Raw genomic sequence first — 144,179 nt, 5'->3', positions numbered from 1 at the left:
ACTCATTTATTTTCACTTTCAAGTGAGCCTTCAGCCTCATATACGATATGACAACAAAATCTCATGTAATGACTGGCAGTGCCATTGACAGTTCTCTCAGGAGATGGTGTGTGTACGGAGATTAAATGCAATTGAAAGCATATTACTTGCTAAAACTGACTCTCATTGAATTCATTGGCTAATTGTTATGCGGCGCATCATATGTCAATGTTCATCTGTTTATTTTTTAAATGGAACAAAGATGGAAATGCATTTACTGTAAAAATGAAAGCACTTTAAACTACACTCGTGCAGTAAGGAGCCGCAACCTATATTTATTTGCAATCATCCTGACTAGTGAAGATGAGAAGCACTTTTGAGCCCTCAACATAGCAATTGAAAATGGATTGGGCTATTGTTCAGGATTTTACCCTTTAATGAACAAAAAGCAATCGCATTTAATGGCTAAAAAGACTTTCAAACCAATAAAAGAGAGTTGAAATTAAGATGTATACTGTTTGACAAGTCAAGCTTCTCTGTACACACTTTCTGTGAATTAAAACACAGAATGTGAATTAAACACATAAAAGAAATGGTTTAATGGCTTCTAGACCAGATGCACTGACATGCTTATATATAAACAAACAGGTGTGTCTATGCTAGTGAAAGTGCTGGTTAAGATAATGAAATCTAATTCTTTGCCATATGCTGCACTTATTGTTGTACAATTACAAAAAAAGTTGAGTTTTTTTTTATTCTATATGCTTGACTAATACCAGCACATGCTAAAGTGTGTTTGATGCAAATCTTGCACATTCCACAAGTAATTATATGCCTAAAACAGACATGAAAACTGAACATGTGATAGATTGTGTGAAAGCATGCTTTTCAGTTGTTTACTTGCATTAGCATCTGGACATGTAGATGCCAGTATAGCAGAGAGAAAAACATTCTATGTTCACCTGAGCTAAATATAACCACATCATCTCCTGTAACATCGTAGGAATGGAGAGCAAGGATGATAGACATTTTCTCGTTAGGGTGAGCAGACTCACTCTTCGTTAGCGTTGGGTTAATGAAATACTCTCAGCCTTCCTCATATCCTCCATGCAATCAACTATTCATGAGACTAATTTGTAATCCTTAATCTACATGCAATTCATTTAACATGACAAGGTGATAGCGATATTTACATGTAAATATAAAAAGCCATGCTATTTACTCAGAGGTATTATTGATGAAGTGCAGATCACATTATTATTGACACATACTTGTGAGGGGAAAATCACATGTGATTAGATGCTGCAGTTTACTGTCACATTAATAATTTACAAAATGTTTTTATATCTCCACTCTAAGCTATAAATATGAACAAACTATGCTGCCATGTAACTAAATGTGTTCTGATCATTATTATTGTTTTTGTTGGTATCTTTAAAATATAATTAGCTATACTGAGATTAAAATACCACTTGAAATGGGTTTACAAACATATGTTTCTGTCCTGGGTTGACATAGTTTCTATTGAAACAGGAAGTTGAATAACGTGTATTGAATGGTCTCTTTTTTAATCAGACAGAAGCCTTTAGTTTATGTCACAACTGTGAAGCGTGATTTACTAACAGTATTTGTTTGGACAAAAAACTTATATACTCTGGTGAGTGCAGGATTTATCACCATATTTTTGGTCAGTTTTACAATTTTACCATTTTAATTACAATCATGATTTGCCAACACCAGTCAAAGGTGTTCATTCAATAAGTAGAATTAATGGTAAATTTGTTAATATTTATAGAAAATATTTGACACAATATTGACAGTGACCCATATTAAGTGAAACTTAAATTTGAGGAAGCAGGAGATTAAACCCAAACAGGTGAATCTCAACAGATTAATTCAAAATAAATCCTTGATACAGGAACTTTTTTTTTCAGTACCAAAAATGTTGAGATATTCACTTATAGCCCCTTTCACACATTCCGGAGAATATACACGGATAAAGTGACCTGGGATTTGACCCGGGTTCGTTTGACTTTGGTTCATTCACACTGCCAGTGATTTTCCGGAATCAGAGCAGGCTCACACACAACCCGTAAAAATCCCGTAAAGACACGTGACATCGATGTGACATGTAATGTCTCAGCAGCGTCTATAGTTTGCTTATGAGCTGTGATTTCTCTCTCGAGAAACCACGCTTGAACATTTTTATATCTGATTCGAGCATAAACTAGCGGATTACATACTGTTTCACGCTGGTGAGCGATCCCAGCTTCAACGCCATCATTACGACACGGCATTGATCACGGCTTTTATTCACACAGCGCATGTTCCGGGACTGAACACGGCAATGTTACTAGGTCCCCAACCCGGCATCGATCCCAGCATCCATCCCGGGTTGTGTTTGCGTTCACACAGAAGGTGTTCTGGCAATTTCCCGTCAATTTCCCGGGATCAACATGCTGTGTGAAAGGGGCTTATGTTTGGGTTCAATCTCCTTCTTCCTCCAATTTCTGACAAAACGTCTCGGTTACGTATGTAACAGGGTTTCCGTTGTCCGGTAATTACCGGACATTGGCCGGGAAAAAAATGAAATGTCCGACAAAATTAAATCTCTCCGGTCAAATTGTCCGATTAAAATTGCCTAATAATCCCGCCCCCCTAACACAATCTGAATTTGAGAATAAGCCTAAAATGTATAAAGCAAATACACCGACCTTTTGCTATGTTATAAAGGAACAGGCTCTTCCGTTTGAAAGTTATTAAACAACATCGCATGCTGCATTTCAAATTAAGCGCACGCCTAAAACGGCTGTAATATAGACCTAAACAACGAACGATTGAGGGAGACGTTTCAAATATGGCCAGGCCCAGGCAGACTAGCCTTAAAAGCTTTTTTCAGAGGCCAGACGCGACGGACTATGGTGAATCAGGAACGTCTGAAGCCTCGGATGTCCAGAGCCAGACAGCTCCACCAGCACCGGACGTTGATGTTTTTTTCCGTCTATTTGAAATTTAGGCCAGAGGCGGCTCGTCAATATAGGGCGCTGGGGCACCGCCGTCCCTGGTCGTTGCGTCCCTGGTGAATCAGAATTTGATACATGTTATTTTATCCAATCTGATTGGTTCTCGTCACCTGTCATTCAACTTTACGCTCTTGGGTCACTACTGCGAGTGCGCAGGCGACTTCGACAAAACCTTGTTAGGCTGATCCCTTTCGTAGAGATAATGGCAGCAATTAAACCAAATTTAACCCGTCATTGATTTACAAAAAAAAACTTTTACAAGGCGTTTGCTGGAAGAAAAAAAAAAGGATAAAGGATCTCGGACTGGACCAACCCGAATTTACAAATCCGGCAGCAGCCAGTGACAGAGGACGAGCTTCACCCGGAGCTTCATCCGGAGCTTCACCCTCGCTTGTCATAAGAAACGTGTCGGCACTGAAGTTTTGTGACTATCCAGTGAGACAACCTCTGCTTAGAGAGAGCCTTTCCCTTCAGCTTCCCACCATAACAGACAAAGAGCTGGTCTGAGGTCCTGAAACACTGCGTTCTGTCTACATAGGCGCAGAGGGCGTGTACTGGACAGAGCAGTGCCAAGGCTGGGTATGCCTCCTCCAGGGGCAGCGCTTGCAGGTTCACCACCTGGTCCCGGAAGGGAGTGGTAGGAACCTTTGGCACATATCCAGGCGGGGGTCTCAGAATCACGTGAGAGTAACCCGGCCCGAATTCCAGGCACGCTTCGTCAGTGGAGAATGCGTACAGGTCCCCTACCCTCTTGATGGAGGCCAGTGCAACTGGCTTCTCGGTGAGAAGAGCACCAGTTGACAAAGAGGTTCCACTTCAACGCATAGGAATGTCTTGTGGACGATGCTCTAGCGGAAGTGAAGGTAGCCACCACCGATGGTGGTAGGGTACTCAAACCTGCCTCGTCCCATCCAGGAGCCACACGTGGAGGTTCCATAGATCTGGACGAGGGTGCCATAGGGTGCCCCGTCCATGAGAAAGGGGGTCCTTCCTCAGAGGGATCCGCCAGGGAGGTGCTGTCGCGTGGACTACTAGTTCAGAGAACCAGGTCCGGTTGGGCCAGTAAGGCGCAACCAGAATGACCTGCTCCTCGTCCTCCCTGACCTTGCCCAAGGTCTGCACAAGAAGGCTTACTGGGGGAAACGCATATTTGCGGCCCTGCGGCCAGCTGTGGGCCAGAGCATCCGTGCCGAGCGTTCCCTCGCAATACTGGGCGCAATGGGTCGAGTTGTGAGAGGCAAACAGATCTATCTGTGCGTCCCCGAACTGGTCCCAAATCAGCTGAACCGACCGGGGATGGAGCCGCCATTCTCCCAGGAGGACCTGAAACCGTGAGAGCTCGTCGGCTACACAGTTCAGAGCTCCGGGGATAAGAATGACACGAAGCGACCTCAGATGCTTCTGACTCCATAAGAGGAGGTGGCGGGCGAGTTGCGACATACGACGGGAGCGCAGACCACCTTGCCGGTTGATGTACGCTACAGTCGCGGTATTGTCCAGGAAAAAAGGTATTGGAGTGGACGCCGACAGGTGTCAGCGGCCACACCCAAAAACCAATCGTGCAGCAGCGAGCGCACAGGACAGGGTGGAAGGTTCCACTCTAGTCCGACGCTCGCGGCAGCCCGGGAAAGCATGGCCGTCATCTCAGGATCTGACTCGACAAATGCCATATGCACACCCGAAAGTGGCAGCACTGTCAAATCTTCACTTCCTGAAGATTCTAGCCCGCCCTGTGAAGCTGTGATGGACAACAGATCCGATTCTGGAACTTCAACTTCAGAGCAGAGAATATGCCCATCAAAATCGGAAATGAGTCAACCGCAACCAGAAATGCAGGGGCGAGCCGTCTTTAAAAAGACGTGCCGCGTGCAAGCTCTTTTGTGAGAGGAAAAAACTCCACGATGTTGAAGCGAGCAGGGAGAAACGCACTCTCTGGCAGATCACTGCACAGATCAGCAGGCAATGTGAACTCGCTGCAGATCGCCGTCAAACCAAACACCGGAGAATGGCTCATCTCGTAGAGTGAAGTCAGGAATGGCTGTGGAGTGAAGAGATACTCTTGGCTCCGAAGCGAAAACATATCTGCATGTCCTCCTTTTATACCCACGAAGAAAGGTGGAGATATGCTATGCAAATTCCGCAGACCCATGGCATTTCTTTGCCATTGGCTCGATTTGTAATACTCAAAGTCGATAGGCTTTCTAAGCGAAACCCCATTCGTCGTCATCCGACGTAACTCGGAGTGACAACGAAAGGGAACATGTGTTGTTCCTTATTTGTCACGTAATATGGGTCACTAGCTGCGTTTACATGAACCCTAATAAAACCGACTGTAATCGGACTACTAACACAGCCGCAATAAAAAAGGCCCAATAATCACGTCAATTGGAATGAATTGGCCAAATTGTAAGGGGAGGTTTTTCCAATCTGATCGAGAAGACATGTAAAGACTGGGACTCTCATTCCCAGACGCTTTGTATTGGTGCGGTAATGGGAATTTTTACTGCTTAATTATAAGCAGCACGGCACAACGGTTCATGTGCTTATCGTCTCCTAATTAGGACCCGAAATCAAAGAAAAACAGCAATATAGGAGAATAGTAAGTGCAAACAGTGGTAAAATCTATATTTGTGCAGTGTGCGCATGTCATAAAACACGAACACAGCAAACACAGCGTTCAAACACTACATTCGGATTCATCAATCGGAATTAATTCATTCCGACTGAAACAAAAGGTGTCCATGTAAACGTATACTGTTAGATGTGAAAAAGCCAATTTTAATAATCAAGAATCCGTGAGCTACTAAACTCAGAATTTGATTAGCATGTTCTTTAATGTTACAATGGCATGTCATGTTTAACATTTAAACAGAAACAGAGGTATTTTAAACATCAGATTGACTGACTCCTGTGTGCCTATTTGAAGTATTCACACTATGTGGATTCAGTTATAACTCATTATTGGATTCAGGTGGATTTTCTCTCTCTCTCTCTCTCTCTCTCTCTCTCTCTCTCTCTCTCTCTCTCTCTCTCTCTCTCTCTCTCTCTCTCTCTCTCTCTCTCTCTCTCTCTCTCTCTCTCTCTCTCTCTCTCAGTCAGCCTGGGGACATGAGGCCATTAACCTCCTGCAGCCGACGCCTTCTATCCTTAATGAGGGGCTGCTAGTATGACCCACTATGTCGTTCATATTTCTCCTTTCCTCAGTCCAGCACTCTTGAGGTGATCTGTCGCTCCACTGAAGAGGGGGATGGGATGTGTGAGTATGTCTGTAAGAGAGGGAGAGGAAAGGAGCTCCTTTCAGTGTTGGAATGAGGGAAGATACTTTCTATACACGTGGACTGTGATTAGTAATTGACTAGTACATTAATGTTCAGTTGATTGAGGATTAATTGTGTCATGTTTATTTGGGAATTCATCATGTCGCTGCATCATGAACGTAGAGTTTCCTCTATATCTAATTTCGCCTTTCATGATGGATGTCCCTGATTTGTCCTTTGGTGTCTGCTCTAGGGACCACACACATTACAGAAACATTCTTATTTGAATAGTAGATGCCTTTAAAGATACATGTAGAGCAGGTTCGTGAGGGGAAATCAGATACGTTTTGTATGGAGACGGCAATGGCGATCCACTGCAGATCAGTGGCTGCAATGCAAATATAATTTTTTTGTACATTTTTGTCTTGTTTTCTAGTAAATACATTTGAAATAATATAAAATTTACCATCACAAGATTAGGGTCCAATTCTCACTATTTACTTCTGCCTCAATAAACTCCTAGTTACTGTTTGTATATGGTAGTTGTTAAGTTTAGGTATTGGGTAGGATTTGGGTAAAATTAAAGCTGCAGTCCGTAACTTTTGGCGCTCTAGCGGTTAATAAACAGAACTGCATGCATCTTGTGGAAGAACATTGTAGCGAGAGCTACTTCTCTCTGATCATGTCTATGAAAAGTCACGCAGGAGCTACTTCACAGCGGTACAACTCGAACCAGTCTAAAATAGTCTGAATATAAACATTTATTATAGGTGTACTGTAGTGTTTCAGAATAAGACAAAAACAGTTTGGAAAATGGATACATCATATACTCGCTTATTATATACGTTTTGTCAGTTCTTAACACAAAAAAGTTACGGACTGCAGCTTTAAGGAATGTAGAAGATGGTCATGCAGAATATGTAATTAATATGTGCTTTATAAGTACTGATATCCTAGTAATATGCATGCTAATAAGCAAGTCTTACCAAATGTATTTGAGGAGGGCTGGGAACTGAGAACAATTAAAAAAATACATATTTAATGATATTTTCTTCCGATGACATATTCTTGCACTTGCATTCTCCTAGATATGGACAAAATGCCATATTAAGATACTCCGACAGAGGCTAAATTCGGAAAATCATAGTATAGGCCTGCTACTCTTACTATTTCTTCCATATAAAGATGTGAAAAGAAAAAAATTTCTGTAGCAGTCTCTGCTCATTCAGTGGTGCCAAATCTACATCACAAAACTTTCTGAATTTACAGCGCCAAACAGACAACACGGATAGTGTAGTCTGATTGCAGTACGAATGAATCTTACCAGTCAGTTCTTCTTTTTAGTAAATTAAACATTCAACATACCAGTGTATCATAACTCATGAATGAATGAGTCATATGAGCCATTTCTTTTTAGTGACACAAAAACTTACATTGCAAGCAACAGTACGATTTCCAGAATAAATTACCCTAATGAGTCTTTTTGTTGTTGTTTTTTAGTAAATCAAACACATATGTCTACAGTACATCTCGCAAGTTACAGTTAAATTACTGTACTGACTAGTTGTTCCTAAGACAAGTAGTTCAAGGCAGACAACAACATGTGTTTTGTCAGTATATGATATTTATTTATTGCAGTTTGTGCTTTTTTAAGTTTTTCAGAATTCACCGCTCTCGCATGATGAGAAAAGGTGAAGCTGACCTCTCTTTTCTCCTCTCCGGCTCCCTGACAGAGAAACAAATCTAAGATGGCTGATGATAAAGTATTGTGGTTTGAGAAGGTAGGCTGCAAGTGCCAGGACTTCATTTGTGTCAGACGCTCCATGATAGTAATGAATTTCTGTGGTGAACCTGAGACTGAGAGAAACAGAGGCTGACGAGCAGAAAGTCCAAGTGGTACCAGTCAATCTCTGCAATCCATTTCAGATTTTATCTGCACGATCCTGTAATTCCCTATAGCATCACTGCCACAGCATATACTTGTGTCATGCTTGCAAAGTATCACCCATTTTCACTTTTTCCAGCTTGGCCAATAATCATCTACCCTGCCAAATCACTCTCAAAAGTACATTTTAGACAAAGCATGTGTGATCGAAAGACTTTAAAAGGTCTATAAGGGCGAGAGACTGGCTCTTTTATCCATCTCATAAAACCCTTTTGATTCATAATGTCGATGGAGCATATCTGTTTACTTAGGTGGAATCGGAGCAGCGGAGGAGGCTTAATTGCTCCCAGCGAGTGCAGCCAAAGGACTTGATTAGACCCCGGACCACTTCTCATGTTCTTCATTTGTGCGGCGACAACCTTCTGCGGTGATGGACTCAAGCAAGAGGTCACTCAGTGAGGTTCTCCTCTGGGAATAGGCCCCTGCTAAAAAAGAAGAAGAAGAAAAAAACACTAGCTTAAATTTGGAGCATTTAACAGTTAAACTCACTTATAGAGTACATTTCTGACTTTATTTTGTTAAACAGTACAGGCAAGCTTACTCTAAAGTGAATTTTGGACTTTAAGTAAAGAGGTTGGACTTTCATTGTTAAGAAGGCTTAATGCAGCTCTCAATATGTTTCTACTTTTTCTCTTCTTAAATTGATAATTAAAGATGGAACATTTGAAATGAAAGTATATATATATATATATATATATATATATATACATATATATATATATATATATATATATATATATATATATATATATATATATATATATATATATATATATATATAATGTTGTTTTGTTGTGAAGTGGTAGATTTAGTAGTGTGTAATGCTTTGTTATGCTAATTTAGAAATGGTTCAGTTATACTGGGTTTTTGAGAGGTTACCATCATTGTGACAAGTGGAGCATGGTTGGTTTCAGAAAGATATATGTTAAATATTCTATATTGCCATACTGATTCATCAATTTACTGAGTTAGCTAGTTAGGTGGTGGTGATGGCGCAGTGGATAAGACACATGCCTTTGGTGTGAGACCCGGGTTCGAATCCAATGTGAGACACCAATGTGTCCCTTGAGCAAGACACTTAACCCCTAGTTGCTCCAGAGGCGTGCGACCTCTGACATATATAGCAATTGTAAGTCGCTTTGGATAAAAGCGTCAGATAAATGTAAATGTAGTTAAAGCTAGCCAAGTTTCCATTTTTAATAAAAGTATGTAAGTTAAGTTGAGATTAGATGATTATTTTAGTTAAATAAATGAATTAGCTTACTCAAATATCTCAAGTTAAGAGCAATTAAAATGTCTGAGTACAAAATAAAAATATGAAAATTCTGCTTATACTTAAAATTTGAATTTCTTAACTTAAAAATGTTGATGTAACTGATTACCTCAAGTTTTTTGAGTTTTTCCAACTTATTCAGGTTGACAGTGCATTTGAGACAGTGAAATGAAAAAACTTGAAGATACATGAGGGATTATATTTACTGTATACTGAGAAACTTTTGAAAACGGGATTCAAGGTGCAAGTTTTTGAAAACAATAATGTTGTCGTCTCTGTGTAAACTACAAAAATGGTAATTCTGAAAGCGTTAACATCATGCGCATGCATATTACATGTTTAGTAGTCTTAATGTGCTTAGTGTTTCTTCACAAAGTAACATTGCCAACTACTGGCCTGGCAGCATAATACAGCATTTTTAGTTATTTTCTAGGATCTGTGTGAATGGAAATCATTTTCACAGTGTGCCTGTACACGAACATTCAAAGGAAAAACTTTTCCGTTATTATGTACATTGTTGTTGTGTAAATGTACCCTTAGACTTCTAATAAGTCTTTTAAGACTTTTTGTAACTATCTGCAAGGCAAAATCAAGCTAACATCCTGAGTTGAGTTGTAACTTGTGAATTTTTAATATGCACCATTACATGCAGAAGTGTCTAGGAAAAAAACTATTTAAGCATAATTTGATCATTATTGGAGGCTACACACACAAACAGTTTTCAATGACAGTTTAAAATTACTACTTAGATTGCTGAGGGTTCCTTAAAAAAATGTTTTTAGGAGTAATAGTGATACAATGTGTTATATCAGTGGTAAAACATTGGGGTGAACAGTTGCTTATGTTGAAAATATTAAGGAAAAAAAGGAGAAGGTAAAAAACATTAATAGTGCTCAACTTAGCCACAAGCCATTAGCAAGATGAATTAGTGAAATCCATGCAAGTGACAATGGCTACAGAGGGAACCTGATCCTGGAGCCTCTACAACCTGAAGTCCCAGACGCCACCAGGAAGCAGACGGAGTACAGAGCAGAACTCCAGAGACCCGATCATCACACACACACACACACACACACACACACACACACACACACACACACACACACACACACACACACACACACACACACACACACACACACACACACACACACACACACACACACACACACACACACACACACACACACACACACACACAAACACACACACACACACACACACACACTTACAAAAGCAGACACGCATAAATATGCAGATCTGCAGTACATGAACACAGACTCATGGATTTTAGCAGAACAGAAGAAGTTTTAAAAAATGTTAGGGAGAAAAGCATTCTGTATTATTAGATAAATATAAAATATATATATTATAAATATTGTATTGTATACTGTATATTAGGGCTGTCAACATTAATGCGTTGATGCATGCGATTAATTCAATATCGTTTACATGTTAAAATAATTTAATGCAAATACATTACTGAAGTATGTGAAATTGTGTAATTTACGTAATTTACGTCAGTTATACTATCTTAGAAGTCAGGGGTTTATCACACTGACCATCTACAATGGCGCAAGCACCTGTAGCCCTGGTAGGCGAAAATTTCTATTCTAACCCTTTAACTCGATTTTGCTTCTCTGTATGTGATCAGTTCATTTTCAGTCCAACGATCCAGTAATCGGATTCATTCTAATAATCAGCCCAAAACAGCGCTAGTGTAAAGAAAACATCTTGGGGTACGACTGTAAAGGGCCTTTCAGACTGTGCGTGATTAAGTGAAGTGAATGTACATCACGTTGACGCTCTTGAATGTAAACAATATATCCCTACGGAGTTATTCACATGGGATGCGATCAATCGCAATTATATATTATGTGATCTTAACACCAGCCCTTCCGATTGACGCTGTTGTGTTAATTTCCTCGTTCTGAGTTCCGCACGGTTCCGCACTTAAACAACTAAGAGAAATGTTTCTACAGATGGCCAAAAAAATATTTGATTACCACGAAATAGGTTCTGTATGTGTTTTTCATGCAACTCTGGGTAATGGAGTGAAGAATGGTCTCAACAACCTCAGTTGTGTGACTGGAGTCTAGGGGTTAGGCCCCCTCAGAGGCCAAACCCACAGCTTCCACAACTCTGGGCGGGGGTGAAGGATTGCACCCCCTGCCTTTGACAGAATGTCCCTCTTGACCGGAATCTCCAAGGGAGAGACGTAAAGGATAGACACAAGGTACGAGAACCACACTTGGGCTGGCCAGAACAGGGCTACAAGTAATAGATGGAGCCTGTCCCATTCTGACTCTCTCCTGAACTCCCATGAGCACAGCAATTACGGGAAATATGTACAGACTTAACCTCGGCCAACCCCAGCAGAGCTAGATGCGTGAGTGAGAACCAGAGCAGACAGTGTGTCATGTATTAAGACGCAAACAAGTCCACTTCTGCCTGACTGAACACCCTTCATATGAGCTCCACCACTTTGGGGAGAAGTCTCCTTTCACCGGGCCTCAGCCCCTGCTTCGACAGGATGTCTGTTCTTCCAACAGTCTCTGAAACTGTTTGAAAGTGAGTGACTGGCCTAGTTTTATCCCCTTCGCGGCTGTGAGGTTAGAAGCAATGCGAGCAGGTTATTGGCCGGGCCTGCATCGTCACTGAATCCCACAGTACATCCAAAAAAGTGGTCCTCTATGTTGGGGAAAGGACACTCTTATTGGAGTTAAGCCTTAACCCCAACTCTTTCCCGTTGGCGAGAACAACATCTCAATGCCAAAGCACCATCTGTTTGGATTGAGCTAAGATTAGCCAATCGTCTTTTGTGAAAGTGCGGGTCATAAAGCTAGACCACAGGAAAGAACCCGATATTGGTACACTTCACCCCCAAAAGCAACCTCAGGAACTTCCTGTGTTGTGGAAGAATGGATACGTGGAAGTATGCGTCCTTGAGATCTATTGTGACAAACCAGTCGTTGGATCTGATATGAGTCATGATCTGCTTCAAAGCCAACATTTTGAACTTGAGTTTCTTCACCGAATGATACTGAATGATGGCACAGATCTAAAATCAGAGGCAACCTCCTCTCCTTCTTTGGAACGATTAAGTACTGGCTGTAGAACCCCGACTCTCTTATGGGTTTTCTTGTCTATAGCCTCCTTGCCCAAGAGAGTATTTACTTCCTGTTCAATTACCAGAACCTGCTCGAGGTCTACCACTGTGAACAGAACACAGTTGAATCGAGGCGGCCGGGACCCAAATTGGATTCTGTAGCCTCTTTCTCCAGCCTGCAGGACCCATTGTGACACATTTGGCAGAACCTCCCATGCTGCTAGATGGTCTATTAGGGGAACCAGTCTCCCGAGACTGGCCTTTGGTATAATCTGATTAGTCACCTCGGTTCCCTAAAGCGAATCGTCAGGGAACAACAGAACTGACTGCTCTAGTATCCTGTTGTCGTCCTCTAGTATGACTCAATGTCCTGTGTCAGACACTGAGACATAAGCTCGCTGGAAACCGCTGCGCCCAAAGCAGTGAGGGTGGTGGGATTAGCAGAATGGCATCCTGAGGGCACCGAGGAGGAATGGGCACTGTATGCTGTGGTGTAAACCATTCCACTCTGGAGGTGCCCTTCCTCAGAAGTCTGATGCCACTGGCTGTCATAGAATGGCCAATTGCTCTGGCCGTCTCCTTGGTGGCCTGGAGAAACAAATCCGCGACCCGATGTAACTCTTCAACTGCATCAGGCCCCACCTCACCTTCGTTGAGATCTCTTAGCAAGTCCGCCTGGTACGCCGTATATGCTTTACCCACCAGAGCCGAAGATGTTCTGCACAGCTTGGGTGGGTAACGGGAGGGCCTTCAAAGATGATGCCGTGCTAAGGGACAGATATCTTACAAGCGTCTGTTCTACCTTGGGCATCACCCCATACCCGTACTCTTTCAATCCCCTAATGTTTGAGAATGTATAGACCTGGGGGCTGAAGACCCTGGACGAGAATAGTTTGTTCCACAACCTGGAAATTTCTTTATGGAGGTCGGGAAAAAATGGAAGCGCTCATCCAGTTTACTCTTAGGACGAGTGCCCTGCTTCTCGGCCAGGCAATCGAGGATAGAAGAAGCCGTAGCACGGGCTTCTGATCCCAGCGAGAGAGCGCTGGATCCCTTGGGTATAGGCAGAGATAAAGCAGAACCCGTCTCTAACCCCTCCGCGAACCCCGCAATCTCAACATGCTCTGCTCCCAAACAAACGACACCAATGATGTAGTTAGGGCAGGGAGAAACACACAATTTAAATGCTTGTTTGCTCACCATAATAATGTATGGTGATTGCTGTACTATTTTGGGACAAACAACTCTAAATAAGACAAATAGCTTCAACACAGAGCGCTTGCTGAGTTACAGAAGCTAATGGCGGTCCAATGTTTTGCCATTGGACTGATTTCACACACGTGCTTCAGACGCAGTCACACAGAATCATTCCCAAGGCGTCAATACTATGACGCAGTGCAAGACTCATGTTGCACTTTCAGTGAATTATTCAGTCCAGTGTGTGTTTTGCTTTAAAACATGCGCTCTGTCACATTCTGTGATTGTTTCTGAAAAGTGCGAGCCCTCACGCATCGCGCTGAAATACAGACTGAACTGAACGTCAAAACATCCTACTGCTGTGTGGCCAGATGATAAGTGTGTGATTAATCGCGATTAATCTACTGACAGCCCTATGTATTATTTTCATGCAATGTCCATGATCAATTTCATAGTAAAAACATCTTGAATGGATTTTAGATCAGCTCATTTGCTATTTTAAATGAACCCTTTTCACAGACTGATGACACATTTTCACAGTTATCAACATTGGGAATCTAGTAAAGTTTTTTATAGTTTAATTTTTTATTTTTTATTTAATATACATTTATAACGCAATACTATGCTTTACTATACTTCCACTATAGAGGTTTACCCATATGACGAACCCCGGAAATGCAACATTAATACTAGCACATATTGCAACAACTAAACATAACTAAATATGTCGTCCCAAAGCCAGTTATTCAGCTAATCTTCAAAAAATACTTTAGATTAACAGGTTAAATCATTATAAAGTAATTTATTGAATCCTTTTTTCTGCTATCTCTTTTATTCTGGGCAAAATGCAGTGTAAAACTTATTGATAGCATTTGCGACTGGCTATCAATTAAGCACCAAAGATAAAATAAGTTGTATTTTACCCAAAATGTAAATTTAATGTTACACTACTTTAGCATACATTATGTGCTGTACTATGTGTGTCTCTAAACCGAGGCTGAAGTAAGTAGCACGGGTTCTAGGGTTTTCCTGCTGCTCTGCACCGCTGCACATGCAGGGGTGGTGACATTGACTACAAATGAGTTTAAATATTGGATTCAGGGCTGGCAGACCCTGGACCCCACTCCATTATCCTTGGGAGCCTGGCAGTCACATGTAGACATATGTATCAGATCACATAGGAGAGGATTTACAGGGAGAAAGCAAGATAGAGTAAAAAAAAAAGAGAGAGAAATGGGCAGTGAAGTGAGTCAAGTGAATTTTTTTGAAGGAGTCGAGACTTCTCCCACAAGTACTGATCAGTACACGACCTTTCAAAGGAACTCATAATAACTTCACAAATATTATTCCTGTGCCTTTAATGTTTCGTATATTGAATATGAAATATGATATTATTATACTGAAATAGACGTCTTTTTTATCAATTGCACCTTGATTGGTGTATACCTTTACACACAATGCATGTGCTAGCTATCAAAAAAATTACTTGATAAAATCCCAGCACTTTGTCTCACACATTGTTTAGATTCTGACACATTGTGTCTCGGGGCCAGAGTAAAGAAGCTGTTGTCAGTTGCAGCGTGTTTGATATTAACACATTGTCTTTGTCATAATGGCATCCTCCTGGTTTGTGCCGTGCTGCTCGATCATCTCCAATGGCCAGCAGAGTGCTGATGAGGCCTGACATGTGAAGTATGACATCATGCCAGTGGGTGGCCTGTCGGAGGGACTGCACCAGTGAGGTCACAGGTCCTGTAATGACTTCCTCAGGGTTCGGCAGCAGCTGCAGAAGTAGTAGCACCGAGCCTTTTTGTCTCTCTTTTCTTGTAGGTGTTGGGCTTCTCCTTATTATCTCATTCTCTCTCTGTCATTCAGTCATCCGAAATAATTATCCAGCTACGATGCTCTCCTCATTTGTACACCTTGCATGGCAAAAGTGTTGCGTCAGTAAGCTTTTTTCTTTCCTGTTTTTGAAAGTAGTACCCTGTTATGCTCACAAATGCTTTATTTATTTGATCAATCATACAAAACAGTAAAACTGTGATTTTATTGCATTAGAATATTAACTTTCATATATTTTTAAAATGTTATTTATTAGAAACCATGAAAAAAATCAAGATTCTTAAAAAAAAAAGTTTGAAATAACAGCATTTATTTGAAAAAGTAATATTTATAACATTATAAATGTCTTTACTGTCACTTTTGATCTAAATGTGCCCTTGCTAAATAAAATAATTAATTTATTAATTTAAAAAAAAAATCCTACTGACCCCAAAAATTTGAATGTTTTTGGCCATGTGTATTAAATGAAAAAATAAAATAAAATGTAACAAAAATCAAACACCGAATAGGGTCGCCTAAGTTAAGCTGTCAATCAGTAGGGGCTAGCTAATTTTGGAACAAATTCTCATTTCTTATATTTTCCCAAGCTTGAACATACATATTTGTTGGATATTTATTTATACAACAACAGAGTTGAATGGCTGCGCTTGGGTTACAGGGTTGAATGGCTTGATGAATGACAACACTACAATATTATATAAAAAAATGAAAAAGTAAAACATTAATTGTAAGTATTTTTATTAAAGTCATGCAATAGAAAGGGCGCAAATCAAGTTTTTTATTGGGTTACAAAAATGTTGTTGAATTGGACAAATCAAGCTGAAACTGCATAGTACAGTAAAACATATTTAATATTCTCGAGACAAAAAAAAAACATGTTGTGAATTCAATTATTTGCAAAATCATTCATTCAAACAAGTGTAGTCATGAAAAGTGCCTAATATGACCTTTGAAGACAATACATTTGCTGCTTGTCTTGTTTCTATATATAAAAGTATTTAAAATTATCTAAAAACATCCAAACTACATTCCACCTAAATGCTCGGCTTTGTGGTTTACATGTCAGCAGGTTCATGTGGCATTTGCAGAGGAACTGCAGATACAGGTCACCGTTGTGGGCTCTCATCTGGATTTATTCTGGGCTGAATCATAGCAAGCCCTGGGCTGTCTTGATAAATAGCTACTACAGGCAAACGGAAGAGTGTGCTCTTTGACTTCGTAGGTCATGCTGCCTTGTTGTGGGGACACGGACTAATGCGATCTGAAGTGTTAAGTTATTATGGTGAAAACTAGACCAGCGCTCTGTAAGCGGGGATGTCAGGTAGAAGGAGAAAAGCGGAACGAAGGAAGAGGAAAAAGAGAAGGTCACTGAAGAAGGAGAGAGAGTGAACAAATGAGCCGCTGAAGAGGACAAGTATCACTGAGATGTTATTAGAAGGAGGTGGAATTGCTACCTGATGACTACGGGCAGGAGTAAGAGAGATGAACAAGGAAGCCGAAAAAAAGGCTTTGTTCAAGCAAAATATTTGTATTAGTCTCAAATCTGTTTAGTTATTTGCATTAAAAGACAGAGGATTGGATGTTTACAAATAAGAACCAAAATAACAACTCTAAAATCAGATTTAAAGTAGGTCCCTACACAGTCAGTGTTTGAGATTAAGAACCATATAACAGGTTTGACTCTCAAACTGCCCTGTTCACACAGTAACATAAAAACAGTTTTCAAATAGCTGTAAGACGAAAGGTGGAATAAAAAAAAAAGCAAGGTCAATTTATTTTTAAAGAAAGTTTTGGATGCCGTACACACATAGAACATGTTTTTTTGTTACTTTTTATTGTATTTCTATGTAAACATGAACTAGACAGGAGTGTGTGACCATTGCACATAACTGTGGTCTAAAAATACAACACTTAAGGTAAAATAATTCAACTTTTGTGAAAAAACAAAAAATTCTTTAGACCTTGTGTTTTTTTGTTCCACTGACCTATGTCTTACGTTTTTGCCCAAGCCTATATCCGAGTGAAATGGCTTCTCGAACAAGAAACATTTTTGTGCTGGGATTTTGTCCATTGGGAATTTATTGGATCAATGGAGTTTGCTTTTGCTGTGATCTCATGTGAGTGAAGGACAGGTTGTCCCATTCTCGCGCCGGTGAATACGTCATCACAAACGAGAAGAGGGTTTCTTCTCAATACTCAAATTGATGCTTCCTTGTTTCCCCACTCCTACCTCCTCAAGCCTATGATCGATCATAAGACATATGGCTATTTTTCATTATTGGGAAGTTTTGATGTCGCTAGTAATGCATAGGTACAGTGTGCACCTCAAACCATCAGATTCATCCGCGCAGAATAGAAGAGCAGAAGCAAAACTCACGAATGACCAAAGCAATGTTCCTCCGGAAGTAGCTCAAAAGTGTAAAGTTACATATAGTTTCACTTTAATGTTTTACTGTAACCAGAGACACTGGTATGTAGTGCAAATGGTGATATTGTTTACTTTTCTTACCTAGCAGCTAATGAATCTTGAACTTTCACAGAAAGTCACACATTCACAGGAAATATCCAACGCTATCTCACGACCAATTCATACAATTTATACGAGTGAGTACGAGGTGGATAATAATTTATACAAATTCGCACGACCTCACTCGTACAAATTCGTACGATTTGTCTAAACCCCAGTGATGGGTAGGTATAGGGGTTGGGTCAGGGGTAGGACATTCGTAAGAATTCATACGAATTGGGCAACTCGTAAAATATGTACGATTTGGCAAAAATCTTACGATATCGTACGAGTGAGGTCATATGAATATCTTACTTCCATGTTGAAAATAGAATGCGGTTGTCGTCACTTTACAACCGTAACCATATTAAGCACTCAGAGAAGACTGACAACTATTTTGTGATATAAAAACAGTCTGTTGTAGTGGTTGATGTTTCAGACTAGTATTTGTTATCATATTATTTTAGTTTATGATTGTAATCATAAATACAGTGCAAATAGTTTTACAGTTTACTGCACATTGTTACTCTAGTTATTTACTTATATTTCACTGGAAATAGTTTATTTCTGCATTTAAAAAACAAGGACAGACCTATGAATATGTAAAATACAGCTTCTAGCTTATGTTGTTGCATGCACCTTGCGAGCTTTCCATTCATGATGCAAATAAGCAGATTGCAAATTTTCCGTCTTCTCTTTCCACAATGACAGATACTCTCATATGTTGTTTGTCTCTTAGCACCATGCTGAGTTTAAGTCATTATGGCAACCCATGTAGATATACCAGATATAAGCGACACAGTCTGAACAAACAGATTGGATTTAATCACTTGCAAAATGACAGTGTGGACAGCCAGTCCTAGAGATCGGATTTAAAAAACAAATTGGGTGCAGTGTGACCAAAGCCAGAGAAGCCAGGATGTGGGGAGAGATGGGGATGTGGGGGGAGGAGGACTTTCAGTAATATCTACAGAGAAGGGAGGACTTTATTTTTAAATGAAAATTGTGAGTACAGTATATAGCACAGGGGCCTGTACTACACAGTGTTGCCTTGTTAGAGTGCATTGTTTGGCGGAGGAGCCTTGTTTGTTTATCCAAGCTCAGTTGAATAATGCAGTAGTAACTCAACTCTCCAAGTCTCCTGAGCAAAAGCCTCAGCACCTGTCAGAGATCTGCTACGCCTGTCGAGAGAGATGCAAAGACGAAAACACGCCATCGTTACAAAGCCAAATAAAGTCCAAGTAATAGCTTACAGATGGCAAAAACAAATCACAGCTGTTAATTCCACGTGAAACACAAAATATGAAATATAAATGAAGCGCAAGGGGAATTCGGAAAGCAAATCTACCGATCCTACCACCAATATCTCTTTATTACAAAATATGAAAACATGCCAAATTTTGAGAAACATTATATTGCCATGCAGACACTCCTGGTACAAAAAATGTCAGTGTCCTTATTTATTTAGGAAAGGGAATAAATTGATAGAATGATAGATTTGATATTCGGGATAATTCACCTAAAAATGAAAATTACTTGCTCATTCCACAATGTCTGTGCAAATTTAAGTCTGTGATGTTATTGACATCATATCTGCACCATAAGTACTATATTTTGGAGGCAGCTTGACATCACGTCGCCACTGTGAACTATATGAAAAAGATATGTGAAGATTGATATACATTATATATATTATCATTTTGTATATACAAATAACAAATAACAATTTATTTTTTAAATATATACATGCATGTGTGTGTATTTATATATACAAAATAATTATACACAGTACACACACATATATTATGTAAACACAAACTTTTATTTTGGATGTGATTAATCACGATTAATCGTTGCCTAGCATTATATTTATTAGTCTATGTAATGTCCTCAATAACAGTTAAACAGTGTGTGTGTGTGTGTGTGTGTGTGTGTGTGTGTGTGTGTGTGTGTGTGTGTGCGTGCGTGCGTGCGTGCGTGCGTGCGTGCGTGCGTGCGCGCGCGTGCGTGCGTGTGTGTGTTCCATGGAAAAATACCAGCATAAGTTTGAAACGAAGTTTAGTAAATAATGACATAATTTTATTTTCGGTGTCAACTAATCCTTGCTGAGGAAAAAAAAAAATCTAAGCAAATATAGGGCAAAATTGAGATAGAAAGGGGGAAAAGTCAGATTCAGTGATGTGTCTGTGATGTCACTGCACTTTAAGAACACAAAGGCGTTGCTATGCTGCCTGACAACCCAGTGTTGAGAGGTAAAGTGAACACCTGTCTACTGTCACCAGTCTTCACAGATCTGCCATTGCCCAAAACTCACAGATAAGTCCTCATGAACGGTGTACACTATCTCCTCTCACTCACACGACGTCTGCAGCCTTATAGCATGTAGGATAGCTCAAGGTAGGAGGTGAGAGATACTGGATTGTTGTTGAAGGGTTTTGTTGAAAATGTTGCGTTTAGAGAAGGGGGACTGTGGCATGTGATAATTAGTCCAGCTATTTACATAAGCGTGAAGAAAACAAAGCGTGGAGTTTCAGAGCTCAAAAGTTTTAATTGGATTCTCAAAAAAGAACTTCATGTTAATTGTGTGGACATTAGCAAGTGTTTCATAACTATTTGTATTGCAGCCTTTATTTTGAAGCTGTGAATGCCTAAAAACACACCTGGAAAATACATCAGTCGAATCTTTATTTATCACCACAGAACCAAATCCTGGGGAATTAGTTTCACATTGCATCACAATTGAATAGCACCTCATTAGAAACCGTGCAGAAACATGAGGTTAAAGAAACAATGCACCCAAAACTTCAGAATGAAAATAGATAGTTTCGAGAATCTAACAGGTTGCTCTTTTTTATGTAATTACAATAAATGGGGACATAATCTTTCAAAAACAAAAACAAGCATAAACGTCGTCCATACAACTTGTACTCTATATTTCAAATCACCTTAACCCATTTGATATAGCTTTACATGAAAATTAGATTGTAATGTAACTCGAGTAAGTTAAGTTATTGAAGTGCAGAGAACAGACTCAATGACTACAGTGTAGAACTGCATCAGCAGCACCTGTGGCAGGTTGTATCTTTTTAGCTGGTGAAGGAAGTACAACCTATGCTGGGCCTTTTTTGCAATAGAGCAAATGTGACCGTCCCACTTCAGGTCTTCATTTAGGCAGAAACAATGAGCTCATTATAGAAATTATTACAACTTGTGTATGTTGATTCAGAGTTGGCGACATCTGAAGTCCTAGTCTGGCTTGGCGTCAACCCTGCCTCAATAAACCCCTAGTTACTGCTTATTAGTTTGTAGGGTGGTTAAGTTTAGGTATTTGGTAGGATTAAGGGGTGTAGAATAAGGTCATGCAGAATAAGTCATTAATATTTGTTTTATAATAACTAATAAACAGCAATATAGTAGTAATAAGCATGCTAATAAGCAACTAGTTAATAGAAAGAATTGGATTCTAAACTAAAGTGTTACCAGTGTAAGGGCCACCCATTGGCCCAACGACGGAATCCAACGGTGTGGGCGAAGGAATAATGCGCGTATGTCTTTTCAGCGTTCAAGTGAAGTAGTTTCACTATCACCTTAGCTCTACGCTTAATATCTCAAATTTCGAATGATAATCAAACTTGGACTGTATTTCATCTTAGAAAGTAATCATACATTTTGATTATGACTTAATTTAGATCTTTGATTATTCTGGGCATTTCATAATTTCAATTATTCATTCATTAAGGGGCCCACATGCCACACAGTCACACCCCCCGGGTTTAAGTGGATATCACGGACACAGTCTCGCCAGTCTGATCTTGGTCAGAGGGTGCAGGGTTTGCTAATACCTTTTAAGTTGGTTGCCTACTGCTCACTCATACAAAAAAGTGTAGTTTATTTAGCCATTTCCGTACAACTTGCCAAGTCAGTGATAGACAGTAATCAAAAGGTCTTCAGATGATGTGCCTGCTGCTCCATTCATATACGCCTTTAGTTTGACCTATCCTGGACACAGATCTGCGGTAGCCAAGTAAATGATTAAAAGCCAATTCAGAAAATAATAAATACATAACATCAATTGCTCAAAAATGACTCTAAGCGTAAGAAATGCATTCCTTACAGAGACACACAGTTGTGTGTGAGTGTATTCTGAGTCCAAGACTCGAGAAGCCACTGACACAGCACTGCATGGAGGTTTTCCTGGTTACAGTTTCCCCAAAGACGGCTCTGTTACCTAGCCTTGAATACCCAGACCAGAACAAAAGGATTGTACCAATAATTTTCAGAGTTTGCTTTGGGTCAATTCCTGTACCCCAGGGGGTAGCGCCTGGTCTCGAGGGAGAGGGGAGATATCTTGAAAAGACATCATCACTGGAGGAGAACAGGATTCTCTTAAGTTCTCAGTGTTTCTTATGATCTCAATGACTGCAATGAAATTAAGACCATTTTACCAATCGCACTGAGACATTTAAAATGAAACCAAACATGAAAAGGAAAAACAATAGATTCACAAGATACATCATGTGTGATATATAGGCATTCTCAGTGAACTTTTGGTGACTTGACTCAGGGGGAGAGGGGATGAGGTAGGTAGAGGGGGATGCAGAGATGAGGGACAAATGTTTGGACAGGACAATGTCCTGTTGCTCTGTCTTTGCGATCTTCTGTCCAGAGTGCGTTTTATGGCTTTATTGCAGGAGGAGTTTTATCTCAGTTTTTGTCTTTAGCAGGAAAATCAATTTCTTACACCAGAAAAATCAACAAATCCCCAATGCTAGGTTTCTTTTCATTTATTTTGAACAGACAATTGTGTAAATTACAGTTTGTTCCACCTAGTGGCATTTAGTCCTCCAGCCTCATTTAGTGTATTAAGGACCAATCAGTAAACACAATGTACTCTTAACTCATTCTTTTTTTGCAGGGCTGATAAAAAAAAAAAAAAAGGTATTTGCTCACATTCAGCTAAAATAAAAGGGCTATAAAAGTACAAAATCATTGTCATTGTCAAAAGTACAGTAATTGTTGTGTTTCACAGAAGACATTCATACAGGTTTGGAACGACATGAGGATGTTTTTTGGTTAACTGTCATTGATCAAGGGTAAAATGATAACTCAAGGATGACCCCTTCTATAGTCTTCTTCGGATAATGCTTTCTGGAACCATGTGTTTCCAAGTGTCTGTAGCTACACACCACCCAAATATGATCATATTAGACATTCAACCATGACAGAAACTCCGGGATCACAACCTATCCTTCTTATCCAGCAGCCAGGATGTCCTCCGTCACATTAATCAAACAGAGACACGCTACAACAGTGAGCAAAGTGTGAATTGAACCACAGCGGCAAACTTCAGAGCACAGTCGAACTCCCAACCCCAAAGTATACTTAATTTGACAAAGTATCTGTAATAAATCACACACTCATTCTAAAATAACCACTCCATTTATATTCAGATATTAAAGGGCTGGACATTCTCCTTTAAAATGTAGAGTTCACTTTGGTTGGAGAATAAGAGAGACCACTGTAATGACTTCCAGATAGCTGTACTCTCCGAGAGGGCCATACATCATACTTTAACATGTACCAATCAACACATCTCCACTCTGTCCTTCCTCAGGCTGCAGGGTAGCTTCTGGAAAATTGCGTGTGGAATACTTACATGTGGGCAAGTAGGAAGTCTGACTAGTGTCCTGGGTGTCATATTGCTGTTGATGTTTTTATAGTTCAATGAAATCGTACGATTGGTGAATCAGCACCTATCAAAGATCCGCTCGATCTGTCTAGACAAAATAGCCGAATGAAAAAAAAATAAAACAAAGTCAGAGTAATCGATTACAGTAATCAATAACAGATCCATTTGTTGCTGATTGGTCAATAGCCATGTTTTATATTACCTGTCAAAAGCATTACAACATTGTAATGTTTTTGAAAGAAGTCTCTATGCTCACTAGGGCTGCATTTATTTAATCAAAACTGCAGTAACAATAGTAATATTGCGAACTTTTTTTAAAAATTAAAAGAACTGTTTTCTATTCTGAATGTCTTAAAATGTAATTTATTCCTGTGATGGCAAAGCTGCATTTTCAGCATCATTACTCTAGTCTTCAGTGTCACATGATCCTTCAGAAAATCTTTCAAATATGCTGATCTGGTGCTCACGAAACATTTCTTATTATTATCAATGTTGAAACATTGTGTTCAAATGGTGATACTTTTTTTCAGGATTCTTTGATTAAAAAAGATGAACAGAATGAACGGAATTTATTTGCATGTACTAAATGTTTTTTATTACATTTATTAAAGCATTCATTAAATAGAAACTTTTGTAAATGTCTTAACTGTCACTTTTGACCAATTTAATGTATCCTGATGAATAAAGGTATTAATTTCTCCTATACCACAATCATTTCTCTCTTACCACATCATTGTTTCCATGAAAATGTTAATCAGCTAAAACTGTCATGTGAAACTTAAAACTGGATTGGTTTATTCACAGGAATAAATAAAATTTTTGAATGTATTAAAATATAAAACAGTTATTTTAAATTGTAATAATATTTCACAATATTACTGTATTTTTGATTAAATAAATGCTTTGTGTAACTTTTTTCATTCATGAAGCTATCTTAATATTCTTTTAGATGTTAATATCAGAGGGCTGCCCATTTAAAAGAAAATGTTGACTGATTAAATATGTGTGGGTTTGTGAAAGAGAGAGAAGTAGACGAGAAAAAATAGCATCAGTGGAGTGAATGAAATATTAAAGCCCTCTAATGAAAAATAGGAGGTTTTCTTTCATTTTTTTTTTTACACTTTCAAATGTATTTTTTAATTTATAGTTTTAAATTACAGACATTTTATTTCTAGCTGAGGAGCAACTAGATGGATGGAGCATCGAGCAAAAGGGATGGTTTAAAATTTTAATGAATAAACAATGTCCTTTCGCTGAAATGTTACATGGGTCTTTGAACAATGCACCAGCAGCAATTAATCAATACGAGAAGAAAATTACATTTCATATTTAACAGAATATGAACTCTAGCTTAATAAATGATATCTTCTTTTAATTTAATTGGCGTCAGCTCAGATCTAGCAGATTGCTAATAAAATTCAGGATTTCCATATTTAATGATGCATGCTTTTCGTGCTAAATTTTACAGGGGAAATGTTGTCTTTAATGAACCTTAGAGACAATCCTAATAGACATTGTCTTTAACAAATGTAATTTCCCTTACATTAAAGGTCCTTTGGTTGATTCTGCTGATTTAAACACATTTAGCTATTTATGGAGGACCAGAGAATTATGATGTTCTCCTTACTGCTTTTGTTTGCTGTATTACTGCGGCATTATCCATTATTTAGAGTATAGTGCAAAATAAAATAAAAATAAAAAAGACTCTTGCGATCTGCTTTGCCATCTCCTCGGTTGGGTTGAAAGGCATGGTTCATTTTGGAGGAGTCTGCAGCGAAAATGGGAATAAATGGATGTCAATTTCCATTTTAAATTGGTAGCCAATGACCCATGGAGGAAGCCCTTTCCACCACAGACAGACAGAATAACTCGAATTAGAAGCGGCTGACATTTCAGTTAATTGCTGTGAGTGTGGCCGGCTTCTGCAGTCACCTCCAAACCAGGTTCAATTAAGTCCTCACCTTTACAGCCGTTTTTGGAGAGTGTTTGGAGGGGAGGAGAGACGGAAGACGGTGAGGAAGAGTGATGCTCAGACCGAGGATGCTGACAACTCACAATGAAGTCTCAATAGTTGTTATTACGTGTGAATTTTGGCAGAGGGCTGACTCTGGGTGGGGATAAAAACTGATGTCTTGAATTTTTGTAGCCTTTTTAATCACATTTGATATTTTTGACAGCATATTTAATACACAACAACTTTCATCACAGTTCTCAAAATTCCAACATGAGTGAAGTTGAAGACTATCCATACGTGGTTCTGTGATGTTTCCCTGGTGCAAGCTGCAGTAATGGAACAGTTTTTGTCATGTTACAATCACGTTGTAAAGATCTGCACCATCGATTATGCTTAATAAGCGATTGCACTGCTTTAAAATCAAAATTCAAAATGAATTCAAAATTGACTAATCTTATTTTTAATGGAATGTTGGAGTATTATAAAAGATTTATCTGTGCACATCTTTATTTTTAAATTAATGTGTCCTCGTAATCTTTCATCAATTTTTTTTTTCTAGTTTGAGAAGTGATTTTATTCATGGCAAAAAGTAAAAGTAAAGAAAGATATTACAAGTGCAAGATATAAAGTCATTTTTCTAAACTATTGTAAAATATAAAGTCTTAACTACAAGAAACAAAGTCAAACCACAAATGAAAGAGAAACACAGCATGACATTCACATTGTGAAACAGTCACATTATGAGATATAAACTGTAATTGTGAGATTTAGCATGTTTGGTTAGATTAAAACAAACCCTGATGCGATTGCTCTGTTAGTGTGGTACATTTGAATAAGTGTGGACGCAGACAACCGAACCCTGGTGCGCACCAAACAAGTAGATTGAGACCACTGAAAAGATGTGTTTCAGTCCACTTCCAAACAAATTCTGGTGCGGTTCGAAAGAAATATGAACGCAACACGGACCAAAGACATGTGAACGAACCCAAAACAGGACATGCTGTCACAAGATGCAACCACTTTAAAAGACAGAATGCTCAAGCAAACCTGTTTTTTTTCTCATCATAGGGTGCTACTGTAAAGAACATGCCAGTAAGAAAACCTCACTCCCCTGGCCTTAAGAGGCATGTTAGCGCCTGGCACTAGAGACCGCGGTCTTTAGCGCCCTTGTTAGCGTGCCCGCCTCCCACGACAGCAACCCCATTTTGAATCTCGCTTGGAGCAGGTCAAGTAGGAACAGCTACATTTGGTGCCATGACCCGGATGGGAGTGAGGTTTAGGGGGTTGAGTGTATGGACGTAAGCCAATAAGAGATGTGCAAACCTCGCTCTGCTGGCATCAAAAGGCATGCTAGTGGCTCCGTTCTTTAGCGTCCTTGTTAGCGCCCCCCGCCTCCCTTGCTGAAGACCTCAGTTTGAATCCTGCTTGGAGAGGGTCGAGCAGGACTGGTTACACTTTACTCTCTTTTATAATTTGTGACACCTTGTCTCCTTTCCTCCCATCTTAGCTACACCCCCTTAATAATAAGGGTATTACAGATTGTGTATTAAGGCGACACAGCAGGCAAAACATTGTTGTTTTTTTTCACTGGTCAATTTTGAGATTTTAGGATATTTGTCTTCAATAACATGTCTTCTTTCAGACTTGTGGTGAAAAAAAGTCCGAAATACACATTTAGGTCCTTATTTTACTACACTTTGTCTGTTTGCGTCTGTAGATTTCTCATAAATTCATCAAAAGTTGTCGTTATAAATCATCCCTGTGCTCCGCGATCGCTGTCTGCACCCTGTCATCACACACACTGTTAGAAAGCTCTCTCTCTCCTGTACAATACCGCAAGATCCAAATATGGTAATTTCCTTTTTATCAGCAACCAATCGTGAAAGTAAAAGGGGGGATTTTACTCTAAATGCGCAATCTCATTGGCTGATGCTAAATATTTATAGCCCGTTTTCTCAAAATGACTTTTCTCTCATACTCCAACTCCGAAATCTCCACTTCAGTAGCACCTATATATACCCAACTTTCCAGTCTTGTACCTAGTTATTTATTATATTTTATTTGTATAGGTTGTATAGTATTTACAGTCATTACGTTCCTGTGTATATTGCGTGAATGACGGGTGGTTGGGCAGATATTGTGTTTTCCGGTAGGTGGTATGCCATACGGAACCGTTGCCACTGAAACTGCATATTAACGCACCAGTGGGGCTCGACAGCCTTAGTCAAACGGGTTGGCGCGTATGGTTGGGTTGCGGAGAGATTGTGAGATTGTGGTTAGGTCTCAGCAGCAAGAGGGAAGTAGAGGTCAGTAAGCTGGGCTGAGTTGAGTGGGGGACGGAGGGGGGTGACTCTGGGACGCCAGAGTCACTGTCGAGCCCTCTTGAGGTGTCGTGGGCTAGTCGACGAAACACTGAGGACGGAAGGTGCCCACTTGAAGACCCTAGAGATGTCCCCTACTCAGCTCAATCCAGACGGTTGTCATGGGGGGACCGCACTGTGGTTGCAGCCGTTGTGTGTGCTGACGCGCAATACACTGTATTAACACCAGACAGAAGATTCGTGTCACTAGATGGAAAGAAGCGTAAATGGATGGAGAAGCATAGGTTACTGTAAAGCTACGTCTTAGTTGGTGATTATCTTGGCGAAAGCCGAGTACAAATCAGCATGAAGTTTTAACATCTACTCTCGTGTAATGGAAATCATGAAGACATTTACAGAGGGATTTGTAAATATATTATTCCTAGCCTGATTTATATAACATTTTATTCCAAAAAACATGGCGGAAATATTTTTTTAAGGCTATTGGCAGTTCTGATTTACAGTATAACACAAGTAGATATCCATAAATCCTTCTGTAATTTTTTCCCCATCTAATATGTGAACACAATGAAAAAAGAATTTTAAACTTGGCTTTATCCAATACTTAGATTTCGTTTCTTAAAATATATGCAAATTAGTGCATATTTAATTAGACAATGCCTCATTTCCATATTTAAACGTTAAATTACAGAAAACTTGTAATACATTTTTTCTCATCTTAATGTAGGTAATCAACTGGCAAAAGTTTCATGGTGATATCTGCTAGTTAAAAAAATTCACCTGTAGTGTCTCGCCTTAATACAGTTGAGGAAGCATCAATTTGATTATTGAGAATTGTGTGTGACAGAGTGATTCCTGCCACTGTTTTGACACTTTTACACATTTTATAAGCTCTTCACAAGTTCTCAGCTCCATCATACCATCATATGTACACACATACAGTGAGTGCATTTAGCCCAGCACACAGTTTGACAAGTTTTGCAGCAAAATACATGTCATAAAAGCCTTTCTGTATCTTTAGGTTTGGTGTTAAAATTGACAGCATGAACGCTAAGCGAACCAGGACTAAATGTATCATTTTCTTTTGAGAACCGAACTACAAGTGTGAACACTCTTAAATTCACATCCTCTGATATAGTCACATTGTAAATTATAAATTAAAAATGATGAGAAATGGAATTGCCAAATATAAATGCAAATTGTGAGACCTAAAATCACAAATGGTAGATATCTCGCAATTACAAGAAATAATGTTGCAATTACCCTTTTTTTTTACTCTTGAGGCAGAAACAGGCTTCCATAATAATCAGCTTTCAGTCAGGATAAAAAGACATTTTTCCCTTTAAATGAGCGCACACAGACACACACACTCTCTCTTAGCAGTCAAACCCCTCTCAGCGCCCACATTACATTAATATACAAAAACACAAATGCAACAAATGAGGCTATTGAAGGCCCACATTGGCAGGTAAATCATTCTTGTAGGATCAGAGAGGGAATTGTTTAAATTGGCTTTCATTATTCAAGGTCTGTATATGATTTGCGCTGCCCCTCTAATTACTAGAGGTACTGACCACTGGGAGCAGTTCACTGAGGCAATGCTAAATAGGTTTACCTGCAACAAGATTTGAAGGTCAAACTGTTTATCGCTGTGCCTCTCCCCTGGCCATCCAAGAAAAAAAAGACACTATATAAAGGCAAAATGACGATGACTTGAAACTAGGCTGATATTTGCAGATGGTTTGACAAGCTATTGGAGCAAGTACAGTAGAACAGAAAACAGTTTCTGATCATTTTGGTGGTAAAATAATCAAAAAAGAGTGTGTCATTTCTCATGGCAAAATGATTAGTCCTGTTTCTTCCAGCAATAGACATTCTTCCCTTTGTACCATAATATATTTTTCTGCTTGCAAAGCCAATCAGGTCATTAGTCAGAACAGAAAGTGCTGTAAAACTCCTGGTCTAAGTAAGCACTACTTTAGGTTGAAAGTGGCACATTAACTCCAGTGCATGACCTTACACTGAGCTTGGTAATGGTTCTATCTTTTTTCAGCTAATATGAAGTTGTCTTGGGAAAGTCAGTATTTGCACTGCACTGTTGCTCTATTATCTAGTGTGCATATTTTACCATTGATTTAGGGTGAGAATATCCGTTATTATGGCCATTTTGATCCACTTACTTCCAAACCAATCCAAACTCTCGAGCCGAATTTATTAAACACATTCGGTATTTATGCGTGCGGTAAGCTTAGGCGGTGTTTATAAGGCCAATTAGCTGCGCACAATTTCAAGATCATTTGCGATTTATAGATTTAACTCTTTCCCTGCCTTTGATGGAAATTTACGTCATTTGTGAGACTCCGCTTCCTCGCCATTGATGGAAATTTCCATCTTTCTGTGTTTTCACTGTTATACGCTAGGGCGGTATTAGGTATCTTCTGAAAGAGTAGCCTACTGAATTTCCTGATCCAAGCAACACAGGCAAAGAAGAAGCGGAAAAAAGCGAAATCTTAGCAGACACATGTTATACATGTTAAATAACGTTATCATCAAACAGCATATAAATTAAAACTGCCTAATGTTACCGAATGAAATGTCGACCCAGGACGAGCTATAGGACTGTGAAGCTTTGGGGTGTTGATGGACTTGATCTACTCCATCTATGTTTTGAATATAAAGGGTTTTCACTGCACGTCATCAATCCGGAAGTCGGCCATTTTGGAGGCACTGAACGTAAACAATGCCCCTGAACTGAATGGACTCTCATATTTGGCTGATTATTGCTGCTGAAAAATGGTCGTGTTTTAGTCTGTACTAATCGGTCGCACCGGGAAAAAACTAATAGGATTTCAAACCACATATGGATGTAGCTTGAAACGGATTTCATGTGCTTTTTTTGGATTAACAATCTGAATGTAGCCTATGTCGGGATAAGAAATAGAAGGAAGAATAGCAGTAAGGGCTAGAGACGCTAGTTCGTTCAGATCTTTACCACATATTAACTTTTGTTCGTCAAAATTCCGCGCTCTTTCCTGCTTACAGCTTAAGTCCTTCTCTATATGATTTTGCAGCATCATGTGTTTTTTCCATAGTTTAGACATCATAAATTAGTTTAACAATGTGTTCAGTACTGCATAAGCAGTGCAATCCATGATGTTGTTTTCATCCGAGTATCTCCAATATGGCCGCACATTCGGGTAACTGACCAAATCGTGATGAAGGTGCAAACCCTCTATTGTTCTGAATCCCATCCAGACATAGTCTTTGACAAAAACACGATTTTATCAGCTTTTTGCTCAAAATGTTGCTTTTTCAATTCAAGTGTTGATAAAAAAGAAGCTAGAATAAAATAGTTATTTTTTCTGTTCTGTTCAGATCTGTTCTTTCTTTTGTTAACAAAATATTCTGGGGGCCACGAAACTTTTGTGAAAATGATGAAAAATGCAGCCGGTGGTTGGTAACTTTTTTCAAAAATGCTGGCGGGGAAAGAATTAAAAGAGGCGTACACTTTTTTTTTTTTTGGCATATGCTTGTTCTTTGAATCACATGTACACACATTGGAGGAATGATCATAAGATCAAATGTAGGATGGTTTAAACGCAACATTTTCTAAACCGCATCTGGTTAGGAAACGGCTTAAGAGTATAAAATGGCTGCACTTGCTCTTATTGTAAAAAATAAGGATGATGTTTGATCTGTGAATTCACACAAGCAAATATATTTGCATATGACTGCCTCCAGTGCAAGACATTGACGAAAAGTTATGCATCATTGCACCATATGCTCTGCCCACTGGCATTCAGTCGCTAAATGGCTGACATTCGCTTACATTGGATATGAGCGTCACGCCGCACCAAAAGAAAATAGAACCCATTATAATCACTAACGCTGTCTACAATGAATACAGTATATAGATGCGCGTTCAGTTTTTGACGTACTCCAAGCACTTGAGTCTGTCGACAACAAGACAGATGGAAGAGTGGAAAGCGCTCGCTTTGAATACGGCTACATACCCTATGGAATGTGTACCAACCACTACGCCTTATCACCACATCATCCCAAACTGTCACTATTATTTATTATTTAAAAAAGAGCTAGCATATGTTCCGTTTTTCAGCTTTTTTCCTTTTTCGTTTTAGCCTTTATCAATTCTCCAGACTCCCATAGGAAGCTCAATCTTGACTCATTGTCTAGAGATCACATCCTGTTTATTTGTTAAAATAAAATAAAAAGGATTTTGGCTGAAGTGCGAATTCACAAACAAGCCAATTAAAGGAAGCTATTAATTTAGTTGCATTTGTCAAAGGGCTCAGGCAACAATTAGTACTATTAATGCAATCTTGTCACATGTCGCCATGCCACATGGAATAGCTTCTCACAAGCTGTTCCATGGATCCCTATCAAACCAAATAATTCATTTGGCCCCAGCAGCCCTCGCTATGCTAAAATCCCTCTCTTTCTCTTTGACAGAGAACAAGCCTGCAGGGGGAACCATGCTTTCTATGAGGGGACTGTCAATTCTTCTTAGAAGCTCTGTCATGCGCATGTGTGGTTTGCATAGACGTGCACTAATGCATTTAAGATATTGGCGTATGATTGTCTAAGTAATGTGACACAAGCACTTACGTGTTAGCAAAATGGGGTGTTGTGTTTAGTTCGGCGTGTGTGCTTGATTTGATACATGCGCGTTGGAGGAGAATAAATTTTTCACTTTGTTGAAATTGGCATGAAGAGGTATTCATGCAAATGAACAAGACCTTGTTTTTTGATATGTGCGTGGATACACATGTGTATGCATATAACAGAAGTACAGTTGTTTTCATATAAAAAGTAACGTTTGTGCTAATGTGTGTAATACTAAAGTATGTAAACCAATGTAATAACTTTAAATCAATTTATTTCAATCTGTTTACATTATATTATTATTATTAATATCATCACTTCAAGTGCAATTAAAACAAACCAGGCAATATCAAAACTGTCATGAAAGGAAAACCGTTTATTCATGTTTGAAATTACACATAACTACCACAAGGAAGACTTTTCAGTCCAGGGTGTAGTCTGGTTAGAAAGAAACACGAAACATTTTTAATACATTAGAACCACTGTCACAAATAAATTTTGTATGACTTTTTTTTTTTTATCAGTTTCAGAATCACATACGATACAAAAAAAAAGAGAAAGAAAGTTGGAACCCTGTCACACAGGGTTTGAAATGTACAATTCTGAATACTGAAACCTCTATGCATTACAGGTTTTCTTTTTTTAATCATGGGTTTTTATTTATTAATTTTTTATTTATTTTTTGCATGAATTAGTAACAAGATGAGCAACATTCAAAATGTTCTTCAGTATTTACAACAGTTTTACTGTTTGGTGTTAATTTTATGATCGTATTTCCCCCTCCCTGTTCCGTCCCCCGAAATCCAGCACAAAATTCCCCTCCAACAGCCACTGTACTCTCCATACTCTCCGTGTTATCTGTATTATTAATATTATGGTCATTTTTTTTCTTTTTTTCTTTTAAAAGTTGCAACAAAGCAACTTAGTTTTCTTAGAAGGTTAAAATATACATTAGATTACATAAAGAGCGAGAGACAGAGAGAGCAAATTTCTTACAAGATGGAACCAATCCAAACTAACAAAAGTAAAAAAGTATTTTTAAAAAGACAAAAAAAAAAAAAAAAAGAATGACAGAAAGTAATAGACAAAAAGCGGTGGTGGTGATTTTGTTGAGAGGTAGTCAGTGAGAGCACTATAAGCTAAAGAAATGTTTTAAATCTATTGGTTTTCTATGAGTTTCAATGAGGTAATAAAGCTGAGTATTTATTTGTGAGATGTATAAATACTCTCAAGCTATGTCATATACAAGAATGTTTTTGAATGAAAAATTTTCAGAAAAGCATCCGACTAGATGACCCATATTTCCTTTTTAAGTCTTCTACACTTTCTTCAATAATTGTAGTGAACTGAATATTGATAACGTTTTGTGTTTTTAAAAAAAGACATAAATTGCCAGGCATTTAAAAATCACCCCCCAAAATGGAGTGGATTGCCTTTCGTAGGTGGACTTGTTAAGGTCATTGCTAGGTGTGACATTAATACAAAATAAAATAAAATAAAATCAGCAATGAATTCCCCAAGCTGCCTTCTGTAGCATTTAGCCCTGTTAAATGCATCGGTTAGCATCATATGAATATACCTTTGTAAGTATCAGTTGTATTCCTGCACTAAAGCTTTGCCGACAGTCGGTTAGAACAATGGAGAAGGGTTATGACCAGTAATTTAAAATAAAAAAAAAACAGTTTGAGCTTGTACACTTTAAATGATAAAATAAACATATTGGTTTAATATTATTGGAGAGATTGTTAGTAAAAACTGCAGTGGACTGATGTTACGGCTAAGAAATGTCCAGCTTCCAAAACACTGTGGAAAAGCACTGTGGATGATTCCATTAGGATGTTTCTGGATTAGCTGTGAGAGTTTATTCTGTGTCTCTGATTGGTCAGTCTGTGGTTTTGTAGTTCTGTGATTGGTTATCCACAGCTTGAGAAGGGGCCGTGTCAATGAGGAGATCAGTTCGAGGTATCAGAGTGCACACTACCAGGGCCTTCTGTAGGGGAGATCACAGAGGATGGAGTCGTAGCATCCTGCCATCCCCCATTACCCTAAAAACAAAACACAGGAAAAAAGAAATGCTATTAATATTGTTGGGGGTAACGGAAAACGAATAAAAACATTGAAATGCCAACTGCAGTAATGAGATATTTCAAATAACACAAATATACTTTAAGTAATTCATCTCACTGCCTCAGTGTCTCTGCTGTTGACCTTTGATGATCCAATTTAACCATACTAATAAGGAAATATTGAGTTTATTTTTTGTATTTTTATTTTTGCTCAAGTAAGAGTGTTGGACATTCTTCTACTGTGTCATTTCACTTTTGGTGTGAAAGGTCCTTTACTTTTGCCAAATTCAGAACAAGCAAGCCCAGCCCACGTGGGAAAAAGTGACACAAAAGTAATGTAACGCATTACTCTCCATAAAAAAAGTAACTAACCCAAAGTTACTTGCGTTAGGAAGTAATGCAACATTGTAATCCATTACTTTTAAAAGTAACTTTCCCCAATACTGATATATATATATAACATATACAGGTTCTTCTCAAAAAATTAGCATATTGTGATAAAGTTCATTATTTTCCATAATGTAATGATAAAAATTAAACTTTCATATATTTTAGATTCATTGCACACCAACTGAAATATTTCAGGTCTTTTATTGTTTTAATACTGATGATTTTGGCATACAGCTCATGAAAACCCAAAATTCCTATCTCAAATAATTAGCATATCATGAAAAGGGTCTCTAAACGAGCTATTAACCTAATCATCTGAATCAACTAATTAACTCTAAACACTTGCAAAAGATTCCTGAGGCTTTTAAAAACTCCCAGCCTGTTTCATTACTCAAAACCGCAATCATGGGTAAGACTGCCGACCTGACTGCTGTCCAGAAGGCCATCATTGACAACCTCAAGGAAGAGGGTAAGACACAGAAAGAAATTTCTGAACAAATAGGCTGTTCCCAGAGTGCTGTATCAAGGCACCTCAGTGGGAAGTCTGTGGGAAGGAAAAAGTGTGGCAAAAAACGCTGCACAACGAGAAGAGGTGACCGGACCCTGAGGAAGATTGTGGAGAAGGACCGATTCCAGACCTTGGGGCACCTGCGGAAGCAGTGGACTGAGTCTGGAGTAGAAACATCCAGAGCCACCGTGCACAGGCGTGTGCAGGAAATGGGCTACAGGTGACGCATTCCCCAGGTCAAGCCACTTTTGAACCAGAAACAGCAGCAGAAGCGCCTGACCTGGGCTACAGAGAAGCAGCACTGGACTGTTGCTCAGTGTTCCAAAGTACTTTTTTCGGATGAAAGCAAATTTTGCATGTCATTCAGAAATCAAGGTGCCAGAGTCTGGAGGAAGACTGGGGAGAAGGAAATGCCAAAATGCCTGAAGTCCAGTGTCAAGTACCCACAGTCAGTGATGGTCTGGGGTGCCATGTCAGCTTCTGGTGTTGGTCCACTGTGTTTTATCAAGGGCAGGGTCAATGCAGCTAGCTATCAGGAGATTTTGGAGCACTTCATGCTTCCATCTGCTGCAAAGCTTAATGGAGATGAAGATTTCATTTTTCAGCATGACCTAGCACCTGCTCACAGTGCCAAAACCACTGGTAAATGGGTTACTGACCATGGTATTACTGTGCTCAATTGGCCTGCCAACTCTCCTGACCTGAACCCCATAGAGAATCTGTGGGATTTTGTGAAGAGAAAGTTGAGAGACGCAAGACCCAACACTCTGGATGAGCTTAAGGCCGCTATCGAAGCATCCTGGGCCTCCATAACACCTCAGCAGTGCCACAGGCTGATTGCCTCCATGCCACGCTGCAGTGAAGCAGTCATTTCTGCAAAAGGATTCCCGACCAAGTATTGAGTGCATAACTGAACATAATTATTTGAAGGTTGACTTTTTTTTTATTAAAAACACTTCTTTTATTGGTCGGATGAAATATGCTAATTTTTTGAGATAGGAATTTTGGGTTTTCATGAGCTGTATGCCAAAATCATCAGTATTAAAACAATAAAAGACCTGAAATATTTCAGTTGGTGTGTAATGAATCTAAAATATATGAAAGTTAAATTTTTATCATTACATTATGGAAAATAATGAACTTTATCACTATATGCTAATTTTATGAGAAGGACCTGTATATATATATATATATATATATATATAAATGTGTGTGTGTAAATTTAAATTAAAAAAAATATATATATGCCATTTTGTAAATAATCTAATATAAATACAGTAAATGTATATATATATATATATATATATATATATATGTATTAATATGTACTATGAGACATCCCATAAATCTTGTGCAATTTGCTATGTAAAAGAATATAAATTTCCAGTATCCATAAATTCACAGAAGCATGTGTGGCGAGAATTGCGGGTGTGTTTGTTTTCTCTGCTTGCAGTGAAGTGTGGTTCCTAATCCTGGTTTGTACGTGCGAAGCATGCATACACATGCATACTAATGTATTAAGAAATTAATAAGAGAGAGTGTCTCCTCTGATCTACTGTCTGACATGCCGACGGCCATCTTGCCACGTTAAACCCACATCGGCTTCTCCCTATCTCTCGGTTCCTGCTTCCCTCGCTCTCAGAAAACAAATTCGCATAAATGTTGTGGCCAATGGGAACGATTGCTGAAATCAATGTCTAATCAGATTTCAGCGGTGGGCCGACAGCTTGTCGCTCCATATTTTGATGTCAGTCAAGGGGAGGGAGGCCGGGACAGGGAGGGGGGAAGCTCGAAGGATGCTGAGTGGAAGTGACGGTGCAGGCCTTTCCTCCACCCTGCTCGCCTGAGTGCTTCTGATTCAATCGCTCGGCTCTCATCGGAGACTAGCCTTTGCTGGATATTTTCCCTACAAAATAACACGTAAATCCCCCAACTAATTCTACCTCTCTTTCTCCATATCACCACAACAGATAGTTAAGGTAAGCCATAGTTCCCAACCGGTAGGTCACGACCTGAAAATCTGGGTTGTGGGCCGCAGAAAAAAATACCAAATTTTTGTGCTTTTATCATGGGTTTTGGAGAATATTTTAAGATTTTTGGTATTAAAGGCAATGGATCAGAACAAATGCTACAGTATTTATTTTGTAAAAGTGTGTACAATTAAGCAGATGCCAACCTGAGGAAATGCCCTCATTCTCAAAAATCACAAACAAAACTATAAAAAGGAAAAAGAAAATGTGAGACTACAAATACAGCTTCACTTGCAAATTTGCAATAAGGATAAACATGGTAAAAACTGGCTTAGTTAAACCTAATAAATTGCAAAATAAACATGGTGAGTAATCGGCTTAATATAATCAAATAAAGTACATTAACAATAAACACAGTGAATCATTGGCTTAATATAATAAACATAATAAATTATAAAAATAAACATGGTAAATTAGTGCCTTAATATAATATACAAAATTATGAAACAATAATAAACATGGTGAATCATTGGCTTAAGGTAATACATTATAATGAATTATAATAATATTAATGAACATGGTGACTCATTGACTTAATTTAAATCAATTAAAATAACTTATAATAATAATAATAATAATAACACGAATATGGTGAATCATTGTCTTTAAGTAAAAAATTATAATTTTGTTATAATTAATTTGTTATCTAATACAATGTTCGTTTGATGGAGTTACACTTCATGTAAAATGTGGATCCTGAAGAAAAACTGTTGAGAACTACTGCGTATTTTACTAATGAGGTGTTTGGTTATCAGAACAATCTGTCTGTGTTTCTATAAAAATCATGGGGAGATGTGTGTGCCTGTGCATGGGGAACTGTTCAGTGGCGGAATTAGGATTTTGCCGATTTAGAGTTCCTGGAACAGGTCAATAAATAGATTGTGCTGGTCTCCTCCAGCCACAATGTCTGGACTAATGCTGAAACGCGACCGTTATAAGGAAGTCTGCTGTACCCTGATGACATGGATCACTCGCATTCAGCCTCACTCACACACACACACACACACACACACACACACACACACACACACACACACACACACACACACACTTGTTGTAATGATAGAGTGACTTGAGCAGTGGACCAGAGTGAGAGAGTGTGAAAGTGTGGCTTTTGAGTCTGCGAGAGGCTGACACTTCATCTGCACAGCTACAGGCCAAAGAGGCCTTCGACACACACACACACACACACACACACACACACACACACACACACACACACACACACACACACACACACACACACACACACACACACACACACACACACACACACAGACACACAGCCGTCTCAGCATTAGCCACAGATACACTGCCACGTTTGGGCCTCACTGCTGTGAAAAATCCGGCATACGTTTTGACTTATGACATTTATCGTTGTGTGCTTTGCTAGAGTTAATTCATGCAAATGGAGCTCTAACAGTCATCAGAAAATACACATATGACAGCTATGCTCTATTAATTACCTCACTGCGAATTATTCCTCCATCTGATTGCATCTGTTTCCCAATAGAAAGTGATTTGTTTAGCTCTTGGAAAGCTCATTTATCTTTTTTGATAATGTACAAGGACCATTTGGACCGATAAATAAGCTGTTTTCTATTATGAATAAATAATACTCTTTAAGACACGTTTTACTGGCTCATTTGATTGTATTACAAAGCCAGAAAAAGTTTAAAAGTTCCTATTTTATCAGCTCAGCAGCCACAGAGGCTTGTCAGTCAGCAGTTTTTTTTTTTTTTATGATTAAGGCTAACACATCTAAGTTTATATATTTATGAACAGATATAACATCTAAACCTGTGTTTAGCTCAAGGAAGATAAATGTCTGTATTTCACACTTCTCTCTCTCTCATCAAATAAATGAGTCTTTACTCTGATGGTTTCAGATTACGCAGTGCATAGTGGGAAAAAAAAAACACATCATATCAAACCTCATCAAGGAAGATAAAATTCATGCCTGCAGAATGCTGCAGGCAATCATACTTTCATATTTCATCACGTTGATAAGGATATTGCAAATTCTTTGAAGCATTGCAAAACAGGCAAGCAGAGGCAAGACGTGCTAGTAAACGCCTTTTCATCTTACCACGTTATAGGTTACTGTAATAGGAACTGTTTACACAGGCAACAAACTGACTTAATATATTTCTGAATCTCATTTTCCTCACACCACTCCCAAATACTTCAGCCGCTTGAGCTTTTACTGAGCAAAGCATTTATTCCCGCTTTAAAAATTGCCATATTTTCCGCTTTATGCATATTATGGGATAGATACTCATGTCATCCTCTGAATCATCACTCTGTTTGTTGTGGAGTTTGGATTTATAGTGGTTTCTTGCTGTCTGATCCTTCTAATTTATGTTATAATAACTATATGTAGTGCACGTTACAAGTTTAACAACAGCATTTCTTAGTAAATGCCAAGCTAAAGATTTTGTTGTTTATGTCTTCCAATCCATAGCACATAATTATGTTTAAAAAACAAACCATAGCAAATTCTTAACAAAAGTATAGCAACATCATGTTATATTTTGAAGATTTATTCAGCAAGGATGCATTAAATTGATCAAAAGTGACAGTTAAGAGTTGTATAAATAGATCGAACCGCGTTTACATTGTTACAAAAACATACGTTTTGCATTTTACAACTTACAACTTATACATTTTTATACTGACTGTGACTGTACTTACATTCAAGCCATGTGGACTATACATCGGATTCCCCCCCAGGGCATCATTGTATCCTGCCGTCTGACTGATAACATGGCGCAGGGTATCCACCTGCAGAGCACACAACAGGAAGTCAAGCTTGTCAACATTCTGTGTTTCAGGAACGCATGCAAACATCAACACAGTGATGTATGGCTAAAACAGACAAAGGCAATGGTGTTTAAACGAAAATTTGACGGCTTTTTTGTTTACTAAATGAATCATTCTAAATGGAATATGCAGATAAATGGGATACACGTGGTTTAATGCAACATTTAGGACAACATATGCGTTTCCCCTCTCTATTGCTGTCTGGCTATGATTACTTTATTTCCAAGCCTGAAACATAATAACAAGGGAATCATTTTGATTTGGAATTTGCTACAAAACACAATTGTATTCGCACATGACAACAGTTCGAGGAGAATACGGTATGTGACAACACAGTAACAGAGCATGAGCAAATATCGAGAATCTGATAAATCTTCAAAACACATTAACTTCTCTATTTCCCTCTCCTTCAAAATGTGTCTTTTAACATGAGAATGAAATGAGCTTATGTGAACATGGAAAAATGGGGATAATCATAATGAACAGGGGACAGAAAAGGATATAGAGGTTTGGAGGAAAGAACAGTACCATACAACCAATACCAACCCAAGAGCTCAAGTCAGAGCCAAATGCATTCACAACATCAACTACAATATGGGGTCTGTTCCAGGATCAATATACTAGCATACTGCTGTAAATAATGAATTTCTATTCAGAAGGACCTCTTATGGGCTGTGTTATGGTAATTTGGTTGGGGGTCTAGACTGGAAATGTAAAGGATCCATCCATGTCCAGACTATTTATTAATCTTCCATGACTATAATTAGACTAATTGTTAAGGGGGTTGATCAAATCTTTATCACTGTCTATATGTTGAGGGGGAGGGGGTTGAGTTTTTAATGTGGATGGTAGGCTAGCTGACAGGTCTGCTCTGGTTCACAGCCCCAGTTCCTGTGCGTAGCGCCTACCTGTGACTGCACATTGGCTCCGACTTGTGCCCCTTGGTAAGAATCCCCATTCAGATTCTGCATGCTCATGAACATGTCCCCCGAGTTTGGGAGGTTAAAAGAACCTGACGAACCTAGAAAGGAAAGATGTAAGGAGCTGAATAACGAGAGGATGAGAAAGAGAAAGAGAGGCTATCACAGACTCACACATACACACAATGTGTACAAGGACATACGCGCACCACACACCACGCTAGGAAGTGATGCTCAGAAAGCAAGCAACAAAGGAAAGCAAAAGAAACAAGGGAGAAATGAAAGGATAGGTATGGTGATGGCGGCTAGGTTGCAATACATCTCTACAAGGGCACTTGGGGGTCACCAAAAATGCTAAAACAAGGGGGGGGGTCACAAAAAGGACAGAGATGGTATATGGAATTGGAAGTCTAAGTTTTCCACGGGGGTTCACACCTACTCCTACTCTAGTGGACTAGTTCATACGGGGGATTATATGCCAATGAAAAGAAGGACAATAAGAAGCTTATGGAAAAGGCCAGTACCAGTGAACATGTTGGTTAATAGAGTGTTTTTGTTCTCTGCAGAGTCCAGCTGAAATTCTTCATCTTTCATCTGGAATCCTGGGTGCAAGAAAAAGGGGACCCCTTAAAAATTGCTTACCCACAACTCCTCAGGGTGATGCTATGTCCATATCACAGTCAAATATTCTGCTTATTATGTCTGAAGAGCATCAGTTTAAGAAACACTGTATCATTCTGCTAATCAAATATTGATTATTATTCCATACTGTACATTTCTTTAAGAGTGTAACATGCTCCGAGCAAGATATTTCTATAAATTCACAACAGGGGCAACACTGTCAGATTTATGGATAAGAAGGGAGTACAGTGGGTGAGGATTATCTCTTCTATTTCCACCAACACCACCACCCTCCCACCCTTCAATACTTAAAACATATTCAGCATGTGGAACCCGCTCACACAGTTTCTGCTTGACTTTACTCGTCTCGTTCAGCATGTATAGTCTCAGAGGCAGGAGAGTGATGCTTATCCCCCAGGCTGGGACCTCTCACTGTCACAGCAGCCAACCAGCGTGCCAGGGGGAGCAGAAGTTCAGAAGGGACCAAGCTGAGATAGGGTACAGCTGGTCGGTTTTTGGGGGCTCGTCCGGGATCGATGCAAGCTTACCAGAGTTAGGTGTGGTGGGTGAGTTGGTCTGACTATTCTGGACGGCGGCAGCTGCTGCGTGCGCGGCAGTCACGGCTGTCTTAGCGGCGTACAGGTTGGCCTCCTCCTGGAACTTGCCAATGTTTTTTTTGTAGCGGATCCTCTTGTTGCCGAACCAGTTGGATACCTGAGGGAAAGATCAAAAAAGCAAAAAAAGAGGGGGAAAAAGAGGAAGGGGTGTCAGACGTCAATGCAGACGAGGCACTGTGCACTGAGCAGAGTGATTGTTTCAAGATGTCATGTTTGGGTCCATCAAGTCCACAGTCCCCAGCCTCCCACAGTAATATCCGCTGGGCATGCAGACTAATTAAGCGATTATCAGACAGGGCTTGTGCGTTATTGCGGATGGAGGCGTGACATGCTCTCTGTTTGTCTCTAGACAAAACCAACACACATGGGGCTGCTCGTCTTGTGGTAAAATTAGGATCAGTATTGTGCTTATGGGATCAGGTGGCTAATGCCAAACTTTCCTTGTAAGGCAAGCTGAGATCTTGCTAAAAATCGTTTGTTCTTGTCCTTGACCCCATTTAATAAATAAAAACATTCTCAATAATTGTTTTAACATCTTTCTCTTGTTTTTACTTTTACTAGCTTTCTTTAAAGGTAACTTGGAAACATTCGTTGCCTTGATTTCAAAGGCAAGGCTTTTATGCATCTTAATAACACTAATGTTCTTTTCTTTTGCATAAAACCACTTTTGTGCTCTTGCCTGAAGACAAATAATAGACATAATAACCACAACTCACATAGTACACCTAAAAGCAGCCACACCGCCTCAACCCAATACATTAATAATTACAATAATGCTAATTCTACTAAAAACAGCAGCCAGAAAACAATATGATCTGGGTCACATGGGGGGTGGTAGATGTGCAAATGCTAGCACTGCATAATTGTGGAATAATAAAGAGATTAAGGGTTGTTTCTTAATAGCCCTATAAATTACGGTGGCCTGTCGCCGTGGCGATCTCTCCTGCCTTATTCCAGCTCTGGCTGGACTGGAGGACCAGAGAGCCTCAGCCCCTTAATGATGCTTTATTTAATTTCCACCTCTCTGCTTCCATTTTAATATCTCCAGCAGCCCGAGCCACACTATGCTACAGCCGCTGAATTTACATGACATCAGATCATTTCTACCCCCACCATGCCTCTGCGCTTCTAAATCTTTAATATCTAGGCAATTAAAATTAATGACCATTCAGCTGAAGCCACCACCGTTGGCAGGCTTTTGCCTTAACATCAATTGTTTGATGGGTTTACCTAGAGGTTAAACTAACAAGCAAGGTTTAATTGGAAGCAATGAAAGCACTAGCCGTCATCCTTTTTACTTAACCTGCTTATGAAGCAGTTTAAGGCCATGGAATAAAGGCATGCAGAGTCTCCTTAAACTTTTCCTTTAGCTCTTCCTAACCCTAACGTTTCATATTTAAAAAAAAAAAACAACAACACATAACTCATTTAAATGGTTGTTCTCTCTTTTGCTGTATTTTTTTTGTCAATAACAAATAAGGATATCCGAGAGGTTAAAATAAGAATTTCTTTAAAAAATCTAGTACAGTAACTCTCAAATGTAATCTTTGTATTCATACTGGTTTCATACATTATTATTATTATTTTTTTTTTTTCACTAGACACATTTTTTTAAATACTAATATTTGCCTCACTTCATATGTGGTCTTCATATTTATGCGAGAACACCCTAGACTGGAAATGTAGTAGACTTCTATGCCTGGAACCCAATACCTGGTTTATTTGCTTTAAACCAATGGAGAGGAAAGCCTGTGTGGGTGTAGTAAATAATTCACCACTACTCCCTCCCCAAGCTTGGGTCAATACACCACTAGTGTCACTGAAATGGGATGGATGATCTTACCCAGGTCTCAATACCTCCCGATTTATACTGCTTCTCTTGCTGAGAGTGGAGCTTAAATGGAGACTCAGACTTCTGGCTTCATCACACACACACACACACACACACACACACACACACACACACACACACACACACACACACACACACACACACACACACACACACACACACACACACACACACACACACACACACACACTTCCTGTCATTGGCGGTTGCAGTGGCCAGGGCTGCTGATATTATCAATAATGAAGCGGTCTGCCTCAGGTTAATGTGTTAACTATTAATGCAGAGCTCTGCTACATTTATAATGAGCTGAAATATTGATAAGTGTCGTTCGTTTGAACCACAGGAAGATCGAAGCGGAAGAACAGCACTTAATTGGGTGATGGGCACCAAACTTTGTGCTCGCTCATTTGCAGGGTGCATGTTATCCCCTCTAGACTCAGTGCCTAAAATCAGTAGTTATGAAAACTCTTTAAAAAAACAAAAAGAAGCATCATGTGACCCAGTATGCCATGGTGCTCATTTAGAAGGCAGAACATCACACATGCACACAGATCGTGCCCAGATAATGAGGTTGATTCTGTGCACTGAGTGAAGTGGTGCCTGATAAAGGCGACTAAATTTCATCAACAATACCATTAACACCACACATCACTTCTAATCAGCATATGTCTCAGATACAAGGAAAAAGGCAAAGCAGGCAGTCTCTGGGATGCTCATGTTCTAGAATGTGTTACAAGAGTGAAAATAATCTTACTACCTTAGATATGTAAATATGTATACTATATATATATACTTTTTTTTTAAACAAACCGCAAAATTTTTTCCTATTTTTTTAATTAAAAATATAATCTTTAACACTAAGATTGAAAAACAAAATCCAGCATATTATAAATTTAATGAAATATATTTCCAAATATATATAAAAAAGGTTAAGTTCCTGAACATATGCAGAACACACTTATTAAATACGATGTGGGGTAAATGTCTATCACAGAAATGTCAAAATATACAATGACAAGACATAACACAATCCAAAGGGACACATAGTTTTAGAAGTTTGACAATCGAGTGAAATAACTCTAGGGAAGAGTGAGGGGGGTGTAAACATATTTATATTACATAAATACTGTCTGATATTTAGTTTGATTACTGAGCACTCCAAATACAGTCCCATTCGACACTTGTTCAGTGTGCAGATTGTTTGTCACTAAGTGCAGAAAAAGGTAGACTTTTGGTGAACAGAGTGCTGAGTATATCTAAACATGTTCTAAGGTATTGTTGAACACACATAAAGGGGTGACAGAATAAAGGAAAAATCAACAATAACGTAAAACAAATGGCACAAAAAAAGTGGAGCAGAAGTCATGACATACCTGTGCCACTGTGATGGTGGTTCCCACCCCCTGAAGGCAAAAAAGAATGGCTTTTACAGGATCTGACTCTGAACAACCCTCCATAAGCCCCTCCCCACAGAGAAAAATAAACATTTATTACATCACAGAGTATGCAAATATGCTCTAAGACCAATAGGTTAACAGTACACATTTTCCTTGACCACCTCTGTGACAATTTGAAAAAAGGAAAAGAGTTTTGTCTGTGGGGAGATGGGTGTGGGTGGGTACTCTTGCCTTCAGGTGGATTCTGAATTTCACTATTAGAGTGGGAAAACACTATACTCTTAATTGCTTTGCAATAATGAATCACACTGTGCGACTAAAAGTTTTGTCCCTCTTTTTTCTCTCTTACACACATACACTCACATACACACACATTTACTCTAAAACACAATGACTGACACAGATCACCACAAACTGTGGCATCCTTCCACAACAGGGTACACGCTGTGTCTTCAGGCCCTGCATGAGACTCAGCTCAGTGGAAGTATCAGACTGATGTGTTAGAGCAAACAGGTATGCATGCTAGACAGTGACGAGAGAAAAGAAGAGGACAATGAGAGACAGTATGCTGAAGAGCCTTTCTGGTGTGATCAATCTTGGCCCTGTCCCAAATGGCACCCATTGCCCTCGCGATCTTCCTCCGAGTCCATACTTTGCCGCATGGGCTGCTGGGTAACATTCAAGGATGCATAGCTGCTGCAAAGTGGGTGCATGGGTAGGTTTGGAAACCTAAAATGACAAACTGGACACCATACGAGCAAAGGTCAAGAGACCTTAGATCCACAATAAGTGCACCATTTGAGACAGGGCCTTTGTTTGCCTCATCTGACCTAACCTTGCCAATTATCTGCTGTTAACCTAGATTATTGTACTACTGGCTGGAAAAAAAAACAGCTTAAAATAGCCTAAGATAGTTTGATGGTCTCAAAGCCTGTCAAGCTAATCTGCTGATTTTAGAGGGGTCTTGGGAACTTTTCAGCTGGTCAGGCTAGTAGACCAACTGGCCAACCATGTAAAGCAGCTGAGCACCACCTTAGCCAGGATGGGAGACCAGCTAGACCAGGGGTCTTCAGCCCTGCTCCTGGAGACCCACTGTCCTTCAGAGTTTAGCTCCAACATTAAGTTGTAGATACACTAGACTTTGAGCAAAATGTCTATAGTCACTGCAGCGGTCATTTGATGTCACACTCTGTAGCATTTAAAAAAACAAAAACACAATTCAACATATTATACATCCAAAATGTAAACAATATGCAGTCTACTCCACTTTACTGCAACTCTTCAATCCTGCAGATTTAAAGTTTGCTTTTAAATGAGCTAAGAGTTCAGTCTTCTATCATATCAGTCTTCTATTGGTCACATGTCTTCACGTGATACGAATTCGCAGAGTAGAATTCACCAAACTTGAATTTTGGAAAGCATTTCCTGTCTCCTGCATTAGTATGTGTATAAACAGAAGTCAATGGAACGAAAAGTGTAGTGTGACCGCCCCTTAAATCAAACATATGAACCATGTAATCAAGGTCTTCAGGATCAATTGAAAATTTGAGGTATATGTGTTGGAGCAGGTTGGAACTAAACTCTATGGGTCTCCAAGAGCAGGGTTTAAGATCCCTGTGCTAGACCAGCCTGAAGACTAGCTTAGCCAGGTTGAAGGACCATCTAAATCAACTAAGACCAGGATAGACCTGTAAAATAGCTTAGACTGTTCTAAAATGTTTTTTGTTTTTTTTAAATCAGGGATGGCATTGGATTTACGTAATTAAACCCTGGGCATGGTGACTTTAAGTCTTCAGGCTTTGATCTGTCATTATTAATTCTTTCCAGACTATCCAACAAAAATGGGGGATGTGCTACATGGATGGGTGGTGTGGTCTCACCTGGGATACTGTTATGCTGCACTTCTTAGCCAGCTCCTCTTTGGCCTCTTCACTGGGGTAAGGGTTACTAAGATGTGAGTAAAAATACTCGTTCAGGATCTCGGTCGCCTGCTTGCTGAAGTTCCGCCGTTTCCGTCTGCCGTTGGACAAGCGGGGGGAAAACAAGTGGAGGAAGGCAATTAGAGAAACTCAAATAAAACCATGTGTGATGGCCAAACTCATATTGAATTGCTGGCAGGAAATGAAGTCAGGAAGGCTATTATCCGAATACATATGTAGACACACAAATGGAGAGTTGTTACGTTATCGGTTGAGCTCTAAGCGAAGCGTGAAATGTTCAGTGTTTAGAGCAGCGAGCTTTCCCTCTCTCTTTCTCCCTCTCTTGTGCTTTCTTTCACTCTGATGGGGGCGTTTAGAGTTGCTCAAGCATTCCCAGTCAGAGCTGTATCTTGGGACATTAGGGAAATCAGGCCATGGCCAGCTGAACACTGTTCCTCAAGTACAGGGGCAGGGCCTGATGGAGTTGCACTTACCGCCACTCACTGCGACCCACCCCGCCACAGTTAAGCGCTGACTTCTTTCTCTCGCCTTGTTTAATGCCTTTCACACGAGTGGCCGGCCAAATGATTGTGCTTCCGCTTCACTTGAGCGTTCTCCTCGAGACCTCATCTGTTCTTTTCTCGTGTTCACTGCATCATTTCTCTCCCCTCTATGCCTCTCCAGATCTCCTCTACCAACTGTTTGTGATTACAGTAATCTAGACCACCTGCCGATGACCTCCTACCCACCAAATGCAAATGACTTCATTTCCACTCTATAAAACTCTTAACTGCTTTCAGGTGCTTAGTATGACTGTGTTTAGTGGATGGCCTCTAGGCTCTACAACCGTTGTCTTGGCAGTACCACACAACCACTAATGGTTGAATAATGTTGAATGTGTTATTGTGCTCGACTGATAACAGGTGCCTGAACACTGTTTGCACAGATTATGGGTCAAATTAACTCAAAATTATGCTGAAAACTATTCCTACCTCAAGAAACAATGGCACCTTGACAATTATGTTAAGTTGTACTTAAAAATGTCTGAATTATTTAAACAAAACATCAAAGTGGCATCTGTAGACAATTTTTTTCAGAGCAAACTTCACCTTTCTAAGCCATTACTGTAAAATAACTGATCCAAAGTTCCTCTTATTGGAATTATGAATCTTCTATCCTCATTTTGAACAACTTTGTGTCCTTGTTTTGAACAAATAGCTATTTTTCTTTAAAATAAATATCACTTGGTTTGATATTTTGTTATATAATGAAATTACATTTATACATTTTTAAGTGTGCTTGAAGCAGCAGTCAAATTAGTGAAATTTTGATTACATTTCACAGGCAAATATGGTCCATTGCTTACAGTGTAGCAATGCATGGAGCACCGCTAACACAGAAGTCTCTTTAAGACTATGGGCAAAATCAGAGTAAGGAACTTTTTTTGCCTGCACATGAAATGTCCAAATGCACAGATTTCCTATTAATATGACTGGATTGACCTCTAAAATTTCCCAAAACACAATAAATGTGACCACACCCTAAATACATTTGGGGCCATCATGGTTAACTTGAAATCATATTCTCTAATCATCACTTTCTTGCATATAGCAGAAGATGGATTCTTTCAGATACAACCGAGAATCATTTGTAATTACATGTCATATAATGTAGACAAATCACACATACAGATACTAACCTGGCATCGAGGAAGCGGGACCTCAAGATCATGACGGCCTCACAGGTGCTCTGTTTAAGCTGCATTTGGATGGAGCTGAATTTGCGATGGATGATGCTGACCATGCGCTCGATCTCTTTGGGCGAGATGGGTCGTGTGCGAGACTGCTCCCTCAACAGGTTCATGACGTGGGTGGTGAACTCATTACATGCCTGTGGAGAAAGACATTTTTGATCTGAGGACACAGAGGGAGTAGGTGTAAAATGCATCACGCAAAACTAAATTACTCTGAAGTCTTTAGGACACGCTACTGAGACTAAATGTAATAAATCATTTCTGAATATACAATTCTGTCATTATGTTCTCACCTAACATCCCAAAAAACATCCTAGAGATTGACACTCTTTTTAAAATCATTATATACTCTCAGCACAGTGACAGAAATGCTCTTTGACGTTATTCGGCAAAAGAAGCACATCAGTTCAACTGCATTCGTTTGAAGCTCTCTGGAGCAGCAATCAGCAATTTTTGAAGCAAGTTCAAAGCTGCTGCTCTTGAAAGCACGGAAAAAATACTATCCATACTGTTTGTAGTGGTGCTGAGGACTTGAACGGCTTAATAGGTGAAGTCATCTATGAATGCAAATGCCGATTTGCAATTTGGCACTTGCCCAGCCCCATAGAATTTAAACAGCTTTTTGTTAAAGCAGTGGTTCATACATGATTAATTAGAATAACTAATTTAGGTAGTGCACACTTTAGCTCATTACTCGGAGTAAAATTTGTTAAGTATTTACATTTAGATTATTAAAATGGGGAACACCCTTAAGAAAGATTCATTTACTTTGGGTGAAAGGGTTGAGCAACCTTATTCACATGCTCCCTTTTTAAACGCTTGCAAGTTAATCGGACTAATTGAGCCCATTGCCCGACTAAGCCATCAGCTAAACAACTTCCATCATATTAAGAGGATTGTTATTTACAAATAAAAGTGTTCTCTCAACCATTCTTAATTGTTTTCTGTGAAACGTACAACAGTAGTAGGGTCAATGACAAAAAAGAGTGTCCACCATGAAGAAAAGGAAAAACTAGTAAAATCTAAAACACAAGTTCTTACAAAGATATGTTGGTTTTACTGTATATGGTTTGAAACAAAAGTTTGAATTTAATAAATGAAAATGTCATGGCCTGTAACTATCAAGTAAAAAGCAATAAGATACCTGGATATTCATACATAAATACATGGGTGTACAAAAAGGGTTGTCATGAAACCAAAATTCCAGTAGTCAGTACCAATATAATTAAAATTTTACGGTTCTTTGTACCAATTTCAGTACCACAGCAAAATATGTTGGAACTATTTAACTATTTTATTTAACTATTTGAAAAAAATATTAAATTAAATTAATTTATTATTTATGATGGAAATCATTATAAGTAAATAATGCATAAATATTTTAAGGCAACATGCTGTTAGGGTTATCTTTCTGTCAATTTCTTCAAGTTAAACCAAACTTTTATTTTGACGGGATGCTGTGTAGACCTTTGAGTTTCTGTGGGTGTATGATATGAAGATAGTTTTTTTCTCATATGAAACAGTAAAATGCTCATGAAGTGAATCAGACCCAGAGCAGCTCTGGAGATGAAGTTAGTTCATGCATTCATGTCCTCATATAGTGAGGTGAAAGAGGCTGATAACACAGCGAACGCCACACGTGCTTCAGTGCGTGTCTGTGTGTGTGGTAATTAAAACCGCACGTCTGCACCATTCACACAGAGATGCGCAGAACATCCAGGATTCATATTTAAATAGTCTTTTTGTGGTCAGTTAGTCTGAAACACTGCGCTTACTACGCTTAGATAAACACGGGAACGACTGAAAGCACGCGCCTGTCAGAGGGGAACCGAATATTTCCGGTACTCTATACTACCCGTAGCTGCTTCACTGTAAAGTGGCTTTGAAACAATCTGTATTGTAAAAAGCACTATATAAATTAAGGTGACTTGACTTGACTACCGGTAGTACAGAAATGCTGGTATCGTCATATTTTCAAAATTTCAGTACCGACTTGGTACTTGGTTACTTTTGGCAACCCTATGTGAATCATTTAAAAAAAAGGATAGATCTGGGCAAAATGAGCATCATGTCATTGACCCAGGGACAACAGAATATTTATACAGCTATTACTTAAATTTTTCTAGATTTCTCTTCAAAACATCCAGCATGTTAACTATATCGTATATCAAAAAAAAAAAAAAAAGATTGAAAGGCCATCGTTCAACTTGCCCTTGATTATGAGGAAAATAACTAAAGCGCTGAATCAAAAATTAATGTCAGCTCCATTAAAGAATCAATACATGACCTCAATGAAGCAGCCAGTCCTGCATAGCGACACTCTCAAATGCACTATGCAATCAGAGGCTGCTCTCCACACTGTAACTAAAAGCATCTGCTCAATATTTATAAGAGGATGTCTAGACTACCGCTGTTCAGGGGTCAGGTAAGTTGAAGATGTCCTAATGCCTGAATACCACCATAAATCACATCTGCTCTCAGTCGTAATCATGATAGACAGGACTGTAAAATGCAAAATGCTTGCTCAGGTTTAGACCTCTGACACCTTCAGTTCAGATGAAGGCCTTAGGTCTCCATTTAAACCTGTCATTAAGCTTCAGTGGAAAACATCTATTCAGACAGAACAGCAAGCTGGGATTATTCACACTCATAGGATCAATGCAAATGTGTGAAGGCAGATAAAAAGTCCTTTTGTATTATTCTTAGCTCTGTACCATACAATCAGATTGGGCTTCGTAACAACTAGATAGCTGTTTTCAGTGCTTACAAGGCTGACAAGGTTTTAGGCTTTAGTTATATGTACATGAACTATTATATGAAAATGAATTTTTTTTTTTGAGAAACTTATAGAGAAGTCATACAGGACCTTCAGAAAGAAAATATACATTGCAAGCTATTAATGCCTTATTGATCTATAGTGTGTACTGACATTCACCTGTTCATATTTCTCCAGCTCGGTGTGATAGATCTGTCTGATCTGGGAGAGTTTGGCCCTGTAGTCAGAGTGCTCAATGGAGTTGTCAGTGGGACTGCCGGCCGCTGCCGCCGCCGCTGCCGCCGCCGCCGATCCTCCGCCCTTCTCCGGTCCTGACACACCCTCCGCCAGAAGCATGTTGTCAAGACGCATCAGCTGTGGATCGGGTGGGTCCTCTTCCTGAGCCCCGCGGATACTTAGACCTGATAAACAAAAACAAGAGACTGGTCAGTGACATGACGAGGTAGAAGTGAGACCACAATGGCTTTTTTACATATATATATATATATATATATATATATATATATATATATTCTTAAATCAATTTATCATAAAGAGGTGTAACTTTCTTTTTTCTGTGGAAAACAAAATACTAGATTTTAACGAATGTTTTTGTTCATCGATTTAAAGTCAGTCGGGCCCAAAACACCATTGGACCCTATTGACACGTTTAAAAGCCATAGAGGTTTGGAACAACAAATAATGAGTTTTTGCATTTTTGGCTTAAATCCCCTTAAGCACATGATCACTATAACCCTTGAAAAAACTATTTTTGTAAAGGAATGCAATGGATACTACACTGTCACATGACGCGACAACCGTCCAGCAACACGTTCTTGGTGCTCTTGAAAAAGCAGAGATAATGTAAAGACATATTTGCCTCGCTTGTGCCTGTCTGCTGCCCTCATGAGCTCAATGATGAAAGAGTGAATTAATTATTGCCGAATGATTGAATTCCATACAGGCGTTAATCACTGACGTACTATCACACGGGTTGTGAGCTCTGCAATCAAGCCTCTGTCTGGCAGCAAATACCACTATCTGTCACAACAGGCGAAAATAACTCCAGACTGTATTAGAGAAAAAATACGTCGTCCATTCCGACCCATCACTATGCTTGAGTTAAAGTGAGACGGATCAGGGTGCTGGGGGTATGGAGAGAGTGCTGAAAAGGCCCGTAGGTACGAATTTGTTTTTCCTCTGTTTTGCAGTGCTGCCTTCTCGAATTTTCACAGCACACTGCACACACGGTGTGTGTACTCACAGCCATACATGACAGGGACACTCACCGACTGACACACACTCAACAGCATGATGGCACCTCTCCATGCTGAGGCGATGCTAAACAGAAAGGCATGCATGTACACGTGTCTCAGCGCGCTCGCCTGCTTGTCCGAAATCACGAGTACGGCGTAATAATGAGCAGAAAGTGTTCTCACAAGTGCCGTTATATTTTGTTGTTAACAAACTGTTTTATTATACAACCTCGGTTCTGCTCTCCGCAGAGGCAAGGCTGCTTGAAATGTATGTAAATTTGCATAGCAATCGATATGAGGGTGAAAGATAGCTCATTGTGTTTGCCTGATATTCATAATGAACCTCAGAGCAGTAAAAAGCCATTAAGATTGATTACAAACTTCCTCATCATGCTTGCCTCTCTCTGTGTGTTTGCATAATGAATTCCATTCATATGGGAGAATAATGAAGCAGAAAAAGTTCTTTTAGTGAAAGATTTTAATCAAAAGATTTAATCTTAACAGGTATTTGTAATGGTGCCTTTAAGAAGAAGAATATGAAGAAAGCTGCGGCCTTCAGTCTTTGTTATTTGGACACATCCCGAATTCTACTTTCATAGTAGTAGTGATGTTAACCAGAAGGAGCAACATTCTTTGTATCTAGAGCCGGCCAGATCACAGTTCTCTGACATTTTATTTGACCTTTTAAATAATATATAACTTTGGGAATGCAAAAAGTCCATCGATACACACTTCAGAGTAAAAAATATTTCAGTGGATCCTAATTAGCTTTCATTAAACACATAAGAATGTGCACCTGTACTGGCACGCCATGCATTATGCAGTTTAAAAAGTCAGACTTAAAAAAAAAAAAGTAATACAACAACATTAACCATTAAACCTGAATAGAAATGAACATACTATTAGCATACAATAAGTCAGGGGGTGAAGAATCACCATGAATGTAGGACTAAGACGAGAATGTGTATGCTGTGTTTGGTCTGGATATTTTGGACGGTTTAACTAGTGGGTGATTTGGGGGTTTTGAGAGTTTCTGAGAGCTTCATTACAGGCTTCATTAAGATACTGTGAGATGCTGAATCCTAAATGAGGAGATTACGGAGTTTATTATTGCACTGTGGAAGCCTGGCAACCAGCTAAGCCTCTCTGTCTCTCTCTCTCTCTCTCTCTCTCTCTCTCTCACAAACACACACACACACAAACGCACACACACACACACATACACACACACACACACACGCACACGCACACGCACACGCACACGCACACGCACACGCACACGCACACGCACACGCACACGCACACACACACACACACACACACACACACACACACACACACGTATTCTTGATGGCCAAACCGTTTAAAGATATTCAGATATTTATTTTAATTTGGGTAGTTTACAAATAAAAGAACAGTATAGTGAGGGGGGGAAAACTACCCAGTTCATTTACTGTATGTGGTTCAGACTCAAAAAAAGTTTGAATACATATATACACACTAACATAATTGACTAAAGGTCCATACATTTGCAACGCTACAGTCGCTTCCAATTCCTGTGCACATTACAACATAAACAAATATTAACACATTCGTTTTATGGTTTTGTAAACAGACTTCAAGACTCGCTCCCATAAAGCACAAACGCACACACAAAAAAAGCTACTATCCATCAACAGCGAGCAAACCAACAGTACAAACAAACCCCTACCGAACACGGACACTCTAGCTAACCCACTTTGTAAATAAACAAAGACAAGATGCTGTCATTTTGAAGAGACCATTTACTCAGCTAACACAAGAAATCTAAAGAGCGGCATCTTCAGCCCAGGCTGCGGATGGAGGAGCTGCGTGGCCCATGCGGTATTGATCAGGTGTTAGTGCATGTATGTGCTGTTGATATTAGGCCATGGGGTGTAATGGTGTGAGAGGCAGAGGATGAATGAGGTCATTTGTGTGAGACGCTCAGCTGGCCGTGCTGGACAATGCAGTGTCAGCGTGTAGAGCCAAGGCCACACCAGGGACAATATGACCCTGCTCCACTGACTCCAAGAGCAGACACACACACACACACACACACACACACACACACACACACACACACACACACACACACACACACACACACACACACACACACACACACACACACACACACACACACACACACACACAACCAATCAGAATCACTATATTACATCTACATCACAACACTCTACATCACTATCTTTTTGTTTGTTTGTTAGTTTTAGTAATTTCATTGTGTTTTTGTCATTTTTATTAGGCTTTATTATATATATATTATATATATAATATATATATATATCTTTATTGATTGATTTTATTTACATTTTTATTTTAGTTTTTTTTAGTACATCAAGTTGATCCTATATTAATATTTTGAATTATTTCTTATATATATATATATATATTTTTTTTTTTTTATTTCATTTTAGTTAAAGTTTTAGTAATTTTGTACGTTTGTCATTTTTATTCGTTTTTTTTTTAAATACATCTATACAGTTTTTATTGATTTGTGTTGATATTTTAGTACATCAAGTTAATAGTAGTAAGTTTCTGGTCAAATTTGAATTAGTTTGTTTTTTATATTTTCATTTTGATTTTAGTTAAACTTTTAGTAATTTTGCAGAGTGTTTTCTGTCCATGGTTTTTCTTTTTTTTTCTTTCAATTGTTTGTTATTTTAGTACATCAAGAAAACGAGAAATGTTGCTTTGGCAACTAGCTGAAATAAAAAAAAAGTTTAAGATTTTTAAAATGTTATTATCAGTTACTATAATACAAGCCTGATTTGATGTGTACGTTTTCATCTGGATAAGCCGAAATGTTCCTCGTCGGATGTTAGAATGACAGCAGATGTTGTCTGCGGTTTCAGATGTTTATCAGACGTTTGTACACAAATATGGCTTCTTTTTTTTTTAAGAAGCATGATTCTTTCCAGATGATGCGATGATTTGCGGTCTCACTATAGTATATGAAAGTATGGATATGTTTGGGTTTGCATTTGATTTGTGTTACGTTAGAGGAGGTAAAGGCTTAGTTTTTTGAAGTTGGTTTATTTTCACGATTCTGTCAGGTATATTAAATATACCACAAACTGACACATTTCCACACCAGCCTCAGTTGTCACTACCATTCCGCTCAGTCGCTCCTGAAGGACCAGAACAGGAAACGCAGCTGAGGGAATTTACAGAGCTTTTCACTTAAACAGACATAAATCAGCACTTTCATTCAAACCAAATAATCTGAGGCCATAAAGAGCTGCTTGTCTCGCACTGTATATTACCGCCAAGTTCCTGCGAGCAATAACACGGCCGTTCGCAGGCAAAGCAAAACAGAGAGGGACGTGAGGATGTGACATGTAATGCAGTTAGAAGGTCCTGTCGCCCACACTGGCCCTGACACTTTTATCATACGTGTCTATTTCTATTTGGGAAATGGCGGGGATAAAAATGATTACTCGGCTGTGTGGAGAGCGCGCCGGGCCCCTCCAGGCTGCAGACCGGGTGCATTGGTGCCACGACAGCCCAGGAGAGCCATCCATAATGGGCACATTTGTAGACAAGGACCCCCTCCTCGTCTCCCCCTCCTTTCTTCCATCTCCACCTGCTGCAAGAGCTTCAAGCAAACAGCGTTGTGGTTTATGGGGCCACTTTCTTTTAACAACAGAAATAAGAGTCAAGTCATTTCCTGTTGTATCATTACTCCGTTCACTCCCACATGTCTTTTTGGGTGCTCCAGTTCTCTCTTTCAGCTAATGTACATTTTCCCATCTTGTGTAAGGGTAATATTTTGACCAAATCTGTTCAAGTTAATTCACATGTAATTTCATTTTCAAATTTATTCAATGTATTCATTATTAAAAAAAAATATATATATATAAACAATGCCTTTATGACAAGCATGTTTTAAATTTTAACAATGAAATTAATTTAGATTTTTTTTCATCATAATGGAAAAAAATTATTAAAAATGAAGTCCTTAAAAGGAAACCAGTTAATTCGAAAATGATTGCAAGATCCTTATGAAAAAGTCTAAAAGTTTTCAAAACCAAACGAAACCAACATGAATAAAAAGAGTAGCCTACATTCAAAGAACGTGTTTTAAACTGTAATTTTATCAGAACTGTTTCTTTTCTTTATACACTCATAAGTAACTTCACCATATCTCCCTTCCTTTCCATTTGAAAAATTCTACCTCATTTCACTTCTCTTAATCTTTATTCTTATCCATTTTATTATACCGACACTATTAATATAACTTCCGGCTCACAGAGGATCCAGACAAATAAGAAACAACCAAATCTCCTTAGTTGCAACAACACTTTTATCACTTCAAACTAAACCCCAATATGTCTGAAATGAATTAGTGCTATCACATCCACACAGCGGGTTATTTTATCCCGAGGCCTGTGGTTTCCTTTAAGCTACGCAGCTAATAACACTTTTAGGATGAGCAATGTAAACATCGCGCCATGATACTGGTAAAATAGGCTTTGTGGCGATTAGATCTCTCATTGGCAGTAAAGCTGCAAATAAGCAGCGAAGAATTTTCCACTGCTTCAGTCACAGATATCCGCACTGGATTTACCTAATACCTCACTCTCTCGGCATAAGCTTGACGGCTTGTGTAAACACCATGCACCTTTATCCAAACCTTTTACCTTCGAACTGACGCAACAATCCGTGGTAGTAGTACGAAACATTTGTTTTCTGCCTTTTAAACTTTTTTCCGTCTGATGCAAGTTCCTTAGGACTTAAACCTTGAGCCAAGGCGACAGAAAAAGCAGCTGGGTCTGATGCAACGTTGCGGGTATCATAGTAAATGGACAATAGGGGGTTGGGAGCTCGTTTGAAGAATGGAGGCCAAGCTTCACCTTCACAAGTTCCCTAAAAATACACAGTACGGCGCAGAACCAGCCTCAATTAAACGCATGCTTTAGGCCTGTCACTCGATTTCATCAGCTCAAAACGAACAACACGATGAAGGGGGAACTGTTGCCAGCATGTTACGAATCTTTTAAAAATGACTTTATACACTTAGGCCTGCACGTCCAACACGGACAATGCAGTGTGAAATGGGCCTTTTACTTTTAGTATAATCACCAGATAAACACAATGTTTCTGTGATAGACAAGGATTAGGCAACTGTGTGCCGTCACAACAATTATGGTGAATTTACACCTGCTCTCCTGTCTCTCTTCCTCAATCTGTCCCTTAGGCACTGGGCATGCCCTTACGACTGACCTCTGACCTATACCTTGTTTACTCCCATCACTTAAGAGTGGCCATGAGAGCCATAAAGACTCATCCCCGCTGAGTTAATGTGCAGTGTTGGAGCGTGCCAAGCTCTTAACACACACACAAGCACCACTGAGTTGTTTTTTCCCCCTTTGGTACGGTCAGTGACTTGGTGAGGATGTGTGCCTGTTTACACTTACACAAACCTCAGACTAGTGATTCCCAACCAGGGATTTCAACTTTGCTTTGCTAAACAAATATTCATATAAAGTAATATATATATATATATATATATATATATATATATATATATATATATATATATATATATTAGTGCTGTCAAACGATTAAAATATTTAATCGCGATTAATCGCATTAATGTCATAGTTAACTCGCGATTAATCGCACATTTTTATCTATTCTAAATGTCTCTTGATTTCTTTTTGTTCATTATTTTTTCTCATTTTAATGCTCTTATCAACATGAAAAAAGTGGATTGCTTGCTTTGTGCACATTTTTTTTTATTGAAAACAACATAGGCAATACTGTGTTCAATTTCACACTAACATTCTCACTTGGAGCAAATAATTTCTTTGTAACACAATGTAACACTGTCCATCAATAAAAGGGTGAAAGAAATACTGACGAGGTACTGATATTGACGAGGGGGCGGAGAATTCGCATCAGCTGTGTGTGTGTGCTTGGCCATCATCAAGTGGTACTTCAGACTGGACGTGCTGCGATGATGATAGCTCAGTTCATAACGACAAAACACACAGATCACTTTGGTCTAGTCAATGGAACCATTTGCCAACTTTTTAAAAGTAAACTTTCCATTCAGAATCTTATTGGCATCCATTTCGGCGTCTCGCGCTCGTCATCCACTCAAAACGTAACTTTAACCAATTTGGCCGGCTCGCAAGCCCAAACAAGTGTGTGTGCGCGTGCCTGTTGTTTTGTTTCCGGTCTAGCTAGATCCACTTGCGCTTTCGTCAACGAAGCAACAAAACGTTCTCGCACGGCGCAAGCCCTTGAAATGAATGGGTTTCATAGCGCAGCGCCGCGCATGCCGCGTCCTGTTGCAAAAGCATGTGAAAAAAAAACTACAAAGTTTGCTAGACCAAAAAGACCGTTAATCTCGCGATAAAAAAATTAATCGAATTAAAATGCTTTTGCGTTAACGCCGTTAATAACGTGTTTAACTGACAGCCCTAATATATATATATATATATATATATATATATATATATATATATATATATATTACTATTTAACATTTCAAAACAATTTACTTCAATCTTATTAAAATTCGTGTATTTTGTCAATATATATATAATTATAAAATTCTATTGTGATTCTATTTCTAGTTTCTCAAACTGAAGTAACTGTTTTCTGCAGTCTGTTATTTTCACTGTCACAATCAATTGTTGTAAATGAATGAAAATAATAATCATATCCAATATACACTACCATTTAAAAGTTTGGGGTCAGTAAGATGTGTTAATATTTCTGAAAGCCATCTCTTATGCTCACCAAGGCTGCGTTTATTTGAATAAAAATACAGTAAAATGGTGTTAAAGAAACGCTTCCTTTAAAACAGTAGTGCTGCTTAATTTGTTCTTTTGTGGAAAGCATGCCATCATTAAAAATCAGATTCTTTGAAACGATTAAACTTAAATAGAAAAATATTGTAACATTGTAAATGCCCTTAATGTCACTTTTGATAAATGTCATGCATCCATGCTGAATAAAAGTATTCATTTCTTTAAATAAAAAAGCAAGCTGGCCCCAAACTTCTGAACAATAGAGTAACGCAAGTTTAAAAGAACATATTTCTGGTTCATGTTGATGAAAAAGTTCTTGAAGCTTTGCCGGTACAGAAGGTTAGGATACACTACATACAACTAAATTCTTTGTTTTCAGTTTATCCATTTAACGGGAGGCTTGAAATCCGACTGTGATGTGCTGACAGCAGAAATACTTCCCTGTGTTTGTTCATATCAGAAAGAGCATCTGGTTTTGTGAAGCAACATGAGGAGACAGAAAAAAAAAAATGTTACGATTCAGTTATCCCTGCATGCAAGCGCCGTCCAACAGTGATTTCTTCTCGAGTGCTCTCTTTCACGCATCCACGGTCTGTGGGTTCAGTTCAATACACCTCCGACTGACCCCATAACCCCTCATCCCTTCTCTTTCTGTTCAATGAGTTGCTCTGCAGCAAACCGCTGCCTATCGACACCATGGCACGTCTAATTGCATCGACCGGTGCAGGTCTCCCAAAGCTAACTAATCGAAAGGGAATTTATTTCCTGTCAATATCTAGAAAGGTCATCTCTCTCTGAACAGCTCAGTGCTCAGTCGTTCCTGACCATGAAAAGTGCATATGCGGGGGCAGTATTGCCGACTTAATGTCCCCGGAAGGAAAATGGCTTAATAAACACAATGTTAAATAAAATGTAAAAGGTTTGAGTGATGGTTAAGGAATAGAAAACATCATTAGCTCAGTCTAAAAACAAACTGGAAAGTGTTTACTGTGTGTATCCTCAAGCTGGTGATCGCAGGTTGGATGAGGATAATGCTAAACTGAGATTACAAGAGCCTTTGGAATCGAATCAGCTTTGCAAATACGATGCGCATTGGACATCGACATACACACTAACACACAAATTCATCTTAAACAACACAATCTACCTCTCTGTCACGTCTGTTGAAGAAACTTTAAGATCAAAGTGGGTAAAAATCTTTTGTAAAACAACCACAAAATCAGCCACATTAATGCATCTTCAAGTGTCTTTCTCTGCGTGTCCATATATGAGTCTTGGCCTACATCCACATGGCAAAGAAAACACTAAGGGAAAGCGCCTCCGGGCTCTCTCTCTCGCTCTCACATGTAGGGTAATTAACATGCCATTAACACATTAATACACATTAGCTATTCCCAATGTTAATGACAGACTAATTACCATACCTGAGACTGCACTGGGGAGGCCAGCGCACTGCGCCCTCCCACCAAATCGAATCAGCCAGCTCAAATCAGAGCCCCAGTCACACACTAGAGGCTCTCTATTTCCCCACAGTCAGGGGCTGGTGTACCGCGAGACCACGCTCACTGCCTGCCCAGACTCGACTTTGACAGACTTAACATGCTGGACATTTTCTAAATGTAATGTTACAACAGAGATCGTGAAGCGAGTTTTATGTAGAAAGGCTATTGGGATAAAGTCTGGAATGCTTATAGAGCGCAACAGTTGGATTATGGACATACACATCCTATTTATTTTCTCTATAGAGACACGCATCAGTGCAATTTCAAGGTGAAGGCATAAAGTGAAATTTCACTCAGTGCGTTTTCTAAATGCATATAATTGATCTTAAATTGAATGATTGATCTGTGCATGGGTGTTATTTTTTATATTCAAAAATAAAAAAATGGTAACACTTTAGTTTAGGCTATTAACTAGTTACATATTATCATGCATAATACTAGGATATTTGCTGTTTATTAGGACTTATAAAGCAGATATCAATGCATTATTCTGCAGGACCATATTCTACATCCCTTAATCCTATCCAATACCTAAACTACCAAACTAACTATTAATATGCAGTAATTCGGAGTTTATTGAGACAAAAGTCATAGTTAATTGTGAGAATTGGACCTTAATCTGAAGTGTGACCAAAAAATCTTGTATTTTTAAATCTTCCAGTGAACTGACAGACTTCTCTCTGGTGACATATGCAGGACTTCTCCAATCATTTACCCGCGCCTAAACTCCGCCCTTGCAATAGAATCAAGTCCCCCCCCACCCTACTTTTTTCTTTTTCTTTCTGATAATCCGTTACACCCAGCTGTCACAATATGGAGGGGGAAAAAAGTTCTGTAACTACTTCTGTTTCATTGTACTTTCAAATTCAAAAAAAAAAAAAAAATTCTAGGACATTTCCAGGAACATTCTACATTACCCACAATTCTGAAGTGATAACCACTTCCACAAAGCATTCTGGATAGACCAATCACATTTGGTGGTGTCATCTAGCTAACTAGCTTAGTACTGCGTTTAATGAACATCTTATTGTTTGGTTGCTGAGGAAGGTGGAATGTTAAAATGCACTACAAGGTTGGTAAATGATTGGGAGACATCGTGGCAGTGAGTGCAGGAGGAAAGAGAAATGATGGAGCAGTACAACTTCGACTGGGAGGAAGATGATGTTGATGATACGCGGTATCTCTTCCCTCCGCACGGAATGATAAGCTAATCAGGACTGTTGACAGCGATGCGTGACAATACACACACAAACCTCAGAGCTGAGATGGGGCATTCAAGTTTAAACATCTACATTTTAAAAGAGAAAGAAAGAGGGAGGCGGGGGGAGAGAGAGAGACGTGACCAAAAGTGGCAGCAGTCAAGAGTAGAGGATTTCCTGTCAGTTCAGGTAGCCTGGATGTCCCTAGATGATGATGTGTTTCCTCTCCCCAGGAAAGAGGTTTGTGACAGGGTGAGGGAGAGGAGGAGGGGAGAGAAGACAGAGGTGGGAAAAGATAACCCAAACAAACATCTTGTAGACATTTTGCCAAGCACACCAAAATTAATCACTGTCCCATTGAGGAGCTGACATTTGTCTGTAGTGACACGCAGCGTGAGAGTCCAGAGGGAGAGGACGGAGAAAGCGCGACAGAGACGGAGAGAAAGAGTGAGAGTGTCTAAACAAGAGGGCCTCTGTCACTGCCTCTTTGTGTGTTTGTTTGTGTGTGTGTGTCTGTGTGCCCTCCTGGACATGGAGTCGGCTTGGGGCCAAGAACCACAGTGGTCAGCGAGCAGGCCTGCTTGTGTGTCTGTGTGGAGGCTAGCCAAACCAGAGAGCGAGGCCATAGTGACACAGATCAACACTCTCTCTCTCACACACAGTGACCTGACGGGACCTATTCAGCATGGGCTCCTGTGCTGGATCTCACGGGGTCACTGGCTCTGGCCAGGCTGAGCTTTATTCAATCATTTGTTTAGCCTGTATGCATAATTAGTCACTGGTCATGATGCTGAAACCAGCATTTTTTTGGTACACATAGTGATGGGCGCAGGACTTGTTCACAATGCAATTAAAAAGCCAGCCTTTATTTAATAATATTAAAAGAAAAAAAAAAATAAGAATTTCTACTGAATAGTGAAGTACAAATCACAAGCAAATCATTACTTTTAAAAGGTTCTTTATAGTCATCCAACTGATTCACAAAGCGCTCTATATACCATGCAATCTTGTAACCTAATATGACCTCTACTGATTAGTGATGTCCAATTTGGAAATTAAATCGTTGTTTTGAACCTTTTCTTTGTTTTGGCCTTAATGATTTGCAAAGTGTTCTATAATCTAAACAAATGAAAATAACATAACATAACCTATAACATAATTAAAAACAAAAATATGAATAGAAGCACTAATTAAATCAGATTAATGTTGTCCAAATTAAAAATAAATCATAATTTTGAACCACTTTTTTAATGACTGAAATATGCACTCACATAAAAAACCGATTCACAAATTGCTCTATATTCGAATCTAATAGAAAACATAGTGACAAATAAAAGCAATGCTAAGATATGAATCCAATAAGATAGAGATTTCCAATTTGAAAACAAATCACTGTTTTGAACCTGTTCTCTCTTTTGTCGAAACATTTTCGCAAAGCGTTCTAGTCTAACCAAGAGGAAATATATAGCCTAACTGAAAACTTAAGTATAAAATAAAAGTATTGATAAGATATGAATCTCTACTGATTTGTTGATCCAATTTGAAAAATAATCTTTGTTTTGAGTGGATTCTTTTGAATAATTAGGCTGAATTCACATAAAGCTCTATCATCTTTCTAACTTAATGCAAACCTTAATGATAAACAGCAGTATTGTATTGCAATGTATTTGGCAAAAGAAAAAAACAAAGTATTTGAGTCTGTCTCAAATCATTAAAATGACTCAAACTTTCTAACTCCACTATGAATTATGCCGGTGGTCTCTTCATTCGTTCAAATAAAAAAATATCTTCATATTTTCAGTATTCCATGAAATATGTATATGTGCTTTGAGCATCGTTACACTTCAATATTGTACATTTCCAATTCGACTCTCTCAATTTCTAGCCTGCTTTGGGTTGTCATATTTCATGTTAATATCTGCTTAGGTTATTTGTTCTTGTCTTATTAAGCTCCTGGCCTTCATTTGTGGCCAAGGTAGTGTGCCTCTTAATGTACACCCCCAGCAAATAATGCAAATGTGTCATTGAAAGGCACTTATGAAATACCCACAGGCAACTAATCTATGCAAGCCGCCTCGTCCTTCTCCGCCACTGCCTAATTAGGCAACGGAGAAGTATGTAAAACCAGGTCACACACACACACACACACACACACACACACACACACACACACACACACACACACACACACACACACACACACCACACACACACACACACCACACACACACACACACACACACACACACACACACACACACACACACACACACACACACACACACACAAAAACAGGACACACAAATGGCAGGTTCTGGTGTATTAGTGTCATTATACATACACGCATGAGCACGACTGCATGCAAGGCAAGAATAAAAAGCTTTGGGCAGACGTGAATATTGCTATAATATGCAGGCGCACTAATCCCAGAATCCTCTCTGCCTGCTTTCTTCATTTCTCTCGCTGTGATATGAGAACGCGCTGGAGTGTTCCTGCATGTCAGATGCCCACATGAGCGTGTCCTTTTTTTTTTTTAAATGTGCGTGTATGTGCAAGGGTGTGTTGATAAACAACAAAAGCAGCGTTAGAAACATACAGCTGGGCCGTGATCCAGTGCCAAAGAAATGACTTTTTGCAATGGTGTCCTCTGTGCCAGACTTGACAGTCCATCATTTAAATTTGGCTGCAGTGAATCCACAGCAAAGACTCTGCCGCCTGGAGCGGAGAGAGAGACAGAGAGAGAGAGAGAGAGAGAGAGAGAGAGAGAGAGAGGAGAGAAAGAGCTCCCTCTGAAGGGTCTCTTCTTTCTTTCCGAGAAAGAACTACACTCCAAATTACAGATTAGCATTGCCTTGTTTTCTGCATCCTGAGGCAGGAAACCTGCGGAGCTCCAATCACAGAGGATGCGCATTCACCACAGAACTCGCACGCAATTATTTCAGCAATAACACTCTTCAAAATCCATTACGTAGCGCACAAGCACACAAATCAGGTGTGAAGGAACAAGTATGATGGTTTAAACTTCCCTGAAATTCCTGTAAAATCCTTTGCTGATGCTTACAGCGGTTTGTTCACCAGCACCGGCCTATTAATGAGCATGAACAGTTTGGGAAACAATAAAAAAGAGAGTAAACCTTTCTTTACCAGCCCTTAAAGGGACAGTTCACCCAAAATGTCATCATTTACTTTATAGCAATATAGCAAAATATGTATCAATGGACGTTTTATATCGCCGTTAAAGTTATTAGGTGAGATAAGCCTTGAAAAAATGAAGCCAATTGTATTTGCGCTGACTGACACAAACCGGAAAAGCACAAACAGAAAGCCGCCTCTCAGACAGTATGCAATCCAAAATTCTATCTCTTTCGTGGTGTTTTGTGCTCGTGGTGTTTTGTGCTTGTTTAGCGAAAAGTGGATGTGTGTTAATATCCTGGATCTGTGCGTCTGTGCTGGTGACTGAATAGCTATTGTAGCTTTAATAAAGATTAATAAATATTTACTTGAATTCTTCTAATACATAGACTTTACCTGTGTAAAACAAAGAATGGCTTATTTATTACATTGTATGTTCTGTTGTTTGTTACTTTTAATAAGAAAATAACCATGATAACTATAACTATACCATGACATATACTGTTATTGTGAAGAAAGATTATTCATCTTATTAAATAAGATTTTCATTTCACCTACCCCTAATTAAGCATAATGTCCTGCTCTTTTCCATACAGTAAAAGTCAATGGGAACCCGAACTGTTTGGAAAACAGTGCAGTCTGCTAAAATTCTCCAGTGTTACACAGTACCAAGAATGAGATGAAGGTGGTTCTTTAAATACACATATAAACACTACACCTGTAAACAAAATAATATACAAAGACAACAACTTTTTAAGATCGAATAATACAAATAAACAGTATTTTTTATCAAATAAATTACTCTAGTTACTGCACTGTTTTCTTACTTAATTTAGCACAAATTAATGAAAAAAAAAACTTATTTGTTTGCATCTCTCTTAATAAGGGTTTAGGTCTGAACTGTGGCCTCTGGCTTTTAGCTTTTAGCTAATATGTTAAATTTTTTATCACAAATATTCACAACATCACACCTTTCCATTTCAAACTGCACTCAAAAACAGCTTTCAGCTTATCGTTAAATGCTGAAGAGAAAGAGAGGTGGATAAGGAGATAAAGAGAGAGAGAGAAAGGTCTTGCTTAGCTAATTACAGTAATTAACAGTTACAGATTTAATTGGAGGGGAAGACATTAGTGGGGATAACGTTTTGTCGGTTGTGGTCGGGGTGGACCAGTGTCTTGCCAACGTGCCTTTGTCTCGGGGCGAGGAACAGCGCTCGTTGACACGACATGCGTCAGGTTGAGATGCCGGGGCTCGTCAAGCACGCGCAACCGCCGCCGCTAACGAGCTAGAGGGTTAATGAGAGCATGCAAGCTCTCCACAACAACGGCACAATTAGCCTAGCTTGCCAGCAAACAATGCGTCCTTTCTTCTCAGGACTTGATGCTTTTAGCCACCTCAGTTCAGTGGTTTCAGGCAGAACATAAAGCTTTAAGAGCGTTTTGAGGGCTGAAGCTGTTATTATTATCCTTTTTTTCATTTATATGAAACATGAGGGGAAACACACACTTCATCTCCATTTTCTAGCCGACTGCAGTGACGACTGACCTTTTCAGATTGGATTGCCTTATGTTTCTGTTCCACATGTATATCATTTCCACAAAAGATCAGCCAGCCAGTGCAGTTTCAGGTCAAACACAAGACATTACATGCGCAAAAAGCCCACCCCACTCGCTCGCTCTTTCCCTGCCCCCCGTCCTCTTTCGCTCTCTCAGCTTAAAGAAGCTGGCACTTATACCGTAAAGTGCTCGCTCGATTCACAGGATCGTCTTTCAAAATGTGTTTGTGAAATCCCACACCCCTTTGAAATGCAAGGGGATTTATTGGAACATGGTCCATTGAGAGATTCCGAGACATTCTCCCTCCTTTTTTCCAGCCCTCTAAAGCCCTTTATCTCCTTGCCTCCGCTCACCCGCTCTCGCTCCCTCTCTCTGCGATTGTTGTTCGCCAGTCTGTGTTGGGCAATTACAGCACAGACTGAAAAATGAGGATCCTCTGCTGCTGTGTCCGTCTTTTTAATAAGCTTTGGTAAAGATGACGTGTTTGAATGAGTTCGATATCCTCACAGTGGGGCAGTGGAAAGGCTGATTTTAAAAAATGAGTAAACAGTGTTTAGGATTTGGGAGAGGAGGATGAGGAGGGGTTGTCGCCGTCTCGCTTGCTCTCGTTGTTCCCTTTCGTTTCTTGCGCGCTCAGTGTGTTTGTGCATATAAACTCGAGGGCTTAGCGCGAGGGAGACTTTCACAGATGACTTCTGCCTGGTTGTTTTTTTTTTAGCTTTGCAGCAGTTCACAGATTTGACTATAAATGTGTATTGCATGGGTTTTTATTAATAAGATAAAAATTCTCTGGTAATGGATTTTGGATTCATGGAGATAGACAACGAGGCCTTAAAGTTTGCGTGAAATATGGTGTAAATTTATATGCTATAAACAAAAGTAAAGTACCCATACAAAACTTACCCTGGTAACTGTAATTTCTAACAAAATACCATAAAATAAGTACAGTTATTTTTTAGTATTATAAAACCATAAGATATTAATGTAGAATCAAATCTGAACTGTGTAAAAATCTTTCGAGTTTTTTTTTTTTATGACAGAAATGGTCAGTATGTGGTTCACAACATTTTTACATTAGTGATTTAAAGTAATAATTTGGCAAGAAATCATTATGGCTACAATGACAAGGGTAAGAAAACAAAGGTACTGATTGGAAGTCCTTTTCTGCCCCTCAAAAAAAAAAAAAAAAAATATATATATATATATATATATATATATATTAATTTCTCATAACTGAGAGCTTATATCTCGAAATGTGATTTAATTTACTATTTTAAACTTTTCTTAGCATAAGACTACATTTTACACTTTATTTCGCACCTTTTCATGACCGTGGTACATTTTGGGTGCATATGCCATAGGTTCACAGTGTGAGAACAGTCGTCAGTCACGAGTTTTCTACATTTCCCCTGGCTTACAAGTAATTTCTCTCATTTTTTACATGAGAACGTAACTCAGAGCAGGAATAACGTAAATGTCCAAACAACCCTGAGTCTGAGCGGATCTGTGTAAAAGCGCCATATCTGAAGCCAGTAAAACCAGTCCATAAATACAAGCGGCGCTGAGTGAGAGGAGCGCGGGCTCCATCCGAGGGGGAACCGGAGGTGGGCTGCTTCTCTTCAACCTCTGTTCGCGCAGATGACAGCCACATTATGGGCCCCTCAATCCACCCGGGCTAGCATTCACCCAAAAGCCATATCTGTCAACATTAAATACACCCGCATTACCCATGTAAACAAAAGCATCCGCCGTTGCAAGTGCATCTGCGGCCACAAGGGCAAAACAACACAAGGGCTAGCAAGTATCACGCTACGGGCAGCGGCTAACACAGCTAGCTGTTTAGTCAGGTTGTGAACTCTCTTTAGCCCTCATTACTCATTCAGTCAAGAGAGAAAGAGTCCAATCTTTTTCTTTCTCTCTCTTAATTCATGTTTCCTGTTTGCTGTGTAAATAGAGAAGTGATGACACATTGAGCCATCAAAATGGAAAGCCCATTAGATAAGCAAACACTCCGTTAAAAACAACTCTCACCTGCTTAGTGTACCTCAGAGATGAGGGTCTGTTTTCCTCTCTAACTTGCTCTCTTTTATTTCCTTTGAAAAACCAACAGCACTTAAGCAAAGCAAATATTTTAGTGACCACACCAGGCAGTGGAGTAATCTGTTTATTTTCTCTTTTTCCTCATTTTCCCCCCGTTTGCCTCATGCACTCCTCCAGCTGCCATCTTCATAGGATGTGTTTACAAATGAATGGATTCCTTCTGAAAATGGGAGACTGGAGGGGCTTTAAATTTTCCTGGGCGGTATTTCACACTGGGGCCTCTCACTCTCTCTTGGTCGACACACTCTTCATATCTGACTGTCTAACGTACAAGAAGGCCTGCAGGAATATGTAACACTGCTCGCCATTTCCCAACAGGCTGTTGCTCTCTGGGACATTATGTATTGGGGCTTCATAGCACTTAACATGTACTGTGCAGTCCTTATTTTCTCATGGAAGTCTATAAGGACTAAATGTTTATGCACGTCGTGCCCCCCTCTCTTCTGGAGTCCCTTATTAATACTGGCTGTGCATGGACTGAATATTTCACTAGTGGACACAGAAAAACCAAAGCAAGTACAAATCCCATGGACCAAATGAAATGTATTAAACATGTGGACTTCATAAATCTCAGCTGCCTCTAAACAGGGTAGGGTAATAGTGGTTTGTTTGTGTGTGTGTGTGTGTGTGTGTGTGTGTGTGTGTGTGTGTGTGTGTGTGTGTGTGTGTGTGTGTGTGTGTGTGTGTGTGTGTGTGTGTGTGTGTGTGTGTGTGTGTGCTGCCTTTCTGAACAGTACATCTCAATGAACACAGTTGAATGAATGGATGGATGGATGGAATAACAGACAGAAATTATAAAGAAAGAACGAAAGAAAGACGGATGGATGGATGTAATAAAAGAGAGGGTGGACGGATGGATAGAATAAAAGAAAGGGTGGACTGGCAGATGGAAAGAGAATAAAAGAAGAAAATAAAGTCTGATGATCTGTATTATTTGCAGCTACTTTTATATTTGATTTAATTGTATAATTAACATCCATATTTACTCAATTTAGAATAGATTTACAATAGAAGTAACTATCTGACGTAAACAGGTGACATGCTGTGCATTTTAGTATAGTTAAATAAAAAATTAAATAATATTAAATAATAAAAAATAAGCCTTCATAAAGATCAACTCCCGGGGACAAATACTGTCCCTTAATAAAAAAGTTAATTTCTGAAATGAAAAAAAAAAGCCTTCATTATTAGATATTATAGACAAGGGCGAATTCAGCAGTTCTCCTTTTTTAATCATTTCTCCTCTATCTGACTCCCTGCACAGCAGCCTTTGGGAGGGGCAGAGCTCAGTAACCCTGAGGGGGCACTTTCACCTTCAGCAGTGGATGAAAGGTAGAGAGAGCCTGAAGGGTCTGCCCCGCTGCTCTCGGCGCCATGCCCTGCAAAGCTGGGCACAAGCCGGGCACAACCAGGCACACACACCTCCCATGCCAGACAGAGAGGGTGAGAAAAAAATCAGCTGGTAAATCTAGAGAAAAAGCTAAAACCAGAAAGACAAATACAGTTTGAATTAAATAGTTACGTATAAAGGGATAGATCATCCAGAAATCAAAAAAATTCTGTGATAATTTAACAACACTTATGTCGTTCCAAACCTGTATGACTTTTTCTTCAGCAGAAAACAAAAGAATGTTGTTAACAAAACAGATTTGGTGACAATTGACTTCCATTGTGTGGATAAAAAATTTTTTATAATAATGAGTCATTTCTTAAAAATATCATCTTAGGAGAAAGTCAGTCATACAGGTTTGGAACGACATGAGGGTGAGTAAATGATAATGGATCAGATTGTTTTGTTGTGATCTATCTTTTTAATGTTTAAAATGATTAAATTATGAAGGTCAAATTAACATTGGAGATGGCGGATACCATTCTGTTCAGCCCCTGAAGATTATAGGTAGTATAATCTGTCCTTTTCCCATTCTCTGCAGATGAGATAGAAGGGCATTATGTCTTTCTCGTGATAGCTAATCTGTGATCAGAAAAGATCAGGCGTGCTAAGAAAAGACAGTTAGTCACCGAGGTGAGCTCAGGAGTTTGACTCGTACACAGAAATATTTTCGCTTCAAACGCCAAATCCTTGGCCTCCCGCTTCACATTATCCAAGCAAAACCGAGGGCAATAGTTTAGGCATAGGTTTTAAAAGCACTCACAAAATGTCATCGGTCATGTACGGCACTGCTGTGTGTGGAACCGTGTGTGTGTTTGTGTGAGCAGACCCATGAACTCCATTAGTACAGGTTATGGTTTGAAGCCCTCACTAGCCAATGGATCACAGGGAACGCTAGCCTGGGCAAATCACCAGGGAGTTCGGCTTGTAATGCCAAAGCCCTCAGATAAACACGCAAGTACATGAGAAAAGCCATTCCTCTTAGCCTTGGCTTATTACTCGAGGTCCTAAAACAAATAAGAGCCTGGCACCTTTTAAATCACTTCAATTCACATTTCAAAGTATAATTTAATCTTTTTTTCCCTCCTCTCCCTCTTTCCCGACATGTGACAATTACTTCATCATGGCGTAGTGACGGATTAAAAAGTTGTCAAATTAAATATTTAAGAGGTCTGTGGGAGGGCGTGAATTTGTTTAAGGTATAACAGAGGCTGAAGTTAAAGCTAAGTATACGCATGTCATTCCTCTTGGAGCAAATCCATAGATTCCTTCGAGCCACCTAGTTCTTTCCACAGAACTGTGCCATCCGGGTCTATGTAGCTCCATGCTGTGTTGGGCTGCTAATATCGTTTTTATACTGTGCCGTGAAAAGGAATATGGTTATGATCACGTAGAATAAAGAAATGAATACATTCGGAGAAAGAGTGAATAATTTGTTAATGGTTTCAATTGTACTCCCTGAGAGTAAAGCAACCAGCTCCTTTTCATGCCATTTGAATCAAAGCCCACTCAAACACTAGTTAACAGCATTTATTTTTCAATAACTGCAGAGATCAGGGGGAAGGAAAGAGAAACACCCCTGTGGAATACCATGTAATACAAGATATGTTCTTTTGTGTTGCGGAAAAATGGAAGTGACAGGTGACAGTTACGGAACAGCAGTTTTCCTGAGATCAAAATTGTGCGCTACAAAGCGAGCATGCCGGATCCGGCAGGGTTAAGTCTTTATAAAGACGCAGAAGATCTCAGAGTGAATAATAGTAGCAGTTCCTAATCAATGGAATACAAATGTTGATTTTTTTTTGCATTTGACTCAATTAGGACTACTTGAATTTGATTCGAAAAGCTCCAGTGCAATATTGCCCTACGTGCAATATATATATATATATATATATATATATATATATATATATATATATAGATTTCTGTGGATATATATATATCTGAATATAGAACAGATCCTGACAGTCATGGACTCAAACCTTGGAACACTTACTGAGCAGAAGGCTGATGGCAGAGAGAAGTCATGAGGCATCACCTCTGAATTATGTTGGATGATGCGGGATGATTGACAGTAAAGGTGACAGCACAGTGAGCCGTAAGTATGTGTGCGCACACAGGAAGGAAACTGCTGTGCTAGGCTGTACTAAATCTAGGACAGGGTTTAAAATTAGTATCTCTCATGGAGAGCTGCCTGCCTTGGCGATTCGCTGTCATTGCATGTCCAGTTCAGTTTGGTCCATCTTAAAAAAGCAGAGTCATACCTCAAACACAGCTGGCCTTGTCTACACAACACAGACGACCCAAATGAACATGAACACGCAAGCATTTCTCCAAACAGTCACTTGTCCAAATGTAAATAAGTCTTGGTATGTGGATGGCTTGCAGACTCGATTCTTCACTTTAACCAAACTATTCTCCTAGAGGTATTTTTCCATAAAACTGTTGCACAGTTCACCCACAAGCTGTTTGGTAGTTCATAAATGATAGCATACATGGTGCAAAAAAGAAACTAAAACATGCAAATTGCTATTCACATTATTCACAATTAACCATTTTATTTCTGTAAGCTGTATTTGAAAAAGATATTCAAGAAAATTATGATTTTTTGGTTTTGTCCAACAAAATTGATTGGACAGTGAATTATGGAACACAATTGAATGTGAATAAGTGTTAAAATTGGAATCGGATACTTAAGGTTAGATATCGGATACTTGTCATAAAATGAAAATTTTGATTCCGCTTATGAATTCCTGTGTGCATATTTTAATGTGGTTTTCAACAATTCAAGCGCAAGATGATGCGAAAGAGAACTCAATTTGGCACCTGCACACTGTTTTCTGTGCTGGGCACATCCAGAGAGTGTGACGCACGCACAAAAGGCCACCTCTAATATAGTGTACGAGTAATGAATTCAGTTCACTTTTGTGTCTTCTTGTGCTTGGACGGACAAATACATACAAAATTATGTCAAAATATCTTCGTAAACAGTCGATTATATCTTAAGTGAACAAACGCATGTGTATAACAGTATATAAATTCATACGATACCCAACCCTAGTAAATTCTAAATAAATTGAAAAACTAAATTGAAAATACAAACTAATAATAACAAACAGCAATAATAAAAACAACTAAATTATTAAGCCATTTTCAAGAAAGAGCAAATTACATTTCGATTAGACCAAAAAAAAAAAAAAAATCCTTGAAAATAACATGCATCAATGAAAAGTTCAAAATAAGACCAGGAACGTGCAGTAAGAAAACAAACAGGTTAATGTTGACTTCATGTTGACTTTAAGGGTCACGGCAGGTTTACGTCAATTCTAATGACTTCATTCGTAATATATGGCCCTGTACCGCAACAGAAATCCTCCTGGTTAAAATAGACTATGGGGCCATTTCTTAAATACAGTTCATATCGTTCCACTGTTTGTCCTGTCACACACACGTTTCCTTTATCCATCTCCGTTTCTCATCTCTCCCTCCCTATCTTTCCGTCCTAGTCTTACACATTCCCGCTCTCGTTCCGTGGCCCCGGGCTGCATAATTAATGCATGTACTGACAGCATTGTCACGCACTGACTGAGGAGTCATTCGCTCCCCCACCACACGACTGTCGTTTCACCCAGGAAGAGGAACTCTGGAGATGAGCACACAGCCCGGCATGGAGGACCAACCCTCCTCTAAACCCACCACCCTCCTCCCATTCTCTGTTGTTTCATCATTGTGATTGAGCGGGAAACAGGAGCGGAACAAAACAGAGGCTTATGTTCACGAGGCCCCGTATATATTATGCATTCGACTTCTTGGAATATATCTTTGACTGATCCTCAAATATTTCTCAAGGCTCAGACGTGTTTTACCCCCTATTCTTCCTGCCTCAGACTCGCTCGCTATTAGGCATGAGTGGGCCGCAGTTGTGTGCGCGTGTGACAAGCAGCTGAAATTATGAATTGCTCCTATCAAGAGGGAGCTGTTGCAAGTTGATGAAGGGAGCACCGGTGATTGCCGGGCGAAGGGAGTGCTGTTTGGCGACGCAAACGGAATTCTATCTCAAGGAGCGATCCCTCCGGAATAGTCTTCAACGTAAAGAGGATGCGCCCCATTCCCAGCGCAGCAAATTCGTACATTTCAATAGAGAGCCGTTTCACACCGTAGACTCTGTGATTAAATGCCGATGCCTGCCATTTTGTGGGAATACATAGAATTCCCTTGCTGATTCCCTGACCATTTTACCTGTCAAAAACAATTGGTGGAGGACAATACGAGGTAGTGTGAAATAATACATACTGCCTAGTGCCTACTGACTGAAACACGGGGACCTCAATGTACAGTATCCCTCAATCTCAATACCTCTCTCCTTTCTTTTATCTCTACTTCCCTCCGAGGCCTTTTGCGTTGGGGTTCGAGCTGACACACAGATTAAGTGATTTAATCCTGCAAACATTTGAGGAATTCAAGCCCACAAAGGGGTCAGGGCAGGGGCGAAGGGATAGCCTTACATACACATACACACGTACGCGCACAACCACACACACTCAGACTGCTCCATTAGCCCGTCAGTAGTGCTGTCACTGGTGCAGCCCTGCAGAGTTTTCTCAGGGAGAAATAGCCTCAACACGCTGCACTTATGTTCTCTGATAGCATGGCTCTGACTCACTGCAATGGACAATTAAAGCCCCGAAAAATATAAAGAGAAGGGGGGGAGAGAGAAAAAGACGGGAAAAGATTGAAAAAAGCAGACTGTGTCCATTGTGAGTATATAAATATGAAGTACAGTATATGGATACAAATTCTCAAAATAAAACGTTGCTATTAAAACAATTGGACTCTAATTAAACGTAATAAAAACCTACATGGATAAAAGCCCACTATGAAATGCCTGCTAATGGTATTACATACTTTCTGCACGAATCCCCTCTTCTGTGTGCCCTGGATGTTTAATTGTGCAAGGGCTGGATGGAGGAAAGAGAATGGGGGCTAGACTTAGGGCATCGGCCACTTTTCACAAATTGCGTCCTTATTCGATTACGTTTACATTTTGAGGTCCACGTCCAGCTATAACGCTGCATCTTCCAATAAAGTTTGCTTGTTTGGAAATGCTGCATTAAGAAAACGCAAATTCAGAGTACAGTCTCCAATGCTTTCCCTCAATTGGATTTTCTTCATCTTACTGGGACCTGACACTGTCAAACAAAAACTTTGAAATTAATCTTTTATTGATATTTGGGGAGGACTGTAAGTATTGTTTTGAAATTCAAGCAACCGGTGTGAGTACATATCATTCCTGTTATGCAGTACCTTTTGAACTTTTAATGCTTTACTATTTCATATTTATTGATTATAGCTTGAGTATTATAATTTTGATAATATGCAGATTTTTCTTACTAGATCAAACAAAACGGAATGGAACCAACTAATGCCAGAAACGCAATACTTAATGATGTCGTTGCTGTTGTTTTCTAGTAAAAAATGATTTTACTTCCAAGAAGATGATGTCATTAGGAAACTGGCTTTTGTTAAAGGCATCTTACAAAAGACTTAACAGGATGGGCATCTATATTGTTTACAAATTAAAACAATATTGCCAAGGAAAAACGTTAATGTGCCAAGGATTAATGTGACTAGTAATGATTAACAGTGTTAATAATATGTCAGAGTGGTTTTCTGATTTCTCAGTATTTAATGAAATGTACCTAATAACTGCCTTGTTAGCATTTCACCTATGCTGTTCTGTCTTGCTTTCTGTATAAACTGAATCAGTGAGCTGGACTACATGAGTATCTGCTTCCATTGCATTTTTCCCAGACACTTTAACAGGACATCTTCGCTGATGGTGAAGCTTAGCCTGCCCAGAGATTTGAAGGCGTGGCAGTCGGCAGTTAGCCTTTAGCATCGTGGTGATCGTTCCGTTAGCAGCTAACACTGCCTCATTTATTTCACTTATCCAGAAGATTCTGTACAGCGACGAGAGAACCTGCTGACCTTGTCACTTCACACCACCAGCCTCTCTTCCTCCTTTGCTCTCTGTCTGGAGCTAAAGGACTCGCTGGTGCTTGGGTTCTGTACGATTATCCGAAGAAGCCATAGAGGAAAAATGTACGCCTACAGAGAGCATGTAGATGATGGTTGAATATCAGTAAAGTCGGAGCCCCAATGGTGTGCAAATGCTTGAGCTCCTATTATAATGGACTGCTAAAAGGGTTAAGGGTTTTATATCATATAAAAGGGTATGAGATTTAACTGTGTGACTGTTATGTGGAACTGAACTATTTTTCTGCTGTAAATTGACAGAAAAGAAAAAGGCAGGCGCGCCATCATTAGAGAGCATGCACATCCACATTGGCAGTGCTACGGCATGCTTTCCGCTGTGCGTCCTGATAAAAGAGGGGGAAGAGGTAAAGGAGGTGTGAGAGGAGCATCTTTGAGCTCCTCAATAAATTCTCATTATTTGAAGTGGAGTATTTGAGAGCTAAGAGCAGGGTGGTGTGTATTCTCTTAATCTTGTCGTCGGTGGCAGGCTATGTGAGGCAGGGTGGGTTAATGTAATATCACAGTTGGGCGCCTCACCATGCCACTTAAACCTCCTATTAGTAAAAAACTCCCTTTCTCCCTCCGTGTTATAAAAATGAACCCACGCTGCCATTTCAATGACGCACAGGAGAGAAGACTGTCAAAAACTTGTAGTGAATTCTGAAAAAAATGAGTCTAGGCTCCAGGCTTGTGCAAAATTCAGAATTTCAGAATTGGCCTCCATTCAATTCATGAATTGGAATTTGAATTGAATTGACTCCGCCCCACAGGAAGTTGAATTTGAATTGGAATGACACAAAGTGGAATTAAATTCATGGCAATTCAAAGAAATTCTACACAGTCGCACATAGGGTGACCACCATCAAACAAACCAAATGTGGGACGATGTGGGACATGTTACCAACACTAAAACATAACCTGAAACTGTTATATAATGTCCATTTAACTTAATAAACACATTTGTATTCTGCATTTCAGCTGATAAAAATACTTTGTTATTTAGTCCCTTCCAGACAACACAATTACATCACAATGTAACATAGCATGTCTTTATTTTACTTGCCATTTAAATTCAACATCACTGAGTAAGGCAGCAGGCATCATGCAGATCACTAAGTCCAACTAAAATCCAACCAAATAAATAATGAACAAATAAAATATAAAACAACATGAAATTAGTTTATTGACAGCCTTATATATTAAGAATATATTACACCAAACACTTTCATATTTTTAGAAAGGATGTGAATTAAGCAACTACAGCAGGCAATAAGTTGATAAATTCTGTTAAATTAAAATTTTAATTTACCAAATTATCCATTTGTTTTCCTGACAGGGAACACATGGAACGAATCACCGCTAAACATTTTGATTGACAACCTATTAGTGACCGTGTTTACTCCTTTCTTTTCAACCATTGGATTTGATTTTAAAATCGCCTGTTGTATTTGTACTTCTGACGAAGCGCTGTTAAATATAGGTGAAAAACTACGGCGCAAAAAGAATAGGCTAAATAAAATGCTTTCTTAAAAAGGCAAAAGAACGCATGCACATTTTCTTAATATGATAATTAAAAGCAAACAGACTGATAAAAATGCGGGACATTTTGTCAATATGCGACGTGGGGGACAAGGGGTGAAAATGCTGTGCGGTACAACACAAAGCGTGACGGGTGGTCACCCTACTCACACAACAGGAAGAATATGTTGAATCTCACATTCAGCGTTAGGAAGGTTACTTTGGAAATGTAATTGCTTACTGTTATAAGTTACCCATTATAAATGTGGTTTGGATTATTTTATTTGGATTACTTTATCAATGTAAATCAATTTCCTTTTAATTTGATTAGTAACTAATTAAATTACACATTTTACCTCAGTAATACAACTAAATACAATTACATTCGTTTTGTAATTCAATAACATAATTTCATTACAGTTAACTCACTCCTCAACCCTGCATACATTTTGTTCTAATATATATATATATATACAAAATGTATACAAATGTCCACCTAGTTTTTTTTTTTTTTCTTCTAAAGATTTACTAAAGTAATTCTGGGAGTCATGTTCTATCATTTTCTGAGTCATGTTCTATCATGTTCCACAAAATTACAATTACAATAAATCAAACTTAATTATTTGTTCTGTGACTAGAGCTTTTAACATTCATTGCTGGGGGAAAATATGTCCTGTTAATGTAATCTGTACAAGTACTTCAAACTAATATAATTTATAGAATATGTAATGCAATCATATCTGACATATACTGTAAAGCTTCATTGTTAAACACTTCACTTAAAATATCTATATGAATTTCTTAGAATTTGTTTTGAATTCCAATTCTGCTTCCTTTAATTCAAATTTGAATTGTAATTCTAGATCCTGTTTTTGACATCAATTCAAATTCAATTCAAATTCAAGAATTGAATTGGAATTTAGGAGTCATTCTCAATTCAATTCTGAATTGTGCACAAGCCTGCTAGGCTCTCAGTTATAATTAATACCATCATATCAAAAAACATAAGATGAAACAACAGGAGTTAGCATTAAATTCCATGAATGTGAAGTTATGAAAATATTATTTAGGTGTTTTAAATGTAAAGCACAAAGTACCCCCCCCCCCCCTTCTTTTTTTTATAATATTAAAAAGGGTCCAGTATTGAGCCCTGTGGAACACCTAGAAACTTCAAATGTAAGTTTACTGCGGGGCACGAAGAAACACTAAGAAAAACACAGATGAAGGTCATATTGTGTTGAAAATGGGCAGAGATAAAACCCAAGGCTCATCCAGAGACCCTGACACACAAATTAGTGATGTGCATAACAGCGTAATTGGAAGTAACAGTGGAAGAAAGGATCGGAAATTCACACAGGCAGGCATGAAACGACGCAAATGAGCTCTGGACTAAATGGGAAAAACAGACCAGCGTCTCCTTTGACTCCCGTCTCAATTAACGGCTAACACAATCCAAACATCTCCCCATGTCCACTTGCTCCAATAAAAGCACAAATCTGCCTCTGGCCTATTTTAAGCTCTCTGAATAATTTTTGTATTTTGCTTGTACTTTCTTTTGCCGCAGACAGCTCATCAGGAGTCTCGCTGGCAAATCGGATGAGTTAGTATGCCTTGCCTGAAATTCTACCCACCAGGTCTTCCTGGCAGCCTGGCACGATTGCTTTATGGCCCAGGTGCTTGGAAATGCCATAAATTTACCGTTTTATTAAAAGAGAATTAAGAAGATGACTCAAATGGCTGTCTTAATCTCCGTGGAACTCTGATCTGAGAAAGGCAATGGGTCAATGACTATATTTGAAAAGAAAGCGTGAGAAGAATGAATGTGGGACTGTGGGAGAAAGGGATAACTGAAAGAGTATTGCTTCGTACAGCTAGTGTAATCTTCAGTGAGGCGGCTCTATGCCCGCTGAGCATCTGTGTCACCGCACGCCACACCGAGGCTGCCAATCTCGCATGGGCACACACCGGCATTCACCGTGCCACCCAAGCAACCCTCTGCCACTCCGGCAGCACCGCCATGCCACATTCGCCTCTGCGTCCTCCCCTCTTCTCCTCCCTGACGCGCAGGGCCTCTCCAGCTGCAGCTTAATTTCCTGTGACTTGCCTAATTACTGTAATTAAGGATTAATTGCCATTAATTATTCACACATAAGCTCATCGCAAATCATGGGGTAAATGTCTTCTGAAAGCTGCCATACTAGCCATGGATAAACACACTGGGATGCTTCAGGCAGCTGAATCTATCACTCCACCCTGCAGCAAAGAGCCCTCCTGGCCCGCCAGTCTTACCAAAACAGCCATAACTCTCCACAAGAGAAACGTCAAGTCCGACCCACAAGAGGAGAGGTTCTGTCACACCTAGCATGTTCTGCTATCAGTGCTTACACTACTGTAAAGATGGATGGAGGCAGGCCCAAAGAGCCAGGCCATGAGCGCTGGAACGGGCCGCCGTAAATTATGAAAGTTTAACATTTGAGGAGAAAAAAGGGAGTAGAAAAGCTCTCAGAGAGAGAAATTGAGCAGCTAAACTTTGAAGAGCTTATCAGCTAGTTTAAACAAACAGCAAATGTAAGGCTGTGTCGACAGGGCATATGTAAAAACCGGGCTGGATTTACGTCATTCCATCACACACAAGGTTACTGTGCAAGGGGATTTTCCTCAGACTGAAGCACAGTCATACACTATTTTGATGGAAACATCAAATCCTTACAAACTCCAGCTAAAACTAGCTCAAGGTGGTACCTGGTTTTATATAATTTCTAGCTTGAAGACTGCCATTAGGTGGGGCAAGATTAGCTCAAGTGGTTGACCAGCTGAAATACTAGCTGAGAGGGCCCACATAGAACATCTTGAGCAACCTGGTTAGAACTGTACACACATTGGTTTCCAATACACAGCTTAAACTCATAAACCACCTTAACAATTCAACAAGAAATGCCATTTACAACACATTTTACTGCCGTAATTTGATGTATTCATAAAACAAATAGGTTCAATTAAAATTCTGAACCAATTTAAACATTTAAATGTAATATATTTAACTAATTCAGTACTAGTATAAATATATATATATAAAATGTTGTCTATATGAAAAGTGCTCTCTATCCCTAATCTGAGCTTCACTCTTCGCTCTTTACAGTCTCTTCAAGTCATAAGCTTGTGAACTATCTCAGAAATTGCCCCAGCGTTTCTGAGGCAATAGTTTTAAAAGCTCACGCTTCATAAAATCATAATAATGGCCATCATGTAAATCTGCTGAATATGAAATGTCTGCCAGGAGGCGGCATGCAAACAGTATTTAAAAAGCCGACACTTTTACAAGGCCTTAAATCAGCCTAGCTTCAGTCTGGTCCTCAAAACTAGAAGCTCGGGCAGAGAGAGGGAGAGCAAGACAGAGAGAGTGTGATGCCTCGCAGCTGGTCTATGAAACTTCACAGTTGTCTGACAAACTCAGTCATAATACACCAGGCTGACAATTACTCACCAATTCTTGAAACAGGGTCTCTAAAGTGTCTGATGCTTCGGCACTAATAGGGGACCGTAGAAGTACCGTCCTAGGTCTTTAAACATAAACACTTGTGAAATAAAAGGGAGGCTAAGAAAGAGAGAGCGAGTTGGGGGAAAAGAAAGAGTGGGAAAGAGCGAATGAGAGAGGCACTAATTGTTCTACTAGAGCCTTCTGCTCCAGATTAATGCAGGAAAACATTTTCATTTGGGTACATAAGTTTGTTTGTCTGATTTAAACATTTATGCTAATGGCCCTTCTGCCAGCTCTTTAATGCTTTACACACTGCTGTAAACAGCCCCTGAGCTTATCCATCACACTTGCGCTCTCTCACGCTCTCTCTCTTTCTTTCTTTCTCTCGCTCTTCATTTCTGTATAGCCATGGAATCCAAGACAATGTGAGAAAGGCAAGTGCAACTACACTGTCTCTCTATCTCTTACAAACACGCATATATTTACTGAACTATCTAGATGCGGATATTCAATCAAATTTGGTACATATACTTTACGATGTGAATAGAAACTATATATGTAAATAAAACTACTGTTTTAAAAGTTTGAGTCAGTATATAAGATTTTTTTTTAAATAATACTTTTATTCAGCTAGGACACATTAAATTGATCAAAAGGGATAGTAAATACATTTATAATATTTTCAACCTTCTATTGAAGCTTCTATTAATCAAAGAATACTGAAAAAAACGATCACTGTTCCACAAAAATATTAAGTAGCTCATCTGTGTTGATAATGATAAGAAATGTTTCTTGGGCAGCAAATCAGCATATTAAAATGATTTTAAGAGGATCAAGTGACACTGAAGACTTGAGTAATGATTTCAGCATCATACAATTCCATCACAGTTATTATAAAGTAGTGTATATCAAATATGATACATATGTTAAATCAAAACCTTTGACATTGAAACTTTTAAGCAGCAGCAAAACTTTGGGCTATATTTGGGCTTTGCAGCCCCTCTGTGCTCATTTTCCATCTGTTGTCCTCATCTTAGCACATACAGACAGTATTAAGTGACACAGACCCCATGGCACATTCAAATCTCGCAGTCTTATGGGTTTAGTCCCCACACACAGTCTTCATCTGACACCTTTCAGAGTGAGCATTCATCAGTATCACTGTCACTTAATTGATACTTACTAATTTCTCCTCTTTCTCTCTCTGGTTCTGTGTGTCAGCTGCCAGGGGCCTCGGCGGTGCCCTCATTTGTGGACTTCCAACCGACTCCACAGGGGTAATTACACTTTATGTGTTAATTGGTGTAAATACAATGATGGGAGCTACACCTGCACATTTCACATCACAACTTGAAACTGCGAGCCGATCGAACAGAGTGTATGCATGTGTCTATCTGTGTATACATCTGTGTAAACAGGCCAACAAGCCTGTCATGTACTGGATCAGTCCAACTCAAAACGAATCATTCAGACCGGTTTTGCTAATTAAACAATTGACTAATTGAAATGGTCAGACTCAAAAGAGCAATTTGATCATGAATCATTATTACTATTTTAAGCACTTATAAATATAAACTATGCAAGTAATACAATCTAAAAAGCGGCATGTTCAGTATTAAATGGAATTGCAGTAAAATGGCAGTGTACTAACATACTTTTGATACTTAATTATCAAAAGTATCAACATATACATAAGTGTAAAAGCACTTTTATAGTGCTTTTAAGTCCTTTTTGAAGTTCGAAAGCATCAGTCCCCATTTGTTATAATTGCTTGTGTTCTATGGAAATGCAAAAACTTTGGAACAACATAAAGATGGAAAATGATTTATTTTATAATTATAATAATTATAAAATTAAAGTAATTTTATAAATATCAAGCATCGCGTTCAGGCAGGCCACGTCATCCAAATTCGCATCAGCTGTTAGCCAGCTGTTCATGATGTGTTCCAATCAGTGTCGACATCTATCACAGCGGCACATATAAACTCCCATTCCTTCAGCATTCCCTTCATATCATCGCTGCTCGCATGAACCTCCCTCCTCCAACCCCAACTCCACCCAAACGAATCTTTAATCATTCTTTTTTTTTGTTTTTCCTGTACAGTCATACATTGCAAGCTTTTATCATGTAATTGTATTTTTACAACTCATGTAATTGAGTATTGTAATATGCATGCATTTACTGGATCTGTTCTGTACCCCAGGGGGGTTTGACTTGCTGCTCTCCCCGCTCTGTCCAGGCATAGCAGTATGGACAGGCGTAGGAGTTTTTGCCCAGAACAGAACCATACCGCCAACACTAACTGTATGCTATAATTGTAATAAATTTATATACTTGGCAAAGTGGTCCTGACTGAACTAAATACATTTATTTTACTCAGCACCAAAAAAAAAAAGAGTTAAGTAAACAGGCTGTTTTTGCTACTGTACCTTTAGGACATGTTTTTATGCAAATGACCATTGTTATGGCTGACAGACCTTTAAGTAGAGTTGTAGTTCACACTAAGGCATTTATATGTAAATGTAGACAGTGATACAGTGTGTGTTACAGTGATGTCAGAATCACGACAACAAGCTGTTTGCTGTTTTAGTTGCCATAAATCTAAGTGGAACTTTTGCACATAGAATACATTAAGGATTAAAAATAATTGTATTTTTAAATTAGTTGTATAACTATAAAATACACTAACATACCCAGAATCCCAAGTTTTTTTCTTTCTGCTCCACCACTGTGGAGCCCTTTGGAAAATGTCTGTTGTCAGCAGATGTCATTCCACTGGAGACAAAGGAAATGAGAAGGGCTTTGGATATCATCAGCATAGAAATGAGCCCTTCTCTCTCTCTTTCTCTCTCGGTTTGCACCACAGTCCTAGCCCGGACCCCAGCCCGCGGCTCCAGCCACTGTGATACCTTTTCAACTTGCAAATGACAGTGTCACCAAACGCTATCCTTCCATCAATCAAGTCAGGGGGGTCATAAATATACAAAAGGCGAACGTGGAGACTCGACCACGTCCCGCAGCTTCGCTTGGCCCAATTATAAAGCTCTCTCTCTTTCTCTCTCGCTCTCCCTTGCTTTCCTTGCGCGTTGTTTGTTTATATTTTAAAGGGTATGGTCACGTTCAGCCGTAGGCTAAAACAAGGTAGGTCAGGCATGGTGGCCCTTGTCAGAAAAGACATCAAATGCAGGCACAGGCTGGATAGCCAATGTCATCTCTTTTTTGCGTCACTATTTCTCAGGCTTGGCCACAGGAGTGGTGCGGTAAGGAAAAAGTGTACACGCGTTGGAGAACGGTCCACTAACAATAGAATACGGAGTTCAATTGTTTACACACGCAAACAATTTAGCATGCCATCCCTTGATACAGCCACCTCAACACAGGAACAACACTACAGCCACCTCTCTCTCGCTCGCTCTCCCTCGTTCTCTCTCCCCCTGGTCCAGCTGTCAGCTCCTAGCGTGTGCATTAGCATTCTAAGTGATCCACGGCTGCCTTCTGATGAATGTGTGTGTGTGGGTAACTAATGACCTCCTTGCTGCAAGTGGAACTGATAGTCAATGGCTGCCACTGATCAATAGCACAGAGCCGGGCCTGGCCACCGAGAAATCATTTCCAAGGCCAAAGACATCTCTTACACGCAGAGACAGAACAGCTATCATCAAAAGCATGGAGAGAGAGGGAGAGAGAGATAGAAAGGGAGGTGGAGTGAGAGGGAATGGTCAGTTTCTAAAGAGAGAGAGGGAGAACAGGAAAAATGTTTTGACGTATAAACTTAATGCACTAATTTGTCACTTCGCTGCAGTGGCTTGCAACTGATTTTTACGTGATGACCCAGAACTCAAAATTGTTTATTGTACAAAAGTAAACAAAAATGTCATTGGTCGAATACTGAAACGCATTACGATTACATTCTTTGAGGATGAAGGAATTTTATGCAACCCGCGGTTTAGCCCAAGATATTAATATTACTTTAATTGGACATACAGCCATTGACATTAACAATAAAGATATGGAAAGCTTTTAAAAGTTAGCAAACCTATTTATCTTACTATTCTAAATTGCTTCACCATACATATAATTTCATCCTAGTCTGGGCTTACTCTAAACATGACATAATTCACATATACTGAGAGCAAATAAGAGCAGTGGTAATATTTTACTAAAGCTTCTAGTCTAAATCGTCTTTGTCTCTTTAAAAGATAGCATTGTTCTATTAAAGTGACACCAGTAATAGCTGGTATAAGTATAACTATAGTATAGTGATTCTATTCCACCTTGTAAATACTGTTGTGACCTACTTTGCCCTGTACCAGGAAATATATTTTAAACTTACATATAAAATGTAAGTATAGGAGAGAATACATACATACAAAAAAAAAAGGTTCTAAAATAGGCTTTTAACAGCGATGCCATTGAACTATTTTGAGTTCACCAAAATAACCATGCTTTTATCAAAAGAACCATGTTTTTCTTAGTGTAAAGAACATTTGAATAATCTAAAGACAATTTTTGTCCACTATAAAGAACTTTTGTGCATTGGAAAGTTTCCATGGATGTTAAAAGTTATTCACCATCAATGCTTATTGATAAAAAATAATGGGTCTTTATTTTTAAGACTATAAGAACGAATTGGATAGGAAAAGAAAGGTCAAAAGAAAAGAAAAGAAAAGAAAAGAAAATTCCTGGAGTGAGAGAGGTCATGTTTCGAGGTCTGCCCTTGAGCTGTTTAGGAAGTGTTAATGTGACGGCAGAAACCACTGCAGCAACACAAACACACACACACACACACACACACACACACACACACACACACACACACACAGCCACACGCAGGCCGATGGAGAGAAAGGAGAACCAGTGTGGGGTTAACGTCTGGCTCCGGCTCAGGGAAAATAAATTGCTTTAAATATGGAAGTGGACGTCGGAATGGTCCCTGCTAGAGTGGAGTGGGTTTGGGTAAACCAACAGTCTGTCGGCCGTAATTTATAGACAGCTATGATAAATACTATTTGTCCATGACAGTCACATGAAATAATAAACCTTGGCTCTGCTATAAACATTACCAAATCCTGACACTATTGATTTATAACGGCTAACACTGACATCAAACCAAACAAGTGACAGAAACAATGCCCGGGCTTTAGGCGCAGTTTGTCAACTATTAATACTGTCAGAGGGGGCTTTCGCTTTAGCTGGGAAAGCCTGTCGCCCAGTTGTCAGTCGACCATGCTGAGGAGGAGAGAGTGAGAGAGAGAGAGGGAGAATGTGCTGGAATTGTCAACAGGGCTCCTAGCGGCACGGCTGCATTAGCCCTAATTACCCCAACCGCACCCCCCACGACCGACCCCTCCTTCCCCTAAACGGCTCCTGCTCTGCCAGCCCCAACTTAAAATTGCATGTTAATTATGTAAATTATTAATTGGGCTGAGACTGCTGTTTATGGGATTTTGGACTTAATAACTGGATCAGCCCGCACCCCGAGTCTGACCTACGACAAGCCACGGCCAGCCAGTGAAAGTGACATTTTCCGAAACATTACCTCCTCTACGCACACACACACACACACCTCATCAGAAGGCTCATGGCGTGTAGAGGGAAGAGAGGGTATTATGCAGGTGGTGCTGTGTATTACCCTATTTGGCTAAATATGTGTTTCACAAATGTATTTTATGATTTTAATTCAGTCCAAATTGAACCTTAGTAAAAATGATAGAGTAAAACCCCTATTCGGACTGTAATTGCTTTACATGGGATTGTATTGCAGTCAGGAAATGTTGGTGTTTTCTCCCATAGCTTTCAAGAAAATGAAAGAAAATTAAGAAAACTGTAGCTAAAACCTACAGTTTAATAGCTAAAAGAGCTAAATTGCCCATTTGAATATGAAAACATGTATTACATACAGTTCTACATGGAAATATTATCATTTATAACTTTTATAACCATATAATAGTCATGTGAGTATACATGAGAATACATGAATTTTGACAGAACTGACATCAGAGATGACATGTAAAAAATGTCACAGGCGAAATGCAGTCGTTTCAATATGAATCCACATGATTGAGAATTTTGCATACAGGTCAAACATTTCCCCACACATATTTGAGTTTGAGTTTTTGTTCCCAAATTCTCCTCAGTGACCGACAGAAATGTAACTTTTTTAACTAAATATTGTAACTAAAGCTATGTTTTAAGTTATGCCACTTAAATCTACTTGAATTTAGATATTGTTACCAACTTTCTCAGTAAAAAATAAAATAAAATAAAGATTCTTGACAAAAAAGAAAACAAAATAAGGAGAGGCCGATCACGGACAACAATCGTTTTTTGTTTGATTTCAAGCGAGGGAGGGTCCGGGAGGGATAGAGGGAAAAGTGAGAGTGAAAGATAGAGGAAGATATTAGTGTCTCATTTCATGGCTGTCCAGGACTGTCCTAAGATCTGAATATACACACCTGTGACAGGCGGAGCTCGAACCTTGTCGAAACCTGTCATGAGAAACCAGCTGAATCCAGCACACACTCCATGAACCCTAGACGTTCACAGACACTCAAATTCAAACTTACCCCGAGCACATGCCCCCTGTACATCCCGACCCATTTGGCAGTGTCCGAGGCTTCTGTGACTGAATAACCCTGTAACTGACACCATCAGATAACTCCAGCCAGGAGCTCCGTTTCAGCAAACCAACCCACAACAAACAAATCATTACAGATCACCATGACCACATGGGCCTTGTAAGGAAAACCACATTTCAGAATGGAACTTTTAAAAGAACTTGTTTAAAAAGCATTCTGGCTTGTTCCTTTCCAAAATCGTACCGTGAAAACACTTTATGGGGAAAAACGAAACCTTTGCCATCATAAACCATTACTGTTAACACTCCAATAAAAAAGTTTAAAAAAAGTTGGAGTAAGGGAAATTCCAGAAGCGTTCATCACTGACACATACGCACAGTGCGTGAGTCATATATCACGGTCCGTCCTCACTAGCAGGGCTTAACTCGGCCGCTGCCAACATCTCGTCTGCGGCTCACCGGGCCCCTGAGACTTGAAGCAGGGCTTCCTGTACAGGGACTGGGGACTGGGGACTGGGGCTTGATTCAGTGCACAGACAGACATGCATGAGTGAGAAAGCACTACACAACACCCCCGGGCTCCAGCAAAGAATCTCTGCAGCCAAAAAGTCCCACATTAGGGGACTGTATAAATATTTTCTTTCAATTTTCTTGCTCTCGCCGTCTGTACGAAAATGCCTTAAGGTGTTTTACCCAGTGGAGAACCTGGATGTTGTTGGAGGTTATATGACCGCAACTGATTAGATAAACAAATAAACTTAATTATACATTAAAGCAATTTATCTGAAAAGTCAGTGTAAATATTATTTATTTATTTATTTTTATTTTTATAAACTCTTTACGTAATTGTGTGTTCCTTCAACTTCGGGCACTGTTATGTCCCAGGGGATGAGCTCAATTAAAACTAACACATTTAAACATTATTTTTGTTATATTAATGTCCTCCCTGGAAATTGCTTTCATACTTTCATCATTTATTTCTGCTACTTTTCAATTACTTTTATGTACCAATTTAGTTTTAACTACATCACAGACTTTCGATATTGAACTATGAAAGCCCATCCTAAAATATGAATTATTACGTTTAAAACTATTCTGATCTGAACAAAGAATTAAATACACCATTTCAATATGTATATGTCTGATTTTTATCAAATGTCCCCGACCCCAACCCCCCCACACCCCTCCCACAAAAAAAATCGTCACCTTGAGACATGTGATGTGTGAAGAATCAAGGTAAATTTTTATTGCAAGTGGAATATTTAAATTAATATAATTGTATTAATATTTTATCAAATGTAATTAGAATGTGTAATTTTTTAAACCTTTAAAACAAGTTATAATAATGTTAAATTGTGCACAATACATATAAAATTAATTAAATTAGCTTTAGCAAAACAAAGAAGTCGTCCATGCTATTAATACATCATTTGAGATGTGGTGAAAAGACACTGTGGTGGAAACGTTCATGGCGTTTCAGGAACAATTACAGAAATTACATAATTATACTGTGATGCATTAATGGCCACATTAAACTAGTGAGACTGTAAAAAGTGTTGTCAAAAAGTTTATTACTAAGTCCACAGGGCCAAAAGTACTTATTGTTGAAGAAACACCCAGTTGTGCATTTACTTCACAAATAAGTGGAATCATTTAGTTGTCGTAATTCGCCTAACTCTCCAGTTAACAGCTACTAAAGGTTTTGCTTTCAACATGACAACGCTAACATGTAATCCAAGCTCTTTTCTGAAAGCTGTGGTCATTTGCGCAAATGGTTTCTTCTTTCAGGAACAGTAGCAGAAAGAGAAAACGACCAGCATGCTAAAAGGAGCTGGGAAGTGCACATCGGTATGTAAAGGATCTCCCCGCAGTAGAAATGGTAAGACAGCATGAGGCAGAGTTGTGCAATGGCCCTTGACCATCATAAAAGGCAGCTGAAATTACATCCTTTGATTTATATACTAAGAAGACAAACTTCAAATAATTATAAATATAGACATGCAAACAGAGTACGAGCCACTTTCTCTGTCAAACACACAATATAGCGAGATAATCCGTACGTATACAGTATTCTATGCTGTAATAAAGCTTAGGTTGACCTCTAAAAGAAACCAACCAAACACGATGCTTGTGTGGTTTGTTTTAATTTCAGCTCAATTGTTAGGAAGGCATATTTAAATTATAGTTTGATTAGAGCTGAGCAGAAGGTACTGTAAATTCTGTTCTCCTTGAATGTTTGCTGCAATTCCTCTAAAATGGGAAATATTGATCAGTGTGATTTCCCTGGGCACCCAAAGAGTGGAGAGAGAGAGAGAGAGAGAGAGAGAGAGAGAGAGAGAGAGAGAGAGAGAGAGAGAGAGAGAGAGAGAGAGAGAGAGAGAGAGAGACCAACTTAAGACACCCAACACAACAAAATAAAGCAACAAAGCCTCAAGACATGGAAGGGCCATAAAAATGTGATGTTAAAAGCTTATTAAAGTTCAAGGTCATTGTTGAAATCAATAAATAAGATAATTGAAAAGATCATTACATGCATAGACACAACATACACTATCATATCCCGGATCACTCGATTTTACCTGCTATAAAAATACGCCTCCACAGGAAAAGATTGAGCATCAAGCTCGCAGACCGATAACGAAACCATACAAAAAGCTAATAAGAGTTTCACTGTCCTAAGTTCAAACAGGTCTGGCATGTCTACAAAAGAGCATATCATGTGCAGACACATCAGCCACAATGTGCATTTGATCAAAGAGGCTGATTCTCGTGGTGCCAATCAATACACTCAATCAGCTGTGTCTTGGATGCTAGTCTTGGCTGAACTTGAATAGAGAATTTTTTTTCGTTGTTTTTTTTCCCCTCCCTCCCAGACAGATGAGCTTGCATGAAAGGCATCAGCTTGACAAGTTCAGGTAAAGGATGGCCAGACAATTGCTTGGGAATCAGGCAGTTGTTGATTTTACATTATTAATTGGAGACGTGCAAGGCCATCGTGGCCCCCGGTGTCATGGGAACGGGTCATTATCATAGCACGACGCTAAGCGTATCACGCACATTGATTGACATACCGAAGGCTGAATAGATTGTAAGGAAGCACAATCGATGTGTATCAACCAATGGGAGTCTTTCTTAAAGTTGAAACATTTAACCCTTTGCTAAAGGTGCCGTCACATAAGCAAAATTTCAGCGAATTGTCTATTGTCAATAATGCATGAAGCACAGCTCACACTGAACACACTTTGATCAGAAGGATTCCTGCTGAAGTGACTGGATTTCGCCCACAAACATATTGGACAAATGGTAAACGAGACCGCACCTAGACTTATAAAACAGAAACACTAGGCCTAATGTCCTTGCATTAATACACTGAAATACAACAAAAGCAATTCATTGATTTTTGCACAGAGCCTCTAGGGAGGGGTCATAAGTATAAACTAAGTGTCCAACTACTCACTAACAGACACTAGTTGTAGATTTTTAGTGATGAATTAATTAGTATCCAAGCAATGCTGTGCTTTAGCTGTTATCCAGTTTAACTCTTTCAAAAAAGCCGTTTAAAGTGCCATCAATACAGCTATATATTTAGACAGATGTTTTTGGACTTGTGTTGTGTCTTGAGCTGGTTTTTGAGTGTCCTGCCATCAGCATTGAATTTGTAGGCAGGTGTGTTGAGTTCAAAAAGAATCCAACACTGAAAAACATGACCCCTGCAATCTGTTCCATTCTGTTCCAAACGGTTACATCAAATTGTTTTAGAACACAAGAATGTTTGTCTCATGTATATGCCCCCCAAGAAAACAAGTCTGCCAGGTCAGGTGAACCCGAAACCAGACTACTTATTCAGAGCTTTTCTTTAAGATCAATTTGTTGACTGGTCATTTAGGCAAAACAGCACATTTCCCTAAAATATGACCACCAGTGAAACATAATTACGCTTCCAGTAAAACCAACACTGAACAGCGAAACCAAAATAAACGTCATGAACATGCAGCATTTCTACTTTGAGAGACTTGTTACAAAACAGAACGGCCGGGGCACTGAGCAGCTGGCATCAGCCAAACACTTCTACTGAGACCAGTGCCAGTTTCCAATCGCCCTAAGCACCAACCCCGCGCCAAGCCTGTAAACAGCCTTTATCAGCAGTAATGGTGGCATAATCCCAGCTAAAGAGGAAGCGGCATATGGCCCAGGCTTTACAAATGCAATCCCAACAAAGTAACGGATCTCACAGAGGAGGGGTTAACAGTAATGACCATTTAAACAAAACTGTCGACACTTTATTTATTTATTATTTTAATTAATTTACTCAGTCTCATGTTGTTTCAAACCCAAAGGTGACCAAAAGTCTATAAAACTAACAATCTATATTCTAAGTCTTCTGATGCCAAACAACAGCTTAGTGTGAGGAACAGACTAAAATTGACAGCCATAGTCACTATTCACTTTTAATCTATAGAAAAGTGCAGCTTGGACATTTTGCTAAACTTCTATTTTTGTTTTCCACAGAAGAAAGTAAGTCTTATAGGTTTGGAAAGACATGAGGGTGAGGACATTTTATTTTTGGATAAACTCTTCCTTTAACCAGCAGAATTTGTAATAGTTTTATCAAGCTAAATCATATGAAAAGTTGACAGTATAAACATCACATGCTGACTAAAACTTTGCTTTGCGTTTCTCAATATCAACTGCCTCACTAAATCCAGCACAACAGAGGATTCAATCACTTTCTACTGCCTATGCACATTTGATTAAGATGTATCTTCAATAAGTCAGACTGACAGTAGTCTGCTCTGATGAGCGAAGCATTGCGCTGCTGAATCTATATCTGTATTGTCAGCTTTCTCTGGATCCCTCCTTCATTAAACCCATCAAGCTTTCCTTTTTGATCACAAGTCCAGGAAGATGGATCTTCAGCCGTGGGATGGCGGGCCCTTGCCAAGTCCTTTTCTAAACACCCCACCCCCCCGAGCACGTACCTTTATCCATTGATTTTTTTTTCTCAGCGACTGCCACCATTCATTGTTTGTGACATTCTACTGTCGACTCTTTAACACCTGTCAACCAAATCAATTTCATATTTTTTTGTCAACGTCTGGCTAGAGGATGGTTCCTATGTGAAAGGACTGATGTCTGATTTAAGAGGTTGATTTTCAGCAACAGTTTTAGTCTTGAGTTTAACGAGATTTGTAAAGTCAGCCAAACGTGTTGGTTTGAAAATACATAATGGAGCGGAAAATGTTTTCTAAAGCATTTCCAACTTTTCCAAGTCAGTCGCTTTGCCACAGCATGTGTCCTCGCCTCGGTTACACTCAGGTTAGTTAAGCAGAACAGTGACAGCACTGATCGTCCGATCTGACCTTGACATTTCCTGAGAAATTTCTTAAGCTAATATTTGATAAGGACATTAAGAGAGATGGGTAAAGCGATGAATATTCTTCATTCAGCACGCTCCGCCTGGAGACAGACTCTGAGGGGGGATATACAGGTCGCTCCCGGTACGTGCTGGTCACTCTTAGTTGTCAGGACTGATTTATTGCCTCCTAGCTGTTCAATTTCGCATTTCGTCCTCGTCATATCGCTGCCTCGTGATCATTCGCCGCTGACCCTTGTAGGGCAGCCCGGGAATATTGATAAAACAATTATCTGCTCGCCGTTCATTTGATTTTCCATTTCAATTACGGATTGGAGAAGGCAAAAAGAAAAAAGATTGCGCCATTGATTTTTTTCCTTCCTTCTTTTCCTTTGCCCCCTCTCTCTCTCTTTCTCTCTCTCTCTCTCTCTCTGATAGTGTTTTTTCCAGTGACATGACATGGGGCAGGGACATCATGTATGTAGTATTACGTTTTTTCACATTCGTAGTATTATGCTACTTTGCTTCAATACAGTCTGTATATAATATATTATAAATCCCACACACACACACACAAACACACACATGTAGTGTTTCCGTGTTTTATGGGGACTTTCCATAGACATAATGATTTTTATACTGTACAAACTGTATATTCTATTCCCTTACACTAACCCTACCCCTAAACCAACCCATCATAGAAAACTTTCTGCATTTTTCATTTTCAAAAAACATCACTTAGTATGATTTATAACCTGTTTTCCTCATGGGGACCAAAAAATGTCCCCACACGAACAAGGATTTCAGATATTGCCATCCTTATGGGGACATTTTGTCCCCATAATGTAGGGTTTACCAGGCCACACACACACACACACACACACACACACACACACAGTATAATATATTTGAAAGAAAGAAAGAAAGAAAGAAAGAAAGAAAGAAAGAAAGAAAGAAAGAAAGAAAGAAAGAAAGAAAGAAAGAAAGAAAGAAAGAAAGAAAGAAAGAAAGAAAGTGAATGAGAGAGAAACGCAACAACACACACAAAAAGGGAGACAGGGATGAGAGTAATTCCCTTCATATCATCCACAGCAGAGCTGCTCTAAGCACTCGTTCACCTCTCTCAATCACACGTCTCACATGAATGCAGACATGGTGTTACACAAAAGAGAGGGCAGCTTTAATCTCCTCATCTCTCAACCAATGTCTGCTGTGGGGAGATAAAGAGGAGGAGTGGCTATCCCTAAAGACAGGGGCAGATGTCTGCTATAGAGCCTGCACATGGCCTGACACCAGGAATGAGATCTCTACACTCACTCCAGACTCGGAGGCCTGTTTATGAGAGGTCTTAAGGAACACCAGCTCCACCACTGTAAGTCTAAATTGGGAAACACGCATAATTTCATCATGTGCGTTTACTTTGCTGTGGGACCAAAATAAGAATAATATAAGAAAGATAAAGGCTCTAGTTAGAACCAAAAATAGTCCTGTATAGTCTAAGCCAGTTAAAGAAGATATTTTGAAGAATGTCTGTAACCAGACAGTTGACAGTAGCTATTGACTTCCATAGTATTTATCTTTTCCTACTACAGAAGTCAATGGCTACCGTCAACTGTCTGGTTACTAGCATTCTTCACAATATTTTGTTTTCAGCAAAAGCTCATACAGGTTTGAAACAACTTCAGGGAGAGTAAATGATGACAGAATTTTCATTTTCGGGTGAACTATCCCGTTAAGAACTAGTATGACCAAGTATCATTTAGTTAAGGGTAATCATTCTTACTTTTCCCTATCAAATTAGACCAATATACATTTTAATGGAACTGACTTAAAACATTTATAAACAGACTTAAAGGAAAAAACGGGATGACTAACTTGTAAGACTAGTCAGCAATCAGCTCCTGATGCCACAGAAGAACCTTAATAAGTTCCTTAGGATAACTTTTTATTTTCTTGTTCTATAAATCAGGGGTTTTCAAAATCTCTAATGTGAATTAAAAAGTTAAAAAAACAAAAAAAACACTGTTCTACATCTAACATTGACAGTGGAGAATAATGATAAATTCCATCTTAATTTCAAGTAAATATTTCCAAGATAATATTGAGATAATATCATGCTTTGGCTTCAATACAGTAACAATCTAAAAGCCAATTAATCAACTTAGAAAAACTGCATGTTTTTCTCAAATAGAATTTGGGTCTTTATTCAAGAAAATTGATAGCAGACTTTATATTTTAGGAAGTTCTTTTGAAGAACCTATAATGAAACACCAACCATCTGGCCAACTCAAGAACTCCACAAACCGAAAAATTGTTCTTGACAAGGACAGGGATTCAGCTGAACCTGAAGTGCTGCAAATAACCACTAAAGCACATTCAACACTTCATTTAAGTGTGTGTGTGAGGTAAATCTCTTTGAAAGAAGTGATATGGCATCAGAGCTCAGTACATCAAAATCGAAGACATCAAGCCTCACATTGATTGGAATCACAGAATTGTTTGGATTCGAGCACTTTGAATCAAATCAAACACTGGCTTTTGAAACAGAGCAGTGGCGTCAGATGAAATTGGAGAAGTACTTTAGTACTTTGACTTTCATATAAATGGAGAGAGAGAGAGAGAAGGCCATGAGAAGTGAGTTCATTACAGTATAAGGCTCAATAGATTCTCTGTAAATGATTTGGAACATTGATAATGGGTTAAAGCCCAATGGGAATCATGCTCAAATAGCCCTGTGGGAGCCTGGGAAAATCTGCTTCAGCTGAAGTAGCCGGCTCCTCGCCAAAACCCTCATCCCAGGAGGAGCGGAGGGGCACGGTTTGAGTGTGTGAGAGAGAAAGACAGAGAGAGAGAGATCTGCAAATGCACAGAGAGAGCGTTTCACAAGGTGAACTCAAGAAAAGAGATAAAAGAAAACATCCTCACTCTAGGAACCTTCAGTCAAGACTGCTGTCCAGCTACGTGTTAAACATGATCAGAGGGATCCACATACTGGAGGCCAGGACTGATGATAATGCAATGGCTGGTGGTCAGTGATCCAGCACGGGCACTCCAACTGTACTCTCTTTCTCTTCCCACACACACACACACACACACACACACCCTCCTCTTGCCCTGCGCTCCAGTGCACACTAACACGTCTGGGGGAATTCACATGAATGACCTTAAGGAAGTTTGGCTTTGATCAAAGTTTAAGCTGGGTAGCACAGAAGATCAGCATGTCTCTTGGATGTACTGAAAAAAATGCTTTCTTAATCAGTATTTTTATCTTATTTTCCAGTAAAATACGTAAACATCCTTAAAACAAGACAAATATTCTTATAATTTATGACTTGCGTTTAAATAATCTTTAAGTACAGTTTTAACCCCTTTAGGGTATTTTTCAGATTTGAAGGATTATATTATATTATATTATAATACTTCAAACAAGAAAATAATAACTGTATTTTAATTTTATTTTTTAAATATACTAATAAAATAAATGAATATTTTAATAATATTATAAATATATTTAATTATGCAAATTAGAATACAAATAATATTAAATTAATTTATTTGTACACAATTTTGCTTCAAGTAAATTTACCTGGTTTAAGGTTTTTTTTTTTTTTTGCAAACAAGACAAGAATACTGATTAAGACACTGTTTTTTTTTTTTTTTTTTTTTTGCAGTGTGAAACACTTCTTCAAGATCTTTGGCAAAGAGAAACTCCCAGAACTGCACTTAAAGTTCCCCTCCAAAACAGGATTACCCACAGCAATTAGGCTAATGAACTAGACAATGTAACAAAGCATAAAGATCTGTCCTCTCCAGGCCTCTTCTCTGTTTCAATATGGCTGTTTTTGAAACACTTATCTTAGGACAAGACCGGGCCATTGCGCTGTTTATCCGGGCCGTAATGTTAAACATATGCCGAGTATTGAATATCATAGGGGCCATGGTGCTCAGTTTCAAAGCAGTCCTTCAAAGTGACATTTCATGTTGTCATACTCTCATGTTGGTGTTTTCCTTGATGATACAGGAAATGATTTCATAAATTTGCAGAGCACAATGGAGCACTTTGTCCGAGATGGCCTTCAGTAAAATAACACTTCCTACGTGGTTGCTGAGACACAGAGAGGACTCTTGTTTTAAAAATGAAGGAGAGATTGAAAAAGAGAGCGAGGGCCTGACGTCCATTTGTATGCCTGTGAGTTTGATTGTTCTCACGGCCCCCTCGAAACGTCCCATCTCCTCTACCCACACACACAAACACACTTCCCAGCTCCTGATTCAACTCTTCTGTTCTGCTCATGGCTGCCTTTTTCATTTAAACACATTATCGGGTCTCAAATTTCACTCCAATATCACCTCATCTCTCCATAGTACATTAACCCTTGCCAATTGCATTCCAAATGACCCCATTACAGTCTGCTTTCACACATTGCAGTAATTCTGTTCCATTCACGAAACACACACACACACACCGGTCCTCATTCCATGTTCCGCACCCCTGTTGAGGCGTATGGCCACTGACCACAGAAACACACACAAGCTAGGCATAGCAGGTGTCATGAGTGTAGACTCATGTGGGGAAGTTTAATGAACAATCAAAAGTGAAACAGCTTTCATATTCACAGTTGGAAACGTCAGTGTGCACCATCATCAGAAGTAGGAATGTGTTGGACTTTACAATGAATACTAGCCTCTTTAACATCTCTTTAAACCTCTCAGGCGCAGATGGGATGCTTGCTAACTATTGACAGACCTTCTGATTCACATTGCACACAAAAATGACAAGAGGTCACTCAAAACAACAATTTCTGTTCTGATTGGTTGGCTTTACAACGTTTCTAGAAATGAAGGTGCACAGGCTTTTATTATTCTGATAAGAGAGAAAAATTGTGTGTTTACATTTTAACAGGCTGCTACATCTTGTTTTCTAGTACAATGCTTGGCCATCCTTAAAAAAGGGGGCAACTTTATTTCAGAATTAAGATGTTGATTTTTTTTTGACAATTGTAGATGTTGACAAGCTGAACAACTACAGAGATGAACAAATCAAAATTTGTGCAATTTACAAAATCAAATCTCTGTAAATTACAGACCTTTCAAACTGTGCTTAACCTCAGATTGTCATCTTTTAAAACCCCACTTTAAAAGTGTCATTCAGTCGTTTTTGAACTAGCGTTACTATATTTGTTCTTTGTGTGCTTTAAGTACCGATATCACAATGGTGTTAGACGCTGTACTGCAATCTCTCAACATGGAAAACAAAGATCATCTTTGACTTGTATGTACAACACACTGAAACTAGTGAGTTTTAGAAAGCGGATTACACAATAATACATTTCCTTTCCTACAAACAAGTAGAAACTTGGACATCAGGATTGTCTGTGTATGCCGTACTGACTCATGTCTTTCTGTCTTCTTTTTTGGTTGTACATATTACTCAATCTTTGTCTCTGCTAGTTAAGTCATTGTAGGTGTGATCCATTGTCTATTTTTCATACTTCACGTCTCCAAACTAAATTGTTACCCTACTAACATGTCTACAGAGGCGGCAGCCAATGAGCATGAGGATTTTCTCATATGCATATCATATAATTTCATCATTACACCATACATAATTAAACCACTTTAATTTCAGCAACAAACAACCAATTATACACTGAACAGTGCTTTCCTCATCAAATATTTATGTGTTTTGCATATCTGACTCTGCAAATATGCAAAAAAGAACATTAACCCGTGGTTTACAGATGTATGGTGTGAAACCACGAAACCAGAATACCCAAATAAATTCCTAAACATGAGTTGAGAGTGTGAAACATGTTGACGCGGTTCTTGGTCACAATGTCTACCAGACTTTGGGCCAACAGTTGAAAGTCTGTCAGTGCTAGACAAACTCAAACCTAACCAAGTGTATTAACTAGATCAAAGAGCCCTAAACGAGGTAGCCAATCAGAGCGGCTTCTTCTCCACAGAGCCGCGTCTGACACAGCCGGGACGATGTCACAGGTACACCTCTCGCTCTTGATGCATTCAGATCGCACAGTGGACAAAAAATAGAAATCCTCAGACTTCCATTTGAATGATATTTTGAGCGTGAGAGCAGTGGAGGGTGGTGAGGGGACCTGGCATCTCCATACGCACCCTCACCTACAACGGCTCCCACCGGGGAGTGTGTGTCAGGAGCGCTCAACTCTCCCCGTATACACACTCGCGCACATACACGTGTGCGGATGGGTGGGGAAAGCGGACCTGACAGTGATGTATTGCAACTGGTTGCAGGTGTCGAAGAGAGGAGCGAGACTCGACCAGTCATGGGTGGGTGGGCGAGAGAGAGGGATGTGAACCGCAAGAGAGGGGGAGAGAGAGATGCTCTGTAGGGAATGGAACTGATACCCCCCGTTTACATGCTGACCCCCCCTTCACTTCTTCTGTCCTTCTCTCGCTTTCCATGCTGTCTGACTTTGACTCCTATTACTGCCTTTCTCTATTTCTATTTCTCAAATGCTCTATTCATTCAGAGGGGATTTTTTTACATCTATTGAGTTTCACTATTAAAACATGTTTAGTATTGACATCTCATTTCAACCCCACCCCCCACCTCAAAAAAAATGTTCAACTAACATTTGCTGTCTGTCTTCATAAGCCTCACCATCCTTTCATACAATGTAGAGTATAAAAACATTCAAAACACACTGATAAAAAATCATGAGTAATCTGTCTTTCTCTTCATCGTGTTTCCTTAAAGCAGTGTTCATGTGAGAAATCTCTACATATTTTTATATATATTCAAATGTATTTATATAACATGTATTTATTTGTATATGTGTTTAGAGGTAATGAATTATATTTCATTTTATTAATTAAGAAATGCCCAGGACCAAAACTGACAACAGACTAAGGCATATGGGTTTATGATCAACTTAAGAAATAACTGTATACAAACGTCCCAATATATTATATAGTAACTATTATTTATTTATAATATATATATATATATATTATATATAGTTCATTATATATATATATATATATATTTATATATATAATAACTTTTTTTTACATATATTAAATATATGATTTTCAGAGTAAAATTAACATTCATTGTCTACCTTCTAATGCCTCACCAATCGTGCATAATATGTGCGATATATAAACACGTTAGCGACAATTGTACACACGCTCACACAAAAAATCAAGAGCAATCTACATCTCTCTCTTCCCTTCGTTTATTAAAGAGCCGTTCATGTAAGATCTCTTATGTGAGGCATTTCGTTTTTATTGTGGAATACGGAGGTGTTTTTGTTGCGAAGCTCTAACTGATCCTGCGGGATTTGATTCCAGCAGGCTTTTCCCCTCTGCCTTTCAACACCAAACTTAGCACTCCAATCAAACCCGACCACGAGGGACCCCCACCCCACCTCGATTACTCCCATCCCAGCCGCGCTTCCATTGATCGCGGGGGAGATCTATCCTGAAGCGCGTGCTACACAGTGCCAAGAACAAAGGCCTCTTCGCCGCCTCCTACACTCCTGAGAACTCCATCTTCTTTCGTCTCTCTTTTCGAACAAAGGACTGGAAGATCTATGCAGCTAAAAGGTTAATCAGAGTCTTCCGATGTTCACAGTTCAGTCTCTCTGGAGTGTCGACTCTTTGATAAACTCTGTCAGTTGTGTGTCTCAGTCCACAGTGTTTAATTTTGATTTTTAAAATGCATATAGGCTGTATCTGTACTGTCAGTGGCTGATGCTTTGTTGTTGTGATGACGGTATTACAGAATGTGGATATTAAAGAGCTTAAATTTCGATTGAGTTAACAGTTTTGTGCTTGATGTGTCAGATTGCGTCTATGAATATAAACAGATTCAACACTGTGTGTATGTGTCAAGTTTTACCTGCATTGTGATGACCAAATGTCCCAACATGTCCCTAGTAAAACCCAAAATCACATACACTGTGAGAAAACGCAAAAAGGTCATTAGCCAAGTATTAAAACAACAAAAGTCCATAGAAAGTCTCCATCACGATAGAAAAAATGAATGTGAAAGAGAGAGTATCAGACTTGTCCCCTGGCTTTGAAGAAATATTATCTGAAAATGTCTCAAAATTGAATTTAATTAGGGAACGTGGTTGATTACGAGAATGTGCATAAGTCACGTGACCTCTAATCATTCCAGCTATTGGTGGACCACCAAGACACAAGAGCTAATTATATCAGAGAAAATGTGTAATTCTTCCTGGTGAGGCTTAAAAATAACCACGCTATAAATACAAGGCATTAATTTAATCAGAGGCTAATTCACTTCTGACAGAGAGTAAATTCCACTATTTTCTGTGAGGCTTTCTGAAATTGCCATCATTTTTAATTAATTCTTAATTAAAATATATTACACCACAGCTTCTACCCATCTCTCTTGATATTGTAACATAATCAATTCAGAACCATTTACATATCATTAATTAAAAGCTTTCCCCTCTCATCCTTAAAATCATAATGAGGCTCTATTTCTCATTAAGATGGCATACGAGCAAAATAACAATGCTACAGAGAATGTAAGACACGCAGAGGAAGGTCCGTCGTCACGAGTTCCAAATCCTTCTACTGTTTCTCTTTTGTCAATAAATGACAGAGCAAGATTTCAAGATAGCTTAATAATGTGTGTGGCTGAGTCGAGGAGCCAGCATTTTCAACTTGTGTGTTTAGCTTCTTCTTAACAGTAAAAACTGGGAGCTGATTTAATATTTTGATAAACAAACTTTAATATGTATAGACATAGCTGTAATTACTGTTAAAATGTGCAGCCAAAAACATATATTAATTACAAATATGTAGAAATAAAATAATATATATATATATATATATATATATATATATATATATATATATATATATATATATATACATACATACATATATATATACACATATTTGTGTAAACACAAACTTTTATGTTAGATTTGAATAATCGATTTGACAGCACTTAAATATATATCCCTGACCAAACATTACAGTAAGTCAGTAAGCTGACATTATGTATATTTGGGAGCCTTTTCATTAATAAACTATAAGAGATTTAGAAATAAACATAGAAATTGGCAACAAAAGTCTGCAAAAAAAGAGAGAAAATATAGTTAAATGTAACTCAACTAATTAATAATGTATAATTAATTGATTAATAATTAAATAAAGAAATAAAAATTACAAATAAAAAAGTAGCAAATACAAAAAAGTGAAGAAAAAAAAAACAACTCTCATGACAGCAGTTGTCCAGTGGCACCAAAAGTGACATCAGCAGCATGTTGACAAGCAGCGGTGCAAACTGCGTGATGTCACATCCTCTCCCAGTCATGTCTCGCGACATGCATTGCTCTTTTCTTGCGTTCCTAATATCAAGCATTGATGAGTGCTGTGGTGTAACGGATCAGCCATATCCATGTTTTCTATCATCCCTCTGTCTTTCCGTCTCCCTCCCTCTCTCTGCCATAGGTGTCCCGGAGTTGGCTGTCAGGGTGGCACATTTTGAGTCCTCTGCCCGTCAGATTAAAATCGCAGAAGCTGGCGTTTGGACTTAGTGACAGCAATTTATTTGAATGTTTTGTCAGCGTGGTGCTGCATTATATGAAGGCCACGCGCACGCCAATATGACACGTCTACCCCCTGCCCATAAGTATGCAGACAAACACACACACACACACACACACACACACACACACACAGACACACACATATATGCACCAAATATAATAACACGTAGATATTGACACTCTCATCCACACAGACTCAGTTTGCCTCATTTTAATGAAGAATAATAACACCTAAAGGGATAAGATGCAAGTGAGATGCAAATAAGCATGTTTCTGTTTATAATTGGATTCCTGTGAAATGTGGTGACACATTCCAGAAGTTTAAAACAATTAAAGCTTAAAACTATTGATGCATCTTGGGAAATCGTGAAAGTTGTTATACTTATGTATTACCTACATATGGTGTTGGCATAAAAAAAAATACCAAATGCAAAACAGCGAAGACAATTCTATTTGCACTTCACTGAAAGGGTGCTAACAGGTTATTAGCGCAGATTCATATACCTGTAAAAGCGTTTTCACGTCTTACTTCAGACAGCCGTAAACATAACAGAAAAAGTCTAGTGTAAACGCCTGTGTGTTGGCAAGCATCTGGGTGAGTCTTGTTAGGGCAGTGTTTATGCTGAAACACACAGTCAGACGTAGTTAGCAGCTGTTTCAGGCATTTAGAAGATCGCCTCTTCTATTACTCTGTAACACTTCCAACACGCAGCCCTCGCTCAGCACTAGACACACCAATTACAACGTAAACTCCTGCTCTACACACTTAACCACCGCAAGCGCGTGCAAACACCCAAAACACGAAACCGCAAACCAGCACGCCTTTATTTTCCAGAGCGCCGAACTTTTCCCTTTCTAAACATACATACTACTTAAGCGTGTATATGTACACACTTAGAAAGAGTCCACTTGACAGTGCACGAGTACCGGCAGGAGGAATGATTTATTCATCTGAAAACACAAGCACATTAACGAGTCTCTAAGCACGACTCAAACTAGGTCTGTGTAATCCTAGATGTGAAAGGCTCCTTGGCCACAAGCCATCTGGATTTGAATGTATTACCTATATCAACATACACACTCACACACATAGCCAAAATAATAATGCATATTAATGGATGAATACACAAAATGTAAAGTGACTTTCTACATTTCTTAACTGAAGCTACAGCAGCAGACAAGCATCCCTGTTTTAAATCAGATAGCATCTCTGGAAATCTTTGTCCGGTACTAAACAAAACAAGAAAAGTGACAGTTTGCTTAACACTAGACTGTCAGCAACTCCGCGGGATGTTATTTACATAGGGCGCCGACAAGGAACGCTCGTTCTCTAATTTAGGACACATTTTCTGTGGGACTGAGAGAAAATTTACACATAGTTATACTACCGTTCAAAAGTTTGGGCTCAGTGAGATGTTTGAAAGGAATTCATTATTTACATTTTATTTTATTCAGCAAGGATGCATTCAATTATTAAAATGATGCATTAAATAAACCAAAAGTGAAAAAAAAAAAATCTAATTCAAATGAATGCTGTTTCTTTCTATTCATCAAACAATCCTGAAATTATTATTTTTTTCATGGTTTCCACAAAAATATTAGCGCAACTGTCTGTTTCTGAAGGATCATGTGACACTAAAGGCTGGAGTAATGATGCTGAAAATTCAGCTTTACAATCACAGGAATAAATGACATTTTAAAGTATATTAAAATAGAAAAGAGTTATTTTAAATTGTAATACTATTTCACAATATTACTATTTTTACTGTATGTTTCGATCAAATAAATGCAGCCTTGATGAGCATAAGAAACGACCCTTAACTTATATACTTAAAATACAGTATAATATAATTATAACCTATATTATGCCTACATTATTACATATTTTTGACAACTGAAATATTGTCATTGTATTTAAATTGATAATTTATTATTATTAAATAATAATTATTAAAAATATGAATAATAATATATAATAATAATAATAACAAAGATTACATAAATATTCCACAACTGACATTAAACAGCAATAGAAAAAAAGAGCTGACAGCACCTATAGAGGAACATAAAACTGCAAGTGTGATGCTCATGGTGTATTGCAAAAGAAAAAACACGATTTTTCCAGCATTGCCAGATCAATCAAAGATCAGGTAATGAAATATGCTCTGTCTTGTTTTGTTATCTATTTATTTTTAGCATGCTCCCGGAACCTCTGACAAATTGTGTGCGATCGCAAATCTCCATAAATCACGATTAAAGACAAGTATATCATCACCAGAGCATATATCTTCTCCGGCCTGACCCGTCCGCTAATGAGAAAAGGCCCTGGACTATCTCGGGCTGATTAATTAATTCAAAATGTCGGCTGTTATTCAAATATGAGGCTGGCGCTATTTGAATAACACTTGACAGCGAATGCCTGAAGAAATAATTTCCAGTTTGCGCGACCCTCCACTGGATTGCTGATGATGGCTTATGGAAATGCTATACGTTGACTTTCCTACTCTCTCTCTCTCTCTCTCTCTCTCTCTCTCTCTCTCTCTCTCTCTCTCTCTCTCTCTCTCTCTCTCTCTCTCTCTCTCTCTCTCTCTCTCTCTCTCTCTCTGTCTCTCTCTCTCTCTCTCTAGCTCTCCTCCCTCATCCTCTGAGCCATCATGTTGTGTTTTCATTACTTCATTTCAAGTTCGGCTTGAGCTCAAGGGTCCAGTGCTTCCATTCTACTGCAGACCCTGTGTGTTAGCAGTGTGCCCTACAGTCCAGGTTGATCAGTGGTGCCTGGATAGACAGGGGGAGAGAGAAGTAGAGTTTGCACACTATTGTGTACAGTCTACTGTATATACACTATGCATATTGATAATTGATACATTGTCATTGTATTTAATTGATCATTTAGTAGTGATAATAATATATACACAATTATATTTAGTATTAGGGTTGCATTCTTTTGCATTCTAAAATGAAAAATATTTTGTGGGTGTGTTGAAACATCTAAAATACATGTTAAAATGCATATTATGGAGTGTGTGTGCGTGTGTGTGTGCTCTATTTCTCCTCCACTCTATCTCTGCTCTCATCAGGCAGAGAGAATAATCAGGGCTCAGGAGACAGGAGAGGTTCAGTCATTAAATAAATTAACTCTGCTACACTACCATCCATGCGCACCCGCGTGACTATGACCGTGCTCTGCATGCACACATATATGCACATTTAATGCTCATAATATTTCCAGCACAAAAAAAGTCAGTTAAACACTCAATGCAAGCAGACCCACACAAGCTAAAATTATCTGAAAGGAATGTTACTGTACACCTCGTGTCACATTGAAAGGGTCTTTAATTTGAGGAGGAAGTTTAGAAACGCCCTCTGTCCTTGGTGTATCATCTTCATTTGCATGTGTTAGGATGCCTTACTCTACATGATTATATTAAAGGTTAGAGCAAATTAAGAAGGTTGTGAAGTGTTATGGGAATGAATGAACTAAAAAAAACTAAAAGAAAGTCTAATTTATCCTCTCATTTCGCCCGCACACTATATTTATATAGTTTTTAATTAAACAAAAAAAAGTGAAACACAAGGGAAATATTTGTTAGAAACAACATCAGCTTTTCTAGTAAAAAAAGGGGATGTCAAGAGTCAAACTATTCTACTAGTTCATTACCATCAATATTTGACATGTAGTTTCCCTGTGAAATCTAAAAAGAAAACCTTCAGCACTCGTCTGTCTATTTTTATTTGATTTTTTTTCTAAACTCATTGCTCCACTTCTAAAAACTCTCAACTCCTTTTAAGGCAGAGAAAAAGAGTGAAAAATCTCAAACTGTGCCACGTAAAACAAATCGCTATCAATCATTCTGTCAGAGCTGCTGCTTATTTGAGAGGCAAAAGTGAGCAAAAAAAAAATCGAGCTGTCAGCAGAGTAGCCAGTGTCTAAACCCACACTTTACATTTCTGCAGCTACAAGACTTCCCCAAAGGCCCTCATCGCAGGAACAGACCTGGTCCTCTTGTTTTTCTCTTCTAATATGAATCCTAAGGAGGTGTGTGAAGAGATGAACAGCTTGATTAAAAATACATGCCATCTCTAATAGGACACAACCGATTCGAATCGAATCTGGTTCACCTATTTGAACTTTGATGCGAAATGGTTTTGTGATCAAAATGATCACAAATGCATTTGTTATTTGAGATCTAAATCTAAGGGCAAATGCAAAGGTCTTATGATTTCAACTGTCTGATGTCCAAACAAAATAAATCCTAAAATATAGCAATAGAAATTCATCTGTATTGTGTTCACAGCAGTGGTAAGGATGGAACCCTGCTGTGCTGAGCGGAGCAGTGTGTGTATTGACAAGGATGAAATTCTCAGGTCGCGGACATGCGGTTTCCTCTGCATCCCACTCTAAATAAGATTACTGCACCAGCCAGGAGAAGAGCAGAGTGCCAAGATTCCTGATTAAATGAATTAACAAGTAACGGAGGCGATGTCCCTGGGACCCTGACACTGCCAGGGAGACAAAGAAGAGAGTGAAGGAATAAAAACTGTGTGGCAATGATTAACCTCACTATCTTAACTGATATGAAGGCATGAATACATGGTGTGAACAAAATCAGATATAGTCTGTGAATTGTGGTTTTACATATGAATGATTTTAACTAGGGCCCAAAACGTCTGGCAGGTGAATTGAGAAAATTTGCCAGCCATAAATATACTATTAGACCATAAAACTAGATTAGCTGTCTTTCATCGCATTAGTTCACAGTAACCTATATTTAACCTATGTCTTTCGTTTGCTTTGTCTAGTTTTATTCTATTTTTTTTTTTTCAAAAGATGGAAGAGCATGTCATAAAACCTTTTCTGGTTGACATCTACATAAAGTGACATAAAACGTTGAAAAATACCATAAACTTTGAATAGACACATGACTTCTGACATCAAGAACAGACACATGAAGCATTTCTCCTTTTTAAAAGCTGTAATCGTAATAATACACAATTCTATGGCATTATACACATTCAGTTGAATTTTAAGAATTTTCATTTAGTATTATTTTTCCCTACTATTTGTAACTATCAGAACAGAACCTTCTCAACCTACCAGTTGAGAACAATTGCCTATAGATCACATACATTCACACTACTGTTTAAAAGTTTAGGGTCAGTTAGATATTTCTTTTTGAAAAAAATGAATACTTTTATTCAGAGAAGATACATTAAATTGATCGAAATAAATTGAACCTTTGAACCTTTTATTCATCAAAGAATGCTGAAAAAAGAGAACACAACGGTTTTCAAAATTGATAAAAGGATTATTTTTTGAGCACCAAAAATCAAGCGTAGCGTCCGTTCTAGCAGGTCACGTTAGTCAAGCTCGCATCAGCTGACTCTCAGCTGATCCACGTCTACCTATAGGAATACGACGCCTATCACTGTATACATATTTACGCTCCTTCAGTATTATCAGCAGCTATCACGTTTCTCAGGAGCGAATTACCCTCCTCCATCCCCAGCTCCTCCTCTCGTCAGTTAGGATTTGGCCTTCTGAGTGCCCTTTGAATCAGAATAAATTCTCAAATTATGTTGTACTTAAAAGTCTTGAATTAATGATATCTGCAATACATTCATGTTGGTTCTGTTCTGTTTAACCTAAGGGGGGTTATTGCTGCTATCCATGCTCTTTTCCATGCTAGGCTCTATGGATGCGCAAGGAGTTCTTGTCCAGAACAGAATCACACCGCCAATCCAAACTGTATGCTAATTGTCAATCGTATTCAACGATAGTGGTCCTGACAGAACAGTATATCAGAATAATTCTGAAGGATTGTGTGATACTGAGGACTGGAGTAATGGCAGCTTTGCTGTCACAGGGATAACTTACATTTTAAAGTAGTCAATAAGAAAAGTTATTTTATATTGCAAAAATAAAAAAAATCACAACAGTATTGTTTTTATTTTAGATGCAGCCTTGGTGAGAGACTTAATTCAAAGACATTTTAAAAAGAAATCTTACCAACTTTTGACTGGTATATATCTGCTATATATTCGAACAGCGATTGAAAATCCCATATCATTCACCTCACTGGGAAAGTATCACGGCAGGGACCTCCAACCGACAATAACACGCAAAATAGAGGATGAAGAAGTGAGAACAGGAAAGAAAATGGAAAGAAAGGCAGCAGGAAATAGCAATAATGTTCTCAAGGATGACCTCCGCGTTGTGAGATAATAAAAACCTGACCCTTTACTTCTGCTGCTTTTCAATCCCCATCAAAGTGTAGCAAGAGGAAAGGAGAATGTTCCCCTTCTCACTGCCATTAATCACCACTTTCCCAGGAGCTGAGTGCGTATTCATTTCTGTCATCCCAAACATCAGCAAGTATTGTTATGGTGCTGCTCACTCCTCATTCAAGCAGCACAAACTGGCCAGGTTTCAGTGAGGAGAGGAGAGGAGAGGAGAGGAGAGGAGAGGATGTAAAGTTGCTTTTTAAGAGCACACCGAGAGAAAGGGAAAGAGAGAGAGAGAGAGAGAGAGAGAGAGAGAGAGAGAGAGAGAGAGAGAGAGAGAGAGAGAACCAGAGAGAGAGAAAGAGAGAGACTATCCCAGGGGCTCTGACACCAATTAAGCCATTTCACCATGAGCCCAGAACAGGATCTGCCCCCTCTCCCTGAAACATGAGACAGCACCTAGCTCCGGCTGGCCCTGCGCCATCTTTCCGTTGCTTCAGCTTACAAAAATGAACTTCAAGGGCTTAGGGTGAAGAGACAAGCTCTGTTCCAAAACCTAGTGGGCTGCCTTGCTGCCTACACAGACAGCTGCCTTCCGACTATCATGGAACATCATAAGTGACTGATTTGGAACACTCTACGTGGTCTACAAATCTGTGTGGGACATAAATAGCGATCGCTCGACTGGCAATTTATTTCAAGTATGTTGGCAGTTGGCATGTTGCTAAACTAATGGAGCACTACTCTAAAAACAATTAAATAGCACAGATAAATGTTGGGTGAAATCATTTCTTTTTAATCACAATGAACTAATTCTATCCATACACGTCCGTTCATGAATTTTGAGTGAATAAGACTTGTTTTTAAAGAAATTAATACTTTTGTTCAGCAAGGATATAGTACTGATCAAGTGACCGTAAAGACATTTGTAATGCTATAAAAGATTTATATTCTAAATAAATGCTGTTATTTTGAACCTTCTATTTATAAAATAATCCAGAACCAAATGTATCACCGTTTCCTCAAATAAATAGTAAGCAGCACTTCTATATATATATATATATATATATATATATATATATATATTCAAATAGAAAACAGTCCTTTTAAATTGTAATAATAGTTCATAATAATACTTTTTTTACTGTATTTCTGATCAAATCAATGCAGGTAGGTGAGAATAAGAGACTTCTTTCAAAAACATTAAAATCATCTTTACCCCAAACCTTTCAGTTTATATTATTGAATAATTAAAAAATTCTCATTGATTTTGAGACATGTGATGCTGCCCTAGGACTTAACTAAAATAGGTAGCATATTATTGTTGAGCATCTTTTGGAACAGCCTTCACCTTGGAATGACGACTTAAAATGCTGCCTACGTAGCCAGCTCACTGGAGACTTATGAGGAAAAGAATGTTTGTTACATTTAATTGAGGCTTTCTGGGTTGTTTAACTGATGGGATGTATAAAGATGGAAGAGTTGGACAGAGGAGCATTCCCTCTAGCACCGTTAGCAACACGTAGCGTAAATCTCGTTCAGTCAGGAGTTCAACAGTTTACTCTCTGTGAGATACTCTGCGTGGCCTGCATCATTTTTTTTCTTGTTTCCCCATGACAGTAAATGTCCCCATGGTTGCAAAAACACATACATTAGGATTTAACTTATCGGTTACAGTAGCGGGTTGGCTTTAAAAATTCCAGTCAACTGTGTGTGAGGGTCATTTATTTATGGGAGTGTATGTTTAACTTGGGGAAAAAAGGAACATTAAATGTGTGAGCATTAACCGAAAACGCCACAGTCAAAGTGAGCGATGGCATTAGGCTGCTTTCTTGATGTTAAATAAATAAGTGCAAATCAATCGATATATATAACCCCTCCAGCGATTAAATCCAAGGAATGTCTAGTAGTCGATTTTTAGAAACCACTCCTGAGGACGCTGCCCGCTAGCTTTCGGACATTTAAGTCTGCTTATAGGTTTTTTTTAGCCGCTGCTCTGTGCAGACGAAGCGAGGCTTGACAAGGCAGTGGAAGAATAACGCCAGCTTTGTAATGAATTAAATATTAGAAATCTTAACACACCAGCCAATAAGAATTATTTGCCTTGTTAAAGCAGCAGAAGACGATGATTAAAATTTCATTGTGTTGCAGTCTTTTTCCCATTTCTGTTTTCAATATATCATCCTACCGTATGCAATGCTGAAGGAACAATGGCACAGGGACTTCATTTGAGGAATGCAAATAGGAAGAGGCGAGGATAGAGCAGTGCTGTGGGGAGAATAAGACCCTGAAATGCTGCTTTAGGCTAAATAAAATAAAATAAAACAGGCTAATACTTGAGTCTAATTTACCATTGAAGGAAACGTTTGGATTCCTGCACACACACCAGTCAAAATGATCCGAGCTCTAAAAATACATTGGCCAACAGTATATACATATAAACTTCTTTAAAAAAAATACTTATAATCTCAAATTTTCCAAAGAGAGAGAGAGAGAGAGAGAGAGAGAGAGAGAGAGAGAGAGAGAGAGAGAGAGAGAGAGAGAGAGAGAGAGAGAGAGAAGACTTAGCAAACCAGAATATGCATGCGATTATAAACACAATTTTAACTTTCTTTAAAAATATATAATACATATAAGGATTACTGTGAGATTGAATCAAAATAAATAAATAAATAACCACCAACCAATCGCACTGATTAAACTCAACCATATAATAGCTACAGTAAGGATTCGGGGAAAAAATTAAAAATACCATAAGATACAGAAAAATAAACTAGGATATGCAGTAGTTCTGCCCTAGAAAGATGAGTGTGCATCGACAAACCCTTCATATTACACACATGAGGAAGTATATGGACTTGCATCCTCTGCCCCTTGAGAAAATCTCACCACTGAAACAGAGGAGGCTAATGAAATGGAGATCTATAAATAGCGATGTCATTACAATGAGAGGACCACTCTCCTCCCCTCCCCTCCCACCCACCTGACCCTTTTTGTGCTAATAAGCATCCTGACAGTGATGCAGGTTCTGTTGGATAGCCGTGCAAAGCCGAGGTCCTGTGACCAGAGTGGTATTTGTGACCCAAGAAAACCTCTGCAACTACTTGGACATTACCTCAGTGGGCGACTGTAAAAAGTCTGAGAAGGAATTGAGTAATGCACTTGCATTGTGTAATCACCTGCAAAATTAATAATCATGCCAGAGTTATTTGCAGGTCTGTAAGAGTGGTGGAGGTGGAATAATTGCACGTACTGCACAGTTGTAGTTTATGGTTCTCCACGTGGTTCTTGAAACCTACATATGACCCCCCCAATCATTTTACAGTAACATTTGGACTCTTCCTTTTTTGACCTTTGCCCAAACCAAGGACCCAACTAATATGAAATTGCTTGAGAAATACTTAGCCTCTCAACTGCATTTACATTTATTGTGTCAGTGTATTGTCCATGTGTTGTTACAATTTTAAATGGTGGTTTTATGCGAATCAACCGAATCAGATTAGAAGAGTTTTGTGACTTTCTACCATGAATTAACCACATTTTTGAGATGTATGTACAAATTATTTGTATGTACAAATTATTGTATGTATGTACAAATTATTATTAAAATATTCTGTATAAGTCTAAGAACCCCCTACAGAACCTTCACGGGCCTTCAGGGTGTTCATGGTTGAAAACCATGGCTTTATTTTAGTGCCGTGTTGAAAGTAAATCAGTGTAACACAACACTGAGAATAATTCAAGAGAAAAAAAGGCTTTATTTCCATTACTGGATGCAGTACCACAGCTTGCAATATCGAAAATATCTATATAAAACTGAACATAACAGCCCATGAACCTAGTGTCAATAACAAATGGGACCCATGTTAGACAGCGGCATATGAATTGAGTTACACAAATATCATATCCAGAACGTTTGGCCAACGTTAGCATTGCTCATCGCATCACAGTTTGCTCTGCATGCGACACAAACAGTGCTGTGGGTGGATGGGTGTTTCACAGCTTTTACGCCCTGGTGACAAAATTATTGATGACAACACATCACAAATTGCACTTATTTCATATACAGATGACAGGGCTAGGGGGTGCAATGTAAAATATTAAAACAGCAGCGCCGGGTGGGAACATTTACTTTTTTTAAATGAAAATTTAATGTTTCAATACAGAGCACAATTTAGTTAAACGGCAAAGGATAGCTGACAATTCAAAGGTGATGTGAGATTTATCAGAGGTTTGCGCCAGCCACCGCATCTGAGGAACGTGTGTGTATGTATATAGAGAGCATTTATGTGACACCGGTTAAGGTGTAGGTCAATCATCAGGGTGGGGGGGGGCTCATCATATAGCATATTGAATTAGTGTAGTTTTATATAAGACAAAAGTAAAACAATGAGAAAAGTGGCTGTAGAAATCCTGCTCTGATTGGCCATGAGTTTCAAATGATCTTTAGCAACTTTTTCATGTCCACTTCCTCATATACAGGCTACAGGAGCAATCTGAAGTCAGAGATAATTAAATGAAACATGAGCTCATCTTAGACTGGGTAGAACGGGAAAGGGGTTGGCAGTGTGTGCGTGTGTGTGTGTGTGTTGAGGAGTCAAGAGGCAATTTATGAATAAGACAAGCAAAATACAGACAATGCCACAAACAGCCGTACAGATTCCGGGGAGTTGAATGCTCTCTCTCTCTAATGCACAGAGCGCATACTGAGAAACACTGCAGTGGATTATTAAAGTCACACTTTCTATCAAGACACTATGCCTTTTATTGAACCCAAAGGAGATTGAGATTCACGATCACTGTAAAAGTCTAAGCGTTAGCAGTAGCTCTAGACACACTGATCCTTGATATTCATGTGGGAAAGACGGATTTGAATCTGACCTGCAACATGTCCTGGTTTCATTTCCTTGACTGTCTCTCAATAAAAAAAAACATATGACAGAGCCATTTCAATAGCAATATTATTTTTTTTTTATCATATAAGAAACAGCATTTTCACCAGCTCTGCCATTGCTCAAGGTCTATTTACATGTACATTTGGGACATTTCCCAATAAACCTGCCAAAACGTGATGCCATAAAAGGCTTATTTGCATAGCTAATGTGCTACACAAAATGTAAACAAAAAAAATAAGTACAAAGAACTTGAGCTGTTTTTCACAAAACCTCAGACAAAGACTACGGCGGATAAGTATATGTACGGTTATGCATAGAAGCATTATTTGTGCAGCAAAGCCTTTGCCATATGCAACAAGAAGTAGATTAGCCTCATACATGTAAAAATATTTCAGACAAGGCACGGAGTGGGAACATTTGTTCAAAAAGACAAATGCTCAAAACGTGTGAAACCTTGCGATTACAGATTTTCTCCTCTCCTTTTTTTTGGCAGTATTTTTTTTTACCTTTCACCAGCCTGACATCCATCTGTACCCTCTCTCTTTATTTTGTTAATTCCTTCATCTGCTCTTTCTTTTCCATACCCACCTTCTACCGGAAAGGAAAAAGCAAAGGGTTTTACGGCACTGTAAGGAGGATAGCAGTCACTCTTCCTCGATTTCAAACACAAAGTCTAGTAATGGAAAGAAACAGAGAAAGAGAGAGAAGGACAGAGAGATAAAGAGAGAGAGAGAGGCCACGGCATTCAGGAGTCCAGGCGCCCTGCTGAGCAGAAGCCATTCTGCCTTACACTATCTTGTCACAGCAGACGCATCGCTGGGGCAGACGGGAACAAAAAGCAGCCCAAAGTCAATTGTCTCCACTGCTGAATGGCTTTCTATTGCGGGCTGCATACATTTACTCAGGCATTCGCTAAAGAAAAAAAGAGCGCTTTTGCTATTGTAACTAAAGGAGAGAGAGGAGGACGACGCTCACTAATATTTACTTTGGATCATAACGACCGGGCTCTTGATGATGTCATAAAGAGACTGAGACGCACGGCTTCCCACCTACACAAATATGGATCGCAAGCCGGAGTCAATTTTTCATAGTTTCATGGTTAAGTGCTCCTTTGTTATTTCGTAATTAGCAAACAATTAATGAGTATGTTCTCTCATTAATTAATAATCTGTAATCATGGAGTATTAAAATAAGCCGCCACATTAGTAATAGTCCAATCAACTGATATTGAAAATATCACTTTCATGTTATTTTTCCTCCTATTATTTAAAAAATAGAAAATAAATAGCAAAATATATATATGACAATTCAAGTAATAACAACAATAACCCCGCAGATGTCAAATTAACTTCAGGCTAGATTTAGTTGGCTCATTACCGCTTTGTCGGGGCGCCTCAAAATGAATGGTCCCCGAGGGTTTAAGAAACGCTTACTCTAGAAATCCATGCATTCCATTTTTTCAAGGTAATGCTTTTAGCCGGCCTTGCATGTGGTTAATTACGATGGTGCCTACAAATTAATTCAGCCGGTTCAGAGTGCACAAAGAAGGGTCTTGCCGCAGACGCACAAATAACAACACAGCCCTTTGCTGAAAAATAGCGTACGTGTGTGTGTGTGTGTGTGTGTGTGTGTGTGTGTGTGTGTGTGTGTGTGTGTGTGTGTGTGTGTGTGTGTGTGTGTGTGTGTGTGTGTGTGTGTGTGTGTGTGTGTGTGTGAGGGGAACAGCACAGCAGGGGCCACACTGCCAGCTTCCTGCAGTCTCTCCTCCAGACCTCCCGTTTCTGAACTTGACGAGTCAAAGGTCAGAAAAACAACAAGTCAATAGGCAGGCAGCCGCCGCCGAGGCAGCAAACAAGAGAAGAGGAGAGAAACCGAGAGAGAAAGAGGAGCCTATGATTTTGGCCCTGTAATAGTTTTCTGTAATCTCTCTGTATTGATTAAACCTCACTTCAGAAAGGAGTGTTGCTTCGGAGCACACCTAACCCTCTCCTCCCTTCTTTCTCTCTTTCCTGGTCAGAAATGCCATATGGAGGTAATCTTTCACCTTTGTTATTCCTCGCTGCTCCCGCTGCATCTGCCACTGCTGCCGCCAGCCCTGCTCTCTACCGGCGGAGAGAAAGCAAACAACCCAAACACACACGCACACACTCACTGTCTGATTAGCACACAGTCAACCCAGCAGAGGTCTTCCTCAATTCGCTGCTGCACTTCTGTATTCCCTCTCGAAACAAACCAGACAAGTTTATTCTCCACACATTAAGGCTTCTTTCCCCCTTTGTGCTGGGATTCCTCCATCGCTGTAGCCCGGATCAGACACATTATATCTTAATGGCACCGCAGACATTAAACTAAAATAATCTGATTTGTTAATTATGCCGCCCAATAATCTGACCCGACCATGTTAGCTGGAGTGGGTGACGTTGTATAATGGTGTTATAATGATTATATGGGGGGGGGGGGCAGAATAGTATGTAAATGAAACACGCTTAAGAGACCTTGGAAAAACAGATACCTAAAAAATTCAAATGGAAGAGAGAGAGAGAGAGAGAGAGAGAGAGAGAGAGAGAGAGAGAGAGAGAGAGAGAGAGACTGAGAAAGCAAAAAAGAAAAAGAAAAAAAACAGCATCTGCTAACAAAAAAATGATTTTCAAGCATTCTGCCACATTCCTTTCATTTGATTCATTTAAATGCAAAAGCGAGAGAAAGTGGAGGAGAAGAAAAAAAAACAAACCCCTCCTGCTAAAAACACTCAATTTACTGACAGGCAAATGACTTCACGCTGCCACTTAATCTCATTTCTTGCATAATGCCCTCTAATTAGCATATCAAAGTGAATTAATACTTCTAGGGCATTAGCAATGGGGAAATCTACTCAGGGCCTCCAGTAGCAGTTAGTGGAGTGCCAAGAAAACTCCCCAACACTACAGACAGCTTTGCATTGCAAAACGCTTCTATCCATTTATCCACTATGTATGTATCTCTCTCCTCTCCTCTTCCACCCCCCCCCCCCCTCTCTCTCTCTCTCTCTCTCTCTCTCACACACACATCATCTAGCCCAGCCACTCTTTGAAAAATTTTTTTTTCATGCCGATTCTCCGCAGTGCCCCGGGGATCCCAAAAACAACTCGAACCTATCAGCCCAACAAGAATTTGCAGTAATCTGTGGTTAATCTGACAATCAACTCGGCACGTTTTTGTACTCGTCAACATGATGGTTGTCATTCACAACCTTCGGAATGAGTGATAAGAGAGATCTAGACTCTCTCCGCGTATCTACATATCAGTTTCAGGGTGTATATGTTGTGTACATCCCTGACATTCTCATAGTCAAGGCAAAGGTACACACTCAAGCATCCCGAAGTCACATCTCTGTTCGCTCGCTCTACAAACAGATGTACATACACAGCTTTTCCTTCTCACTGTTTACATAGTTACAGTACAAACACTTCAGGTTTGATTTACCCCTTTTCGCCTTTAAGCCCGCTTTGCATCAGATCCAAAAGCAACAATCAATGTTTTATCTTTTCAAAGCTCTGTTCTCTGCTGCGATTCACAAATACAAGGCCAAGAAATCTCTCCGATTGGAACTTATTCATACATCAGCACTGGCAGTTGTTAACATTTTCTCTTACTGTATAAAAAGAGAGATACATTTAGCAGTGACTGCATGACATAAACTGTACAATATCAATATCACACACACTAAGTTCAATGATGAAAACTTCTATTTACAAAAAATAACTATTAAATGAGCTGTGACGCAACGTTGAAGTTTTGTTATGTTCTTTTATAAATTAGCTAAACGTAACACTAAAATCTCCATGGCAGTCGTAGATTGACAGAACATGTCCGACATGTACAACAAGTTGCAGAGACTGCATGCGCTAATCGTGCACGCATCATCCAATAACTATCAGGAACTTAATCATGTCATAGGTTTCCATTTTCACAGATTTCCTCTCACTGCAACGGCATCAAATCCTGACAAGAACCTCTCAACTCCTCATTTCTTCTACGCATCTGTTGAGTGCGATAAGCAAAATACATACCGCTCTGACACAAGGTGTTCACTAGGTATGTGTGTGGTGTGTTAGAGGGGAAAAAAGCCTCACAGAAGATGTGTTTGGCTGAAAAAAAAACACACAAAAAAACAACAACAACGAGTAGTAGCATGCTTATCAGTGAAAGTCTCTCTTATCACTCTGATGAGACAATGTCCTTCAACGGGCTTGTGGAGAAAGAAAAAAAAACAAAGTATCGCACTGAGGGGAAAAAAAACGACAGCTTTCCTCATCTCTCAAGACCTACACACTATAGCAAGAAAATGTAAGTACCGGTTGTTCTACACTGTCTACTTTTAAAAAAAAAATTAACAATTTTAATTTTAACAAAGAAAAGCAAACAAATATGTACAGAGTAAGAAAATATCATGCTTATTTTCACTTGTGAGTTAATAAACAAATTAGCAGAGAGAAGCTTGTTAGGAAATTATTCTGGATGCGTTAAGGGGGGGGGGGGGACCATTCAAACAGGCAGCGTCAAAGGGATTAACCGAGATTACAGCAACTGAGCTAGTAAACAAGCTCATTTAAATAATTAGCATACTTAGGGACTCTACTCTTTATGCATATTTAATTAGAGCTATAATGCAATAAGGGACATAGCTGTATTAAACGTAACATGATAGGTGCATATGGAAACACAGTCAACAGCTGGAGTTGGCTTTATAATAATGAAAATACATGTACAATGTAAAATTAAATATAAAAAAGGTTTTATATGAAAATGCTATAAATGTGCTTACATTTAACGGTATTTGAATTGTTTAAAAACAACAATAGAATTTTAAAGAAAAGTACTGCATGTGTCCAACTATATATCACACAATCCAACAAAAGTTTTTGAGATAATATTACACACACACACACACACACACACACAAATATATATATAGTTGAAAGGTACTGAGATTTAAGTAAATATAAAATTTAATATACTGAAATATTATTTGAAATTACCTCACACCAGATTCACATATGTAAATATCCTCTCTACTTGCAACAATCCATCTTTTCTTAAGACACAACAGCAACGGTAGCTACATTAAGCTACGGCTTACATTAACAGCTACATTAAGATACAGCCACAGCATTTAGTAATCAATTTCTTTCTTTCTATTTTGCTCCTCATTCTTTCTGTTTTTGGACAGGCATAAAGAACAACTCAAGCAGACCGGGCGGTGGAGCAGGGCCTTGCCCTCCCACAGTTGAGACCTCCAACAGCCGAGAAGTTCATTAAGTTTTATGATCTTCCTCCAGTCACTTCTGCTTATAAGCCACAAAGGCCACAAATCTGGCAAAGCACTATTCTGCCGATACAACCAAACAGAGACGAGATAAACACACAAACTGATATTCAAATGTTATTACATTGCTGCCATTATCATAGTCCCAAAACTACATTAAGGCTCTATGTGAAATAACTATCTCTTTTCTTTTTCAAAAATGAAATGAATCGTTTGTTAATTTACAAAGTTCATAAATATAGATATGATAAAGGTGATTAAAACATAACTAAAATAATATTTTAAAAACATTACTATTTCAACATGCTATTAAAGAATCACATTTCTAAACATAAAAAGTAAAGACTAAAGTTCAGTGTGTTTGCCATTGTGTTTTGGGCTCACCTTACGGATTTCGCTCTGCTATTCTCCTTGCGCATTATCCAGAAATACATACTGCACATTCCTGTTAAAAGCCCATTATCTAAGGGTCTCTCTGGATTCTGCATATCTGGTAATGTGGTCATTCTCTCTTTATACCTGCGCCATGCGTGATTGCAGAACGCGCGCGCCTATGAGCACATCACGCGCCTGTGTTAACCGTCGCAGCATAAAGGAAAACTGCACATTAAATTACATCCACTAAGCTACTGGACGTACTGAATTGATTCTGCTTCAACGGGTGCTGATTTCTCCCTCAAAGAAAAAAAAAACTATCTTTTGTGAGACAGTGACATATGCTAATGTTCCGTGTCATTGGGGCAGGCGGTATAGCCTTGGTAACGCACGTGCTGAATTGATGTTGTATCTGTCATTGGACTTCATTTACAGTGCGCGCGCGACAGACTATTTCAGAGGTGCTTGAGTGTCAGAAAAAGTGGGGAAGGAATATTTCTGTTTGGTATAGAGATGCACATGCCCTCAAAAATATTTTTGACACTTCTAATTCCAACAAATAGGCTACATGTGGTGTAATAAGTAAACACTTCGAAAAATAACGTGCGTTTCGTACTTCTGCTGCAACATGTAATACATAAAAGGTCCCTAAATGGTGTTAAAGTAAGCTTGCAACTCAGGGTCAACGTTTTGTTTTAGACAAACGCAGAAATTTAAAAAATAATAATATTAATAATAATAATAAATAAATAATTAGTTATAAGATCTCCATCAATTGTTAGTTAAAAGTAAATAATAATACGAATCAACGATTAAACCACGTTTAGCTGTAGTTTTAAAATTGTAAGGTGGTGAAAAAGTGACAACCTGCAGTTCATTACACTTTCTCAACCACTTTGCATTCAATTACTGATAAAGAAAATCAAGATGAAACTCTAAACAGGCACAAATGAGAGCATTGCATAAATGATCATGACAAGATAAAGCAAAATTGCTGTATAACACTAAAAACATTTTCCAATCTAAACTAAGTCATCTAAATATATTTTACAGGTTAGACTAACACCAAACAATAATAAATGGCATATCGATCACTCCTGGTCACAGTCCGATTTAACACAACAATAACGCACCATAACGCCAAGCGTCTGCACGTGTCGGTGAACGATGTAACCTTCACAGCGCTGGCGTCTTTCATAATAAAACGGGGGCAATAATTAACTGCAGGACCGCCGATAGTGCCAATAATTATCCAGTAAATTGGTCGCATAATTAGGCAGAGGAGCGCAGGAATTGGACCGCTCTCCGAACCACGGACACGCGTAAACGCTCACTGAGCTTGCAATGGCACAGTTGAGCAAAACAAGGCTGATATACAATACCAACACCGCACGAACCATATCCTCAATGACAAATGCTGAATATCCCGAAGATGCATAATTGTCTAGCAATTCACCAAATGAACTGAACCAACTTGAAAGATTAAACGGACGGTGGGAGAATAGCGCGCTGTAAACAAGGGAACTGCCGGGGTGCCTCTCTCACACATGCCCCCAAAAGAAGGCACTCAGTTCAGCCTCACGATGCAACGCAGAGGGGGGGAAAGCTCATCATCATATTTCGCTCTCTATGCTGATACATCCAATTATGACTATTCATGTTCAGAAGTGAGAAGCAGAGAATGTGGATGCTGGTTATGGCTTGGTAGCTACAACTGGACTCCGCTGACGACCAAATAAAAAAAAATACACCAGTAAAGATGGCGGTGTCTGAAGGATTAGTGGCATTGTAGCTACTGTTGCTTTTTTTTCTTTCTTTTTTCCCTTAAGATGTCTGCAGGTAATTTTGCTTTTTTTGTTAGGGTATGTATAATCTTACCTGTTTTCTCTTTGATCTCGCAGAGCACACTGAAGAGGGCTGGCTTCATTCTGTGACAGTTGAGCCCATGTTTCCTGTGCCATTTGGGAGCAAGAGACGAGATTGATATATAGTCACTTAAAACTCATAATTCTGTCGCAATGAAACTTTATAAGACAAGTATTGAGTTTAAATTGACACTTAAACTGCATTAGTTTGACAGTGATGATAAACGTACAGTGGCAAACATGGCTATACTCATCACAAAAGTTCAAAACAAGGCTACGTAAAATGACTAATATTTCTCTTAATTCTCAACTAAGTTTTTTTTTATTTATTTTTTAGTTGCTATAAGGGCTGTGAAAGTGTCAAGGCCTTAGAAGTAGTAAAGTGTGATGTAGAAACTTTGAATGAGATGCCCACATGTGTAGGCTACTTTACCTGTGCGTCTTTCTCAAAGTGAAAGACAGAGAGGCTATTTTGAATATTTCAGTACACAAGTTTAGTGAACAGTAAGTGATATTTTGTCTTAAACTTTACAACTTGAAAAATAGGCTACAAAAAATATGATTTCAACCTGCGATATGGCCACCTTGATTTCATATGCAAACGTGACTCAAGGTTTTACTATGGTAACATTTGTGAAGATTATGCTACTGTTGGGACAAGAGTTTCAATAAGTGGACACTACTGTCAAATAAAAGTTATCTATTGTGACGTGTAAATGTTAGCACTATAAGATATCGTATAAAAATAAAAGGAGAGAACATACATATAAAAGATTCTCAAAACAAGACAATGAAAACGTTTAGCTATCAAGAAAAATGCACCAACTTTGCTTGCGCCTCGTCCAGGCTTTGGTCGGTGATGGTCATGATCTGATGCAGAATGTCACCGATGTCTTGTTTTCTTCCATCCCCATCGGTTCCGTCGTGTCCATGAGGAGGCGGCAGAGCCATGCCTCCCTGTACCGAGTGACCGGCCAGGCTGACACCGCCGAGAGCCTGCATGATCCGGGCTTGCTCGTCCATAGTCCGCCGCAACACAATCAATGCGCTCTTGCTCAGTCACTGAGATGGGTGAAAGAAACTCGGAGAATGCACATGCAAAAACAACTTGATTATTTCATGTGCGGTGTTTAACGGGTCGCTATCGTGCACAAAATATTGACCGTGAAGCAACGCGGCAAATACAATAAATCGCTGGATGAAATATAGTGGAATTGAAGTCCCAGGAATCACTTTATGGAAAAAGATTTAAATCGTCTTTGATCCTCGTGTATGAATGTCCATTGGAGAAAAATTAGCGATGATATTTCTTGTCTATTATTTAAGTAAACTTCAGCATTCAAGTGACAGCGGTTTCCCGTTCAATCCTGTCCGAATCTTCATGCCAATTTGTCTTTTTTCTTTGAAGAGCTGGGGTCCTTTGCAGATGTCTGGAATTCTTATTTGCAGTCTTCTTAGGATAATTTCGCCTTGTGCACTTCTTGGAAACTTGGACAAATCCGTAGTATTACAAAGAGTTGCAAACAAAACATCCCATGCCTCTGATGGAAAGTAATAATTAATCAAAATTAATGATTATGTAATTAAAAACAAGCACACTGCGTGTGAACAACTGGCAAAATATTGCCTTTTTTTTCAAAAAAAATAAAATATAAGAAAATAAAAGAAGCCGCGCGAAATAAATTAAACCATCAGCACCGGCGACCAGAGCTATAAAGATTGTAGGAAAAAAATATAAAAATGTATAAAAAGTTTTTCTCACTTTCAATAGGGCAAATAGAAAAACCGGCGAAAAAATTAATCACGCGCCATAAAGCGATGCGCAAAAATATCTGCTGGCGGAAATTTATGAGTCGAGCGCGCGGGCTGTGTGTGCTTTATGTTGTTTGATGGTAGCGGTAGTGAGCGATTGACAATGTGCCAATGCCATTCACTCAGTGCGGACGTGTCAGAGAAGAAAAAAAGATACAAAATCGACATCAAAATGCACGCTCCGCCCTGCAGAGGAGGGGTCTTAGATTCTTGTCACTTCTAGCCGAAGCCCCCGAAAACAAAATGCCAGTTAGCTACTAATGATACTGCTGGTGATGATAATGATGAGAGCAGAACATCAAATCAACAGCGTTTAAGTCTCCACTTTACGCGTGCCTCATTTAAAAGCGTGCCCGTGCACTGAGATGCCGTTACATTATACCCATTTCCAATAAAACAAACAAAAGGTCGGAGTTTTATATTGTCTGATTCAAACTAATAATGAATTGCACGGGCCCCCTCGCTTCCTTACACCATAGTATGGTCGCCTCCAACAAGCCGTGCTTGCAGGGGCAGGAAAGCAGAGGACATGTTTATAATATTGGAAATAGACGCCTTGAACCAATCAGTGAAGAGTCCGTCTTTGAGGGGCGGCCCGAAAGACCAATGGGTGACTCCCGCTGATCACGAACGCCCGCCTACAGAGCTCAATACCTTTGCTACGGTTGTACAGAGAGATATCAACTTCTGATTGGCCGTTGCCAAGGGTGACATCTACTGCAAAAGCAGGCGGCGCTGCGCTGCAGAACTCATCGGCAGTTGCTATGGTAGCAGACTGTGCGCTGTGGGCTCGAAGCAAAGAGACACACTGAAACATTTCTGCGCCTTCCTCCGGTTGCCTCGCTTCTTACACACGCCTGTACTAAACCCACGGTGGCTTTCCCGCCAAATCACTTTATTTCCTATTCCAAATCGCTACATTTCATGTTCTGCCGTTGCTGAGCTTTAAAATGGGCTACGCGTCTTTTGTTCAATGTCATACACCTAAACCGTTTTGCTTTTTGTTCTTGTGCTGAGGTAAATAAGAGCTTCTCACAGACCAAAACTGGCTACAGAGGGAAATACATGTGCCAACTCCACCATACAGATTTACATTATTTGATTATGTGTATATTTTAGGTCTACTAAAATGTATTTGTACATCCTTATAAGAAACTTTAACTTTTTTATTTTTCTACTGTTTATTAATCAATTCACTTTTTTTAATTTCATTTTTGTCTATTTTATTTGCATGTTGTAATGACTAATGTATATTTACAGGGGTTAAAAGCATTTGTGACACTGTTTATTCTCGTTTTCATTAGGGTAAATGACATGATGTGCATATTTTTGTGTCCAAGTGCATTATTTCCTTTTAAAATAATTTGATAAATTAATGATATCACTTTATTCTACAAAACATATTTAGTTTGAATTAATTTTTAGTCCATTTAAATAATACATATAATTTTTTGTTATCTTAAACCCCAAAAATGTCAGGTGGTGCAACTCCCTGAACAAATGAACAGATTAAAAAAATATCTAAAATATTGTCTTTATAATAAAAAATAAAAAGAATAAGACTGTGGCATAATTTTAGGTTTGAAACCTAATATATAAATATTGTTACTGTTGAGATAATTGAAATATTGTATATTCTCAAACATGGCTCTTTTATCGTGATTGTATAAGGTAATAACAGTAAATGCGATAACCATCCAAAGGACCCCAACTAATCTTTGTGGCAGAGTGAAACGGTTTGTAGATCTATCTCAAATACTGGTAAAAGAAATTGCTAATTTCAAGTATGGGTTGGTACACTTTCCATGTCAGGTGGTACAACTACAGTACAAAGCAAAGAAAAAATAAAAAAAGTTGCCTTAAATTTTGCTTAACTTATTTTGATGAGTTAAAGCAATGTAAAAAAAATATGTTGTCATAATCATATATGCTTTTACAGTGACTATTAGGTTGTACCGCCTGACCTAATAACAGTCAAAAAAAATTATTTAAACACTTTGAAATGTTATTTAACAAATTAAACTTGTTTAAACACTTTGTTCACGATTAAAAAAATATGCATTTCATCAGTTTAGAAAAGATTTTTAATAAACACCTTTTTTTGAAACAATAAATGACCTATAGACAAACGATCTGATTTCATTTCATGTGTGAGTGAAAAGAAAACCCACACATTGCAACCAGATACTATATGTACCTACCTACGGGTTAATATTCATCATGAAATCCTCTGGTGCCACCGTTGAGGTAATGCATTTCTGCAGGGTTGCACTTGTGACATGACAGCCTCTGATGTGATGGGACTAATTACTCTGAATCAGAGACACATACAGAGGAAACAGAGCTGTTAATTTTTGCACAGCAAGAAAGTCAATCAGACACCCTTCCAAAGGCAACAACGTGATGCTATGCTGAGAATTTGTGAAAGCTGGCACCAGAAAGTCCCGTTCCATATAGTGCATGTACTGACTGAAGGCCCTGTGGACTGCCTCCATCACTGACACACGCAACACGGGAAATTAACGCAGGCTAATTAAAGAGCGAATAATCAGATATGCAGAAAATCAAAACTTCCTCTGGGATGATCCAGTTGAGGATAAACAATGCGAAAAGCGCTGAAGAATCTGTCAGCATGCCTGGAGCTTTAAGAGCTTCATGATAATCAATACATATTGAACACGTTTTTTTTTTAATGTAAGTAGAAAATTAGTAGAAGTGTATAGGGGATTGTTGTAACGCAAATTTGGTACAAGTTTCCCCCAAAATATGGTTATCTGGCTTTTTTTATTGCTTGTTTTATGTATTTGTTTTGCATTTGTTTGGAATTGTTTTGCAGTTTGAATTCATTCGTACATGTTTACATTCAAATTCTTTATTTCTAAACGACTTTAATTTGTAACAGGTAAATATGGAAACATTATAGCAACATTTGAGATACATCCCCCATCAGGTTCAGTAGTTAAATGTGATATTAGGCGATTTCGCTTAAATACACCACAACATGATTTTGTTCTGTTATAGTTTGATACCATGTTTAATATACAAACATAGGCTTTTGATTTACACGCATCCTCCTGAACAATACAGATCAAACAGTAGAATTTATAGTGGCATATTTACTTCAACTCTTGTGTATGAATTGGTGTTCAGAGCAATTGATTCAATTCTTCGGGTGCAATAAGTGGGTGATATATTAGTCATGGATCATGTTAACACAGTTACTGGATCCTGAGCAAGAATAATGAGCTCACCTTTAATTAACCATTTCACACATATCACAGAGTAAGACAACATGCCACAAGCCCTGTAATTCAATTGTTTTGGCTGCGACTGAGTGCGTGTGTGTGCGTGCGTGTGTGCGTGCGTGTGCGTGTGTGTGTGTGTGTGTGTGTATCACGCAGAGTTTCACCATCGTTTTTATATAAGCGTTGTCATTTTTATTATCAGTGTGTAAATGAACTGGATTGAATATAGCATGTGCGGCTGACAGATTATGGATTTTTAAAATCACAAGCATCCAATAATCACGGAACGATGCTGTAACACAACATCTGTGCTTATAAAGCACGTCACATGAATTTAAGCAACATAACATTTAGAAGTTGTCGAAGTTGAGGAGGCGGCAAGAGACGCTCGCTCTCTCGTTCTTTTTAGCAAGCTGTGTGGCTCGACTCTTTCATATTCACTTGACCTTGAAGTATCAGCCCGGCACACTCCTGAGTTTAGTGAATGGAAGTCCCAGACCCACTGCATTTATCACTGAAATACTGTGCTGTCAGGTGGCTCTGTATACCTGTCATAGAGGGCTCAAAGGAACAGCTCCAGATCCTCTCCTCCACAACACTGCATGATTCTTCATTGCCATGCGTTGCATGCCTTTCCACCATTGTTTTCAGCCATATGTCAACATAATTCATTTTCCCCGAGTATGACAGGAAATCTTTTGGTGGGAGGGGGGAAAAAAGACACTTCAGCTTATTGTGGTCATGATGCCATGCTTACATAATGACATAAACACAATTTCTATTATTGGATGTTTACTGCCCACTTCCTTCAACCGACTTGAAAAGGTGAATTTATGGAGAATGAGTAATGAAATCATAATTCAACAGCAGTTTGAATCGTTTGAGCATTTAAGCAGTGAGTACTGAAAATCGTGCAATGCAGTACTGCTTATAATCCGAGCGTCTTGAAAATATCAGCTGAAGTTTCTGCCAAATATGGCCACGGTAATCTCGCTGTTGTCAGTGGTAACTGTTGATATTATTGCTCTTGGAAAGAAGCCCACCGTTCATGATTATTTTCACTAATGAGCACACCAGGCTTTTTTTCCTACACATACAATTTTTCACCCCAAGTGGTGACTCCATATAGTATGTGTGTGTGTGTGTTTATAATATCAGATTATATTCTCTATCGTATCAGACATAATATAATAAAATACTTTATTTCCATGGTCCACTTTAGACATTCTAATAACTACAAGTAATTTTGCAACTATACTGTACATGTCAACTAACTCCATTAGAGTATTAGTACACCGTCTGCTTAATATCGGCTAACTCTTTATTTTGATGGATTCTCAACATTCTGACTATAAGTAAATTTGCAAGAACATGTCGACTTATTCTACTAACCCAAACCCTAACCTAACAGTCTACTATAAGAGTAATACTATACGAGTTAGTTGACATGTAGTTGACAAGTTACTTATAGTTAGTAGAATGTCTGAAGTGCATCGAAATAAAGTGTAGCCTAACCTAAAATATTACAAAAAGCATGAGTTACATAAGAAAAATTGTGTTAAATAATAACATTAATATGTAAATGTATGTTTATATATCATTAATGCAATGATTAAGGAAAAAGCCAGCACATACAACATAGCTTCCATTTATCTCTTCAATGTTTAATAAATACTTTATTATATACAGCTTATTTATGCATATGGGGTGCTAATTAGTCATAAAATCGTTCTTATCTGACAGGTTTAATTGACAGTCTCAAAACAAATAGCCCCTGTCTCATAACATACACATCATTTCCAAGAGAATTAAGTTTTTTCAAAACCGAACAGGCTGTCACCTTACTTTTTTTTTTGTGTGTGTGGTGACAGCCAAAAAGGGGCCCACAGGTGTCTCAGAAAGCAGTGACTGTGTTGTCATAATTCATTTAGGCATCCTTCTGCAAAGCCATAATTACCTAATTAGCTTGTTAATTAGGAGATTAGCATTTACTGATAGAGTGGCTTGTTTAGTGAGGGGTGGAGTGGAGTTCCAGTGGAGTAAGTTACGAATGTGTAGCCTTAAAGTGCCTCCCAATTCATTTTACTCTCTATTCGGGTCAGAGATTGGAAGAATTGATGGAAAGATATTATTAGTATTGAAAAGTTATGCAAATAAATGCTAACTTATTGATAGAATAAGTTTACATCTCAGTTTAAAATGTTACTTTTTTAAATTAAGAAGAAATTTAGGAGAGGATTTAACAATAAACACATTGTGTTGCTATATTGCTTTATTTCCTTTCATTTTATAGTCAAATTGCCTAAAAAACGCAAACATACCTTCACAATGTGTTTAAGATTCCAGTTGAACTCCTGAACATTGCTCTCGGTCTGATTGCCCGGGTTACAGCACAAGTAGTCTAGCAACTCAATAGTCTCTCGTCTATATGTCGCCAAGTCATGTCCTGTTGCTGAGGAAGATTGGAGGAAATGACTCGACCGGACAGTGCCAGAGACGTTACTAACTATGTTAGCACCAGTCTCTTATCTAGTTTATGTGTTTGTTTATTCATTTACCGGTCATATGTCAATGTTACCATCAGGCATGCTTTATGTTTAAGAAGGCCATTGTTGGGCAGTAACTAACTAAAAGTAGTGATAAGTATTTATTTATTTTTTCAGTAGAGTGTCTCTGCAACTTCTTTGACCAAGTAATGTTATAATGACTAAAAGATACATCACTATTTCTTATGTCATATTTATTGCACATGCAGCTTTACAGTCTAGCGAGTAATCAAACATGCTCGACTAAACTGTGCTATCTTTCGTATTGAATTGGCCAGTCCGATTCATTTTAATGAAATCATGTAAATCAAGCAGTTCAAATAAACTATTCACAGACTTATTTAGCTAATTTATCCCCATGTAGAAAACTCTATGTGGAATACTTTAACTTATTATTTATCATAATATTGAGTTAAAGTAAATATTATATCATAACAATATCATTTGTTGAAATTTGCATAATGCTGTATGGTCACCCTAATTGAGGGATCCAAAATGAGAGTTTTGTTTTTTAAATAAATGCTACTCGAATTGCAGAAAGAAATAGCTTACACACACATGCACACACTGTCAGCAGCACATGCTATATTCAATCCAGTTCATTTACACACTGATAATAAAAATGGCAACAACTTATATTAAAATGATGGTGAGACTCTGCATGATACACACACAGAGTTCTAAAATAATTTATTATAAATATAAAAATAGCAATTAATAACTGTTAGCTAATAATGGAACTATGTTTTAAAAGTGATGTGCTGAAAATGTGTCGAAAATAAAATATTTTGGAAAAAGATAGTATGAGTGTTTGAAAATAGCAATAAATTAATTGTATGAGATTTCTATGTTCTTACTACTTTAAAATATTAGAAGTTTGTAACTTGCACTATACAATTTCTCTAATGCAGGTTAAATGTAGCCTATGTTTTGAATCAAATATTAGCCTAGACTTTTAGGGGAAAAAAGTATGTCACACCGTGATGTGATTTTAAGTGCAGTTTAGATATCGAGATAACTTTGTTTTTTATGTATAAACAGGCAAAATTGTTTTCCAACTGAACGTTATTTCCATAATTATGTCTTATGTATTGGGTTTTTTTTAAGGGCAAAAGAAAATTAAAACATTAATTATATTTGTCCAGTTCTGGTCTGTATATGTCCCTATAGCAAAAGCTCTTCATTCAGAGAACCCCTTCATTCACCCAAAGCCGCTCTGTCTCTCTCACAGGCCAGGTTGATAAATAAGCGGGAAATATTGTGTCTGCCAGGGCATGTTGTTAACTCTCCCCCCACAGTCATTAACTCATTTCAAGTGCAATCATAGAGTGGGAGGTAAATTAACAAACCATTAAAAATGTTATAAATGCACAATTAGCATGCCAACATTTACAGGACACATTCATGGAGCTGTAATAATTTTTGATTGGGCGGTTCCAATTCATCCCCCCTCGGTTTGTCTTTCTCTCTCTCTCTCTCTCTCTCTCTCTCTCTCTCTCTCTCTCTCTCTCTGACCGTTGGTCTCTCCAGACATTTAGGTCTGGTGCCTGTTTGGCGAAGAAATTGAAGGAATGAGGCCTGATTTAATAGGTCATTGGTGGTGAACATTCACCTCTTACATCATAGAGCAAAAGAAAAGAAAGAGTCAGGAAGGAAAAATATGAGAGACATGGAGGGCTTTTCCCCTTCTGTCTTGCCTTTCTCATTTGCTAGATTATGAGTTGTGTTGCTTGGATGAATTACATGCCGGTTTATAATAGTAAGGATGATGGTACCGCAGAACCTGGAGAATCTCTTTCTCAGCTTCCTGGGTCGATTGTAATAGGGTCATTAGCTAGTCTGGATCATATTTTAACATTTAGCCCCAGGTTATTGCATGTAACTTGCTTGATGGTCTCTGATATGAGATTACTGCTAAATCGATGAGCTAATGAAACTATAATGGTGTATTTCAATCAAATATCAAATGAAATGTTTTTTTTTTATAAAGTATCGCTTCAGTTTTGACAGGTTAGTAACAATGTCCTGTTAAAAAGAAATAGGCCCCTCGGGTTGTAAAAGAAGATCTTTAACATTTCATCGAAGAGAGCCAGATAAAAACGTTAGCGTACGTGCGTGTTCAGAGTGGAGAGTGCTCACTGCTCAGAATACTGTGTTTGACAGCTGATTAAAATTAATTTAAAATATAATTAGAAAATTATAATATTGCTTACACCTCCCTTCCACAAACAAGAAGTTAATATTGAGTAACTTACATTTTAGACATGATTGACTGTCTGGTACGTTGTCCGCCATGGACAGTTCCAAACGAACCCAAAACAGACTCAGTCTCCGAGCAACATTAATGAATCAAACGAATCGATTAAATGAATGGCTCACCCACAAACACACACTCGACTCGTTTGTGTCGTTCCTGAATAAAAAGTATGTTTAGTATTTCTTAACTCATACTGTATATGCAGTCATTTGTTTAGTTTCAGAATGAATCAGTGATTTTGAACGAATAGCTTCAGCGAATGGTTCAATGACTCACCCTGTCATACTTGTTTCGTTCCTCAATGAACCAGTGTTTTAAACGAATCGGTAAAGTATATAGTTAATTCCTCAATCATATACGCAATCATTTTTTGTTTAGTTTCTGAATAAATCGGTGATTTTAACGAATAGTTTGAGTGAACGTTCCAATAACTCGATCACTATTTTACGAATCGGTAAACGATTAATTCATTTATTCACTCTAAAAGACACTTGTCACCACCTATTGGCGTAACAATGTAACAGGCATAAACCAATGCAAATTTATCCGGCTAATATTCTAGTATTTTAGACTATAATAACATTTTTGTCCATATGGCTTTTTTTTGTTTTTTGTTTTTTTAAAGCAGCTCCTTGTTTTGAAATTTAATATCAATGATTCTGAATTTTTAATTTTTTACTACTCAATATACATTCCATGTGAGCTGACTACGGCATAAACACTAAACGTATGTATTTTATGATGTATGATGATATTTTATGATGTAGGCCTATGATGTATTCAAGTCTCCTATCACACAGTTTTGTTATTGTTGCAAGTAGGCTAATTGAAAAACATATGCAACATATCCTTCACACATATAACGAAAGCAATGGCATCAGAGTTTAAGGTTTGGCCCGTGTTTTCGGTGTCTCCCCTATTCCAGAGTACAGGGACACATGAGTAGATCCAGCCGGGCCTCCTCCTCCAGCTCTGCTAAGGGCAGGCAGATGTAAGGGATCAGGGGCAGACGTGGAGCCTCGCAGGGGGAAGGTGAGAGGTACACAGCCTCTCCGCTCCCAGTGATCAATCATTCTCCACTTGTCCTCCTCCCTGGCCTGCAGCTGTTCCTCCAACATCTCCTGTGGAAACACACTCTTCACTTTGCTTAAAATTATTACACAGACCATAAACCCAGAGAGGGAAAGCTCTGTTAACACTAGTGCACAGGGTAGTCACTGTAACCTTTAAGATGAGCCAGTGGTGCTTTGGACGAGAGCCATACAGCCGGCGCTGGCTCACCATTTTCATACCTGTGGAACTGATGTTTTTGCTGTGGAATTTATTTGCCACTCGCAGCCCAATCTCAGGAGCAGCATTGATCCCCTTGATGGCGGCTTGAACCGCGGCCTTCATTCCAAGGGCAAGCTATCCGGAAAGCTTGTCAAATTACGAAGGTGTGCAGACCTGTTTTGACAACATCATAAAACAAGCAGCCAGAAATTGTTGACCATCATGATGATGACTAGAATGATTATGTGAGGAGGTGGGATTTCAGATTGCCTTTTGTTTTTGTTTTTTTTGCACTGTGAAGCGAAAAACTATTTTGGACTGGACCAGGAACTGCTTTTTTTTCTAGTACTGTTCTTGATTTGAAAATGTTAGACAGTCTGAATATCTCCTATTTCTATACTTACCATTGATTTTTGATACAGTACGCCAAGTCTTATCATATAATGAGTGTTTATCTGACCTAGAAAGAGTCATTTATGTGAACAAATTTATAAAGCATGGCGTTTCTGGAATAAAATATTCTGGGTTTAGTATAAGTTAAGCTCAATCGACAGCATTTGCAAGCATAATGTTGATGAATTTTCACTTTCATATCTCAAATCTGGGTTAAAATGAGGCGCTTAAAGTGAATGGGGCCAATTTGTAAACGTTATTCATTGTTTCAATAGATACAAGACATGAACAATATGAATGTTAACATGATTTTAGTGGGGGAAATAAATCACTTACTAAAATTTTTTTTGTGTGTTCTATCCTATTTTATAATCGCTGACAACACAATACATTAACCCTAAAATGACAATGAAAATGATTATTCAAACAGCTTTACAGTTTAAATAAAACAAGACAAAATTATCATATGAAAGTTCTTTTAAAACTACAAAAACAACAAAAATAGCCCCATTCACTCCCCGTTTAAACCATAATATTTTTTTTTAAAACAAAAGTGACAAAAACAAATGATAAAAATATGATGCCATGAATTCTGTCGTTAAAGTTTAACTTGTTCAATAAACATGATTGCTATGACAAGTATTAATGCATGTTTAGTATTTATGCTATAGGAAACAATACTTTGCAAATTCTTTATTTGATGCGTATATGCTTTCTCTTATCACATCTGTGCATTCACAGATATTAACTCTATACCAGGACCAGGTGCGTGCCTGGCATACCAACCTAGCCACTCCTAACCATTTCTGCTTTAAACACAGATCTAGGAACAGTAATCCATCTATTTCTGCTCATCTGCTATGAATTAAACATAGACGCAGGTCAGCACACAGTGTGTCTAAATCACTGCAGCCCGGCTGCCCTTAGCTCAACTTCTCTATTGACATAATGTCAGATATGACACTATTACTCAGCGAGTGGCGATGGTCATTTGATAAATAGTACCATAAATTGTTGACAAAACAATTTGTGATGTATTACGTTCGTGATGGGTTGTACTGCTTATCAAATCAAAGTAATCTGGTGGCGGACGCCATTAATCAGCCTAATGTGCATAATCCTGCTGCTGATGGGAGATGACTTGCAGATTGTGGATGGTTTTCTAAACAATTCCCTCTTTTAGATTTAACCCGCACGCTTCAAAATTAAGGTTCTTTGTTGGCATGTATAGTTCTATGAAAAACCTTTAATGGCACATTAAAACATTCTTTGTAGAAGAAAGAGTTTCTTTAGACTATAAAAATGTTCCTCAGACCACCATTCTTCAAAATACAGGTTCCAAAAGAGGGTTTTCACAGCAAAGCCATAGAAGAACCATTGTATGGTCCACAAAGAACATTTCAGTGATCAGGTCTGAAAATAACCTAATAATCTAAAAAAAAAAAAAAAAAATTCCATGGTCCCATGGTTGTTAAAGGTTTTTCATGGAACCATAGATGCCAATAAAGAGCATTTACTTTTAAGAAGAATGAAATGCTTCTTTTATGGCATTGCTACGAAAACCCTCTTTTGGAACCTTTTTTTTCTAAGACTGTTGGTCTGAGGAACCATATTAGTCTAAAGAACACTCTCAGAAAAAAAGGTACAAAAACTGTCACTGTATACTGTAAAAAACAACAAAAAGTACAATAAACCTGGATGATTTTAAAAATAGAATCTTATGAAAAATATAACAATTTGCTTAACTTATTTTGATGAGTTGAAGCAATGTAAAAACATATGTTGTCATATTTATTATTCATATCATTTATTTACAGTGTATATTAGTACCTCAAAGGTACATATTTATACCAAAACTGTACATATTAGTACCTAAATGGTACATATTAAAACCTTTTTAACGGTCCCAGTGACAGATTTGTACCATTTTTTTCTGAGAGAACCTTTTTCTTCAACAAAGAGCATTTTTGGTTCTTCTTGACATTTTATTGTGTGTGTTTTGAATGCTAAGATTTTGTTTATTCAGCTGAACTAGATTATGCTAGTTTAGTCTCTTAGAATTTTTTTTATTTAAATTTAGTATCTCTTTGACAACCTTTCCCCTGAAAAATCTGTGTTTTCATGAACATAACATTTTTAAAGCATAATACAGTATTTGCATAAAACAAATATTTTACTGTAAGTCTCATTAATGCCCATATGATTTCATTGTGAACTGTTGAGAGACTTTAATTGTAAATGATTCTGTATGGAAAAAGTTTTAAATTATATATATATATATATATATATATATATATATATATATATATATATATATACATACACACTATAACTTGGCCTATATATACTATATACAGTACATACTATAATTTTTCCCAGACCAGCAGTCATGTCATGTTGTTTCCATTACATTCTCTCTCCTCACCAGATTACACACTCTGTAGTGCCGCTGTGTGGTGTGTTTCCACGCTAAGTGAGCAGCCGATATCTCAGCTATCTCTGCTGAACTTGCTCATCTCTGCTGTCAGATACAGATGACAGTGTTATTTTCAAAAGCCCACCACAGACAGGAGGACTTGTTTAATGTGTGACAACATCCTGTGATCACTCAGCTCTCTGTATTATGAGCAGGGCTTTGTATGTCCGTTTGCAAAAGCTCAAAGACTTGAAGCATCTGAAGGAAAGAAGGACAGATACAGACACAATGTGTGGAAGTCCACGGGAGCAACACAAAAGGCTGCTTATCAACTCTTGATAAGAGTTGAAAGGGTTTGCCTTTGTTTCTGCTGTCCGCATCACTTGTAATTGAGAGGCTGTCGAAAGTTAAAATGATTAAAACTGAAGCATTCACACAACATTAAGACACAATGACTGTCAACTCGGTTTACAACATATTTCAGTATTACAGTATGTCTTTACATTCTTTTCCCCCTTGCTTTAATGTGCATTTTGGAGTAAAAACAAAACAAAAAAACATCTTTCAAAAAAGATGTCCAATTGCTCAATCAATAAACTGTAAAATTTAAAATATGTTTAACTCAACTTTTTTGTATTTGCATTTGTTACATTTATTTTATTCTTTAATTTATCGGCGACTGTCCAAATATGTATTGTCTGATATGTTAGCAGCACTTTATAATAACTTTCATTAATAGGCTAACATTAACAAACTTTATTATATTATATAATGATTCAAAGATCATTAATGAACATTCAAATGGTCATATGTTCAAAGAAATATATATATTTGAATGTACATAAATAAATTCAGCATAATGTATGCATAATGACTCTTTCTTGAAAGTTACTAAAAATGTTACCAATGTCTCACATAAGACTGAAGAAGATTAAAGTTAAAAAGGTTAAATCACAGAAAATCTGTGTAAAAATATAATTTCAAACACAACACACTGTGTCTGAACAAACTGCATCATAAAAAAATGCAAAAGAATTATATTTAAAAATTACCCATACAAAAAAAAAGTCAGTGCAGAATAAATATATTTTTTACCACCCATGTATGACATCACCTGTTTCATTCTCTGCCATTGTTTTAATGTAGTCTGTGGTGAAAAAGTGATCAGAAGACTTTTTGCCCTTTGCTAATTAGAATCCAGCAAGAAAGGCCTGGAGATTTATTAAAGGGTTAGAACCTACACCCGTAAGTCTTTCCTGTGCACCGGTGTAAAGTCTAACAACCTTGAGACGAGGCGAAACAGATTGCTCACAAAAAAAGAAAACATCTTCATGCTGCGCATTTCGAACAAAGATTAATTAAAAGGCCAATTGCAATACATATTTTTTACTGAGAGAAATTGGGGCATTTTAAGAGGGATAGTCATTTCTACTTTATCATTAAGGAAATTTCCACTCCAGCCAAAAAAAAAAAAAAAACAATTCTTTTTTTTTGCTTGAATAATATTATCAGGACTTTTTCCTTGCTGTCTTGTGAATGAGATAAAAAAAATGGATTTTAAAGTTCGGCTGCTTTCTGGTGAATTAATCTGTAAAACATAATTAAGTCAAACTGTCAATCATAGTGAGTGGCAGATGAGGGGTGTTAAATTCTCACTTTTAAAAGAAAACTCTAAAGGTCTGATAAATAGTATACTATATATTGATCAGACCTCTGAGTTTTCTTTTAAAAGTGAGAATCGGATAGTTGATTTAAATGTAAAATTTTGTTTATTTTTATATATGGTTTTAAATGATTGTTTGATAACCCCTAATGCTCAAAATAATTAATTGGTTTGAGTAGAGGCAACTGAAATTAAAAAAATTATTTCAAATTAACTTTTATGAGTATTTAAAACTTTCTTTTTTCCTTTTGAGTTCAGAAAACTGACACATTTTAAAAAGTGGGAAAAGTGGGCAGAGCAATGAACAGCATTAATAAAGCCCCAGTCTTAAAGATCATTAACTAAAAAAAAGTTGTTTTAGGGTTTAGTTACCATTTTAAGTAATCCGAATTGTTTAATTGTTTTGGGTTTTGTGAGTTCTTTTAATTTAGACAAACTTAAATTTTACTGAAACTGGGCTGGGATTTCTATTTCCCAGCATGCTTTGTCATGAGTCATCACAATCAAAAGGGAGAGTAAATGCTAAAATTAAGGGTTATATAATGTTTTTGTTGTTGTTGTTGATTTTGTAGTGTTTAATGTTTTGTAATTTAGAAGAGTTTCTGTTATGTTGTTTTTTGTATGCATGAGCTTAGTTTGAGAACTGATAAAGGCCTATGTTAATGTTATATTGCTGTGCTCATTCAGCAAGTGCTATGCTAATGCAATTAAAGCATTGTTTAACCAATAAGGTATCATTTACTAAATTATCTAGTTAAAACTAGCCAAGTTTCCACTACTAAAAATATTTAAGTTGAGCTGTAAAAAATGGTTGGTAATGGATTACCTCAATTTTTTTGATTTGAGTAATGCCAACTTATTCAGGTTTACACTGTGTGAGACTATAGTGTATGATACCTTTTCAAGGCAGTGAATAATTTTACATTCAAATAAGTTACATTACACTAAAACATTTATATTGAGAGGAGACCCTGTGGTTAGATAATAAAAGCAAAGGGAACTTGAGCTTTCCATGCATTGTACATCAAATGGGCTGATAACAGAGCAATAAGGTAATGGCCGCCGAGTCTAATTTCTCAACTTGTTCTGCAAATACATGTACTATTAATTTGAGGGTGTTTTTGTAGTGCTATTTTTACAAAAAGTGAAGGAACCTAGACTACGACGACGCATTTCAACTTGAATGTTAACTTTGCGAGCGGAGCGATACATAATGCAGTGCTGTTGCCTGTTCATCTCTCATGAATGTGCCGTTTCAGCACTGCTGAAGTCATTAAGAGTCCCTCTGGTTTAATGAGTAAACCCAGTCTAATCTAACATTCACCACCCCATTTTCTCATTTCATACTCAAATCCTTTTAAAAAATGGATAGCTGTAACTTTGCTTTTTTTTTTTCAAACACATTAAGATGAATAGCAATGAATATGTTTTCTTGGAAGCAGAAGGTGAAGTTTGATCTCCATTCATGAAACCACATAGACAATAATGTGCATGCTTAACATCAACAATAGCCAAAATAAAACTAATAATGTAAACAATTAAAAAACTGTTAAAATTACTACTAATAATAATAATTATAATAATACCATATTAACAGTCTGTCCATTTCTGCTGACACAATTTAATAAAATTGCATTTTTACAATATAAATCACTGTCAAATGTTTGAAATACATATTTAAAATTTGGGAAACATACAGTCATGTTTATGTTTAAGGTAATTTACCCTCATGCCGAATTGATTTGTATCTGTAAGCCCTGTGTTTATCTGTTTTCCAGTGTAGCAGAGAAAGCTAACCACATCGTCTAGTTTCCGTGGCAGACAGACACAGAGAAAGATCCTATACATGGGAGATGACCTGTTAATGTGGTTTGTCCTGTATGCTTTAGCCGCAATTCATTTTAATTGTGCGTATGAAGTTTAAAAGTATTAGTGTCAGGTAAAGATTCATTGCTGCGGTTTGATTTAAGGCCGGCCTAATCGGAAGCAACCATGTGTTCTGGCAGATGTTTACATAAGCCTCACTTGCTCCCTGACAGGAGTTAAAAAGTACAGTTGTGGTAATCAAATTGTGGTGTGCCAAGTCAGATGCACGAGGCAGATTGAATTAAGCAGGCTTGCAGATTTATGTATGAGACGACGCCAGCCAGGGATACAACATTCATCTGAGTCTGGGGGGGGGGAGGTTCTCTGGAGTACCCCCCCCCCCCCCCCCCCCAGTTCTGCTGTTCTCCTTTGTGTCTTGTCGCTGTACCGGACTGACACACGATATCGATGTTGAGGCGAAGTAAACTTGTGCGTCCTCGTTTACCGAGACGAGAATGGGTTAGAAAGCGTCTCCAAATGAATGAGAGCAGTTTTTCGCACACGACTCAGATTGTTACACACTTATTCGCACACAACAGACAGAGACAGAGTAAAGAGTCTGGAACAGCAAGAACAATTGAAGTCAGATTATGTCTGGTTCAATGGTGACAATGAGGCAGCGGAGGAGGGCGTGATTGGAGAGAGAGCGAACGAGAAGGAAAAATCATTAGTTCTTCTTCTTTCATGTTGATTGCAGGCACGTAATATGATTGATACAAAAAGAACATCTAACAGGACCGTTCGATTGTTTAAAAATATCGCGGCTCAGATATAGTTTCCAATGGACTGCGCTGAAGAATACGAACATCTGGCCTCTGCTCAAACATACGCTTCTCTTTGTAGTGAACATGAATACGATCCAACTCAAAACGATATGACATAAATAGGTTTAGTGACCATGAATGATTTTCTTTTTCCCTCTTTTTTCGTCAATTCTGTCAGCACAACATATTCTTCAATGGAACGGGTCAGCATTAAATTAAACCTCAACCAGTTTCCAATAGTAATTAACTTGAGTATATCGCAGGGCTATTATTCACATCTAAGTAACCTTTTAATAGCAGTACTCTTTAAACCCCACTGCAGGTAATGACTTTAAAGAGGCCTTATTAAAAGAGAAATGGTAATGAGCTTTAATAAAGCAGAGCAACTCTGAAATGAAGAAGCATTTTGTATAGAGGAGGACACAGGGACCAGTGTCTGAGCTTCATTAATGAGAATGATGATCCCAGCAGTCCCTCTTCAGTGTGTACATGAAGTTAACATTAACCATGATGGAGGACAGATCTATCCAAGTGGAGAGAGAAATGGATTCTTCTAATCAGAAAAGAGGAACCTGAGTAAATTCAATAAAAGGAGAGTCCTGATAACACAATTCATGTGATTTGCGAAGCAACAGAGACTTATGGAACATTTCTCGCAGAGTAATTACGGCGCGGCCCGGAAAACGGTGACATTATATAAAAACGGATTGTGAATCCAACTGAATGTCACAGCTGAATTTTTTTCGAACGTTATTGTTCGAGGCTTTATTATTGCTCTTTAATTTGGCAAAAGTTAATTAGGCTTCAGATGTATGATGTATATTTATAATTGTGAGCCTTGAAGCAAAGCACAATTATGGGAATAAATTGCTGTTTTAATTTATTATTCTCCGCTTCTCACAGTTTTGGCAAAGCATGAAAAGTTCAGAACGCTGAAGAAAAAGAAAAAAAACGAACGAGGAAATAAAACCGGTAATTCTCTGATTTAACATTCACCAATTCACAAGACAAGCAATTAAAGAAAAACACAGAGAAAACTGAGAGAGAAAACAATCGAGGCAGAAGAACATAATGAAATCAATCTTCTCCAAACAGCTGGAGTTGAATTCCAGCTGACATGAGCACCTGGAATTGCTGCCGGGTACCAACCATAGGCCTGGAGAAAGCTGCTACACACACACACACACACACACAAACACAGACACAGACACACACACACACACGCAACTGTGTTCGCTCTTGGTGGCACTTTGACTGGCACCCCCCGCTGCCTTGTCCTCCCGCCGCGAAACGTCGCAGAACGCTGCGGTGACGTTCCTCCAACTAATTAAAGGGATGATTTGTGCAACGCTGACTTTTTATTTAATTAATCACCTGCACAAAGCCATAAAAAGCCATCATTTAAAAAGATTCCTGTTAGTTTGCTATGTGCCTAATAGATTATGGTACATTAAAGAAGTGACATGATGATGTATTTTAAAATATGGCCACCTTGCCAGGCTGGCAAACTTCCCAACTTTTTTTTCCCTTTTTTTTTTTTGAGAGGGTTCCCATTAATACAAATGAAGTGTCAACACTACCAAAAGCTTGCAAACGGCTCCTTTTACGTATTAGGACAACTGGCTTTGTATAAGTGCAGATTTTTTTGCTGCTGCTCTGTTCTGAGAGACTCACATGTAAATATGAATTAATGATTATACAAGAAGTGAACAAAAGCTCTCTGTCTGGTCCTTCTCCTGCGACATGTATTAATTAGTTCAGAAGAAAACAAGTTCATTTGTGAGATGAAGAATTTGAGTTATGCATGTGTTGAGAGCGTGTTTGTTTGTCTCCCGAGTGTTGTGAAATTGTAAATACATTTATCTGAATTAATTTTTAGTTATTTAAAATAGCAGAAGTTTTCAATTGCTATTTTAATTCTATTTTCAATAGAGAGAGTGTGTGTGTGTGTGTGTGTGTGTGTGTGTGTGTGTGTGTGTGTGTGTGTGTGTGTGTGTGTGTGTGTGTGTGTGTGTGTGTGTGTGTGTGTGTGTGTGTGTGTGTGTGTGTGTGTGTGTGTGTGTGTGTGTGTGTGTGTGTGTGTGTGTGTGTAAAAAGTAAATAAGTAAGTAATGAAACTTCACCAAGACAAATAATTGTGTGTCTAAGCAAACTTGCCAACAAATCTCATTCTGACTATTATCTCTTTTATTTTTCTGATAACTGTTTTGTGTATCAGTGCTCTCTTCAAATTGAACAACCATTTTACATATATATACACACATACAACACTTCTGTGACTAAACAGCCGGACAAAGGGAAACACAAACAATAAAAACAACATTACAAACAATTCTGGACATTTCACTAACAAATAACACACTTACAAACCTATTTTTCATGACTTTGTCTCTTATCGGCTGAAGGGACCGGCTCAATCGCATCCTTCGCCAGTATGAATGCGATGACCGCACACCTGCCAGGGGCACATTCGCTCAACACCGAAGTAAAGCGAATAGCGCTGGCTTAGGCGGACGCAGGCCGAACTGAATCGTAAGCCGAATTTGTTGGTACGGAGGAGCCAGCTGGACCGGTTGGGAGCATTTTAAGTGTCTACGAACTGGGCAAGGAGGACCAGAGGCACCACAGATGTACCCAGGTGAGGCAGCGAGGTAGAGGACAGGGACCTGGCTCGAAAGGCCCCGAAGGTGGCCCGAAGCGGGGTCTGAGTATGCGGTGCAACCCTTACCTGTCTCCACGTGATGGCAGGGGGTGCGTGAGAAGGCACGACCGGGTCCTCGAATGCATCCAAGTGCCGGCTGCCGATCCAAGAGGGGGCTGAGGGGTGCAAGGCTTTACGGGGTTGCACACTGCCAATCTGGACCTTTTGGGACCCAGGAAAAGTGGAAATTGCTGTTTCTATGAAAATGTGGGTGCCGCTGGCTCCCAAACAAAGAACTCCATCTGGCCCCCCTCCACCGGGGGGAGGGAGTGGATCGGTGACCAACTCCAAGAGCTCTTCCCTCCATCCCTGAGTGGCCTCAGGAGTACTTACGCTGATGCTTTCCACCTGGCTTGGCAGCGCCTCGAGCGGGCTGGCTGCGGTGGTCCAGCAGGAGGGGAGATGGCAGCAGACGGACGCCCTCTGCGACGAGCAGGCGGAGGATCTGCCACCGGCGGACGGGTGGAGGCAGCTATATGCCTCCGGGGCAGGATGTGCCGGATTGCCTCCATCTGCTTCTGGGCGGCAGAGAACTGTTGGGCAAAGTTCTCTACAGCGTCGACGAACAACCCAACCTGTGAAATGGGGGAGTCCAGGAACCGAACCTTGTCCGCATCCCTCATGTTTGCCAGGTTGAGCCAGAGATGGTGTTCCTACTAAGGTGGACATCGACAGACCGATTGCGGGAGCTGCAACATTCTTTCCCGGAAGGCGAGGTTGGTTGCAGTGTGGAGCT

General features: G+C 38.7%; 1 protein-coding gene across 16 annotated transcripts; it reads right to left on the bottom strand.

Moving 5' to 3' along the window:
* Positions 1-33,079: 33,079 nt before the first annotated feature.
* Positions 33,080-129,955, bottom strand: pbx3b (pre-B-cell leukemia homeobox 3b). Of its 16 annotated transcripts, none has more exons than XM_077222847.1 (14): positions 129,887-129,955; positions 128,114-128,260; positions 126,522-126,632; positions 123,335-124,049; positions 122,522-122,595; positions 52,550-52,791; positions 49,561-49,751; positions 47,823-47,958; positions 45,919-45,948; positions 42,625-42,790; positions 41,980-42,057; positions 41,444-41,556; positions 40,407-40,496; positions 33,080-34,763 (listed from the first exon to the last, which is right to left on the bottom strand). In XM_077222847.1, the coding sequence occupies exons 4-14, from the start codon at positions 123,529-123,531 to the stop codon at positions 34,671-34,673; spliced, it is 1,410 nt and encodes a 469-aa protein (XP_077078962.1). In that variant the 5' UTR covers positions 123,532-124,049; positions 126,522-126,632; positions 128,114-128,260; positions 129,887-129,955; the 3' UTR covers positions 33,080-34,670. The 16 variants fall into 16 exon arrangements, with proteins under 16 accessions (XP_077078962.1, XP_077078963.1, XP_077078965.1 ...); XM_077222848.1 differs by having other exon boundaries at positions 123,335-123,996; XM_077222850.1 differs by having other exon boundaries at positions 123,335-123,570.
* Positions 129,956-144,179: the final 14,224 nt, after the last annotated feature.

Source organism: Siphateles boraxobius, unplaced genomic scaffold (assembly GCF_051911475.1).
Source record: "Siphateles boraxobius isolate OS27281-9 unplaced genomic scaffold, OSU_SipBor_1 9, whole genome shotgun sequence".
NCBI lineage: Eukaryota > Metazoa > Chordata > Actinopteri > Cypriniformes > Leuciscidae > Siphateles > Siphateles boraxobius.
This window is presented reverse-complemented; position numbering and strand designations above follow the sequence as displayed.

Bases quoted from the DNA above. Each gene is read 5' to 3' on its own strand.
- pbx3b (XM_077222847.1), bottom strand. From the start codon at position 123,531: ATGGACGAGCAAGCCCGGATCATGCAGGCTCTCGGCGGTGTCAGCCTG. The intron at 42,791-45,918 runs GTATGTCATGAC...TCTTTCCCTCAG, and splicing joins CCACCATCACAGTGGCACAG to GTATCCAACTGGTTCGGCAA. The intron at 41,557-41,979 runs GTACTGGCCTTT...TTTCCTTTCTAG, and splicing joins ATTAACCAACATGTTCACTG to GTTCGTCAGGTTCTTTTAAC.